Below are 117,866 nucleotides of genomic sequence, written 5' to 3' on the forward strand. Positions count from 1 at the left end.
ACTTTAGTACACAAGCTTCAAAATGTGACATTGCAGTGTTTGGACTCCCAAAAAATGCTAGTTTAGTCTAAGATCATTAACAGATGTTAAGTGACATATAAAAATACAAAAGTGCCCTTTATATATCACCTAATTTTTTTTATCAATCACTCCTATATAAACTAAACTTAAACAAATGTTAGGGTTTAATAGAGAATCCATAGGCGTTAGAAAGGCATAAGAGACTATATATTACTGGAGACTAACAATAGACTATGAATCATCCAAACAGTTTTCACTTTGAGTCTTGATTCTCTTGAAGAATGTTGAATGCATGCGTGACATTTTCGGTCTTCGTTGCAAATACTTAACGTGATTGATCCTTGCGATGAGTTGCAACCTTTCTAGAAAATCGTTATGACACTAATCATCTACGGACCAAAATCACTCAATTATTTTACTTAAATAAATTCACCAAGGGAATTTCTTAGTTGTAGTTCACCATATTCATTTTTCAATGTAGTTCAGCCCAACCATCAACCATGAACCATCCACATAATATTCAATGTGAAGGTTCTGTTCCTTTTTTCTTCATTGCCTCTACAAATATTTTACCTTCTACTATTGGAGATGTTATCGAAGGCTTCAGGGGACGGAGCCAAGGACCCCCCAACCCTCCCCCTAAAAAAAATAAAATAAAACAAAACAAAAAGATCCCATTAAAATGTTAAGGAGTATTCTCTAACTCTCTAAAATGCCCTTTCACTTAATTCTCAAGTTTGTTTTTTTACTTTTCTTTTATAAAAACCCCATAGTAGACCCAAAACCTCCTATCCTATTTCTCTCCAAACCCTATCTGTTATATATCTCATTTTCTTGGTTTTGCCAAGAAATAATGGCATAGGAAAAACAAGTCAATCACATTGAGAATTAAGATTTGGGAGTTGCCACAAAGCCTATAACCAACAGATATACTTAACAAAAATTTTTCAGTACCATAAACCAAAAAAATATATAACGTGGCCCCTCTAAAAGAAAATTCCTCACTCCGCCACTGGAAGGTTTATGCAACTTTCACCAGTAGAAACGAAACAATGAAAGGACAAGCAAACTCAAGAGCATTAGAACAACCTCAGTGCCATCTTCCCAATGGTCTTGGTTCCGATTCTTTCCACTTTTGAGAACACAATAGCATTAGAAGTTTAGAACATGGCCTATTGTTATATACTAAATGGAAAATGACTCAACTCATTGTCTACCCAAGAGCAGGGCTATACTAAAGACAAACAATTAATAGTGTCTTCTTTAGAACAATAGTTTTGATATTTTGTATTTGTTTAAGTCACACATGCCATCACGTGATACAGATAAGGGACAAACAGCTAACAATAGAGACTAAATTGATAGTTTTTGAGAGTTTAAGTATTATAGTGACCCGTTTTGAATATTATGTATAATTTAAGACTATCCCTAAAGTACAAGGAACTAATCATGAATTTTCCTTATAATCTGAGACTATCCCTAAAGTACAAGGACTAAATTACACTTTTAGACATCTATTCTAATTAATATCACACAATAAACCATGGCATGCCATAATTGTTATAAACATCTAATCGGTCCAAGCCTAGTTGATTTAGGATAACTAGAATTGGTACTGACCCAATAATAATTGGACATAAAACTTAAAACCAAAATCAACGCAACAGTTTAAAATTTGGAACCAGAACTGACATAATCCATTTGCTTCGGTTTGGTCTGTTGGGAAACCTGACCCACTGACAACCCTAATTCTAACATGAGCATCTAATGCATTCACCCAAATCACATAGACCAAAATTAAATATAATGCAATTTTCAACCTCGCACCTGTCCCTACACTGACCTGATATCAACCAGTTCCAACCCCTTTTTGAAATTTTCAAAGTAAAAGTAAAGTAGAAGTATTTGGCAACACCAAACTACTTTTCTACTTTTAGAGGGGGAAAATGACATTCACATTCAAAAACTTCAAAAGAACTTTCACATTTGCATTAAAAAAAACAAGGGGTTTAATGAGAGAAAAATGACATTCAATATTATACAAATAATAACACATTTGAATGGGTTTAACATGGAATATTCATATTCACTTTAGCCTATACAAATATGTAGAGTGCAAAATCTTGTATTTTGTGTTATTTTATACGTATTTACACCGTACATATTTATATTTGTACTCCTTCCAAACAAAGCCTTAATGATGCACTTAAATGGGATTAACAGCGAAAATGCCACTAAATACCATTTTCAAAAAAGGGGTTTAAAAGTCAACATTTACATTAACATTCAAATGATACATTCAAATAACGTTGAACCAAAAGTGGTACATATTGATACATCGGATGGGGTGTGTTGGTCTTGTATCAGTGGACACCGGACGATTTACCCTCATTTTTTTTTTTTTTTCAAACTTGTTCAAAGGGGTCAGTATAAGGCATGGTTTTCAAATCGGACGGTTGGACCGAAAAAGTGGGAATATGTCACTTGTTTGGTTCCGGTTTTCCTTAAAACCGGAATTTTTGCCAAAAAAGTTGATTTGGTCAGCAAACCGCTGACCCGGGCAGTTGAACCGTTCGAACTGTTCAACGGTTTTGACCCCTTTTTTAGTTTTTTTGTCAGAGTGGGTCGTCCATTCGGTTCAAACGGTCGGACTGTTCAACATGGGAACCAGACCACTGACCAATTCGTTGTTCGGGTCGGTTTTAAAAACCTTGGTATAAGGTGTCATTTGATAAGTCTAAAATCTGAGAAGTTAAAAATATATTATTTGTGTTTGAAATCTGAAAATATAGATGCCTTTTTTACTTTTAAAGGGATAAAATCTTCAGCATATGAAAATTCCCTAATTTTACTATTTTACCTCTACAACAAATTATTTGATAATTTTGAGTTCAATTTGCATTATCTCATAAAATATTTAACAATTAATATGAATGAAAAACAATAAACAATAGAATATTTAATAATTAATATGAATACAAATTATAAAAAATAAAAATAATTTATTAAATTCAAAATAATATTGAAAATACTAGATCATATTGGATTAGTTGGTCTTCTATTTGACCAGAGATATAGATAAAAAATTGGAATGAATCTTCGGTCTCACTTGGTGTAGTGGACATAGTGCAGAAAACTCATTTTGGTGATTTAAATTATGGATTCATAAGTAGACCGTCATGGTTCGCCTTCAACTTATAACTCTGATAGCTACCGCTATACCCAATATTGTCAAGTTGTTACCTAACCTTGAATCATGGCGGAAACAGAGAAAACTTTCGAATTTGCTAGAACTGCTTATTGAATTCCAAGGCCTGATAAACTTGTTCACCAGAAACATAGACGTGAGCTGCTTTACGAAGATAGGTGAAATTTTGTTTGGGAAGTGTTGCTACCCGGATTGGCCGAGGGCAACAAGGTAAAAACACTCCTGGGTTATGAATGCTGGCCGAAGGCTTTGAAGGGTTCAGAGGAGGTGTGCCGAGGCCAAGAACCGTAGGCTGAGGCGGATCATCTCTGAGTACTGTAGAAGTTGTTGGCTGTCGGTTAAGTGGTGTGGTGAAGTCCCTGGTAATCTGAGGTTCTGTAAGACAGTAGATGTTAGAGGCCTCGGGTGAGAACCCGAGGCAGAGGCTTCGATAGTCAAGTTACTACGAGGGTTGAAGAGAGGGATGTGGTGCAGACGAGAGCTTTGAAAAGGGTGCTCATATGCACTAGGCTCCCAGGAGGTAAGGTCTTTCACTTAAATTTTGAGTTAGAGTTGGTATTCAAGGATCTTTTACGTGGAGGGGGGATACCCCGTATTTATACTTGAATTTCCTGGAGGTTAGTGGAAATGGACACCCCCGATGAGCTCTGTACGAGGGCGATGAGCGGGAGAAGCAGGGACGCTGGGGCACTCTGCTATTGGCTCCGTACGAGAGGAGCAGGGTAGCCCCCACCGTGCTGGACTGGGATACCCTACATCAGGAAGCTTTAAAGGAGTGGCCTATGACGCCGATGACATCTAGACAAAGATCATAGTCAATCAAGAGGTAAGCGATTCTACCTTATACTGCATTCATGAAACCTTCCAGAAATTTCAACGCATTTGGGATGAAATTGTTCTATATCCTAACAGTGAAAAGGAAGCAAAACGTTGTAAGCGAACGGGGCAAACAAGCGGATCATCTAAAAATTATAGAATTGTTGTCCTCCAAAGAAGAGGAGAGTCATCTAGTGGAACGGAAAAGGAATATTCCGGTGAAGCAGCATATGAATCCTGCTTTCTTGGGAGGAAGTATGAAAAAGAGAATAGTAGAATTGTTGTCTTTAGGAACCGAGTGTTTCTGTAATTTGGCTTGGCAAGACGACTCTTGCCGAGGATTTCATCGGCACGATCAAACGTTACCTCCACTTCATGGTCCAATCAAGTGTTATAGGTTTCACTTTCTAGTTTATAAAGCTTCACTCCTTCACTCATTTGTCGATTCCCATGTTCGATTTCGTTGGCACAATCAAACCCCACCTATATATTTTTTTTGTTAATGGGAAAAGGGTTTTTGATTTCCATGAATGGATAGGTTGTATTGCTTGGAATTTTGCAACAATAATAGTAAAACTAAGAAAAAGAGCAGGATAAACGGCTTTGGGCTGCTACAGGAGCTTCGATCGGGTTGCCATCATTAAATTGTCGTTGTGTAAAGAGGAATACGGGATTAAACAATGTTTATCTCTGAATTAGAACCTGATTTAAATTGGGGGTATAATATGTCATTTTGAAAATATGGAAGATATTTTGAACTTTCAGTCAGGTCTGAAACGTGTTTGACCAATTCAGTGACTAGCCCGCGTTTTAGCAATTTAGATCCAAAATTTTGTTTCATATCCTCTAATCAGACCATAAATTCTGACTTTGAGCTGATTGGTCATTCTCCAAAAAAATATCAAAGGCCACCTAAAACTTATTCCCTTAAAATAGGTCAATCCCTAAGATAGTTACTGTATGGGTATATCGGATGATCACACAATAGATATAATCGGCTACACATGATCCATGTCAGCTAACATACTTTGATACATTGTGAAATTTGAATCATTGGGTTGAACAGGATAAAAATACCATCCAATTATACATTTGAATAGAATTCAAGAAGCAACATTTACATTCAAATGGGATTTAACACGACATTCAATAGCATATTCAAACTAGGTTTAGCGAGGGATTTAGAAAATGAAAAAAGTCATATTCAATAATATATCCGAATGGGTTTTAATATGGAATATGCCTTCACATTGGAATGAATAATTTAACGTAAATAATGGATTGAATGGGCAATGGAGTAAAATGGGTTTAAGATGATTTGCCTGAAAAGGAATCTATACGTTAAACACGTGGAAAATGAGATCATCGTACACATGGACATGTAATAAACAGGGGCACGGGATTGGTCAATAGTGAATATCAAGGAGGAAGAAAAATATTGACATTTGAGGTTTGGACTTTGGAGTTGAGAATGAGAGCGCCCAAAAATCCCCAAAAAAAAAAAGGGCCTAAAGCCCAAAGCCAATTCGGGATGTTTGGCCCATAACTCGCTATTGCTTTATGGACTTGGGTTTGTAGAAGCAACCTCTCTACCAAGCAAATGAAACAGGTTTTGGAAAGTCCGAATGCAAAAAACTTATTCAAGTACCACCAGAAGAGGAGAGATAGATTAAAAAATAAATAAATAGTGGGTTTCCTATCTCACAAAGGACTTGAAGAATCATACAGATCATTCTTAACCAACCTCACATTGTCTGCAATTTTCTGAGTTCACTCTTAGCCGTTTAGAACATATGTGCGTACATGTTATATAGGGGCATGTTAGTAATGACAAAAGAGTAACCATGTGAAAAAACGTTTATATCTTGGTAGATGTTCTTATAAACATTATATTATATGGTGTTTAAAAAGTTCTGATTTAACTTTTATGTGCTGGATGTGAAACCAACGCAGGCCATAACTTTTTGGGAAAAGTACGAGCAGGCCCATTGCAGAAATCTGAACACCAGGCCAGTTCATACAGAATTTACAATGATTCTCAAATTCAACTTTTGAAATTATAAGACCGATTTTCACGCCATGTAAGCGTCACACTTCTACCTATGTTTTTTCTGTGAGGTGGCAATCCAACTCGGATTACATGTCACAATAACATTTATTTAAAATTTTATTTTGAAATTTACCCTTAAATTGTAAAGACTAAAATGACCCTGTTAGGGCCCATGACCATTGTTCTCTCCCACCCTCCCTATTCTCTCTTTCGTTCTCTCACACTCTCAACTCTCTTCTCTTCGACTGCTTCTCCAACTGCAACTTTCGTTCTCTCACACTTTCAACTCTCTTCTCTTCGACTGCTTTCTACAACTACAATTGCAAGTTCTCCTCCCCAGCGGCGCTCCTTTCCATCTTCAAGCTTCGTCTTCTCAGACAAGCGTTAGCAGAGGACAACTCCAAAGTTTCCTTCTTTCTCCGTTAAATTAAGTTTTTTAGGAACAAAACCCTAATTTCCATGGCTTCCAAGAAGAAGGCGTCCGAAGGTATCGCTCTATTGTCCATGTACAATGACAAAGATGAGGACATGGAGGATCTCGACGAAGAAGAAGAAGGAGAAGATGTAGAAAACAAAGAAGGCGCGATTGTTTCTGCATCTGCCCCTGAAGTCGCTGCTACTCCTCAGTATGAAGCTTTCCTTCCCAACGATAATTCGACCCCCCAAAGCGATAGGGCTGCAGCATGGACACCGCAACAGCCTCAAACGTCACTTCCACCCTCACCGTTGCAGTAGGTTCCACCTCCACAGCATGCCAATCTTTCGGATGGTCAGGGAATGAAAAAAGGGTCTTTGGCAATCATCGATTACGCCCAAGACGAAACCACTATGTCTCCCAAAGCTGAGGTATTTGGTTCCTCAATATTTATAACCATAGATAGCTTTTAACTTTATTATTTGTTTAATTGAGAATTGAATCATCGGTAAAGAGATCGTTGAGAAATTTAATTTGTAGAAATTTATTTATATTCATGAATTCACCCACTTGAGGTTAGAGCATAAATCATATATGCAATTGTAGAATTTAGCTCCATTTATAGGTTGTGATGTTAATTTGTTCCAATAAGAAGTTTAGGATAACTCCTTTTATTTACTTATTGAACTATATTCCTTTTATTTTGTCCTAGTTCAACTATTTTTTAAACCTTTAGATGGTAAAGCATCATCCATGGTTCTATTTACACTGATCCAAAAGTGTTCAGTTTATAATCTATAATTAATATATTGAAGAATTTTAATTTACACCAAAAATCAATCCAACTGATCGAATTAGCCAACTACAAGAATGATTAATTTTGAACCACTGTTTTCAAAACCAGACCGAACCGGACAGTCGGACCGGAAAAACCGGAAACTGGTCACTTGACCGGTTCCGTTTTCCTCCAAAACGGTTTTTTTCCCAACCTAGAAGACACAACAAACCTGAAATACACAAAGAATTTTAAGGGTTCATGCTAGTAAATGGAGGTTGATCCCTTAAAAGTCAAGCTACTTTTAGAACCATCAACCTGGAGGACACAACAAACCTATAATTACACAAAATCTTCTCAAATTGGTGGTCAACCAAATTAAATCATCCACCAAAATCTGGTAAGCAGCAATTATATGCTTGCAAAAATTTCTCATTGTGCTTAGACTCATATGGGATCAGATAAATAGGACAATGCATAAAAATGATTGTCTATAGCTAATACAGATTTTGGAGTTAATAAAGTCATATCTCTTCTCCAAACAACCTCAGTCACAGTCCAAAAAACAAACTAAGATATTCCTTTATCGTCAAATGATATTGTTTTTTTTTTCTATGGCTTTTGCATGCCTTTATATTTAAAATTGTTATTTTAATTCCATCCTGGTAAAGTTTTACCAAGTTAGATGATGCTTACCAGGTTGGCACATTGAAGGGATGGGATATCCATCACATAGACGCCCAAGTCTTGCGGAATGGATTGGGCGAATTTCGAAAATTTCTCCCAGGGCAATACTGGAAATCCGGTCCGGCTCAAAGGTTCTATTAATCCTACACTACATGTGCTTCGGGTCTCACCCTGGTAGCTGAGACAAGCCACCCCAACAGTTGGCCGCACACCAGTGTCAGCCTTGGCAGGATAAATCTCCCCAGACTTACCCAATGGCTATGAACATTTTAAACTAACACAAGTCTCATTAAGTGTCCAGTTTAAGGGTATTACACAAAAACACACCACAGGAACATGAATCAAATGAGTACTTTATTCATTTACAATAAATTCATAATGTACATAATTCTGATTGAAGCTAAGGGCATACAACTGTCTAACAGCTCCCACTTGCACTTAGGTCAAATATGGTATAAGCCGGAGTCCCATACTTTCCACGTGTTTCTCGAACACTTTCTGTGTTAGTGGCTTAGTCAATGGGTCTGCTACATTCTCTGCTGATGCTACGTTCTGAATCAAGATATCCCCTCTACCAACAATCTCCCGGAGTACGTGGTACTTCCTCTCGATGTGCTTCGACTTCGAGTGGGCTCGTGGCTCCTTATCCTGAGCAATCGCTCCATTGTTGTCACACAACAATGGGATTGGTGATTTGTTGGACGGAACTACTCCCAATTCGTGAACGAACTTCTTCATCCACATGGCTTCCTTGGCAGCTTCACTTGCAGCAATGTATTTGGCCTCGGTTGTGGAGTCTGCTGTGGACCCCTGTTTGTTGCTTTTCCAGCAAACAACACATGATCCTATCGTGAAAACATATCCAGATGTAGACTTTCTATCATCCGGATCCGACTGGAAATCTGCATTTGTATACCCTTGGATCTGTAGTGAACTACCATCGAATACCAGACAAAACTCTTTTGTCCTTCGAAAGTACTTAAGTATGCATTTCACAGCAATCCAATGCTCCTGCCCTGGGTTGGCCTGGAATCTGGTTACTACACTCACTGCCTGGGCGATGTTAGGACGAGTGCACAGCATGGCATACATGATGCTCCCAACGGCTGAGGCATAGGGAACATCTTTCATGCTCTCGATCTCCTCAGAGGTCTTTGGAGACATCTTCTTTGAGAGATTGACTCCATGCCTGAAAGGAACATTTCCTTTCTTGGAGTTTTCCATGCTGTATCTCTTGACTATTTTGTCAATATAAGCAGATTGGGATAATCCTATTATCCGCTTCGATCTATCTCTATAGAGTCGAAAACCCAGTATATAGGAGGCTTCTCCAAGGTCTTTTCATGGAGAATTGTTGTAATAGTCATACTTTTATCGTAGTTAACATTCCCACATCATTCCCAATGAATAGAATGTCATCTACATACAGAACCAGAAACGTAACCTTGTCACCACTACTCTTCCTGTAAACACAGGGTTCATTCGGATTTTGCTCAAAATCAAACTTTTTGACCGTAGATTCAAATCGGATGTTCCAACTTCTAGAAGCTTGCTTGAGTCCATATATGGATCTATTCAACTTACAGACCATGTATTTCTGACCCGTAGCTACAAAACCTTACGGTTGCTACATATAGATATCTTCAGTAAGATCTCCATTCAGGAACGCAGTTTTGACATCCATCTGCCAAATCTCATAGTCATAGTAATCTGCTACAGCTAGCAGGATCCAAATGGATTTAAGCATGGCCACGGGCGAAAAGGTTTCCTCATAATCGATGCCTTCTTTCTAAGTGTATCCTTTCGCCACCAGACGAGCTTTGTAGGTCTCAACCCTGCCATCGGGGCCCTTCTTCCTCTTGTAGATCCATTTGCAACCAATTGCTTTTACTACGGAGGGCGGATCCACTAGAGTCCAGACTCCATTGGTCTCGATTGAGTCCATCTCAGCTCTCATGGCATCTACCCATTTAAGGGAGTCTATGTCCAACATAGCTTTCGTATAAGTTACGGGATCCTCTTCACTAGTCAAGGTTTCGACCAGGTAACTATCCTGATCGTAAGAGTATACATGGGCTGGAGCACAATGGATGGGACGCTGGAATCAGAGCTAGGACCACAAGCAATTCTCCTTGGAAAGCCATTCATGACCTGCTACTAGTTTTCTCCCCTAATATCAGGTATGACTTGAATTCCGGTAACTCCATAAAATTTTGGGAACAAACCTGGGTGGGGAGTGCCCCTTTAAAGGATCAGTTTCCTTCTTTGTTTGCTCTTTCTGATTTGAAAAATGAGCCGATCTCGTCTTTCACCACCCTGTCCTCTTCCATTTCTGGGATTGGGTGGAACTTGGGTCTAAGAAGGGATTTGAGGGACTCAGACCTCGACAGTATTTCGAGCCTTATTGCTCTTCTTGATAACGTTGTCTTAGACCCCACTAGGGCGGATTCTAGAATTTGGACACCTACCCTCAGTGGCATCTTTTCTTGTGCTTCGTTCTTCAAAGTCTTAAGTCAGTCCACCAGTTCTACCTTCCCCTCTTTCCCTGTTGGTGAGGTTTGGTGCAGAGCAATACCTCCTAGGGTTGGTAGTTTTTGTTGGGAAGCCTATCTGGAAAGAATCAACACTGGTGATCTACTCCAAAAGAAGAGACCCAATACTTGCTTGTCACCTCAATGGTGTGTTCTGTGCAAAGCGGATGGGGAGACTGGTTTTCACCTACTGGTGTCTTGCCACTTTGCGAGGTCAATTTACAAGGCCTTTTCTCCCCTTCCTTCTTTAGGTGGCGGATAAAAAGGGGAAGGATAATGTGGAGAGGACTAAGGGCTGTAGTATGTTGGACACTGTGGGAAGAAAGAAACTCCAGGGTATTCTCAGAAACCCAGATAGGAGCAGCAGATCTGAGGGCTATCATACATATTAGGGCGGTACAGTGGCTGAAATCTTTGGAACTATTCACAGATTACACTGTGGATGACAGGTTGAGGAAGTGGGAAGAAAGAAACTCCAGGATATTCTCAGAAACCCAGAGAGGAGCAGCAGATCTGAGACCAAGTCAGAAATGAATGTGGTTTGGACTCCCCCACCTGGTGGATTCTTGAAATTAAACTTTGATGGGTGTAGTAGGGGAAATTCGGGACAATCGGGGATTGGGGGTGTTTTTAGGGACGAAAATGGGATCATCTCTGCCATGTTCTCAGGCCCAATTGGAGTGGGTGACTCCCTTAGAGCTGAGATCTTTGCAGTTATGGAAGGAATCCGGAAAGCTAAGGAGGTGAGCATCAAGAAACTCATAATTGAAGGGGATTTAGAGGTGGTGATAGGGTGGCTGACTAAAGATCAAAATGGTTTATGGAAGTACAATAATGAGAGGAGGAAATTCAATTGGCTGGTGCGGGAGATGGAAGTTAAGACATGTTGGGTTAAAAGATCGACTAATTCCCTAGCTGACGGTTTAGCTAAACAAGGGGCAAAAAGGGATTCACTGTTTTGGGCTAAGCTGTAACTTTAGTGTCCTCTTTTCTTTTTTCCTTTCATGAGGCTCTTTGTGGCTCTTGGAAGATAAGTAAGTGTGTTTGTCTTCCTCTTGTAAATTCTTTATTGATGATTTAATGAAAGTGTTATTGATCCAAAAAAAAAAAAACACATGCTTAGGGGATTTCTTTTCTACGAGTTCACATTGGTCATAACACTTTGTTGCAAGTTGCAACTCTACAATAAAACACAGACATGCTAACTGAAGGGATGGGATATCCATCACATGGACGCCCAAGTCTTGCGGAATGGACTGGGCGAATTTCAAAAAATTCCTCCCATCTTTGCAGGGAATCGAATTCCCTATTTTAGAAAAAATGTTTTTCAATGATCAATCTTGAACCATGAACCAAACCAGATCTGGACCAAAAGGAGGAGGGAGGATGTACCTGATACGGAGAACTAGTATCTCCCAATGGAGGTGTTCATGCCCAAGGAAGGATCCAAAATCTGCTTCCACTGAAGATGGCGCAGTGCAAGATGGAGCAGAATCAGCAATGTTCTTCCAAAAGAACTTGACCCTTCGCAAGAATCAACAGGATGGCTTGTGAATACAACTCCAATCAATCTTTTCCCCAAAAGATTGGTATCAAGAGAGTAGGAGATCGAACTACTGGAGGTGGCGACTGCAGGAAGGAGGCTGCAAGAGAGTATTCGCAGGGTGCAGAATTCTCTCTTCTTGTGATTTCAGGTCTGAAGAGAATTGAAAATCAATCTCTAAAGGCTGCCATCCCCTCCTCCTTTTATAGATTTAAAGGGATCAGCTCCTAATCCTATTAGAAGCTACTGATCCAAATCATATTTGGATTAGAAGTCCCTTTAAGTGAGAAGGGAGAACCCTTATCTTATCTGCAGATCAGATCAGCCATCTCCTAATCTAATTAGGAGGCTTCCAGATCTAAATCTCATTTAGATCTTGGACTCTCTAAGTGGATAAATTCATAATGTACATATTTCTGATTGAAGCTAAGGGCATACAACTGTCTAACAACTCCCACTTGCACTTAGGTCCAATCTGGTATAAGCCGGAGTTCCATACTTTCCACGTGTTTCTCAAACACTTTCTGTGCTAGTGGCTTAGTCAATGGGTCTGCTACATTCTCCTCTGATGCTACCTTCTGAATCAAGATGTCCCCTCTACCAACAATCTTTCGGAGTACGTGGTACTTCCTCTCGATGTGCTTCGACTTCGAGTGGATTCGTGGCTCCTTAGCCTGAGCAATCGCTCCATTGTTGTCACTCAACAATGGAATGGGTGATGTGCTGGACGGAACTACTCCCAATTCGTGAACGAACTTCTTCATCCACACGGCTTCCTTGGCAGCTTCACTTGCAGCAATGTATTCGGCCTCGGTTGTGGAGTCTGCTGTTGACCCCTGTTTGCTGCTTTTCCAGCAAACAGCACACGATCCTATCGTGAAAACATATCCAGATGTAGACTTTCTATTATCCGGATCCGACTGGAAATCTGCATCTGTATACCCTTGGATTTGTAGTAAAATACCATCGAATACCATACAAAACTCTTTTGTCCTTCGAAGGTACTTAAGTATGCATTTCACAGCAGTCCAATGCTCATTTTCTGGGTTGGCCTGGAATCTATTTACTACACTCACTGCCTGGGCAATGTCAGGACGAGTGCACAACATGGCATACATGATGCTCCCTATGGCTGAGGCATAAGGAACGTCTTTCATGCTCTCGATCTCCTTAGAGGTCTTTGGAGACATCTTCTTGGAGAGATTGACTTCATGCCTGAACGGAACATTTCCTTTTTTGGAGTTTTCCATGCTGTATCTATTTGACTATTTTGTCAATATAAGCAGATTGGAATAATCCTATTATCCGCTTCGATCTATCTCTATAGAGTCGAAGACCTAGTATATAGGAGGCTTCTCCAAGGTCTTTCATGGAGAATTGCTGTGATAGCCATACTTTTATCGTAGTTAACATTCCTACATCATTCCCAATGAGTAGAATGTCATCTACACACAGAACCAGAAACGTAACCTTGTCACCATTGGTCTTCCTGTAAACACAGGGTTTATCCGGATTCTGCTCAAAATCAAACTTTTTGACCGTAGAGTCAAATCGGATGTTCCAACTTCTAGAAGCTTGCTTGAGTCCATATATGGATCTATTCAACTTACAGACCATGTGTTCCTGACCCGCAGCTACAAAACCTTGCGGTTGCTACATATAGATATCTTCAGTAAGATCTCCATTCAGGAACGCAGTTTTGACATCCATCTGCCAAATCTCATAGTCATAGTAAGCTGCTACAGCTAGCAGGATCCTAATGGATTTAAGCATGGCCACGGGCGAAAATGTTTCCTCATAATCGATGCCTTCTTTCTGAGTGTATCCTTTCGTCACCAGACGAGCTTTGTAGGTCTCAACCCTGTCATCGGGGCCCTTCTTCCTCTTGTAGATTCATTTGCAACCAATTGTTTTTACCCCGGAGGGCGGATCCACTAGAGTCCAGACTCCATTGGTCTCCATTGAGTTCATCTCAGCTCTCATGGCATCTACTCATTTAAGGGAGTCTATGTCCAACATATCTTTCGTATAAGTCACAGGATCCTCTTCACTAGTCACGGTTTTGACCAGGTAACTATCCTGATCGTAACCAAAACGGACCAGTGGCCTGGACACCCGGGTAGATCTTCTAGGTTGGTCACTACCTGGAACTTGTGGGACACTTCCCACTGCATCTGAGCTCTCCTCATCTAGAACAAGCCCAATAGCAAATGGGCTTTGACGCCCCTATCTTCTTATGAAACACTTAGACAAGCCCAACAGCAAATGGATAGCCCGTTTTCTGGTGTATTTCCTCATTACTGAATGACCCATCCTCATGTTAATGATGGAAGGCCTTTAGAGAGTTCATCACATGAATCCCTCTATCACGTGCACTCATATTTACTGGAGGGAACAAGAATTACGCCCTAGTTTATTTTAGGTCAAACCAAAGTGGCTCCCACTGACTTTTATAAAGCCAGATTTCGGTGGGCCTAAATCGGTTAGGGTTCCGCACGTAACCTCTTCAGGAGGTGTGGGGCCCACCATTGAGGGAGGTCATCCAATGACCAGGAGGGACACCATGGCAATGATGTGCATTCAGCCATGGTGTGCGCAAGAGCCACTATCGAATCTGCATGGGCCAAGCACTTATTGCCCATGAACGTAGCACATCACACATCCATACATCACATGCAGGGAGGAATTGATCCAATCAATTAATTATCTATAAAAGCCCATTTGAAGCCCATTTTAATCCATAATATTAACAATTAATATCATCTAGGTATATGGGCTGAATTAGGGTTACCCAGTTCGGCCCAAGTTAGATGATGCTTATCAGGTTGGCACATTTGGTTCCGTCTCTGCCAATGGGCCATTAAGATATATTTTTTCTTTAAATAAGATAAAGTTTATTTGAAAAGATAATACCTTAGGAAGGTGATAAAGCATCATCTAAAGAGGAAATAAACCCAAGAGCCACACAATCATCCCACTGGTCCCATACTAATACCCTTAGAACCGAATGGCAAAATCTTATAATATTTTGTCCAAACAACCTTTATCACAGTCCGATAACACAAACCAATGTATTATTTTAATGTCAAATGATATTGGTTGTTTGCAATGGCTTTCGGACGTCTTTATATTAAGAATTGTCATTTTAACTCCATCTTGGTAAATTTTTACAAAGTCAGGTGATGGTTACCAGATTGGCACATTTGACGCCTTATTTGCCAAGGGGCCATTAAGATATGTTTTTTTTTGTTGAAGAATAATATAAAATTTATTATGAAAAATAATACATTAGGATGGTGATAATTCATAAAGAATTCAAAAAGCCCAACATTGATCTCATAGATCCTATACTAATACCCGTAGAACTGAATGACAGAATCTTATCATCTTTTCTCTAAACAATGTCTATCACAGTCAAAAAAACAAACCAAAATATTCATTTATTGTCACATGATATTGTTTATTTTCTATGGCTTTTGCGTGCCTTTATATTTCAAATTGTCATTTTAATTCTATCATGGTAAAGTTTTACCAAATTAGATTATGCTTATCAGGTTGGCACATTTGGTCTTATCTCTGCCAATGGGCCATTAAGATATATATATTTTTTTAATAAGATAAAATTCATTTAAAAAAATAATACATTTGGAAGGTGATAAAGCATCATCCAAAGAGGAAATAAACCCAAGAGCCCCGCAATCATCCCACTGGTCCCATATTAGTATTTATAGATTCATTCCACTTTTTTCATCACTTGCTTCCCCTTTTTCTTTATTATCACAATCTCTCTCAAGTGTATTGCCTTTAGAGACATGTCCTTCCCCCGTCATCTCCTCCCACCACCCCCTTTCAACCTTTGTAATCCCTCATGGGTATTCACTCCCAACTTTAAAACAACAAGCTCACCAGAGTTGCTGGTCCCATCTTCTCCCCCCCCCCCCCCCTACCTTATCCTATCTGAGTTCAAAGCAATTTAATTAATTGGAATATTTTGATTCCTTTTGCAGTTTGATCTAATCTTTATATGGTTTGTCATGTTGACAAATCATTTATTGAGATGTACATCTCATCCCCTTACCTTTTGTAATTTGATTTAATATTTTTAGGTAATGAATTAAATGTGGACTACTACACATATTGGTGTTAATTACACTTCCATCATGTTATCACAATTTCCTTAAATGTGATAAAATATTAGTACTTATAGATTCAAATTTGTGGCAAAAATTAAGCCCAAGCCTGACCCTTGGATGAGTCTACTCAGGCCCACACACCAACGCCAATGTATGGCCTATGCTTGAAAGCCATTCTTAGTTGAACAAACCACAAATATCACCATTGCATGTAGAAACTTTATTCTGTGCCCGTTTGGAAGGGATGAAGTGCACTAGCTTCTAGCACTTCGAATAAGCCCTACTTGGTGAAAATTTTGGAGAGCTCAAACCGTATGCTAACCAACCATTTGAAGATATACTTGAAACCAATTTAGGTAAATCTTTAATTCAGCTTCCTAAAATGGGCCCTTGGTATCTCTTTGGGATGACTGAAGTGCTATTGCTCTTGGCTTTCCAAGGTGCACTCCACAAAAACGGCCTATAAGCTATGTAGGGGTGGACATGAATAGATATTCACAAACTATTCGAGTTGGAATGGTGAAAAGCTTAATTTGACTTTATTTAAATTGAGTTTCGATCTAAGCTCAAGGCCTAATATACAAGCTCATTTGTTAGTTGAGTCAAACACAAGCTCAATAAAGTGTAGTTTGTGAAGCTTGCAAGCCTAATTGAACTCATATATGATTTTTTTAGGAAGGTTGCCTCACTTCTAAGCACAAGCTGAGTCGAGCTTGAGCCTATGAGTTTTTGGGTTGAGTCAAATTAAAGCACAGGCTCAAGCTCAAACTCAAGTCTTGTATTTTCTAGTGATTTGAGCGTGAATAACTATATATTTTGAAATGACAATTTTCCCCATCCTCTCCAACCTGATAAAGATAGGATGGAGATTGCTATGGTGGGAGCAGGGACGGGGAGTGAAGCCCATCGCCCCAACATTGATTATACATAATGAATATTATTTATATCAAATATATATTCTTACATATAATATTATTTATATTATATATATATATACCAAAATTCAAAATGTACTCAAAATATTATTTATATTTAAAAATTTTGAGTGAATCTATTTTTTTAAAAAATACTTTTAATTAAAATAAGTTCATAGATTTGGGCCCCCATGGGGAACTATTCATAACTGGGGATTGAGGATGGTGATAACTTTTGTAGGTGTTTGGCATCAGTGTTGAGAACATCGCACCATTTTCTCATAAAAACGATGATTGGCATATGGAGTTGTAAGCACCTATTTTTTGCTTGGAATCGGTATTGCCACATGGGCATTTTTTGATAAAATAACATTGGTTTTGTTTGGTACCAGTGTTGGCATCAACATTTTCAACGTTGATCTATATTACCCAACATCCAAAATGATGCCACATCATTGCACCGCCAACAATAACGTGCCGTTTTCTCGGAAAACATTGAATCTGGTGTTGTTGTAAACCACATTCCCTATCTCCAAAGCGTGGTTTAGAGCAACGTTTTATTTTTTCCTAAAAAAATATTACCAAACATGAGGGCATTGTTTATAACACTGCCTTCTCTCAGTGGCACCTACATGGTGCCATTTTCTTATAAAACGGCATAGATGCCAAACATCACTTTTATCCATAATAGGAATCGGGTTTAGGAAAAGGGGTTTGTTTCAGAATTGGGTTGGGATGGAGAATGCACGTCCGAACCGAGTTTGGATCTCCTGCCCACGTTAGTCGCAGCCATACATGGAGAACATCTCATCCTCTACATAGTATTATACAGGGGTAGATATTCTCAATTCATGGGGGATAGTGTATTGTGGGTAGGCATGGATAGAGTTCTCGTGGGCAGGAGATCCGGAGTCGTCCGAACCCGCCTCCCATTGCCATTCCTACAATATCCCACACTGCTTGGCTACCTAAAATCCACCCCAAAAGCAATGTTTTTTTTGGTAATAAAAGCAGTGTTTGGTGAAAATTTTGGAGAGCCCAAATGGACCGTTAGTCAAATCATTCATGTAGTTTACCCGAAGCGACTTCTGAGTAGCTGAAACAGCCCATAAGCCATATTTGGCTTACCCGAAGGCCGAAGCGATTTCATGTACCTTGTGTGTAAGGGCTTTCAGCCTTTCACACAACAACTTCATGCTTCTACGAACAGCTCATAAGCCATATTTGGCGTAAATAGGCTATTACTCATTAATAGGCTAGCTAGTAGCTGAACCAGCAGTTTTCCCTTTCAATCGTTTCGCTCTCATCGTATTCGCCTATTGGGTATATTAGGTTTGCGCCGACGGCGGGTTACAGGGAGCGGCACAAAAGTATACTTGGGGAGTCTGCTACTTGTCGCCATGCCTACAGTTAGCGTCGGAAGGGATCGCCTCTTCGAAGCTTTGGGAAGAACTTACAGTAAGCTCTTGAGTTACTACTTGTCAGTGCTTCAATTTTAGTTACTAGAATTCGACTCACTGCTCCCATTTTGTCGTTCTCATTTTCTCAAATTTCAGCCCAAGAGGAGTTCGAAGAACTATGCTTTGATTTTGGGGTCGAGCTCGACGATGTCGTAAGCATATTTTATAACTTCATATGCCTAACTGCAGTTCTTTTTGTATTTCACTAATTTGGACGACTTCTCTTTTGTCTTTTGATTTCTGCCAGTAAAATTCCAAGAGCATGCTACGATGCCAGCCTAATTAACAAGTTCGAATTGGACTTAAGCAAAGAAGAGTAGAATATGGGGCTAGTTCCAGGAACCCAGACCTCCAATATGCAGTGAAACCAGAATAGTTCATTACTGTGAAATCAAGCAAATTGACAAATCGCATTCACCGCATATTTTCCTTCCCTAAAATTAGCAACCAACATAATTTCGTAGTTGATAGTTGATTGACATTAACATAGTTGACTACAATGCCCACACTCAAATCATGGACCTAAAACTCCGCCACCCTTATTTTCAATACTGTAGTTGAATGAGAATTACATGAACACATACACGGGAGCTAGAACCTGACGCGTGTTCAGGAGTCCGAATTGGCGCAACAAGAAACAAAGAGTAGGACACGGGTATAGAAAAGTATAATTAATCTATTAAAAGAGGGAAAATGATATTTTTGTTGAATTTAAACATTATAAGTCTATAGAAAAAGGTCTAAAAGATTATCTTTGTCATTACCAGGAAAATGACATTCTTTGTGTATATTGGCTGTTCATCTATGCTGAATAAGCAAAGAGAAAAGCAAAATGTCACAAAGAAAGTGTCCTTAAAGAATTAACTGTAAGAAAAGTATCCTTAAAGATTTCATGGTAATAGACAGATGACAAACAAGGCATTTAATGTTTTTCAGTTTTCCACCTCAGCATTTAGTTATTGTCTAGATAATAGTTACTTTACAGTTAGTGGTTATTGTCTGGTTGCTGTAACTAATTTGTCATCATGTATAACTGTTCTTTGTTCAAGTTAATGAGTAACTTTTTGAGTTGAACTGCAATAAATTCTGAGTTGGTATCAGAGAATTGACCTAATTCACAGATTTCAATGGTTAAAGGAAACTCAACTACCACAAGTACAGTTGCTGCCGCTCCAGTCAATTATACCACTTCCTATCCTTCAAACATGGGTAATATTGCTCATTTTCTTCCCATTAAATTAAATGGGAACACTTTCAATCTCTGGAAGGCACAGTTTATGCCTATTTTTCGACTTCATCAATTGATGGGGTATGTGGATGGTTCAGTCAAATGTCCACCACCGTTTTGATAGGCCCCCAGTTAACCTTACGTATGCTAGGAGAAAGAAAAGGCAGCATAAGGGGGAGATGATTAGACATGGGGCATTTATGGAGGAGGTCAGAAGGGAATAGGAAGAGTCTTGGGGCATTTATAGCTATGTCAGTTATGAATAAGAAGAGTTTTTGGGCATTTATAACTAGGCCAGCTGGGCATTTATAGAGGGAGTCAGTTATGCTATCAGAAGAGTATAAGAAGGGGCTTTGGGGGATGGGGGGTGAGAGGTTTTTTCTTTGAGTGAAGAATATTGTGAGTGTTTGGGAGAGCCGGCGGTCTCTCGAAGAACCGACCAACTGTTAATATTTTATGCTGAATGAATACTAGTTTCTTTGTTGATGTTCGAGTGTGTGAACGCTGCTGTAAGTCTGTGAACTGTGTGTCAAATTTCTGGGTCATATCAGTGGTATCAGAGCCCGTCTTTCCTCGGCCATGGTGACAGTTAAGGAAGTGGCATCGCAGGTGGAGGGATTCGAAGAACGCTTGTCTTCTCTGCATTCTGATTTGCGTCTGGAGATGGATGGCTTATGTAACGATTTTCAGCGTCTCGATCCGGACAAGGTAGCAGTTGGACTTTCGAAGCTCTCGTCTCTAGAGAGCTCGGTCCAATCTCTGGGGGGAGGCGTTCAAGATTTGGTGAGACGTTTTGATCTGTTGCTTCATCAACATGTCTCTTATGCTCCTTTGTCTTCTACTGACATTGCTCCTCCATTAATTGCATCGAGCCGTGCTGCTGACAAAGGGAAGAGTGCGGCATTTCCGACGCCTTCTTCGATGCCGGTGCCGGAACATACTCCTGATTCACTTCCCAGGAAGTTGGAGTTACCTATCTTTGATGGGGAAAATCCTGACGACTGGCTTTTTTGCGCGGAGCGCTATTTTGAGATTAATGGCTTGCTTCCGACAGAGCGTCTGCGAGCTGCAGTTGTCTATTTAGAAGGCGATGCATTGGCGTGGTATTACTAGGAAGATGGTCGGCGACCTTTTCGTGGTTGGACAGAATTCAAAGAGCTCCTCCTTGAACGTTTTCGATCGACTCAGGAGGGTAATTTACAGGAGCAGCTCTTCTCGTTACATCAGTCTTCTACTGTTAAGGAATATCGTCGCCAATTCGAGGTTCTCTCCGCTCCCTTACGAGTCCTGCTGGTAATCAGTCCAAATAAGAGCAAGTGTTTTGGGCTGATAGAAAACTCCAGTTATTGGAATGAATCAGAGTCCCGATGTAGGGATTATAATGGGCACCTTGGCAACACTGGCATCAGCCAAGGAACTAAGTTTTGCTGGAAAACTCTGCACTAATACAACAAGAGGCTGCTGGGTTGGAGGAAGAGGCTTCAATTCTACAGGTGGTTTTAGTTGGAAATGGTCTGACAATGCAACACATTGGAATGAGTCCATCTCCCCTGGGGCACCATTTCACTCCAATTGCTCCAATTCATCATGCAAAGGCATTAATCTAATCAATACCTGTACATCGGTGACTAATGGCCAGCCAACCCTTGTGGGTGAGAGATGCAACAACTCTCATGAGTTCATCTGTATGCTTGATATAGAGAACAAATGCTACCACCTGTGCCGCCACAAGGAGTATCTTATCATCCTTGCAACTGTTAGTGGGAGCAAGAGGCGCAGAAGGTCTCGCAAAGCATCTAGTCCACCAACATCTGCATCAGTTACCCCATCAGGGAAAGCCTTCAGCAATGAGGAACTGAGGCCAATTACAAAGAATTTTAGTGAAGGTAACCGTCTTGTTGGAAATGCCAAGACTGGTGGCACATATAGTGGGTTTTTTCCTGATGGAACAAGGGTAGCAATCAAGAGATTGAAAAGGTCTAGCTTTCAAAGAAAGAAGGAATTTCGTGCGCGGTGTGCGTCCATCCACTATGCCTGGAGTTACTGGTTGGAAGTGCTTATTCATTGGCAGGATTTGCCTGATTTTGAAGATTCTTGGGAGCCTTTTGACTTACTTCGAGACCAATTTCCTCATTTTAACCTTGAGGACAAGGTTAGACTTTGGGTGGCGGGTAATGATAGGCCCCCAGTTAACCTTACGTATGCTAGGAGAAAGAAAAGGCAGCATAAGGGGGAGATGATTAGACATGGGGCATTTATGGAGGATGTCAGAAGGGAATAGGAAGAGTCTTGGGGCATTTATAGCTATGTCAGTTATGAATAAGAAGAGTTTTTGGGCATTTATAACTAGGCCAGCTGGGCATTTATAGAGGGAGTCAGTTATGCTATCAGAAGAGTATAAGAAGGGGCTTTGGGGGATGGGGGTGAGATGTTTTTTCTTTGAGTGAAGAATATTGTGAGTGTTTGGGAGAGCCGGCGGTCTCTCGAAGAACCGACCGACTGTTAATGTTTTTTGCTGAATGAATACTAGTTTCTTTGTTGATGTTCGAGTGTGTGAACGCTGCTGTAAGTCTGTGAACTGCGTGTCAAATTTCTGGGTCATATCACGTTTATTGGTGACTCAAGTGATAGTGATAGTGCATCCAACATCACTTCGAGTATCGACCCAAAATATATTGTGTGGCAACAAAATGATCAAATGGTTCTTAGTTGGATCATTGCAACTCTTATAGAATCCACCATGGCTCGTGTGGTGAGTTGCAACACATCTTATGAATCATGGCAGAAACTTACATGCACTAATTCTTCATCCTCCAGAGTACAGGTTCAACAACTTCGTTTCCAACCAGCCAATCTCAAAAGAGGAACCTCTAGTTGTACTGAATATATTCAAGCTATTTATACAACTGCAGATAATCTGACTGCAATTGACAAGCCACTTAGTGATGAAAATCTTATTCTCTCCACTCTAGGAGGGATTGGCTTAGAGTATGATGACTTTGCAACTTCAGTTTCAACCCGTACTGACATACTTACATTTGATGATTTTTGTGGTATGCTCATAAGTCAGGAGATTCGACAAAATGACATGCGAACTCCAACTGATCTTCTTACTGTATCTATGAATGCTGCAACTAAAACTCAACAAGGGAGTGGAACTAATAACTCTAGGCGGAGTTCAGAACGCAAGAGGCGTAAGCCTCCCGAACACAAGGAGGCTTACGCATCATTAAGAGGAGGGGGGTTAGGAGGAAGGGGAGGAGGATGAAGAGGAAGGGGGGATCTCATTTTTTCATTATTTTTAATAAAAATCTTTTATATTAAGAAGACTAAAGATGCATAACATTAGTTGAAAGGGGGGGGGGGTTGGTCTTGTCAAAGGGTTAGGGGGCAAACCACTTTTTTTCTCCTTATTTTTTATTCCCTTCCCTTCCCTTCCCTTTTCTTTTATTTTCCTTTCTTTCCTTTCTTTTTATTTTTATTTTTTGTCTTTTTGTATAAGATGTGCATGAGGCGTACACCTTTAGCATGCCTCAATGCTCATGAACAAAGCGTATGAGGCGCCTCAAAGGTGTTAGCGCCTCTGGCATATGCCTCAGGGCGTTTTGGGAGCGCCTCACCTGGAGGTGAGCCTCCAAGTGTATGCCTCCCATGCCTTTTAAAACACTGCTAAGAACAAAGGTAAACCACCACAAGGTAATTCTTACTATTAGCCAAATTATAATCATTTTGGATCTCCAAATATGAATAGGGGTCAAGGGCGTGGCACCACTAACAAGAATGGAAAGGGAAATTTTGATGGTTACTTCCCACGTCGTATATTCTGTCAACTTTGTAGGCAGCCCGGGCACGTTGTTTTGCATTGCCCTCAATGCTATAACCAAGCCTTCTTAGGTGATATGCAATCCAATTTGGCCACTGCTCCTCATTACAATTCCTTCAGTCATGTCTGGTATTCTGATTCCGGAGCCTCCAATCACCTTATTGCAGACATGAATAATCTTTCTATTCATTCAGAATATCAAGGCCCCGAACAAATTTCTGTCGGTAATGGTGCAGGTTTGAAGATATCTCATATTGGTTCCTCTGAATTTTATTATTCTCATCATCATTTTCTTATGAAGGACATTCTCTTGGTTCCTGAAATCAAGAAAAATCTTTTATCTGTCCATCAATTTACTCACGACAATAATGTGTGTTTTGAATTTCATCAAACTTATTTTGTGATTGAGGATTGGGAGATGGGGAAGGAACTAGCTCGTGGCCCGAGTAAGAATGGTCTTTATCAGCTTTCAGTAGACAAAATCACACAATCATCATCAAATAAATCTGCTATGACAGGAGAATGTGTTAATCTTCAACATTGGCACTGTCGACTTGGTCATGCATCAACTAATACAGTCAAATGTGTTCTTAATCATCATCATTTACCATATGTAGATAAGTGTGATCGTTCCCTTTGTGGATGACCATTCTAAATACTCATGGATTTATCCTCTTCGTCGTAAATCTGATGTGACTCCTGTCTTCATTACCTTTAAAAAACTGGTAGAAAACTATTTTAATTGTAAGATCAAAGCAGTCCAATTGGACTGGGGAGGGGAGTATCAGACTCTCTCCAACTATTTGGCTGATAATGGTATATTACACAGGGTTTCTTGCCCTCACACCCATGAACAGAATGGGGCTGTAGAGCGTAAACATCGTCATGTGGTTGAAACAGGTTTAGCACTCCTACAACAAGCCTCCATGTCTTCTATTTTCTGGAGTTATGCCTTCAAAGCAGTAGTTTATATTGTCAACTGGTTGCCTACACTGTTACTGCATTACATCTCACCATATGAGAAGTTGTTCTCTGCGATTCCAGATTACAAATTTCTCAAGACCTTTGGTTGCACTGTGTATCCATGGTTGAGACCATATAGCAAGAATAAATTGGATGCCCGCTCCCTTGCATGTCTTTTTTTAGGATACAACCCTTCACATAAGGGTTATTTGTGTTATCATCTATCCTCAAAACGCATGTATATCTCTCGACATGCAATTTTTGATGAATACTCTTTTCCTTGTGCAAGAGCATCACATCCTAGTGTTTTTTTTACACCAATAGATTCGGGTACTTTTATCTTTCCTATATCCAATCCAGCTACTACTCTTCACTTCTTCAGTATTCTTCATCTATTCTTCATCAACATAGAGATACATCTCCATGTTCCTCATTTCATGATGATCAGCCCTTGACAAGCACATCTCTCTCTTCTGTTGATTTAGTGCCATCTATAGCACCACCAGCACCACCACCTCGACATCACATGGCCTGTTCCCGTGATGGGACTTGGCGTCCTAAAGTTATATTCTTGGGTGCTTGCACTACTTAAGAAGCTGAACCCACTTGTTTTACACAAGCTGCCAAGGATCCTAAGTGGCGTCAAGCCATGATTGATGAATTTAATTCCTTTATAAAAAATGGAACTTGGGTCTTAGTTCCACCACGCCCCGGGCAGAATGTGGTTGGTTGCCATTGGGTCTTCAAAATTAAACGTCACTCCCTGATGGGAGTGTTGAATGCTATAATGCACACTTGGTGATTAAGGGCTTTCACCAACACGCCGGAGTTGATTTCAAAGAAACTTTTAGCCCCGTTGTGAAACCTACAACCATTCGACTAATTCTCTCACTTGCCATTTCTTCTATTTGGACAATTCGACAGTTAGACGTTTCTATTGCTTTCTTACATGGATATTTAGAGGAAGAGGTTTTTATGACACAACCCCCGGGATTTGTTGATTCTCATAACCCATCTCATGTGTGCCTCCTCAAACGCTCATTATATGGTTTGAAACAAGCCCCCCGAGCTTGGTTTCAATGCCTTAGTGGCTTCTTGCTTGGACATGGATTTGTTGGCTCCAGAACTGATTCTTCCTTATTCATTTACAGAAATGACAATCTCATCATTTATTTTCTGGTATATGTTGATGATTTACTGGTTGTTGGCAATACCAATGATGCAGTCCAACATCTCATTAACTTATTAGCATCCACCTTTCCTTATTAGCATCAACGTAAATACATCTTGGATATTCTTACATGATCTAAGATGCTAGAATCCAAAGGAGTATCTACACCCATGTCTCCATCAACTACACTCTCTGCTACATCTGGTTCTGCTCTTCCAGATCTATCTACTTTTAGGAGCATTTGTTGGTATGTTGCAATACTTAACGATTACCCGTCCCGATATTGCCTTTGTGGTTAATTAGGTCTCACAATTCATGCACAGATCCACTACAAAACATTGGACTGCTGTAAAAAGGTTGCTTCGCTATCTTAAGGCCACCTCGACATTTGGGCTCCAGTTTCAACCTTCCTCTACTCTCCAACTCTCTGCTTATTTGGATGCGGATTGGGCTAGCAACCCTAATGACCGCAAATCCACCAGTGGTTATGCTATTTTTCTCGGGCCCAATCTTACTTCCTGGGCTTCTCGTAAGCAATGCATCGTTGCCAAATCTTCTACTGAAGCGGAATACTGCTTTCTTGCCATCGCAGCAGCTGAGTTAACATGGATTTAATCTTTGCTTGGTGAATTGGGTATATTTCTCCCTGCACCTCCCATTTTGTGGTGTGATAATGTGGGGGCCACCTACCTGATTGCTAATCCTATCTTCTACTCCAGAACCAAACATTTAAATGCTGATTTTCATTTTGTTCGTGACAAGGTGGCCAGTCATAATTTGGATGTCAGGTATCTTTACAGTTAGTGGTTATTGTAACTAATTTGTCATCATGTATAATCGTTCTTTGTTCAAGTTAATGAATAACTTTTTGAGTTGAACTGCAATCAATTCTGAGTCATGGAACATTAGGGTCTGACGCAAGACAGATCCTTCATCCATTTAGGAGAGTCCATGCACCGCTGCCTTGGTCTTGATCCACAATGAAATTTGGAAATCTTTCTTGCAAGGAGCAGACTTGTGTTTTGTACAGAAACTTCATCTACCCAGGGGAGTCCATGCAATACTGTCTCAAACTTGATCCACAATGAAATTTGGGAATCTTTCTTGCAAGTATTAGGTTTCCCAGGTAGTCCTCAACTGGTGGATTAGTCCTATGGGCAAGAACCTTTGGCTATCACTTGATTATGTAATTATGTTGCTTAATAATTTGTTGTTCTAGTATGGTATAAGGCTGGATCATTACATTCATATCAGCAGTAATTTCTGTTGGTCAGTTTTGAGCTATAACATTGTATCCTGACTTTATACTTTGAGGAGAGAGCTTCAAGAGGCAGTCATATTGATTGACACTCCATGGTACAGCTGCAGCCATAGAAGCACCCAATCCCCAACTAAGAATTCCCATTCAGATTGATGCTTGTCTGCTTATTGTAACATATTTGCTTGAGCAACATGTAAATCATCTTTTCAGAAGCTGCAAGACACAATCTGTACCTTGTAAATCCCAATTCCCAATTGAGACAATGCAATTTCTGATTCACGAATGTAATATGTAGTTAGATGTGGGGTTAGTTTTGTTGCTGAGATGTAAGTAGTATTATACCACTACTCATCCGTTGGCAACCAATCCATTCCTTTGGCCTTGCAACTGTAAACCACTGTTAATAATTCTTGCAACAAAACTTTATAATTTTTTTGTCCACCCTTATGATAGGGGCAAGAAAAATTGATTGTAAACTGTGTATTTTGTAACATGAATAGTTCCTTAAAAAAATTCCAGTTAATACAGTGTCCTTATCACAAACAGCTGGCTGCGATGTCAATTGTTTTTCCAAGGCACCAAGCCGAGGCTAAGTGTGTGTGTGTGTGGGGGGGAGGGTGCCTAGGTGCCACCTAGGTGATCAGGTGATGGATTTTTTTTTGAAATAAAAAGCTATGAATCCTAGGGTAATTCCCTAGGTTCCATAGCAAGCAGCAACCACCTTTCACTAGTAGTTGTCTATATTCTTCATAAAAATGTACACACTTCATTTAAAACATTTTGAGTTCCTCCTTGCTTGTCAATTCAGGTTTTGAAATCCTTGTGGGTTCAAGACAGCATACATATTGATTGAACCCTAACAAATAAAAAATAATAAAAAGAAACTAATATTTCAACTCACAAGCTGAATAATTTAGTTTAATAATGTCTATTCTGTTATATAATCTCAAAAGTTAAAAAAATATAAAAGTGTTGCTGCTTGATTTTGCGACGAGGATAGATTTGGAACACCACTTGGACTTGGATGACCTGTAATCACAGTATTCTGTCAGAGACTCCATAGTTTGGTCTCCATGAGGAACCCTCTGCGGTCAAGTCAGCGAGGACCTGGAGATATAAACGAATTGAGGAGCTTGGTAAGTGGGTGAGGTGTGTGAGGGTAGTGAGAATTGAGAATGAGAAGTGAGGGGGGCTGGTTTTGGGGCATAACAGAGGTCTATGGGCTAAACTCAGAAGGGAAAGAAGGAAACAACACTCTTTGAAGACGAATAAAAAAACTTTGAAACTCTATTTGTTCTGGTCGGGAAGCCGGTAGCGGTTTGGGTTTGGGTGCCACCAGTTTTTGTTCAAATCTGCACTTTAGAGTTGAGGGAGAATCTATGGAATGTTCTTGATTTCAGTTTGTTGAAGATTAATCAGTTTTATGATGTTTTTTATGAGTAGATGTTTTATGTTAGTTGTTAGATAGGAGGTGGGGACCACAATAGTTATGTGAGTCCAAATTTTATTATGTTTTTGTGTCTTATATATGCTGTTTTATGCCTTGTCGCCCTATAAGGGCATAGTTGTTGTTGTAAGGCTTACTTAATAGCTGCTGTTACAGTTACAGTTACAGTTACTTGTTTTTTCTTTTTTCTTTTTTCTTATTATTTTGATTCTAGGATATGCCGCCAGGGCCATACTTGTATTTTCAGATTCTTTTATGAAGTTAATATAAATAGAAAACTTGCAGCTGCCAGTAGGGGCTTTTCTCTCTCAACCATACCTCTCTCTTCCTCTCTCTCTCTCTCTCTCTCTCTCTCTCTCTCCCAATCCCCACGAATCACCACATGGTATCAGAGCAGGTTCTCTGGGTTGAAAAAGACCTACGATCCCTCCTGCCTAGTTCTTAAAAGTGTTTGGACGTGGCTGTTTTTGCAGAAACCCTAGCAGGTGCCTGGCGACTGTTTCTGCAGAAACCCTAGCAGTTTCTGGCGGCTGTTTCTGCAGAAACCCTAGCAGTGTTTGGCGGCAGATTTTTGGGAAACCCTAGCAGTTTCTGGCGGCAACTTTTGTGATCTCTTTTTCCTGGCCGTAATAGTAAGAAAACCCTAGTTGGAGAAGGGTGATGCTGGTGCAGACTCCTCTGTTCGATGTTGTGAAGTCAAGTTCAGATTAGCACCTTCGTACAAGTGCTGAACATGTGTGTTTTTTGTTTCAGTTTGTCTTAGCCTTCTTTGGCTAATGGTGCGTAGGGCTCATGCCTTGATTATATAGTTATTTGTTTGGATGTTGGATGGTTAGAGTGTGTGAACTACAGCCAGACTGATTGATGTCTGTATTGGTGGTGCTGAACCGATTACCGGACTGATTTATTGTTCTGTTTGGACGTTGTATTGACTGAACCCCTTGTTCTTAGCAGTATTCTTTGTGTTCTCAGCAAATTTAGTGTTCTTTTTCTCACATTCTAGGAGTAAACCCTGAGTTGTTCACATTCTGATTGTGGCGGCTGTGTTGTTGGGTGATATTTGGACTGGTTTTCTGTAATATTCAATGGCAAGTCATGAGTTAACTTCATTGGGGGGTACACCAACCTGCAACACAGCGGGTATGGGAGGTGAAAACGTGGTTTTTCCCATGCCAATTACCCCTTTAAACGGTCTGAACTACCTGGAGTGGGCTAAGAGTGTAAAACTTTATGTAACGGCAAAGGGTAAAGTTGGTTACATCAATGGAAGGGTGAAAGAACCCAAGGGTGAGATGGTTGAACACGATAGGTGGGACCAAGAAAACAGTATGGTGATGTATTGGCTCCTCGCAGCCATGGAACTTGATGTGAAAAAGAATTTTATGTGGGTAGACACCGTCAGTGAGATCTGGGAATAGGCCAGAACTACCTATTCCGAGCAAAGTCATTACGCCAAGGTTTATCAGTTGCAAGCTGAATCCTCAACATGTAAACAGGGAAACCGTAGCTTGTTCTCACACTATTCAACCCTTACCTCCATATGGAAGGAGTTGGACCATTATCAGGCCATAGAGTGGAAGCACGATGGTGATGCTAAGGCCTACAGGAAGCTGATCTCTCAGCAACGGGTGTTTGCTTTTTTGTTGGGACTGAACCCTGCATATGAACCGTTGAGGGTGTAGATCCTAGGAAGCAAAGAGTTGCCTACGGTTCACGAGGTATACTCCCTTGTCCAATCTGAAGAAAGCAGGCAGAATGTGATGGTTACAGCTGAGGGGGAGCAACAAATTGCCTTGGCTGCAATGAATAATAGCTCAACAGGAAAGAAAAGTGACCCTAAGAAGGCGGATGATAAAGATAAGCTATTCTGTACCCACTGTAGGCATTCTCGACATACACGTAACACTTGTTGGGACATCCACGGGAAACCCAAGTGGGCAGCAAAGAATCAAGAACAGGGTAAAGGTCATTTGAAGAAAATGAGCACAACACATGTGGCAACCCAAGACATTCAAGTTGTCGGTAGTACCCGGGACCACCCTAATAAGTCTGACCCCAAGGAGGATATAAAGAATTCATTCAGAGAGCACCTGTAATCTTATGGTAGGGCCTTGCAGCAAATGGACAGCTCAGTCACTGGTACTCCCTCCACTTCATTTGCATCCACTTCAGGTAATATGGCTTCTGCATTCCATGTTACTCTCACAGATTCCCCTTGGATCATTTACTCAGGGGCCTCCAACCACATGACCGGTAAGCCTAACTTATTCCAGTCTTATAGCCTTTTGTCAGGAAGGGATAGAGCGAGATTTGCAGATGGTTCTTTTTCTTCCATTGCAGGCCAATGATCCATATCCCTTCCCCATGGCCTTAACCTGATTTGTGTATTGCATGTCCCTCAGCTTCCCATAAATTTGCTTTCAATTAGTAGCATTACAAGCTCATTGAATTGTAGTGTGACTTTTTTTGCTGACTCATGTGGTAGAGGAAGCCTAGTGGATGGTCTCTACATTCTCGACAACAAAGCTGGTCTCTCGGTGTCATCCTCAGAGTCGCATAGTCAGTCAAATAAGAGTCAAATTTTCTTATGGCATAGTCGTTTAGGTCATGTTTCTTTCGACATAATAAAATGTTTGTTTCCAGTTTTATTTAAGTCATGTTCAGTGTCAGAGTTCATGTGTCAAACGTGTCAGTTGAGCAAACAATGTAGAACAACTTTTCACTCAAGCAATAAAAGATCAAATGTTCATTTTCATGTTATGTATTCTGATGTATGGGGGCCTACCAATGTACTCTCCGAGGGCGGATATAAGTACTTTATTACATTGATCGATGATTACTCTCGCTATACATGGGTAATTCCTATGCGTAGCAGAGACGAGGTTCCGAAGATAGTGAAAGACTTCCAGAGGATGGTGTTTACGCAGTTCCATGTTGAAATACAGATCTTCCAATCTAATAATGCGAAAGAATACTTCCATGGGGAGCTCAATGAGTTCTTCGCCTCCCACGGATCTATTCTTAGAAGCTCATGCGCCAGAACACCACAACAAAATGGTGTTGCAGAAAGGAAAAACAGACACCTTCTTGAAGTAGCTCGCGGGATGATGTTACACATGAATGTTCCAAAAAGGTTTTGGGTGGATGCTATACTTGCAGTTGCGTATGTCATCAACCGCATGCCCTCCAGAGTACTGAATTACATGGCCCCTCATCAGTTGTTGTACCCTCAGTCTTTTTTATTTTCCATCCCCATGAGAGTCTTTGGTTGTCGGGCCTTTGTCCATGATTTGTCTCCATCCTGAGGTAAGTTAGACCCTCGGTCCATTCCTTGTGTCTTTCTGGGGTACCCCTCCTCTCAAAAAGGGTATCAGTGCTTTGACCCAGTTAGTCGTAAATTCTTTGTGTTTATGGACGTGTCCTTTGAGTCTGAGCCATTATTCCCTCCTCCTCAGGGGGAGAGTCGTAGTGTGGAAGAGGAGAAGCAGGTTTAGGTATCTCTTCCTTCTATTTCGGACCTTACTCCCTTCCGTGTCTTCCAACGTACACGTCGGAGAGATCAGCGGGGTGATAGAAATGTGGAGCAGCCAAACATTGAGCAACCGACACCATCAGACTCCCAGGAGGTAAGTCCATCCCCTAACCCTACTCCTACTATGGATGACCTTGACATCCCTATTGCCCAACGAAAGGGAGTCGGGTCCTGCACTACCAAACCCCCCATTACCCACTTTGTCTCCTATGACCACATTTCTCCCTCGTACCGAGCCTTCCTATCAGCAGTTGATTGCATCCCTGTTCCCAAAAATGTTGCAGAAGCCTTAAAATGCCCTGAATGGGTAGATGCCATGAAGGGGGAAATTAATGCCCTCCACAAAAATCAGACTTGGGAATTGGTGGATCTTCCAAAGGGGAAAGACCCCGTGGGGTGCAGATGGGTGTTCACAGTTAAGCACAAGGCAGATGGAACAGTTGAAAGGTACAAAGCAAGACTAGTAGCTAAAGGGTACACACAAGTACATGGGGTTGACTATGATGAGACTTTTGCCCCGGTGGCTAAGATGAACTCGATTAGGGTTCTCCTGTCCTTAGCTGCTAATTTTGACTGGGAATTGCATCAACTGGACATAAAGAATGCTTTCCTAAATGGTGACTTAGAAGAAGAGGTATACATGGTTCAACCTCCTGGATTCTGTGCCAAGGGGAGTGAAAATAAGGTATGCAAGCTACAAAAGTCTCTCTATGGCTTAAAATAGTCTCCCAGAGCCTAGTTCAGTAAGTTTCACATGGCAGTTTAAGAGATGGAATTCAAACAATGTCAGTCTGATCATACACTCTTTGTGAAGAGATGTCAGGAGCAGGTTGCTGTATTGATAGTGTATGTGGATGATATCATCATTACAGGAAGTTGGAGTTCAGAGATACAAAAATTGAAACAATCCCTTGCATCTAAATTTGAAGTGAAAGATCTAGGTCCCCTGAAGTATTTCCTTGGGATTGAAGTTGCCCTCTCAGAAAAGGGTATCTTTATCTCTCAAAGGAAATACACCCTTGATCTATTACAGGACACAAGCAAATTAGGTGCAAGGCCGACAGATACTCCCATGGATGTTGACCACAAGTTAGGTGACTGTGATGGTGAACCTCTAAAAGATGTGAAACAGTTCCAAAGGTTAGTGGGAAAGCTGATTTATTTGTCCCTTACCCGTCTAGACATTGCCTATTCCGTTGGGGTCCTAAGCCAATTCATGCACTCTCTTAAGAAACCACACATGGAGGCAGCAAAGAGAGTTCTTAGATACTTGAAAAAATATCCCGGAACAGGTCTACTATTCAGTAAACCCAATCACCTAAAGGTGGAAGTCTTTATAGATGCTGATTGGGCAGGTGCTGTGGATGACAGAAAGTCTATAAGTGGGTATTGCACATTTGTGGGAGGAAATCTACTGACCTGGAAAAGCAAGAAACAAAGTGTGGTAGCAAGGTCAAGCGCTGAAGATGAATATAGAGCTATGGCACATGGGGTGGCTGAAGTCCTTTGGCTAAAGAATCTTCTAGGGGAGTTTGGAGTTGTTGTTCATAGTCCTATGTCTCTTTACTGTGACAACAAGGCTGCAATAAACATCGCCAGCAACCCTGTCTTACATGAGAGGACCAAGCACATTGAGGTGGAGAAACACTTCATAAGGGAAAAATTGGAAAAAAGGGAAATTTGCATCCCTTATGTCAACTCCAAGGAACAACTTGCTGATGTCCTCACAAAGGGGCTTGCATACTCGCGGCACAATGAGTTATGTGACAAGCTGGGCATGATAGACATATTCAGCCCAACTTGAGGGGGAGTGTTGTAAGGCTTACTTAATAGCTGCTGTTACAGTTACAGTTACAGTTACAGTTACAGTTACAATTACTTGTTTTTTCTTCTTTCTTTTTTCTTATTATTTTGATTCTAGGATATGCCGCCAGGGGCATACTTGTAATTTCAGATTCTTTTATGAAGTTAATATAAATAGAAAACTGGCGGCTGCCAGTAGGGGCTTTTCTCTCTCAACCATACCTCTCTCTTCGTCTCTCTCTCTCTCTCTCTCCCAATCCCCACGAATCACCACAGTTGTCTTTGTACTGCTCTGTTATTTTTAGTATAAATAATAAGTGAAGGGGGCAGCTAGATTATTGCTCTCCTTTCTTTTCAACTTCTCTTCTTCTCCTTCTCTCTTCCTTCTTTCTTCAAGAAACTCCTTTTATTTCATATTTTTTAATTCAACAAGCTTTCTACTTGGTATTAGAGTGGCGGCTAGGGTTTCTAGAAGCATTCTCATGTAGCCTTAGATCAGCCGACTGCATGAAGTAATAAAGGGCTGATCGATCTGCTGTAGATTGCCCAATTCTTGGATTTTTTGGTGGGATCTAGTCATCAGGAAGGTGATCTACTGTTCGACATCAAAATCAGGAAGAACTGGAGTACGGGGAAGTCAGGAAAGTTGGACTCTTTGTTTTTGATCTGATCTTGGGCGGCCAGGTATTGTTAGCTTTCTTTTGATTTTCTGAAGAGTGCAGTCTGTTTTCTGGATTTTTCTGAGCCTCCTGGAGTGATCGATTCACTCTTCTCTCTGTTGGGAGGCGTTGGGAGGAGAGAGATTTCTCTCCAACCAGGGCTTTCTTCTTCCGGAAGGGTTTGTTTCTGTGTGTGTGATATTAAATTGTTTTTGGAAGGTTTCCAATCTATTTTTTCTTATTGTTGAACTGTTTGAAGTAAGATGGAGAGTTGGAATACTAAGATGAAATCTACTGGTATTGTGGGACTGGGTGTTGGAGGTAATAGTGATATTTTTGGGTCTGGGATCATTACTACAGTAAAACTTGATGGTACAATTGTTTGGAGTGGACACAATCACCTAAGATGGCTATTGGTGCCTGTGGAAAATTACGGTATCTCACTGGGGAGGAGAAGAAACTTGATACAGACTCTTCCTGATGGGTGCAGGAGAATTACATGATAATGTCCTGGCTGTGTAATTCTATGTTACCTCATATTGCAAAAAATTTCCTATGTGCTAATACTGCTAAGGGGGCGGGCAGATTATTGCTCTCCTTTCTTTTCAACTTCTCTTCTTCTCTTCTTCTTCTCCTTCTCTCTTCCTTCTTTCTTCAAGAAACTCCTTTTATTTCATATTTTTTAATTCAGCAAGCTTTCTACTCAGTTGATGTAATTTGGTTTTGTTTTGTTCATAATCAGGTTTTGTTCTGATATGTGTAGTGAGGTGCCATCTTGTCACCTGTTGGATTTACTTTTCAAAAAAAAAAAAAGAAAAAAAGAATTGAGAATGAGTGAGTTTGAGAGAGTTGTACCTTCCAAGTATCCGCCTAATTATAGGAGTGAGAACCTAGTCTGTTTGTTCAACCCATGATGGACATGGCATGTGCACGTGATCAGTCATGGGCTCACATTGGGGGTGTTGGCGTTAGTGATCTGATCAGCTTGGTTACATGTAGCGACCAACAATCCTGATCTTGCCTGTGGCACATGGTTCATTAATGGTATGCCTTTATATGGGCGTCCACAGACCGGTTACTTTTTTGTTTGTGCGCGCCATGCGTTACTTCTTCAGTCGGTCAGTTGAACACATATGATGAGTTTGTATAAATGTGTCTTCTTGGTTTGGCCATGTATTTTCTCCTCGGTTTGAACACATGCCTTCTTCTGGGTGGAGAGTAGATTTCAACCTCACAACTTATGCTGCTCACTTCCGAGGGCAAGGTGCCTAATGTCAGGTATCAAAGTCAGCTTGGTTGAAGGAAATAGTTAGGTCGACTTAGCCGCCGAAAGTAGTACCGGGCATGTTGCGTCCAGGTTGTCCAGTGAAGTCACTGATTGCCCTTCATGGTGCCGTTAATTGTGAAAATTGCCCCTTTGAATGGGACACGTGGCAATCTCCGATTGGTGCTCAACTTTAGCCGTATCAAAAACTATATAATAGCACCATGTATAAAATACCTTGGCGATTAAGTGAGTTACCCTCTATGAGCACCTTGTCACCTAGGCATTGAATTGACAGCTATGGTAGTGTCCTATGCAATTTGAAATATGCTCAACAGAAACTTGAGCTACTGTGGCAGCTTATGAAAGTGTGATACTGGACATGAGTAAACATATTTTGTCAACGTGTTTACAACCACAGAATTTTCATTCTGTCCTTGAGAGAGTGGTAGTCCATCCACAGAGTCCATATAAATGCCCGGTCATACATGTGATGGATTTGGACTTGGATCAGCATTCTTTTGCCCTTATTTCATTGGTGGCTTGGAGTGTGACTCAACATACTGCTTGATCTCCTTTAGCATGCTTTTCCAACAGAAGGCCTGATACATACACTTACATGTACATAAGAACCTTGGATGACCTGGTGATGAAGGATGGAATTAATGAAGTATCATTGGCCTCTATGCATAGTTAGCTACTAATATGATTTGGCCTTTGTATTTAAGATCTTGTGTGTCCCATGTTTGGGTGGCAGTAGCAGCAGTTCACTCTCTTTGAATATCTTCAAGGGCACTATAGATAGGTACATGTATGGGTACAATACTTACCTATTCAGCCATTACATTCTTTGTCCCCATCTTGTAGATAATCTCATAGTCATAGCCTAGCAACAAGGGTTCTTGGAGATCCATTCATGTTATTCCATAGATTAAATTCCTCGCTTTAATATGTATCTGAAACTTATTATAAAAAAATCATCTCAAATTTTGGTTCCATAGTTCACTTGTCAAACCTTGGTTTTCAGTTCCTATTTGAAAATTTTGACCGAGAAGGCCTATGGTTATCTCATGATCTTGTACTATGGGTCTCATGTTGGAGAACATTTTCCGTTGCTTGTCAAGCATTGTTCATCTGCCTCCTTCACTTCAAACTGGTAAACACAACCAATATGACAAGTGAACTATTTCTCAACATTTTGTGTCTATGAAATTATTGGTGTTACCTATGTCAATTTAAATAATTTTAGGTTGATGTTTTATAAAACCTACAACTTGCAGTATTTGGAGGAGTCAATGTCCTGCCAAGATGTGGCAAAAATGATCACTTCATCATCAATTTTTTTTTTTTTTTTTTTTTTTATAACAGTTCAAAGTAATTTTATTGAAAAACTTAAAGAAGACATGTTTGGCTGATGTGAGCTAGCATTCTCATAACTCACAAGTATACAAGAGATCCAGAAACAACAGAGTATATTACAATTGTCTGCTATCCAAGGCAGATTCCCAACATATATTAGCCCCTTCCATGTCATTTTGTCATCATTATCAAGTGCTTCTCCATCTTGGTTACTATTAACAGCCACCATATCTTCAAAAAAATTAAATCTTCAACAATTTCCTTGTAGGCTTGTACTACGTAGAGTTATTAATATGCTCAATGAGAAATAATGTCTTTTATCAATGGTGGTGCTCCTTGTGCCTTTTTCATTACAATAACAAAAGGTCCGAATTCTGAATTTTTGTTTAGTTTGTACTTTGTACTCCATCAACCATTTAACAGGCCAAAGATATTGCTGCCATCATGGTATGAGGTTTATGCAATTCCACTTGACAATGAATTTCATGTCAAGGTCCTTTCACCAATGTCCTCACCAATTATCACTTTTTTCTAATCATGATCCCTATTGAAAAGTTGCTTAAAACAACACCGATACTCCTATATAGTTGATATTTGGCAATTTTTTGTGAATTCACCTTGAAAATTATCATACCATGAAGGACCCAGTTATGCTAATTCAGTAAATTCCTTGTAAGTTAATTTCTGAAATCCCAACCTTTTGATTTTTTTTATATGATGAAATAAAAAAATATTGGTCTGGTCATGATATCCAACCCGCTGGATTATCTGCTTTCCACTGAAGGAACTCTATTTACAAAAGGAAAATTAATCAGCTTGTAACCTATGAGTTCTTGAAAAAGTGATCTTGAAATTTATGCCTACAACAGCTTCTCTACTGCCGTGCTGAGATGGCCTAGTCAATGATCAGATTTATTGGGGAAATTCTTAAAAAACTTTGTGTGTTAGGCTACCAAGACTTGAATGGATTTTCTTAACTCTCCACTCTACTGAACTAGGTGAATAACTCTTTGATGGTTAACAAACACGTTGTTGCTTTGTGAGGCATGACCTTTACTGCAGAAAATAATTGATCTAATGGACAATCTGGCCTTTAGGTTGGGTTAGAGGTATGTAAGAAAAGGAGAATGCTATAGTATCAGTTTGTTCAAAAGCAAGTCTAACTTCTGTAAACAAAACCCATAACACTTCACCCGTGGGTCATTCTAACAGATTGTTATTGACATTTTAGGTAGAAAATTGAGGTTATTTCAAGGAAATTAGGCATTGTGAGAGTAGAGGTTATTTCAAGGTGGGTTGGGGTTTGGCAATGTGAGATTGAAAAATCAGGCACTGTTAAGCAATTGGCTTTGGCGTTTCCCTGTGGAAAGTGAGATTATGACATGGAGTGGTGGCTAGTATTCATGGGATGTAAGAAATGGCTGGGATGCGGAATGTCTGCAAAGAGCAACTCTGGCTACACCTTGGAAAGCAATTCATGGCATTCTTCCTTTCCTCAACCATTTAAGGTATGATCTAGCTTCTGGTAATAAAATAAGGTTCTGGGAAGATGTATGGGTGGCAAGTTCCTTTTGAAAGATGTCTTTCCCTCCCTTTTTGTCCTCTCCAATTTCAAAGGTAAACCTGTGGCTGACTTTGCTGATCTTCACCACTCCCCTTCTGGGTTGAATTGGAATTTGGGGTTCGCCAAAAATCTAAGAGAGTTTGAAATCCATTTGGTGTCTAACTTGTTGAGTATTTTGGAGTCAGTGACCCTTGTCAATGATGGGAAGGGTGCTTGGTGGTGGTTTCTTTCTTCTGCTGGGCAGTTTTCTTGTAAATCTCTATTTAACTCCTTCATTTCTACTTCTCTCCCCACTTTCCTTGTACAAGAAATCTGGTGTATTCCTATTCCTCCAAAGGGCAGTGCATTTTGCTGGGTAGTGTTCCATGGGTGCATAAATACTTGTGATCTATTGCAAAGGAAAAGACCAAATTGGGCTGTATCCCCCAACTAGTGCTTTCTGTGTAAGTTGAGTAGTGAAACTGCTTTCCACCTCTTAATCTCTTGTCCCTTTGCTGCATTTGGGATTTTTTTCCTCTTTTTGGTTTTAGGTGGAACTCTCCTGCCAGTTCGGATGGACTGTTTAGCTCATCTGCTTCGAGTAGCACAAAAAAAAAAGAGGTAGGATTTTATGGAGATGTACAAGGGCAGCGGTTTGTTGGACAGTGTGGGAAGAAAGAAATGCAAAAATCTTTGAGGAGATGGAGAGAAGCTTGGAGGTGCTAATTGATTGGATTACTCTTAAAAGTTTCTCATTGTGTAAGAACTTTGAAACTATTTTCAGACTTTGGAGTGGAGGATATTATCCAGAATTTGGGGTAGTTGCGCTCTTCATCTAGGAAACAAAAACTTCTAGAGGCCTGGTATTCCCCAATGATTAGTTGGAAGAAGCTGAACTTTGATGCTAGCAGTATGGGTAACCTGGGTCCTTCAGGTATTGGAGAGGTTATTAGGGTTGAGGGAATCAACATTAATGTCTTATTTTCAGCCCCAATTGAGCAAGGTAGTTCAATGAGAGCATAACTCTTGGCAGCAGTTTATGGGGTAGAGAAGGCTAAAGAACTGGGAATTGACGGATTGATTATCGAAGGGGACTCAAAGGTTGTTGTGGGATGGCTGGAGATAGGGCAGCTTGGGAGCTAAGGAATGATTTCTGTAGATTTTTGTGGTTGTCGAAAGACATGATCATCCAAGTTCGCTGGGTTAGAAGGTCTTCTAACAGCTTGGAAGACAGCTTAGCTAAGCAAGGCATTCAAAGACAGTTTATGTGTTGGGCTTAATTGTAATATGGGTTGGGGGGTTTGCCTAGTATTTGGCATGCTTTTTGTTCACAACTCCTTGTTGTATATTCTTCCTTTAATTTAATAATTCTATTCTTTGTGGTTGCTCATAAAAAAAATACAAGCGAACACTTTATAAACCCTATTCCCAGTATCTTTTCCTTTTCTAAAATTAGCAATTAGAATACTTTTTGAATTGATACAAAACTTACTAAATTGATTACAATACCCTATACTTTAGCTTATCAAAAAAGAAACTTGAATCATCAACCTAGCAGAACAAAACCTAATATGGTTCTTGTTTCAGACAACAGAAAAGGCCGTTATCAGAAAAGAAAAACATTTGGAAGAAGAAGCTGGAGAAGATGAGGAAGTTATATACAAAATCGAGGTTCCAGCAAACAGGTATTCTATGTTACTAATAAAAAAGGAATTCTTTGTTTCTGTCTGCCTATTTCTGTTTGGCAGAGATAGAGTTTGGAATAGCTCAATTTAGTTATACCAAGCCTTAATGGGGCTCTTTTGTCTTGCAAAATGAATTCTGTTCTGCCTCTTATCATATCAAGGGAAATAAGTTCTGTCAAATTGCAAATTCTCGAGTATTTTTTTTGTTACCTCATTTATTTCTTCCTTGAACAGATATGATTTGCTTTGTCTTGAAGGGCTTGCACAAGCCCTTCGCATTTTCATGGGGCTTGATGAAATTCCCAAGTACATAGTTTCCAACATTCCAAGTGAATCCTTGCTTAAAATGCATGTAAAACCAGAGGTATTGATTTATTAATTAAGTCATTTATGCAGTATTTTTACACTACATGCCATTTCATGGTTTTATGGTTTTAATATGTGTTTATTTGCAGACATCTTTGATACGTCCCTATGTCGTTTGTGCTGTTTTAAGAGGTGTAACTTTTGATGAAGCAAGATATAACAGTTTTATTGACCTTCAAGATAGGCTCCATCAGAACATATGCCGGTAAAACCTATTGTTTCAAACTTTCAGTACATTATGCAGAATCTCCTACTTGCTATCCACATTTTCTCATTGTTTTCTAGTCCTATGTTTTATAGAATTGTAAGCTTTAATACAAGTTGATCTAAGAGAAATAGCTCTTATTATTTATTGAATAGCTTAAATTATTTAGCCATTTATTGATAAAAAAATATTTAGCCATTTATATGGTTAATTGCCTCATTGCCTGCTTCTAACAATCCATAGAATTCCTATTCTTGGTAGTCTTATATGCATTGATATTATATGATTACAATCTGATATGAGATGCTTGCTTCTATGGTTATATATCCTCATGCATAACAAGGCTTATGGAAGGCAGCAAGAGCTGCTGTGGTATGGACTATATGGGAGGAAAGAAACCAAAGAATCTTCTTTGAAAAAAGCAAATCAAAGGAGGAAGTCATAAAAATCAAAACTGCACATTGGGTGATGACCATGGAACTATTCAAAAACCTCTCCACGAATGACATTCTAAGGAATTGGACTGAAGTGGCACACACAGATGTGCCTAAAGAAAGTGTGAGAGTGGAGTGGAAGCCACCTGCACTAAATAAACTAAAACTAAACTTTGATGGGAGTTCCTTTGGCAACCCGAGAAAGGCAGGTATAGGGGGTGTGCTTAGAAATCATCAAGGAGAAGTTGTGGCACTTTTCTTAGGACCAATAGGTATTGGTGACTCAATTCAGGCTGAATCTCTGGCTCTCCTACAAGGATTAAAGCTGGATGAGCAGATTGGAGCAACAGATTTAGAAATTGAAGGAGACTCACTACTGGTCATTTCTTGGGCTAAACAAATCACATCAGCACCTTGGAAGCTCAAATTTGTCTATAGGGAAATTGACATACTTGCAAGGAGGTTCAACTCTCAATTTGGTTGGGTAAAAAGGACTGCAAATGGTTTGGTGAATACCCTAGCAAATTGACATACTTGCAAGGAGGTTCAACTCTCAATTTGGTTGGGTAAAAAGGACTGCAAATGGTTTGGTGAATACCCTAGCAAAACAGAGGGCAAATAGATCTACCTTGTTCTGGGCAGAACTGTAACTGTTTATAGCTTGGGTCAATGCAATGCTGAAACCAAACTCATGTAATTCAATATATTTCTGAGTTTAATAAAAGTCTTATTTGATGATAAAAAAAGGTGTAGAATTTCCATCAAGCAAAGGTGGTGGGCCTTTCTAGTCATCCAGGTTTCAACTATTAAGTTGTGTCACAAGCAATCAAGAACTTATTGTGTTACAATCTTAAAATGTTAAAGTGCTTGGCTTGGCACATTCCACAATCTTAAGGCTTTTGGTGTATTGGTCAAGCACACAACATTTGGTATTGATACGCCGGCCTGTATCGAGGCTCATTTCTCTTTTTTTTGTTTAGTTTTTTTTTTTCTATATGTTTCAAAGGGGTCGATTTAAGGCCCGTTTACCCCCTGAACCATGGTCTGACCTGAAACACCCACTGTAGGGGCATATTGGGAAGCTCCTAGTAGAAGTTCAGGACTGTTATCAGTCTTGAACCCTAATGGATTTCAGGATCGAAAATAAGAAGAAAGGTAAGAGGAAAGAAGAGGAAGAGGGAGGAGAAGCAGTAGAACACAAGAGTTGAAAGGAGGAGCAGAAGCTTAATGTTCTGCCGCCGCCACTTTAATTAATATTTATAGGTTATGCTCATTACATGAAAGGACAGATCTGCCCTTAGTCTTTACATAACAAATAGAGCAAAAATAAGACTGAAATAAATAACAACTGAAACAACTAAATGACCAATAGCTAACCTTAGGTAGACTAGAACATCTTCTACTCTACGAACACAGTGGGACCGTAGCTGTGGGGCCCACATCAGTGTTCTCTACACTCCCCCTTAAGTTGGGAATAAATGTTTATCATTCCCAACTTGGATAGATCTGCCTCTAGCTTCTTCCGTGGTACAGCTTTGGTGAGGATATCTACCAGCTGCATGTTGGAGGTGATGTATGGGAGACACACTTCTTGTGATGAGACCCTCTCTCGTACAAAGTGTCGATCAATTTCAATATGTTTAGTCCTGTCATGCTGCACTGGGTTGTGTGCTATATTAATAGCCGCTTGATTATCACATTACAACATCAGGGGCTTCTCATACTCAATACCCAACTCCTCGAGTAGTGATCTCAGCCAAAGAATTTCAGCCACTCCATTAGCCCTTGACCTGTACTTAGCTTCAACACTGGATCGGGAGACAACACTCTGTTTCTTACTCCTCCAAGAGACCAAGTTATCTCCCACAAGAGCACAATATCCAGAGGAAGACCTTCTGTCATCAACACTCCCAGCCCAATCGGCATCCGTATAGACTTCCACCTTCATGTGGTCATTGTTCTTGAACAGTATACCTCTACCCGGGCATCTCTTCAAGTATGTTAGTTTTCTTTCTGCTGCTAGAAGGTGCGTGGTTCTAGGAGAATGCATGTACTGATTGACAACACTAACGGCATAACTGATATCTGGCCGGGTGAGGCATAGATATAGGAGCTTTCCCACTAACCGCTGGAACATAACTTTGTCTTCAAGCAGCTTCCCATTCTCTGCACTAATCCTGTGGTTCTGTTCAATGGGTGTATCTGCAGGTTTGACACCCAGCTTTCCAATTTCAGCCAAGAGATCTAAAACATATTTCCTCTGAGAGACAAAGATCCCCTATTTAGATCTAGCAACCTCAATACCCAAAAAATACCGTAGTGTACCCAGATCTTTCACCTCAAACTCTTGATGAAGGAGCTGTTTGAGGGACTCAATCTCATGGTTGTCATTTTCTGTCACCACAATATCATTAACATATACTGCAAGTAGTGTCAGTGACGACTCCACCCTCTTGATGAACAGTGTATGATCTGACTGGGCCTGTACATAACCGAACTTCCCAAGGGCTAGTCTGAATCTATCGAACCAAGCTCTAGGTGACTGCTTCAAACCATACAATGCCTTATTGAGCCGGCAAACCTTCTTACCTGCCTCTGTATCATAGAATCCAGGAGGCAAACTGCATGTAAACCTCTTCCTGCAAGTCCCCATTCAGGAAGGCATTCTTAACATCCAATTGGTACAAAGGCCAAGTGTAGCTTGCTGCAAGAGATAATAGAACCCGAATGGTGGTCATCTTGGCTACTGGGGCAAATGTCTCCAAGTAATCTATACCATAAGTCTGAGTGAACCCTTTTGCAACTAGCCGAGCTTTGTACCTCTCAATGGAACCATCCGCATTGTGCTTCACAGTAAATACCCACTTTCATCCAACTGGTTTCTTTCCTTTGGGCAAGTCAACTAGCTCCCAGGTATTATTTTTCAATAGGGTATCCATTTCAACTTGCATTGCACCTCTCCACTCCGGGACTGATAGGGCTTCTTGCACTGTTCTCGGAATAGGGACATCAGCAACGAAGGTGAGATAGGACCTGTAGGAGGGAGATAGGCGATCATAGGACAAAAACTGGGAGATGCAGTGGGCTGTAGATGTGGTGCAATGTCGTTTTCCTTTACGGAGGGCAATGGGAAGGTCAAGGTCATCTGCAGAGGGTGAGGTAGCAACAATGGAAGGTGTCTCTATGGGCCTTGAGACTGTGATATCTGGACTTGGAGCCACAGAAGAGGTTGGAGCTAGCCGGGACTGCTGATGACCGGGATCAACCTGCCTGCATCGCCTGTGATAGACTCTCAACTCCCGATCCCTCTGACCACCCTCGCTACTGCAGCCCTCATCACCAACTGGAATAGGTAAGGGAACAACCCCAAAAGTATTAACCCTGTCCTCACTGCACTCCCCCTGAAGAAAAGGACCCAAATCTCCACGCCCACTACTCTCCCCCTGAGGAGAGACCCGAGAATAGTAGGGTGTCTCCTCAAAGAAAGTGACATCCATGGATACAAACTTCTTCCCTGAGACAGGATCATAACAACAATAACCCTTTTGAGTTTGTGCATAACCAAGAAAGATGCATTTGGAGGCCTTGGGTTCAAACTTGGAGTGATGGGGACCGAGAAGCTGAACAAAACAGGTACAACCAAATGTCTTGAGGGGAATAGTGAACAACTCCTCATTGGGGTATAGAAGGGAAAAAGGAGGTTTCATATCAAGAACCCGGGAAGGAATCCGATTAATAAGATATACCGCCGTAAGGATAGCATCACCCCAGAAGTGAATAGGGACATTGGAAGTAAACATAATACTTCTAGCCACCTCCAAGATGTGCCTATTCTTCCTTTCTGCAACCCCATTCTGCTGAGGTGTATGAGGGCAAGTGCTCTGGTGGATAACCCCATGATTAAGGAGGTACGATGCCAATGGCTTAGCAAAGTATTCCTTTGCATTATCAGATCTAAGCACTTTGGTCCTGGCATCAAACTGGGTTAGGATCATTTGGTGGAAGTTTTGGGTCAAGGCAGACACCTCATCTCGTGAACGCATAAGATAAACCCAAGAAAACCGGGTGTGGTCATCAACAAATAACAAAAAATACCTGTACCCACCCATAAAAGGAATGTGATATGGCCCCCAAACATCAGTATGCACAATATCAAAAGAACTATTACTCCTTTTATTACTCAATGAACAAGAGTTTCTACAGTGTTTAGCAAACTCACAACTTTCACACTTCAACTGAGACGACTCAACAGATTCAAACAAAGTAGGAAACAGACTCTTCAAGGACCGAAAAGATAAATGACCTAATCGGTTATGCCAAAGCATAACCGGACTCACAACCTGAGAAACAAGTAACTTCTTATCCACTGACTCTTACCAATGAGAACTCTCCCCAAGCAGATAGATCCCATTCGTCTCACGGCCAGTCCCAATCACCTTCTTCGTCTCCAGGTCCTGAAAAACACATCGGTCAGGAAAGAAAGTTACCGAGCAGTTCAAATGTTTGGTAATACTACTAACGGAAAGGAGGTTAGTATCCAGTTTAGGAACATGCAAGACAGAGGACAAGGATATAGTATCCGACCGTTTGATGTCACCCTTGCCGGAAATAGGGACAAGAGAGCCATCAGCTATAGATACTTTATCCCTACCAGAAGATAAGTAATAAGTAGTAAACAAAGAGGGCAAGCTAGTCATATGGTCGGATGCACCTGAATCTATTACCCAACAAGGTTCAGTAGTACCTGGAGCGGAGGCATGATAGGCTGAGGCTTGAGTACCTGAGTGTGCAAAGGCTGATGTGGCCGGGGCTGACGATGACTGCGGTAACTGAGCTGAACTGCCAACTTCCTTCTCCAATTGTATTAGAGCAGCCCGAACTGCAGCTAAGGTCTCTAATGGTGTGCCTCTTGTGCCAGATGAGGATGCTGAATCAGTAGTCATAGCCACATGAGCATTACCCTTTTTATTTCTCAACTTTGCCGGGACCAAATGTGGATGCAGCTTCCAACATGTTTCTTTTGTGTAATTAGGTTTCTTGCAATGCTCACACACCACATCCCTTTTATCTTCCTTCTTTCTGTCTCTCTCTGAATCACCATCTGTTTTGGGTTTGACAGCTACCAAGGCAGGTGTAAGCGGCTGAGGTTGCATCATGACTTTCCTCTTGGTCTCTTCACTGTGCACTAAGGAGTATGCCAGGAACTCAAACACTCAGTTTGTCTCAATGTGCTTTCTATATATCTGAGCATCTTTGGGACTCTCCCACTCAAGAGTCTCTAAGTGATCAATCTCATGCCACAGGGACTTCAAGGTAGAGAGGTAGACCGACACCGGTTTCTCTCATTGTTTAAGGGAATTCACCTCACATTTCAATTCATATGCTCTGGCAACATTAAGGGGTTGGGAGTAAGTCTCTTTCATCATATTCCATATCTCCTTGGCTGTCTTTGCCCATAAGTAATTTCGGCTGATATGGGGCTGCATAGAATTACAGAGCCATGTCATAACCAAGTAGTTTTCTTGGACCCACTCGGTATACATAGGGTCTCCCTTGGAAGGTTCTGCCACATCTCCCAAGAGATACCCTACTTTGCCCCTTCCCCCAATAGCCATCATGGCTGATTGGGCCCATTCCAAATAGTTTGATCCATCAAACTTTACGGTTGTAATCTGAAAACCTGTGTCAGAACCACCACCATAACTGCTGTTCCTAAAACTGCCTTCTGCCGAATTCTTAAACTCCATTTCGGTCAAGAACCAGAAGTCTCAAAATTGGGGTTACTACAGTCAAAACCAGCACAAGGACTACCAGCCACAATCACAAAATCAGTATAGAACCAATCTGTACTCACAGTAGATGTGCATGAAACATGTATAAAACTGATCTGAAATCAATAGCCACACACAATAGCAACAGTCCGAACTGTTTTCACCCCTTTAGAAGTGTTCGAAACCCCAAAAGAAAACTGAAAAACAGTTTGAAGAACAATCTGATATGCTGAAGCCAATTTGAGGTTTTAATCAGTCCTAAAAGCCGTACACTCTAGACAGTACCGTACGGATAAGGTTTGTATTAGGGTTAATATGAAACCCTAAAACTGATCAATGTTGAGGAGAACTATTAGGGTTTGCCGCAGGGATAAGATCACAAGGTTCAGTCCAATACTAGGGTTTGCCGCAGGGATAAGACAAAACCCTAGAGAATAGAGAGATAAAACCCTAGAGTGGTTCGGCCACCCTTGCTGGATAGGTCCAACCTATCTTCTTTGATATTACTTCTCTTAGAAAATAAAAGACTTACAATAGGATGCAGTTCGCTGCCTACCAAGGTTACCCGAACCCTAGCCTTCTCTGATTCTTCCTGATCACCAACTCGCTGCAACTGTGGCACTTCTTCAAACAGCTGCTAATCCTCTGGAGATCTCCAAGAACCAGTCAACGAACTCTGCTTTCTTAGCTTCCAGCCTTAGATGGTTCTCATGTGGTCGGCTAGACTAGACTCACATGAGAAACCCTAGCTCTAATACTAAGTAGAAGTTCAGGACTGTTATCAGTCTTGAACCCTAATGGATTTCAGGATCGAAAATAAGAAGAAAGGTAAGAGGAAAGAAGAGGAAGAGGGAGGAGAAGCAGTAGAACACAAGAGTTGAAAGGAGGAACAGAAGCTTAATGTTCTGCCGCCGCCACTTTAATTAATATTTATAGGTTATGCTCATTACATGAAAGGACAGATCTGCCCTTAGTCTTTACATAACAAATAGAGCAAAAATAAGACTGAAATAAATAACAACTGAAACAAAAAAATGACCAATAGCTAGCCCTAGGCAGACTAGAGCATCTTCTACCCTACGAACACAGTGGGACCGTAGTTGTGGGGCCCACATCAGTGCTCTCTACACTCCCGATACAGTACGTGTCGACACTTTGAACCTTGGTATTAGAGCCTACCACCATTTCTCAAGTTTGAATCACGGTGAGCGCTACCTGGAGCAGAGTGAAATCTACCATGAAAAGGGCTATCTGTTGCCAGATTGTGAGCTGTCGTGGAGAGGGCTACCTGCCACTAGTTTGAGAGCTGCCGAGATGTTGACTATGGAAGCGTGGTGGTATGTTATGGCCCTAAAATGTTAAACTGCTTTGGCTTAATGCGTTCCATTAGTCTTAGGGCTTTTGCGTATTGGTCAAGTAGACATACTTTAACATTTTAAGACTGTAACATGTTGAGAAAAGAAAATACAAAATATTCTTTATAATATGTTAAGTACATAAGTTTTGATTACTTGATGGTGTAAGTACATGTTGTTCACCATGACTGCGATGACAATGAAGGTACCAAACCAAAGTTACGGAAACACCTGTGATGAGTTCACAACTCGGAACGAACTTGCGATGAGCTCAAAAGCCACCACAGATCTACGATGAGCTCAAAGCCACAGCAGACCTACGACGAGCTCAAGGGCACCACAAACTTGTGATGAGCTCAAAGCCATCATGGACTGGTGATGAGCTCAAAGCCATCACGGACTGGCGATGAACGAAAATACAACGGTTAGCCAAAATCGCTTGTGACAAGACATCTAGTAGGATTAAGTAGGACACGTTAGACTGACCTTGACGCCACCCACACCACGTCAGTTTAGGAGACCCACAAAAGGAAGTAGCATACATGTATTATGAGAATCCTCAGACGAAAGGAAACTTCATCCTGGAGAGATCTCATATGACACATGGCGAACCCTTAGCAGTGTCCCCCCGACAATTGACACTGAATCAAAGATTTCTTTTCCAAATAGGAATCAAATCCTTTTGGCTCCTTACCCTCAGGGCCTTGGGATCTCTCCCTGTAAAAGGAGGTGTGAATCATAACGAAGACACGACTCTGTCAATAGAAGCTCGTAGCCTACCCTTGCTCCTAGCCTTCCTTTGTCCTTCAAGGAGACCACCACACTTAGCCTTACCACACCACTCACAGATGGTATTCCAATAAATGCTTAGAAAGGTATGAGAGAAGTTGGCTTGTTATGTCTAATTAAACTATTTAATAAGATAACGAAAAAAAGAAGATGCCTGATGAATGGAGAAAGAGTAGCATGGTGCTTGTATTTAAGAACAAATGTGATATACAAAGTTGTAATAACTATTGCAGGATTAGACTCATGAGCTACACTATGAAACTTTGTGAGGGAATAATTGAGCAAAGGGGAGTTGGTAGAAACATCATGGTAACCACTCACCTTCAGTTTGTAGATGATATAATCATTTTCAATGATGGTAGTGATCTACAAAAGATGAGGAGTTTGAGATTGCTGATGGGGGTGTTTGAAATGTTATCAAATTAATCAAATTTGAAGATTAATCTCGAGGAGAGTTGTGTATCAATGGTAAATTTGGAGGAGAATGAATTAGGAATAGTAGCTGATGTTCTTGGGTGCTCGATTAATGCTTAGTCGATGAAGTACCTAGGTTATCTGGGTGGAAAGATCAGCTAACTCCTTTGCAGATGAGTTAGCTAAGCAAGGAGTCGAGAGGGAGTCAATGTTTTGGGCACAAGTGTAATTTTTCCATTTTGTTCTTGGGAGTGTTAAGATCCATTTGGAAGATAAGAAAGTTTATCTTCCTCTCTATAATTACTTTTGTGATTAAGTAATGAAATGTTGTTATTGATAAAAAAAGTATCTAGGTCTACCTTTAGGTGGCAATCCAAGTAGTTGTCATTTCTGAACTCCTTTCTTGTTTGGAAAAGGATTAGCAGCTTGGAAACGTCATTACATCTCCTTGGGTGGAAGAATAACATTGATCAAGTCCACTTTGGCAAACCTCCCTTTCTATTACCTTTCTGTGTTTAGGGTATCAAGAAGTTGAAAATAAATTTAAGAAAATGATGAAAGGCTTTCTTTGGGAGCTAGGGGAGGGTAAAAAAGATCATTTGGTAAAGTGGGAGGTAGTTTGTGGGAGTAAGAATCAAGGAGGCCTCAGAGTAGGGAATGTGGTGTCTAAGAATTTAGTTTTGTTAGAGAAATGGCTGTGAAGGTTGCCGATTGAGAAGAGAGACTTTTGCACTGGGTAGTAGCAAGCATACATGGCTTGATGGAAAGTGGCTAGGATGTTGTTGTATCTCCTCGGGCTACTTTGGCTTCCATTTGGAAAGCAATTCATGCTGTCCTTCTGTAGTTCCTAAACCATGTCTGGTAGGATGTTAATTTGGGGAATAAAGTACATTTTTGGAAAGAACCTATGGGTGGGTGAAATGCTTCTAAAAGCCGGGCTGGGCTAGAAATGATCACCCTATTTGTGAACAACATTGTGCTTTTGCAGTTTGATGTTGGGGATGAGTATTACCATGAACTATGATATTTTACTAGAAGAGTGAGGTGATATCTTAGCATCCCATCTATATGATGGATCTATTTGATAATGAGCTTGTTAATTGCACTTCTTTATGCTTGGATGTGTCATTTTTTTTTCTTATTAGTTATTACATGGGAGGATGGTCTGAGGAGATGGATCTTAAATTGAAAACTCATAATTTCTTTGCAGTCTTGTCATGATTTATGAGAGAGCGATGGGAGGATGTAATTGGAGATACTAATCTTGATTCTTTGGGCTTGTCCCTGTTCCTCCATGGGTAACAATGTTTCCCGCTCCTTGTTGTGGTGGGAAGATCCTATGGTGGATAATTGCATCTATTGAAGTATGTGGTTTTTGCACATATTAGACACTTTGATGATTTCTTACTTGCATGATTCATAATTGTTTTATTTGTGCCATCAATTTTTCTTGTATTGCTGGAGTTTCGATATCTTCACCAGTTTTGTTGTTATGTAAATGTTTGAACGGAAATGCTTACTTCAAAATCTTGTTTTAGGCGGAGAACCCTAGTTGCTATTGGGACTCATGATCTGGATGCAATAGAAGGTCCCTTCACATATGAGGTAGACTATCAAATAATAGCAATTCCCAATCTTTATTTTGTTCATGGCATTACACTTCTTCTTTATCTTTCTTGTGATACATTTGATCATGATAATACATTGCATAGCATTTTAAAAAGCAAAGAAGAATTTGCCTTCACCTAGGACAATTGTTTTTTCCTTCTAGATATTGACTCCTTATGCTTGGGTAACAATCAGTTCCAGATGACTTGGGATGGCTTTACTTGGTGTTTATTTGACTTTGATTACTTTTGATTTTTTTTTTCTGTTCAAAATTAATCACTACTATGACTTGGATTTTGTAAAAATGGCTAATGGATTCATCCTTAGTAGTGCTATCTGCTTCCTGATATTTTGGGTTATTTCACTATGAGGGTTTGCTAAAATATGGTGATGAATCTATTCTTTATAAATATTTGTTTCAGTCATTTTTCTTTTAAGACACAAAATGAATAAGGCACCAGTCAAAACACTCTGTCTGTTTGTATGTCCATCTCTCCCATACAACTGTGTTAAGTTTTTAAAATTTTGCCCCTTGGAAGTCTTTATATATCTTGGAGTTTATGAATAAAAAAAAATATAAAAGATTGATTTTTTTTGAATAAAGAAATGATTTATTAATGATATCTCAGAAATGTTACAAGAACCCCAAGGAGTGGCATGAGGTGCAACCTCCCTTGAGATTGAGTGTATAAACTACGCCAAAGACATTACAATGTTGCCCAATACAGATGTTCCCTCAATACCCCTTGTTTAGCAAGATGATTGGCCAAAGCATTTGCTGACCTTCTCACCCAAAGTGAGCTAACAGACATATTATTTGTTAACCAGCTTGCCTTTTTTAGGTAATCCTTGTAGCACCAAATGACTGATTCCGGATCTGCTAACCAGCCCACAACAATCTTAGAATCTCCTTCAATTAGAAGATGCTTAACTCTTAAATGGTTTGCAATCTGAATACCCTGTAGAGCCACCAATAGTTCAGCTCTGACCAAGTCTCCTACTCTCACTGGACCAGAGTATAAAGCTAAGATTTTGCTGCCTTTATCTCTCAATACTCCTCCTATGGCTGAGGGGCTAGGGTTTCTTTGACTGCTTCCATCAAAATTCAACTTTACCCAACCGTCAGGTGGTGGGGTCCAAGAGGCAATGATCTTTTCCTTCCTAGAGAAGCTATTTGCCACTCCTAACCAATTCCTCCAAATGTTGTCAAAGGAAAACAAATGGAAAGAATCTAAAGTTTTCGGCTAGTGGATTGCCCTTGTTAGGATACACTCCCTGATAAGTAAAGGACTTCGTTCCTTTTCTTGGAAAATTCTTGCATTCCTTTCTTCCCAAATTCTCCAAAGTTCCGCTGCTCTAATATATTTCCACATAATTCTCCCTCTTTTGTTGGGCCATGCAAAAGTTGATGGATCAAACAGTAGGCCTATATCTGTAGGTTGGTTCCACCTACTTCCAAACAAAGAAAAAATCTAAACCCAAATAGTTATAGTGGAAGTGTAGGAAATTAGTAAGTGGAAGCAATCCTCACCATTTGCCTTGTAAAGAATACACTAATTAGGGGACAAACACAAGAAATGTTTTTTTTTTTTCTTCTGCAAACAGTCCAAATTATTGATCTTCCCATGGAACACTTCCCAACAGAACAAAGTGATTTTAGGGGGGAATAGGCCTAGTCCAAAGCTCCTTAACTGGACAAACAAGTTGGGAGGAGGTAGCACAAAGGGCCTTGAAGAAGGAAGCACAAGTGAAGGAACCTTTAGGGTGGGGAGACCAAATTCTTTTGTCTGGCTTTAGAGGATCCAAATATACCCCATCTAGGACACCAAGGAGTTCTGTAACAGTACCAAGTTCAGCATCCCTTAAACCCCTACAGAAACCAATGTTCCAAGTCAAGGACAAAGGGGAAAAGGGGGAGGGGAGAAAAAGGGAGACAACCTTATGCGTAAACACGGAAATGGAATGGAGTGAAGGAAAGAGGTCTTTGAGGGCTAAGGCACCCACCCAAATACCTTCCCAAAACAAAATAGAGTTGCCAGAGCAAGAATAATACTTGACAAAGTTAAGAAATTCGGAAGGATATTGTGAATCGCTTTCCAAGGAGTGGTCAAAGTAGTCCAACGAGATACACCAACATCTCAACCATTCTTTGAGCAGCCATGAATACTAGCTATCACCTCACACCATAACCTTTCTCTCTCCAAGGGACAACTTCACAACCACGTACCTAATAAAGCCACATTCTCTAGAACCATGTTCCCTAATCCCAACCCTCCCTCTTCTTTACATCTGCATACTACCTCCCACCTTACTAAGTGACTCTTCTTTTCTTCCTAGGCTCCCATGACAGTTATAACCTCAGCCCTTAGGGAGTCACGTACTCCAATTGGGCCTGAATATAGACCAATGATTTTGCCTTCACTATCCCTAAACACCCCTCCAATACCAGATGGGCCCAAAAGAGGAATGTAATTAGAAGCCTTCTAATAAAAGAGAACGCGGATGTGGTTATTCTCCAAGAAGCAAAATTGCAAGAAGTGGATAGAAGATGGATAAGAAGTATTTGGGGGAGAGAAGTGTAAGTTGGGTTTATGCCCTTTCCTGGGGGGTGTCAAGAGGAATTTTGACAATGTGGAGAAATGAGGTGGACTGTATAGAGGGGTTAATTGGGTAGTTTTCAGTCTCAATAAAAATTAAGAGACAAAAGGACAATAAACTTTGGGCTTTGACAAATGTTTATTGTCCAAACACCTATAGGGAAAGGAATTCTTTTTGGGAAGAGCTGAGTGATATTATGGGTCTTTGGGAGAGTTCATGCTGTTTAGGGGGTGATTTTAATATTATTAGATTCTCAAATGAGTCAAATAATCCGGGCCTTGGAATAACCACAAGTATGAGGAAGTTCGTTAACTTGGTGGAGGCTTTGGAACTGAAAGGATTACCTTTCTTGCATGCACACTACACTTGGTTCAATTTTCAAAATAATTCAGTTTGCTCAAAACTGGATAAATGTTTATTCACAGTGGATTGAGAAGAGATGTGGGAAGGCTTAGTTTCAAAAGCTCTGCCTACAATAACTTTAGACCATTGCCCTATAAGTTTAGGGTAGGAGAGGCTTGTAGGAGGACTAACCCCTTTCAGATTTGAAAACATGTGGTTGGAATGTTGGAAGGGTTTAGAATCCATCATATGGATGGCCGAACCATGCTAGATGGCAGGGCAAAATTTCAAAAAATTTTCTAACCCTTTTCGCTTTTCGAGAACTAACTTCCCGATAAATTTGAAATCTGAATTTTCAGGATTGATCTTGCACTAAACTGGACCAGATTTGAAACCAAATTGAAAGGGAATTATACCTGATACGGAGACCACAAATTGCAGCTCCCAAGGTGGAAGTTCACACCCAATATCAGTTCCAAAATCGGCCTCCAACTGAAGATGGCGTAGTGTACGAGAGAAACCAATTTAGCATCTCTGATTTCAGCAAATTTGCTATCCAACTAGCTTGGATCGAGTGGGATGAGTGAGCCTTGGTTTCTTCAATGTTTTTCTTGCAAAAACATAGAAGAAAACTGATAGAAACTAGTTCTTGAAAAGGCTAGGTTGTGATGGGTTTCTTGAGAGACGAGAGAACAAGAGAGAACAAGAGAGAACAAGAATGAAGAGAGATCTAGTCTTGAAAAGGCTAGGTTGTGATGGGTTTCTTGAGAGACGAGAGAACAAGAGAGAACAAGAATGAAGAGAGATCTAGTCTAGTTCGCCCTTTTCTCTCTTTATCTCTTTATGGAGCAAAACTCCTAATTAGATTAGGAGGTGATCCAAATCTGATTTGGATTAGAACCTTTCTTTTGATAAACATTGTACTCTTGAGAGGATAGATGCTCCATACCTAGATCCAAACCAAGTTTTTGGCCCAAATCAGTTGTCATGTGACAACTTAGCTAATCATATTAGTAGTGGGCCTTAGGACCATTTCTCTTAAAGGCTCACGTCCCCTAGTGTTGCATGGCCACTTTGGGCCTAATAATGTATGCCGTGGGACCCCACAAAGGTCTCACACGACTCCATGAGGGTTCAACCCCACCTCTAAAAGAGATTGGGCCGAATTCACTACTTAGGGCAGTGAACCCCTGAGCCAACCAGCATGGGCTCAGTCTGGGCCCAACATTTACACCTAAATGATAATTGGATTCAGCCACCCTATGAAAACCCAAGGATAATGGAGTTATGTGAGATAAAGCCCATTAGGTAGTTAGCCTTGTAATGGTCTCTTACACTTAACCTCTGGGCCCATAATCATTAGAACACTGTTTGACAAGGAAGGACATCTTCCCTGGTTGCAAGGTGTAGTGTCACACTCTTTGCTTAGATGGATCCCAGGATTAAAACCTTTTGCAAACATTTTTTATAAAATAATAATATAATATATAAATATATTTTGCAAACCAGATTTCAAACACATGTGAAATCCACTACCGACAGTTTAGGTTTCCATCAGAGAGAGTGTAAACTCTGATATTCACTTTGTCCAACAAAAGGGTCGATACTATCACTATGATCACCCACTCAAGTAATTTCCCAAATTGCCCCAACATGCCCAGATATTTGACCTTTGATGGATCTCACTGGTTGGCACATCAAAGGCAACTCGGTCCACTACTTGGTGCAGTATCATAACCAAGTATGGGGTTATGTGTAACTTTCCAGTTTTGCCCATCTATCTCCAAGGTCCAGGGCATAACTGGAAATTGGTCTGGGTTCTGTTTTTTTTCCAAACACCCATTGCTTGTGCTTTGGGTCTAACCCTAGCAGCTGACCAACTATTTGATAGCACACCTGTGTCAACCTTGTCAGGATAAACTCCCCAAGTCTAGCCAATGGCTGAGAACATTTTGAACTTACATGTGTCTCATAAGTGTCCAGTTTAAGGGGTAATACACAGAAAACATACCAATATAAACATGAAACACCAATGTACTTTATTCATTTACAAATAAATGTTCATGTACATCAGTTTGATTGGAGCTAAGGGCATACACTGTCTAACAGGAAGACCCCTAATTTCTAGTGAAAATTAAGGAGTGGTGGGAGGAAAGTGGAATCTTTGTGAGAAAAAAAGGAAGTGATATTTGTCATAAAGCTAAAGAGACTAAAAGAGAGGATAAATGTGTGGAGTAAAGAAAATTTTGGGAGGGTAGAGGATAAGAAGAGTTGGATTCATAAAGAGTAGAGTTATATGAGAAGGGGTCCTTGAGAATCTTATCAGAATAGGAAAGGAAAGAAAGATGGGTTTTAAAAAGAGAGTTGGAAGATCTCTTGAGGAAGGAGGAAATATCTTGGAGACAAAAATCACGGTGTTGATGGCTTTTAAAGGGTAATGGAAATACTAGATTTTTTCACTCTCTAGCAAAAGAAAATAAAACTTCATCCATAGTGTGGAGTTTGAGGGAAAAATATTAACAGGGAAGAGGATATTGTGAGTCTTTGTGAATAATTTTAAATGCATATATGGAAGAAATGAGGACCAAAGAGATATTTTACTTGAGCTCGTTTGGGCCATATTGTCTCTATCCCAAAAGGAACCATTGGAAGGTAGATTCATGTAGGAGATAAAAGAAGTACTTTTCTTAGTGGATAATTCAAAAGCTCCAGGGCCAAATGGTTTCACTTTGGCTTTCTACCAGAAATGCTGGGAGATAATCAAAGATGATTTGTTGGAAGCCTTCAATGAATTATGGGTTAAAGGTGAAGTAGAATGCTAATGCCACTTTTATTGTAGTAATTCCTAAGAAAAAAGAAGTTTTACACCCAAAGGATTACAAAATACAAACTAGTAAGTTTGGTGGGAAGCCTTTATAAAATCTTAGCAAGGGTCCTTTCCAAGAGATTGAGCAAGGTGTTGCAGCTTGTGATTTCAAAAAACCAAGGAGTTTTTGTCTAGGGGAGACAAATAATAGACCAAATTCTGGTTGTAATATCTGGGAGGGGTCAGTTTTTCCATAGCTGTTCTTTTCTTCTTTTTTCACAACCTCTTGTTGTACTCGTGCCTATTTTTTATTAATGAAATCATTTCTGTGTTGCTGATAAAAAAAAATGATTGCAAATGAATGTGTAGAGGAAAAGAGGAGAAAAAGGTATAATCTGCAAACTTGGTTTGGAGAAGGCTTGTGATTTTTTGAATGGATTAGAGGATGCATCAATTCTTGTCACTATTCTATTCTGATTAATTTAGTTTCAAGATATTTCTTTCCAACAAAGAGGGGTTTGAGGCAAGGGAACCCTCTCTTTCCTTTCCTCTTCACTATGGTGGCTGATGTGCTAAGTAGAATGATCTCAAAAGTAGATGAGAGTAATCTCCTAAGGGGATGAAGAGTGGGGAGGCAAGAAGGGATTGTGACACATTTACTCCTTGCAAATGACATTATCATTTCTCTGAGGAAGGATTTGAGAATTGGTGGAGAAATTTAAAAGAGGTCATTTTTGGTTTTGAGTGTTGCTCTGGATTAAGAATAAACTTGGGGAAGAGCTTTTTGGCTGGGGTGAACTTACAAGAGGAGTTAGAAGCACTGGCTGACTGCTTGGGTGTCATCTAGTTTCTTGACCTTTAGGCTATGTTTGGTTTGAAGGAAAAGGTAGGGAAAGAAAGGGAAAAGTAGGGAAACCTATACAAGGTTTGTCCGTAGGTGGAAACCCAAAGTCTGAATTTTTCAGGAAACCTGTTTTGGAGAAATTTGCAAAGAAGATTGCAATTTGGCAGAAACAATTTATTTCATTAGGGGGGAAGGATTGCTTTGATTAAATTGACTTTGGTAAATCTTTCTGTTGAGAATGGTTAGACATGGGTGTTTTTGGTCATCTTCTCCTTTCTTGTACTCTCTCTGTATTTGGGCACCCAGATAGGGGCCTTCTTGTAATTATTAATTTTCAATTATAAAGTGAACTTTTGAGGGTGTGAACAGTGAACATCACACACCTCTCGACACTTCCCTTTCTTCTTCCTCTTCTTCTTCTTTTGTTCTCTTCTTTCTTTCACTCTCTTGAAACCCTAATTTCTGCAACTTGGTATCAGAGCGGGTAGAAACATCTAGGAGTTAGTTTTTTGCTGATCTCTTACCCAGAAGCGAACTGTTGACATCAGACCGTTGCCGGATGACATCAGCAGTCTGTACAGGTGTCGGCGGCAGTCTATGAAACCAACACAGTTTGATTCACCCTGATTTTAGAAAACTTTTTGTATGACTCTTGTCGTTATATGAAATTTCTATGATTTTTGGTGGATTTTTCAAGGAAAAAATCACAGAAATTCCAGATCTGATGTCAAGCCATGTACATCAGGTTTAATGATTTTTTCCTGTTGTAAAACCTAGACCATTCAGGTCGTTTTTCAATTTGGGCTTGACAGGAAGTGGTCCCGTAATTTTTTGAGCACTGTGTGATTTTTGGGAGATTTTTTTCTCCCATTATTTTGCCGCCAACCTAGTTTTTTGGGTCTTCCTTTGGTTCTTAACCGTGGGGTAACGTGTTTTTGGGTCTAGAACCTCGGTTAAAGTATTGGGGGTCCTTTTTGGTTGGTGAAAAGGTGTCTTGTTAGAATATGGAATCATCCAAGGATTTTCAGATGGTTCCCAATGTGCTCCCGGGAACTACAAATATTTCCAGTGGTATGATAACCACTGTTAAGCTGGATGGAACTAATTTTTTAGAGTGGTCTCAGTCTGCTAAACTTACCATTACTGGGAGGGGTAAACTGGGATTCATTATAGGAAGGGAAGTGAAGCCGAGTCCTGAAGACCCGAAATTTGCAAGGTGGGAACAGGACAACTCCCTTGTTATGTCATGGCTGATTTGTTCAATGCAACCTCATATTGCCCGAAATTACATGTTTCTTCCATCTGCCAAGGATATCTTGGATAGGGTAGTTGCTACTTATTCCCAAGTTAACAATACTACTAGAGTGTATCAATTTTGGAGGGAAGCTTACAGTATGCGTCAGGGGGAGATATTTGTTGCTATGTATTTCTCTTCTCTACAGTCTATTTGGGAAGAAATGGATCACTTGAAAGCTCTAGTTTGGAAGGACCCTGAAGATGGTGAGCAGTATCAGAAGTACATAGAGGAGACTAGAGTCTTTAATTTTTTGGCCGGCTTGAACCCAGAGTTTGATTTCACCAGACAACACATTCTTAGTGCAGGCATTGTTTCTCTTGCTACTACTTACTCTCTTGTACAAAGGGAAGAAAGCCGAAGAACCGCCATGATGCAATCCTTTGTGAGTGATCATTCTGCCTTTATGTCATCTCGACCCAAAAAAATTTATGTCATCATTTTGTACAAAGGATTGCATCATTCTGTACAAAGTGATCATACTACTTACTCTCTTGACTTTGTTCTACATGTGCCCAGGCTACAAAAAAATTTATTGTCTGTTAGTTCTCTAACAAAATCCCATAATTGCTCAGTGACCTTTTTTCCCATCCATTATGTTTTTAAGGACCGGAGCACGGGGAAGATGATTGGAAGTGGGCATGAAATGGATGGAGTCTACCTCCTAGATGGACCTTTAGAGCATGGATTGTCAAGCCAGATTGGGTCTTGTTCCAATGAGAAAATGAGTCTTTTGAAATTATGGCATTGTCCCCTTGGTCATATGTCTGTCAATTCTGTCAAGTTTTTGTTTCCAAACTTGTTTGATTCTGTGTCCAAATCGAATTTTGAATGTGAAGTTTGTCATTTATCCAAACAATGTAGAAACACATATTTTGCAAGCAGTAAAAGAAGTAATGTTGCTTTCCATTTGATCCATACTGATGTTTGGGGTCCATATGCTGTCCCCTGTATGTGGGGGTACAGATATTTCATTCTCTTCGTTGATGACTACAGTCGGTATACATGGCATTACTTGATGAAAAGTAGAGATGAAGTTTCTATGATTGGTCAAAACTTCATGAATATGGCCGAGGCACACTTTGAGTAAAGAGTTAAGATAATAAGATCTGATAATGCCAAGGAATACTTTGAACATCACTTGCATAGATTTCTTGAAGGTAGGGACACTATTCACCAAAGTTCACGTAGTCATACTCCACAACAAAATGGGGTGGTTGAAAGAAAAAACAAGCATGTGGTTGAAGTTGCTCGAGGCTTATTGTTCCAAACTCATGTTACAACTCGTTTCTGGGGTGATGCTATTGAGACAGCTGTATATCTCATTAACAGACTCCCATCAAGGGTCCTTAACCTTCATTTTCCTCATCAACTACTCTTCCCTGATGAACCTCCTTTTAATCTACCCCTTAAGGTCTTTGGTTGTGTTTGTTTTGTTCATGATATGAGTCCTTCTCGGCGCAAGTTTGATCCTAAATCCGTTAAGTGTGTATTCCTTGGTTACTCTCCGGTCCAGAAAGGCTATAGATGCTTTGATGCTCTCTCTTGAAAGAGATATGTCTCTAAAGATGTTACTTTTTTGGAATCCTCTTCCTTTTCCCAATCATCTCGTCCTTCTCTTTAGGGGGAGAATGCCAGTGAAGATCAGACTCCCTTCTGCCTTCTTGTTCATACCTCTACTTTTTTTTTGATGAATGATAATAAATTTATTAATTCAGAAGCAAATTTAGAGCGAGTTCATACAACATCCCAAGGAGAGGCGCGAGCTGCAACCCCTCCTTGAATCTTACAAGTAAACTAGGAAAGAAAAGCAAAAATCACAACTGAGCCCAAAACAATTCTTCCTTATTTACCCCTTGCTTAGCTAACACATCTGAAAAAGTATTCGTTGATCTCCCCACCCACTGTACAGTGACAAACATATTCCTTGTCAACCAACTAAATTTCTTCATTTCATTCTTGTAACGCCACATAGCCTCTTCAGGATTTTTCAACCAACCCACCACCACTTTGGAGTACCCCTAGCTGGTTTGCAAATTGCACCCCTTGTACAACAGCTAAAAGTCTGCCCTGATGGAGTCCTCAATTCCCAAGGGACCTGAGTAGAGCAACAAAATCTCTCCCTTCTCATTTCTCAAAGTACCCCCCGTTCCGGATAATCCTGGACTACCCGTGCTACTTCCATCAAAATTCAACTTCAGTGAGCCTTCGGATGGAGGAGACCGGCTTGTAATTGATTTGTCCTTTAGGGATGAACACCTCGCTACTGTTGACCAATTTCTCCAGAGGTCATTAAAGGAGAATTGATGAAAGATTTCCAAGGTCTTCAGCCAAGGTATTGCCCTATTTAACACAATCTTTCAATTCTTGACTGCTCCTTTCCTTTTCTTGAAAAATTCGAACATTCCTTTCTTCCCAAAGAGTCCAAATCAAGGCAGCATGAGCACATCTCCACATAATTCGCCCTATTTTTGTAGGCGAATAAAAGGTAGAATGGCTGAAGAGCTTGTGAACTTCTGCTGGTAGACTCCAACTATTCCCAAACAACGAAAGTAGCCAAGCCCAAAGGTCTGCAGAAAAGGGACAAGATATTAATAGGTGGTAACAATCCTCACTGTGAGATCTACAGAGGATACACCAATTAGGAGAAATATAGAGGAAAGGTCTTCTGTTTTGTAGGTTATCTAGAGTGTTTACTTTCCGATGGAATACTTCCCAACAAAACGCCATAATTTTTTGGGGAACTGGCCTACACCAAATTTCTTTTGACGGAAAGGGTTGGTGAGTAGAAAGTTGAGAGATGGACTTGAAGAAAGAAGCACAAGTGTAGGTTCCATTTGGTCTAGGAGTCCATACCCTCTTATCTGGCTTGGAGGGATCCAAAAAAACCTGATTAAGACAACCAAGCAAGATGGAAAGAGATTCAATTTCATCATCCCTGAGTCTTCTACGAAACCCAAAATCCCAAGTAGGATCTAAGGGTGTTCCCAAAGGTGAGACAAATTTTGAGACCACCTCTTTTTTGTACAAAGAAACAGAAAATAGTGAAGGGAACAAATCCTTTAAAGGTGTGTCTCCTATCCAAATATACTCCAAAAAATGAACAGTGTTGCCAAAACAAACTTCATACCTGATAAAATTGAGGAATTGAGGAAGGGTGTTGTGAATGGCCTTCCAAGGTGCTGCTAGGTTAGCTTTCCTTGATACACCAGCATTCCATCCATTCTTTGATCTCCAATGAATGCTCTCCACCACCTCATGCCACAATCTCTCTCTTTCCAATGGCCATCGCCACAACCATTTCCCTAACAGAGCTTGATTTTTTCTAGTTACCCTCCCAAGTCCCAAACCCCCCTCTTCTTTACTTCTGCACACAATTTTCCAATTAACCAAGTGATCATTTTTTTCTTGTTTCGGCTCCCATAAGAAATCTCTCATCAACTTCTCCAGTTTCCTAGCTTCCCTAACTGGTATCCTAAAAACAGACAAAAAAAAGGTAGGTAAGTTAGCCAAGGTAGCTCTAATTTGGGTAATTCTCCCTCCTAAAGAGATATAATTCCTCTTCCATGAGGCTAATCTCTTCTCAAACTTTTCTATCACTGGGGTCCAAAATCTATTATCCCTAGGATTTGCCCCTAAAGGAAGCCCTAAGTATGACATAGGCCAAGCAAAGGTGGAACACTCAAGACACTTCGCAATAGCCTCGACCTCCCCTACCTCCAAATTTATACTCACTATGCAACTCTTTTCCAAATTTATTCTCAAAGTAGAAATACTTTCAAATCCTTTGATTAGTTCCTTTAGTTTTGCTACCTTTTCGCTAAAACCTCCTTCACAAAAGATCATTAGGTCATCTGCAAACTGAAGGTGGGTGACGGGGACTTGGTGTCTTCCTATTCTCCAACCTCTAATGGCATCTTCACTGTCAGCCTTAGTAATGATCCTACTAATCACATCAGCTACTAAGGTAAAAAGGAAGGGTGAGAGTGGATCCCCTTGCCTGACACCCCTGCAAGCTGGAAAAAAGTTCCTCACCATACCATTTACCAGAATAGAGTAGTGACAAGTACTGATACACCCAAAAGTCCAACTACACCACTTGTCCCCAAATCCACAGTTTCGCATAACCTCTAATAGAAACTCCCAGTCCACCAAATCATAAGCCTTTTCAAGATCCAATTTACAAATGAAACCTCTCTTCCTAGACCTTTTCATTTCCTCCACACACTTATTCGCTATTAAGATCTGATCTGTTATTTGTCACCCTTGAATGAAAGCCCCCTGGGTTTCACTAATGATAGAAGGGGGGACTGTTTTGATCCTCAACGAGAGCACTTTAGCCAGAATTTTATAGATGCTTGTCACTAGACTAATAGGCCTATAATCTTTTGGGTGGTTGGCATCATTCTTCTTAGGTATCAAGGCCAAAAGGGTGGCATTAATTCCACGGCTTATAATGTGATTGTCTGCAAATTCCTTAAAGACTTCAACTAAATCCTCTTTCAACACCTCCCAACAGTCTTAATAAAAACCCATTGTAAAGCCATCTGGACCTGGAGCCTTCGATCTATCCATTAGAAAGACAACTTTCTTAATCTCTTCTTCCTCGAATGTCTTCTGGCTTCACACCACTTAGTAGGATTGCTACTGAATAAAGATCACCCCAGAAAGTTCATTTCAAGATTTCTCCACACAATATTGCTATAGACTCTGCTACTTCTTGTTTCCACAGATGAAATGGCAAGCCTATTACATGCACCACCACACCATCTTCGACAAATAAATCCTTGAAGTTGGATGTTGGATTCCATTTAAAGACTGTGAATGATCCGAAATCAGCCTGAACATTGATAGCTGATATTTCCAATTCATTCTCTACTGGATCTAGGAGGGCTTTACAATTATCGAAGGGGGTTACTATGAAGACACTCTTCAGCTTCAACCTGGTTGCCAATAAGTCAGCTACCCTCCTCCAATCAATAACCTTTTCCTTGGCTTGTATCACAAACTTACTATCCCACTCTTCTCTCTCTAGACCTCCCACCATTCTGCATTGGCCTTTTGTTTTTGCCATGACCACTGGCCCTTGTTCTACCCTGTTGTTGCTCAGATATGCCTTCTCCTCCCTTATGGAGGCTTTTTTTATCATTTGCTACTCTTTGAGCTAAAAACTGTTTGAGCAACCAGTCACTTCCCCCCATCCTTGGCTCTGTTTTCCTGCTGGTAGACACACCAGTTGCCTTCGTCCTTTGCCAAAAAAATCAGCCAAAGCTATGAAGAAGCCTTTTCTATTCCTCTTACATTCAACAACATATCTTCTCCCTTCTAATGTACTAAAATCCTGCCAGTTTATCTGCTTAGTTTGTGAACAGGCTCCAGCTATGAACTTTCTTAGCCACTCGATCACTTCTAATCCTTCCAGCAATATTGTACCCTTTTTCGCTTTCCTTACCTTTAGGCTTTCCTTCCCCTTGATTCTCATCTCTTCAAACAGGAAATTTTTTGCTTCTATCTTCAAGGATCTCCTCCACTGACCTCCCTGCACGAACTCCATTCCCTTCAAGGATCTTCAAGGTCTCTTGTCAAATTGTTAGACAAAAATCTGTTCATACCTCTATTCCTCCCTCTCTTCGTTCTCCTCCTCCTCCTCCTTCTGTGTATCGACCTCGGTCCTGACAGCAGTTTTTTATCAGGCGCAGTAAGAGGGTGGCTCTTGAAGCAGAATGCCCATCACAATTTGATTCCCCAGACTCAGGTAATCTCGAACCTCCTAACAGTCATATTATTGATTCTGACCTTGATCTTCCTATTGCCATTCGAAAAGGGAAGAGGACATGTAGCAAGTATCCTATCACTAACTATGTGTCTTATGATGCTCTCTCCTCTTCCTATTGTGCCTATATTTTTGCTATTTCTTCTGTTTCCATCCCTTGTAGTGTTATAGAGGCAATGTAGTGCTCCAATTGGAAGGAAGCTATGAACCAAGAAATGGAGGCCCTAATAAAGAACTAGACTTGGGAGGTTGTTCCTTGCCCTAAAGATAAGATTCTTGTTGGGTGTAAGTGGGTTTATACTGTTAAGCACAAGGCAGATGGCTCAATTGAAAGATACAAAGCTCGGCTTGTTGCCAAAGGATACACTCAAACTTATGGCATTGATTATTTGGAAACCTTTGCTCCAGTTGCAAAAATGAACTCTATTCGTGTGATCATGTCTCTTGCAGCCCATTACTCGTGGCCTTTATATCAAATGGATGTAAAGAATGCCTTCCTTTATGGGGACTTACAAGAGGAAGTGTATATGGACTTACCACCTAGGGTAAGTTTCCCTAACAGTGATGGAAAAGTGTGCCGCTTAAAGAAGTCTTTGTATGGGCTAAAACAGTCTCCAAGAGTATGGTTTGATAGGTTCAGGAATGCCATCTTAAAGACTGGTTTTTCTCAATGTCAAGCTGACCACACCTTATTTATTAGAAGAGTTGATGGTAGAGTAACATCGTTGATAGTATATGTTGATGACATTGTTGTGACAGGTGATGATATCATAGGTATTTCTTAGTTAAAGTCATTCCTTGCTTTTGAATTTGAGATTAAGGACCTTGGTGATCTGTGATACTTTCTTGGCATTGAAGTTGCAAGGTCCAACCAAGAAGGGGATTTTTCTGTCACAAAGGAAATATGTACTTGATTTGCTTCATTAGGTTGGGAAATTAGGGTGTAAGCCTGTAGAAACTCCAATTGATCCCAACCACAAGTTGAACTCTACTGAAGGAGAAGTTCTTCCAGACATGGGGGTATATCAGAGATTGGTGGGATGCCTTTTGTATCTTTGTTTGACTAGACCTGGCATTTCCTATGCTGTTGGAGTGGTTAGCCAATATATGTATGAACCTAGGACATCTCATATGTAGGCAGTTAACAAAATTTTAGCCTACCTGAAAGGATGCCCAGGCAAAGGGATGTTGTATTCCAACCACAACCATCTAAAGATTGAGGCTTACACAGATGCTGATTGGGCAGGGTCCATCGATGATAGAAGATCTACCTCCGGTTATTGTGCCTTAGTTGGATGCAATGTGGTTTCCTAGAGAAGTAAGAAACAATCTGTGGTTGCTCGTTCTAGTGCTGAGGCAGAGTACAGGGCAATGGCTCATGGAGTGTCTGAACTACTCTGGTTGAAGACCTTATTGACTGAGATGGGCATCCAAGCAAATGTTCCAATGAGACTATACTGTGACAACCAAGCAGCCATAAATATTGCTCAGAATCTTGTCCAACATGATCGTACAAAGCATATTGAGGTGGATAGACACTTTATTAGAGAAAGAATTGTTAGCAGAGAGATTTTCCTTCCTTTTGTAAGGTCAGAAGACCAACTAGCTGATTGCCTCACTAAAGGTGTTCACCATCCAAAGTTTGCTAAGAACCTTTCCAAGCTAGGCATGATTGACATATATGCTCAGCTTGAGGGGGATTGTTGAGAATGGTTAGACATGGGTGTTTTTGGTCATTTTCTCCTTTCTTGTACTCTCTCTGTATTTGGGCACCCAGATAGGGGCCTTCTTGTAAATATTAATTTTCAATTATATAGTGAACTTTTGAGGGTGTGAACAGTGAACATCACACACCTCTTGACACTTCCCTTTCTTCTTCCTCTTCTTCTTTTCTTCTCTTCTTTCTTTCACTCTCTTGAAACCCTAATTTCTGCAACTCTTTCAACCTATTTTCTCCCCACTTTTCGTATCCCAACCAAAGTAGCCAGAAAGCTAGAGAAAATCATGAGAGATTTCCTATGAGAACCAGGGGATGAAAGGAAAGATCCTTTAGTGAAATGGGAGGTAGTGTGTAGACCAAAGAGCCAGGGGGATTAAGCTTAGGAAATTTGTTACATGGGAGCGCTGCTTTACTTTGGAAATGGTTGTGGTGATTGCCTCAAGAGGAGAGTTTGTGGCACAAAGTCATAGTAAGCATTCATGGAACTTTGGGCAATGCAAGTCATGGTAATCTCTCATGAGGTACTTCCTATTTTCTTTAGTTTTGCAAAATTTGATGTGGGAAATGGTAGTAAAGTCCTTTTTGGGAAGATGTTTGGTTAGGTGATATACCCTTAAAATCCCAATTCCCTTTGCTCTATTCACTTTCTAGTCTTCAAAAGAAACCCATTGCTTGCCTTTTGAGCCTTTTCACTTCAGGTTTAAATTGGGATTTTGGTTTTAGAAGGGGCTTAAGGGATAGAGAATGTGAACTTGTGATAGATTTGCTAAATAAGTTTGGGTTAGTCTTCTTGGATTCAAGGGTGGATGACAGTAGAATCAGGAAATCTACTCTATATGGTTTGTTTTCCTGTGCTTCTACCTAGTTTTGTTATAGTTAGGCGAGGGGGAAGAAATTTTCCCAGTGAAAGAGATTTGGAGCAAGCCTATTCCTCCTAATGTTCAAGCCTTCTGTTGGGAAGTTTTCCTTGGAAAGATAAATACCTTTGATGTGCTTCAAAGAAAGCTAAACATATGCAAGGCAAATGGTGAAACAATTCCTCACTAATTTCTTGGTCCTTTGCAAATTGTGTTTGGACAGACATTTCTTCTCTCTTTGGCTGCAGGTGGGACCCCCACAAGACTTCACTACGTTATTCAGCCCAAGTTCTTTTAGACAAGCAAAAAAGAGAGGAAGATTACTTTGGAAGACAGCCAGGGCAGCATGAGTGTTGACCTCATATTTTATCCCAAAATTTACAGTACAGCCCAAAGAAGATTTTCCCTTTGAGTTCCCTGTTTTGCCAAAGTATCAGCCACACTGTTGGCAGACCTCCTTGTCCAAGTAAAGATTACTCCAGTTTCCCTTGCTAAACAATAAGTCTTCCTCATTTGCTGTATCAAAGTCCACGCCCCCAGACTTTTTGTCTGCAGCTACCCTATTAACAGCTTAGAATCTCCCTCAACTTCATAATTTTGGAAATCCCAATGCTTGGCCAATCTCGGACCTTGGAGTAAGGCCATAATTTCAGCTCTTAAAGAATCACTAATACCTATTGGGCCAGAGTACATTGCTATTAGCCTGCCCTCCCCATCACTAAATACTCCCCCACTCCCGAGGGTCTTGGATTGCCCAAAGAACTTCAATCAAAGTTCAACTTTACCCTTTGGTGTGCTGATGGTATCCATTGGGGTTGAACCACACCCTTAGCAGTAAGAAGGTTTGCCACTGTCGACCAGCCTCTAAAAATGTCCTCCACCGAGTGATCTTTGAATAATTCAGTTGATTTCAGCCAATGAATGACTTTAGTGAGTATGTTATCAATTACTTGTTCCTTGGACCTTTCTTTCCATTGGAAAATTCTGTTATTTCTCTCCTCCCATAATGACCAAAGGATATCAGCTCTCGTAGCTCTCCACATCACCCTACCTCTTTTCTTAGGTAGTCTAAAGATGCTTGGTTCAAAGATGCTTGCCACATCCTTTTGCGGCATGTTAGAAAATTTCTGCTTCACAATGTCTTACTCTTGTGGAAATCACCAATGTATCAAAAAATTAGAGGAAAAGTGCAGAAAATCAGATTCTGGGAGGACATTTGAGTAGGGGATTCCCCCCTTTCTGAGGTTTTCCCTTCCCTCTTTGCTCTTTCCAGTCTCAAGGGAAAACTTATTAGTGATTTTATTAGTTCATCCTCTTCACTTTCAAACTTGAGTTGGAATCTGGGTTTTACTAGAAATCTGAAATCAGACTCTAGAGTTTAGGCACTCAATCAGTAGGGTCCTTCTCTTGCAAATCCTTCTTGAATTCCCTTGTTGCTATGTCCTGCTCTCCTTCTTTTACTGTCAAGGAGGTCTGGTTTCAGCCCATACCTCCTAAAGTCAGTTCTTTCTGTTGGGAAGTGTTCCATGGCTCCATTAACACCTGCGATCTTCTTCAGAAAAAAAGACCAAATTGGTGCTTGTCCCCAAACTGGTGCTCCTTATGTAAGCTACACGGTGAGACTACCTTTCATCTTTTAATCTCCCGTCCTTTTGCTAACTATGTTTGAGAGTAGTTTTCCTCTCTGTTTGGATGCGGCTGGATTCCTCCTGTTAATATGAAAGGATTATTTAGTTCTCACACTTTCAGGTGCTCTAAAAGGAGAGGCAGGATTATGGGAAGGTGCACTAGAACAGCAGTGGTTTGGACAATTTGGGTAGAAAGAAATCGAAGGATTTTTTATGACTAGGAAAGAAGCAAAGAAACTGTGATCGAAGTGGTGACTCTAAGGGTGCACATTGGGTGAAAACATTAAAGTTGTTTGCTGATTTCAAGGCAGAATATTTCTTCAGATCATGGGGAACAATTGCTAATACTGCTTCTAGAAAATCTATAACAGATGAGGTCTGGTCCCCTCTGGCTGCTGGATGGAAGAAATTAAACTTTGATGGTAGCTGTTTGGGAAATCCTGGTCCATCGGGTATTGGTGAGGTGATAAGGGAAGAGAATGGAAATATTTTAGCCGTGTACTCAGGTCCTTTTCAGCATGGTGATGTGGTGAGACCAGAACTGATGACAGCAGTGTATGGTGTTGAAAAAGCTAAAGAAATGGGGATTAACAGGCTGATTATTGAAGGGAACTCAAAGATTGTTGTCAACTGGCTGAATAAGGGGGAAGGAGTAATATGGAAGCTAAGGTGCTTCAAGCAGATATCTAAAGCTATGTTGATTCAAATTAGATGGGTTAGGAGGTCAGATAACATCATGCAAGGTTCAAAATTTCGATACGATACGCCCCATATCATATCATTGGCTTAACGATACGCCCCTACAGGGGTCGTATCAGGGTGTGACCTGGTTCACGGGGTAGACCAGCCTTAGACTGATCCCTCTGAACCAGTTTCGAAGAAAGAAAAAAGGGTGAGCGAGCTTCGATACAGGCCAATACGCCCTTACCGGCATATCAGCCTGTATCGAAAATTTAAACCTTGACAGAATGGCTGATGGACTAACTAAACAAGGGATTAAAAGACAATCTATGTTCTGGGCTGGTTTGTAATTAGTGGGTTTTTTTTTTTTCTTTTCTTTTGGGCTTCTTTTTCTGCCTGTAACTTCTTGTTGTATATGCTTTTTTAATCTAATCAATAAATAAATTCTGTGTTGCTGGTAAAAAAATCTTGCTTATGACTTGCTTGAAAATGCCACTTTTTTCAAGATATCTAGATTTGACTCCTCTTCTTTTGTATACCAACATTGCAAAACAAAGAAAACTCAAGGTACATACAGTCCAACATACAGGAATTTCTTTATGTTGGATCTGTAAACCAGATATTAGTTATTTTAATAGAAATTCTTTCATCTTTAATGGGAGATGTTTTACTTTAGGGCCATTAACTGTTGAATTACTTGAACTGCATCTCTTATTGATTTGTCTTTTAGTGGATAAACTAGCCATATGGTGAAATATTCAAGGGTAAGTTAGGCACTCTGACATGCCATTCAACAGTAAAGGAGCTCACGTCCTACTTAATTGCATATTCGCTAAAAGTCAAATGATAATTAAGCTGTTATGAAAAGTTCATTGGTCTAGAACCAACAACTGAGTATGTTCTGTAGGGTGTTAAATAAACCATTTTGTAATGGTGTGCAGAGAAAAACTGCAATTTTGGGCTCTCCACATTGGAAAGCTATTGCTACCTTAGAGACTTGTCATAATTACTTTAATCTTAAATTATTTCTCTTCAATATTCACCTTGAACTCATGGTTGTGGAGAAAGAAAATTTTCATTGGTTTTAAAAACATAGAATGAGGCCCAAGTATTGTAACTGGATGTAGGGTTGCCACCTATTAGGATCCTCTTTTTGGAAGTAGTCAGAAAACTTCATTAAAAGATAAAAAAGAGCAACTTTGGTGAAGATTTTTCACTGAAATAAGCTACACCACTTCAGGAAGTTATAGAATAATGATGGTCAACTATAGGATATGACTGGTTATTGCAAACTTAAGATGCTTTTTTTTTTGCAGTTAATTACCAAGATCAAGGAAAATTTCATGTTATGAACTTATGCATGATGGTTGGTATCTTTTTTACTCTTGGTTTAATCCCAGACTCAAGAATCGGAAAGTCCTAACATCCTTGAACTGGAAATTTGAAAGATTACTTAATCTTCTAGATTCTGGCTAAACATGGTGAATTGGGGATGCCAATTTTTGGGTGTTGTGTAGATGATTGTGATCTTTTAAAGCCATATTTCTTTTGCAACATTCAACATTGTGTATCATTTTTGCATCTTAGCCTTTTGGGTTGTTCAATAAATGTATTTACTGACTTACATTATTTGTTTACAGGCTTTGCCACCCACAGATATAAATTTTGTGCCATTGAAGCAGGTAAGTATCAAACTTTCGATATCTGGCATACAATTACTATCTATTGGTACTTGCTTTTCCCATTGGCAGTTCTTTCCTACTTGACAAATGTTCCATGTTTAAGAGTTGTTTTTGATCCTCACCTGTTGTCTCATTCTTTGTCATGCCATCCACGTTTTGTCATATTAAAAATTTCTCCCTTTTTGTAAAGTTCATTGACCATATTCATTCCTGCTCAAGTCACTGCTACTGCCACCTATGTTACCTAGATTTGTCAACGGCACGATGATGATATATTGTGAATGAGGGTGAAGGGAAATCCTTTCCCAATTCAGTTGGAACCACATCTATTGACTTTACCTTCGAGCCAGCTGGTACGTCAATATATGTTAATTTAGAATGGTAAGGTAGGAGCAGGAAATAATACAAAGCCAAACAAACAACTGAAATGAAACTCTGAGAAAAACAAAGGCTACTGCACTTGTTTATCTTTCATGACTTTGATTGATAAATTTAATCTACTTTAAAGTGTTTCTGCCAAGAGCATTTTCAAGTTTGGTTAGAAAGAAAAGGAAATGTGCAAAAGAAAATGCCAATGTGCTAACTTCCTCAAAGCTTGTCCAAGAAATCTGTATTTTTCCTCCTAGTGATGTGGAAATAAAATTATAATTTGATAGAAGTTCTAGTTTTATAATACATGGTCTGCTAGAATTGGAAAGCCTTTTAAGTCTGATAGGAGTATGGTTCTCCTCATTGGCAATGAATAGGGACAGGGCTAATTTAGAGTGTGGTGGTCGTTGGCAATTGGTTAACTATCTAGATGAGATTGGGGAGATGTTAGTAGGTTTTGATGGTGCATACAAGAAAGAAAATCCTAGAGAGTGGAAATCAATTTTGAATGGTCTTGTCTCATGGATGTATAGACATACCTTTTGAGAAATTGAAAGCATAACAACGGAGCTAACTATTACTTTTGAATGGGTGAGAAGAACAGAAAATAGGATGGTGGATGCTCTAGCTAAACAAGGGGCTATTAGACAACAAATGTTTTGGGCAAAAATGTAAACTTTTGTATTGTTGGGGTGGATAATAATCCCTCCTTGATGTAATCTTCAAGTTGATTTTAATAAAATCTATTCTTACTGATAAAAAATGTCAAAGAAGAAGGGGTATTGATGGGGTTAGGTAGCTCTTGTAGTCTTAATTGTTCATATTGTGTTATTCATTAGAGTAATTGTGCCTACACAACAAAATAGGGTGACAAAATGCAAGAACACACATATTCTTGAGGTTGCTAGGTAGATTATGTGTAGCAGTCATGGGCCTCTTCGTTTTTGGAGTGATGTTATTCATGTTTTTTGAAGAGTAAAAAGAAAATTTTCATTAAAAGGAAATAAGTATCTGAATACAATCAACAGCTAGGGTGATAAGATAGCACCCACAATCATACAGTTGTGTTTCTTATAAACAGGGTTCATTCTCCTGTTCTTGGGTTGAAAACACCGTTTACTCTCCTTTGTTCCAATGATGTTTTTTTTTTTCCTATTTCCTTTCGGATTTTTGGTTGTACTTGCTTAGTTCACATCCTGGGTCCCCACAGATCCAAGTTTGACATGATGTCTGTCAAGTGTGGTTTCTTGGGGTATGCATCTAACCAAAAAGGGTATTGTTGTTTTGATCCCATAAGTGGCAGGCGGTTTGTTTCTATTGATGTTACTTTCTTTGAGTTAGTTCCTTATTTCTTTGATACTTCTGCATAGGGCAAAACTAGTTAGTTTCCTAATTTTTCCTTGTAAGTCTTTTGTGTCTCTTCTTGAGTCCCCTTCTCTTCCTGTTCTATTGTTGATTTTTCTACTTGTGAGCATTTTGGTGATGGTAAGTTGCAGGGATACCAATGAAGGAAAAATCAACCTTCTTTGGATAATCCACCTTAAGTCTCTTCTGATGATGCAGATTCTATTGATCCATTGACTCCTATTTTTGTTTATCCTCCACTTGCTTTATGTGTACATCCTTTTGGCCTTTTCTATTGGTCTTCATAAGGGTAAGTGCTCTTCCACTGCTCATAGTATTTCTAACTATATTTTTTGTAGTCTTTATCCTTTGCCTATGAATCTTTCTTTGCTTCTTTCTCATTTGTTTCTATTCTAAGGAATGCGATTAAAGTAGTAGGACTTGTGGAAAGCTGCCATGTAGGAAGAGATGGATGCTCTGCTGAAGAACAACACATGGGACATAGTTTATTTTCTTCAGGGGAAATGCCTATAGGATGTTAATGGGTATTTACTATCAAACATGGGGCCGATGGATGGTAGTATAGGACTTCTTATTTAAAGTTTTAAACTGAAATAAAAAAGACAAACCACTTCTTAATAATATAATGTATAAAGACTAGAATGCCCTAACTGTCAACTCTAACACTTCCCCTCAAGCTGGTGAGTATATGTTATATAGTCCCAGCTTATTACATATGTAATCCACTCTTCTTTGACTCAACCCTTATGTACACAAATCTGTTCACCGACTTCCTGAGTGTACATGTGCTGTACTTATAACTCCATTAAGCACCTTCTCCCTTTTGAAGTGACAATCAACCTCTATTTGCTTTGTTCTCTCATGGAAGATTGAATTAGGTGAAACGTGGAATGTAGCTTGGTTGTCGCAATATAATCTCATAGAGTTGTTAACTAAGTAGCCAATCTCCCACAAGAGGTTCTTCAACCACACTAGCTCACAAGCAGTATGTGGCATGGTTCTATGTTCAGCTTCAACACTACTTCTTGCTACCACTATTTGTTTCTTTCTCTTCCATGTTACTAAATTTCCTCCAAGGAAGGTACAATACCCTGTAGTGGATTTTTTATTAGATATTGAACTAGCCCAATCTATATCTATATGACCTACCTCAAGACTTCTCCAGGGTTGTACAACAACCCACCGCCCGGAGTTCACTTCAAATATCGCACAACTCTAAGAATTGCATCCGAATGAGGAACCCGAGGTTTCAACATAAATTAGCTAAGTACACTAATTGCAAATAAGATATCTGACCGGGTAATAGTTAGATATTTTAACTTAATGACCAAGCTTTTGTACCTTCTAGAATCATCAAATTCCTCACCCACATTAATGCTTAATTTGACATTTGGCTCCACATGCATTTTAGCTAGTATGGCACCCAATAGTCTTGTCTTTCCAACAAATCAAGAACATTTTTCCTTTGGCACAAATTGATACCATGCTTCGACCTTGCAACTTCTATTCCCAAGAAATACTTTAATTTGCTAGTATCTTTTTTTTGAAAGTAATCATGTAGAAAATGCCTTCAATCTATCAATCCCCAACCTGTCACTACTAGTTATAACAATGTCATCAACATATACCACCAACAACATCTTTCTAGCTTCAGAGTCATAGTTGAGTACTGAGTGATCAACTTGACATTGCCTCATATCAAAATCTTTTACCACTTCATTGAATCTACTAAACCAAGGACACAAAGTATGTTCCAACCCATAAATTGCCTTCTTGAGTCTACATACCTTACTATCCTCCTAAGCAACAAATCCTAGTGGTTACTCCATATAAAACTGCTCAAGAAGATCACCATGTAGCAAGGCATTTTTTATGTCTAATTGAAAAGGGCCAACCATACATAGTTACTAAAGACATCAACACACGAATTGATTCAATCTTGGCAATAGGAGAGGAAGCCTCTGTATAATGCACTCCATACAATTCATGTGACTAACCCTTAGCAACTGTCCGAGCCTTCAACTGTTGCAACTGTCATATGGTAAGTACTTGACAGTATATGTCCATTTACCACCTACAACATGCTTACTAGGAGGGAGTGTGGTGAGCTCCCACTTGCGAAGGATTATGTGCGAGAAATTCAGTTGGGTGAAGAGATCTGCTAACTCATTTGCTGATGGGCTAGCAAGCAAGGGGTGAATAGGGATTCTTTGTTTTGCGCTCATTTCTAATCTTGTAATCTTGTTTTGTTGGTTGCGGGGGAGTGAAGATAGTTTACCTCTTTCTACTTGTATGTGTGTATATATATATATATATTTAATTTTAATAAAATTACATGTTATTAATAAAAAAATTATGTGCAAGAGCAAAGAGTTCCTCTTTCATTGCTTGGTGCCATTGAAAGTGGCAATGGCTTCCTTGGCATTCTTAGGAATAAACATGATGACAAATGAGAAACAAACTGGCGAAAGAGTTCCTCTTTCGATGAGTATACAGTATACACTTGCCTGATTGGTGGCGCTTTAGTATTAACCTGCACTAGAGGAGGTGATGGCTTGGTGACAATTGGAATATAGGAATGGGGTTATCAACCAGAATTGGGAGGGGAAACACTGGAGGTGAGGGGGGAACATCAAGACTAGTGAAGAAAGGAACAGATTCAAAGAATGTGCAATCAGGATAGTCAAACAAACACTGGGAGCAGATTCAAAGAATGTTGCGAAGTCTAGGTTTTGTATTTGTTTCTACAATAAACTTTTGATCTTAACTCCAGATTTTCCAGCACCTTGTTCCACATCCATTCTAACAACAGCATCTTCCTTTGGCACTTCATGCCCTTGACTAGCAAAGACAATATTCAATCGATCTGAGACTTTAAGACTCCCTTGCTCTCTCAGCACCCTCAACTTCACACCTCAAGCCTTCCAACCTTGTTACTAACAACAAACTCTTTGATGCACTCTCACCTGTTTCCTGTAAATTCTCCTTTTCCAAAGAATCTCCACCTTTCACTCCCTTGTTAGACCTTTTCTCCCATTGGTAATAACTTGATTGACACTTTTAAAACCACCCTCCCTTTCCAATCTCTTCTTATTTTCTTCCCTTTCTTTCCTTACCACTTCTATTGAGCAAACAAAGCTCCCAAAAACTACCCCTTTAAGTTCCACCTCAAATAAGGGCCCCAACTCTAAAGAGTTACACCCTTCTTTTGGTTCCACACCATCCTTTTCAATCTCAGTTAAAGAGACAACAAGATTGACCTTAGCACAGTCACTAGATTTTTCAATTTCAACTGCAGGCAGAAGTTCCAATTCTTTAGTAGAGAACTCTCCTTCCAAGTTTCTCATGTCAAAATCAAAGGAATAGAGACCCCACTTGTCTAAATCTACCTGAATTGACGAAGACTCCTGGTGGTTGAACCTTGTGCTCCAAATCGACTCCTCCACCGTACAATCCAATAGGTACTGTGAACGTTGATCTGAAGGAAGTTGCCTCACATCCTTGAACTTATCCACTACAGGAGAAAGTTCCCTTCCACGTTCCACCAATCTTCTTGAACCAGGCCCATACCTACAACCAACCCAAAGGTTCCACCAATTATGCCCTTATTAATATCTAAACCCCCATTGGTCCACGGAACTTTAGGCTCACCTAAGTCATTTGAGTCTTCAAGGGGCCCCCTTTGGAATGACCAATCTAAAGAATAATGCTCTGACTCAACAGACCCAACATTTCCACTTTTTCCATAAAACTTTTCAACTTCCCCCCACCCCTTGTCTATTATGAGGTCTACGCGCTCCTTGGGCACACCTTCCCCCATTAAACTGTCTAGGCCATATAAAGCCCTGCCAACCTTTTGGACTTCTCACTACTTAAGTCTCGGCTGATGTATCTCCCTGAAAAGACTCCCACCCCATGAACTTTTCCAGAAATTCCATGGTTGTCCTCGTCTTCAACCTTCAACTTGCCTTCTTCCAAGCGATTTTTCATTTTCACCCCATTTAAACCAGATCTCTGACCATCAGAAACTGAGCCCGATTCAAAAAATCCCACCTCCTCTAACCATCTTAAAGGGTAGCAGCCTATCACCCCCAAAACAAAGAACTAAAAAATTTGGAATCAAATGTATTTCCTTAAATCAAGATTCATGTAAGCAGGAAGATCCTTCCAGGAGCTTGTCCAGTGATAAACTTTTCTTCCACAAGCCTCCCCCACTGACCACAACAATTGCAAGCACCACATGTGGAGATGAATCCTGAAAATATTAATCCATTACTAAACTTGTGATGCTATCGTTTCTGATCGCTCCTCAATGGTGTCCATTTACCCAACCTAATCTCTGGATATCTGACTTGATTATGCTACCAAGCAAGCACCTCTTCAATCTCTTCTTTTCTACCGAAAATAAAAAGAAAGAAACTGGTATTTAATCTTCAAACCAAGAAGTTCTCTTTCGGTTTCCATTCATCTTTTGTCCACTTTACATCATTTTCCATCTCTGGATCTGAATTTACAAAACAACTGACCAGGCTCCTTTCTAGCAAGTCTAACAAAAAATGCAAATTACCAACTGAATCAACAAACACTTCCTTTATGGTGCACACACACTTAATGTTGCTTTATAGTTTATATTTCTTGAATGACTATTGTATAAGTGGCCTTTATTATGAAAATTTGATTCATCAACTAAAGACACCCTTAATTTCCACTCAAAGTGACCTGCTCAGCAGTCATCTCTGCTTGCTCTGTTTGCTCCTTATTCCTTTCATTACTTTTAGTTTTGATTCTGATGATGTGTGAGGTCTTCATGAATTATTAATTTCATTATATTGACAATTTTCAGAACTTTCTTGGAATCCATCTCACCTTTCCTACTGTCACAAGAATTTGAGTATGGTTATAATGATAGCAATATATTGTGGTCTATAGATGATGTTACTGATAAAAGTCTTATACAATATGTTTTCTTTTGCATTGGAAAAAGAAAGTGTGAATTTGTTTCATCATTTCCTTTTGTAGGTCAAAAGTTTCCGAGCAGATGAACTAATGGAATTTTACAAGGTCAGTCCAAATGCCATGGTTTTATAGATGGTTGTATACAAGTCAATAAACAAATTAAAGGATGAGAGTTGTGTTATTTAATTTCATTTCCTTATTTGTAGCTTGAGTACATTATAATAATTTTAATTTCATGGCTGCCTTTTGCAAAATTTTCTTGGATTTCTTCTTCTATTTCAGTTGAATTTTAATTTAATAATATAATATCCTCTTGATGCTTTCTTTACTACCAACACTTTTGGCAGACAGATCTGAAATTGAAGAAATTCTTGCACATAATTGAGAAATCACCAGTTTTTCCAGTCATATATGATCGCAACAGGTAAGATGGCTGTTTTATATCAAGTCCAACGTTAACAGTTGATTTTTGCTGATGGAATTAATTCCATATTCTCTTAAGCTGTGTTTGGGTTGTGGGGTCGAAGTGAAAAGTGGTGCAGATCTGTAATTTGGCTGCTAATGGAAATTACTAGCCCTCAGTCATTCCTTTTTCCATTGAACTGACAGTAAACATGGCTAAAATCTTGCTGTTCTATATGTTTCCCTCGTTTCTTTTTCCCCAGAACCAACTGGTGAAGTAGGATCTAACAAATCATTTTCCACTGCATGTTTCTGCTTCTGCCCTAATCCAAACTCAGCCTTGTGTTATTGGCTTCCTGTCACTTTGTATAACAGCTTTTGACGTAAAAGAATGGCTATTCCTATGAAAACACTTGGCAATGCATTTTTTATCAATAGTTAATGCTATTATATGTATGTTATTTGTCTTATTGGCACTGTGAAAACTAAGCATCCTATTTCAAATTCTTGTCATCTTTTCACTGAACTGATAAACGATGCTTTATTAATAGTATAATCATAAAGATGTCACAAGGGCCATCTTGAGTGCATCTAGCTTAAACAAGCTTAGACAAGCTCCAAAACCATCAATTGTCAAATTTTCTTTCTGCAGGACTGTTTTGTCCTTACCTCCGATTATCAATGGTGCACATTCAGCAATTAGTCTGCAGACAAAGAATGTATTCATCGAGTGTACAGCCACTGATTTAACGAAAGCCAAGATTGTTTTGAACATCATGGTATGCAAAAAACCAGTTCTTATCTCGTGCTTTTGATGTTGACTTTTGTTTTTAGCTATTATGTAATGCTGCCTATGTGGAATGACTTCTCTTATGTTCACCCAGGTGACAATGTTTTCAGTGTACTGTGAAAGAAAATTTCATGTTGAACCTGTTGAAGTGGTTTACTCTGATGGGAAATCCAATGTTCTTCCTGACCTATCAGTCTTCAATTTAGAGGTCCCTTTGTCTTATATCACTGGGTCCATAGGTGTCTCTCTAGACTTGAATCAGGTATTGCTATCTCAGGGACTCTATATATTCCATCATTGCTGTTTCAGAAAAAAAAACACCAGTTGATTCAGTGCTGAACACTTTTCATTAGCTGTTTGACATACAGATAAATTTGTTTTACCATTGAGTTCTGGTCACCTAATTTTTGCTTTATTAATCTGGATGAGACTTTTTTTTTTGTGCTTTTACATTGTTCAGTAGCAAGGGGTTCTGCATATGAGGAGATCCTTTACCGAACTCAAAATAAAAGGACAACTTTGTACACAGACATCCTGGGATAGAAGGTCCCCAGTACATATCAAATCCTCTTGGCCCTCCTCTAGCCAAACTTTTCTCCACTGAATTGGCTGATCTTGGAATCCATCTGAGTGATCTGTTCTCTATGAATGCCAAAACTTTACTCTCTGATATGATTACTAAGAGACCAAGGTCTGTCAGAGCCAAACTGTTATCCATCCTATAACCAACTAGGAGCCATCCTTGATCTCAAAACCCTATTCCAAGGAATATCCCTTAGACGTAACATGGAATGCCATTTATACTAAATAGTTTTTTTCCCTCCCATGATTTATTTTCCCCCTTCTTTCTCTGTGTGTGCTGTCTGTAGGTATAAAGGATATACTTGTTATGACATCATCATATGTTATTTTCAACATTACTATCACTTATTCCTCTCAAGTAACAAGATACAACTTTTTTATTCCCCATGGAAATCAAAGCCCTAGAGTCCCCATAGTGGCCCCATAACTGGGCAAATAAACATTGGTCCTGATCTTTAGCCACCTGCATACTTTTCTCTATCTGCTATCCATCTCCAAAATCTAAGGTACTTGGATAAGCATGATACCAAATTTGTTTTATGAACAAATCCATCATCATACTAATTTTGAAGCACTTTCTGAACCTCTCATATTTTGACTAAAAATCATCATTGGTTCGCTATGATTACCCATTTACCTTATTCTTCCCCAACGCTTCTATTCTTTCCTAGTTTCTTTGTACTTGAGGCCTCATTGTTGATACTTGATTTTATTTCCTCGAGTTCCTCTAGAATTATGGGTGTTTCTGCGGTCCTGTGTGTGAGCTCCCAAAATGATGGGGATTTCCGTGGGCTTTTAATTACATTTGGGGTGAGGAGTACTTCCGCAGGCGTCTGTGTCTGTTATTGCTCTTGCGGGTGTGGGTTTGTTTGTTGAAAACTCCTACATGCGTGTGTTTATCATTGTGGCGAGAATTCAAATATGTAATGATGGCAGTTACAGATTATAAACTGCCATTCTAAACTTAGTGGACAAGCAATTACTTGGCTTGCTGTCATGTGTACCATGCTGTCAGGATTTTCAGGCATCTGTTAATATCAGTTCTTTGCCTTGTTTCCTCACCTTTATGCTCTCTTGCTGCTTTAAGTGACTATTTGTCTTCTCTTTATTGTTGTTGCCTTTGCTCTCTGTTCTTTTGTACTCTGTTATCACTGTTGCTTCTTCCACTTCCTGTCGACCAAAGTGGTTTCCAAGCAAACCATAGTTGTAGATGTTCCAATGGACCCTATTGCCAGAAAACTTTCTAGTCTTGATGCGGCGCTTGTTGCTCAGGATTTGTCGTCAATGGGGATGTGTGATGACTTAAATGCTATGAATCCTCTGAGAAAGGATCTTGAGCTTGTTGCCAGCAAGATGGATGAAGTGAGTAGTGTTTCCGATTTTACTCAACGAAGTTCCCCTGCTTTAAAGAACTTTCTGCGATGCAATGGGTGTACTTGATGTAACTGTTGCGGGTGTGGGTTTGTTGAAAAGTCCCACATGTTTTCATTACTTATTGACAGCTTCTTTCAGTACATTCTCTTTAACAATGCTTTGTCTTGATGTAACTATATTCACATTTTGTCTTTTCCAGTAGAAAATATATTTTCATTACATATTGACAGATTCTTTCAGTACATTTTGTCTTTAACAATGCTTTAGATGACATATTTCCTGTAGCAGTAAATTTTATCCTTGGATTCTCATAATGTTTTGTTTGCTTTTAGGTTTCTAGTTTGTTGAATAAGATGCAGTTGCAAGCTGAAAGGTCTGTATCAGTAGACGGGCGCAGTATTGTTGTATCTGTACCTCCAACTAGAAGTGATGTTCTTCATGCTTGTGATGTGATGGAGGTATTAACTCTGATGCATTGAGTGACCATGCTAATGCTTTTTGAGCATTCTGGATTTTTGAGGTTTACTTAACATAACCTTTTAGTAACTAAGTATGTATTCCTTTTTTTACTCTCTTTTAAAGGATGTTGCCATTGCTTATGGGTTTAACAAAATCCCAAAAAGGAAGCCAGTGTCTTTGAAGCCTGTAGCTCTGAATCAAATCAGTGATCTTATCAGATTAGAGGTACCTACTAGAGAGTTCTTGTGGTTTTGTTATTTGTAAGGTTTTGTTTCTTACTTTGCAGTTACTATTTGTTTGCAATTTGTTATGTTCTGCAAGACCTGTTTGTTTTTTTCCTGTTTTTCTTACTTGCTATAGGTGCATTTTTTCCTGCACCTCATCATCATAATTTTCTAAGCCTTGTCCCAACTATATGGAGTTGGCTACATGAATATTGTTTTTCCACTCCATTCTGTTCAGTGCCATATCCATTGTTAAAGTGTTAAGTCCTTAAATCATTTCTTGCTGCTTCAACCCATGTCCTTTTTGGTCTGCCCCTGGCTTTTCTAGCCCCTTTGACTTGTAATGGATAACTTCCTATGGGTGTTGTAGATGGTCTTCTCTATATGATTACGTGACTAAACCATCATAGTTTACTTTCCTTCATTTTATTACCTATTGGAGCCACTCATAGGTTCATTCTAATGACTTCATTTCTGATCCCCATCCTTTCTAGTTTTTCCACTCATCCATCTCAGCATACACATTTCTGCCACACACATTTTTGCTCATTTTTTTTCTTAACTACCCCTGACATACTGCTCCATATGTCATTGCTGGCCTTACAAATTGTTTTATAAAATGTTCCTTTTAGCCTATGCTGTATTGACATATAACATATGACTGGATGCACCCCTCTTTTTTGCCCATCCTGCTCTATTCTATTGGTGACATTCGTCTAAATCTCTCCCTAGTTTTGGATTAATATAACCAAAGTGTTGTCATTGGGTATCCTTTGTGGCAATAATTAATTGGATTGGATGGGATATTTTGGTGTGACTTGGTGGAAAATTGTTTTCAATATATACACAGGACAAAGCACATTGAAGTAGACAGACATTTCATAAGAGAAAGGGTGACTTGGGGGGAAGTTTGTCTCCCATACATTGCTTCTGATTTTCAGTTTGCTGATGTTCTTACCAAATGTGTTGCAAGGAACAAGCGGGAGCATGATCTACGCAAGTTGGGAATGTGTGACATTTACTCCCAACTTGAGGGGGAGTGTTGAGTTGGGCCGATTTTGAGTTATTGGGCCCATCCTTTTATTTTTTATTTTTAAGTTGTTAAGTTAGGAAATTATTGGGCCTTAGGCCCATTAGTTTATGTTATTTTAAGTTGCGACTGTTCAGCTACTTAAAGTATTTGCCCTACTAAGGGTATTCTTGTAATCTTCCATTCTTTTATTTTAAGTATATAAATCAAGAGGGGTTGGCGGCCAGATCTATTCAATTCTGGTGACATCCCACTCTCTTTTCTTCTTCTCTACTGCTGAAACCTTTCAGCTTCTTCTACTTTTCTTCACAAGGCATTCATCTGAAGCTGTTATCAGCAATTTCTATTGTTGTAATTTGCATTTGTTGTTTGTGAGAGTTTGCACCTTGCATCTCTCCTTGAACCTTTGTAAAATTTTGGTTTAATTTCTCAGTAAAATTCTTCATTTATTTATCAAAAAAAGGATATGGAATTGCTTTTCTGTTTTTTTTGAAGCCTGTTAGCAGCCTCCAACAGTCTTTCTATCCCAATTTGCCCCTGGGATTCTATCTACTTTGCAAAGAGAAGTAAAGATTATGTTGAGCAATGTGCTGCATGAGAGTGGCAATCCTTTGTGAGTAGTAGTGTAGGGAGGGTTTAGTTGTAACTTAAGAGTCTCTTTCCTTAGCTAGTCGTTCTTTATTATGTATAATAGCCCAATTAGGACTGTTCTTGTCTTCTCCTCTTATTGATGGGAAGAATTGTTTTATATACTTCAGATGGGTTGAAGGATCAGCAATTAGCTCTATTGACACAAATGCCGAGTAAGGGGTGATTAGGGATAAATTTTTTTGATTGTCTGTTTGATAATGTTTTTTGTTAATTGTTGATCAAAAAAATGTTTGTTGTTAATTGAGAAAAAAAAGGGGTTCGGTAGCAAAGTAATGTATATACTTAATTTTGACAGTTAATGATAAAAGGACTTGTTTTATATACTCTTTAGTAGTTAATAAAGTTTCAGTGGCTAATAAAACATGCTTAATGTATATATTTCCACAGAATTCTGTGATGATTTTCATCATCATCATCATCATAATCTAAGCCTTGTCCTAGCTATATACATGAATCCTGTTCTGTCATTCTGTCTGTAGTGCCATAACATTTTAATGTTTCTTTGCTTGTAGATTGCAATGAATGGATTTACAGAGGTGCTTACATGGATATTATGCTCATACAAAGAGAATTTCTCCATGTTGAACCGCAAGGATGACAAATCAACTGCAGTGATCATTGGCAATCCTCGTTCAACTGATTTTGAGGTCTGTTTATTGATTTCATATTATAGTTGAGGGGTGTGCAAAACTCAGTCCTACACTGCATTTTTCTAAACTTTTATTTCCTTTTAATAGTAATAACTACCTTGTTGATTTTGAAAATGTGCTCAAAGCACATAGGAATTTATATTTTCCTGTTTATTACTTGATACATTTGCATACACACATATGTGAATACACACATATTTACTTGATACATTTGCATACACACATACATATGTGCATATGTATGTGTACATTTGCATACACACATATTGGAATTTATATTTTCCTGTTTATTTACATGATACATGTGCGTACACACATATGTGCATATTTATTGATTTCTAGTGCTTGAGTACCTAGGAAGACATGCATTTTTTTTTCTAAATCTATATTTATTTTTCAACTTAGAAAAAGGATGCTTTATATAGAGATGAACTATGTGTAGAAGCAAAGAGGAGGGGGTTTGGGATTAGGGAGGATGGTCCAGAAAAAATCTAGCATTGTTGGGGAAATGGCTATGGCGTTGGCCATTGTAGAGAGAGGGCTGAATTATGCATGACCTTTGACCATTCTACCTTCAGTTGGCCTAAAAAAAGAGGGAGAATTATGTGGAGGTGTGCTCGAGCAGCCTTAATATGTACAAATGGGAAGAAAGAAATGCTAGAATATTCCAAGAAAAGGAGAGGAGCAACTAGGACTTGAAGGATTGTGTATTGAATACATTGGTTAAAGACCTTGGAACATTTTCATCAATTCTCTTTTGATGATTTATGGAGAATAGGGCAGATACAAGGTGGCTTCCCCTGTCTGAAGGATGTTTGAAGCTGAACTTTGACGGGAGCAGCTTGGTCAATCCAGGACCCTCCGGAAGGGGGGGAGAGGGTTCTGAGAAATCAGCTTGAAGAGGTTGTTCTTCTTTACTCGGGTCCTTTGGGATATGGAGATTTTGTCTGGGAAAAACTTCTAGCTGCTGTACAGGGGGTGCAATTTGCAAATTAGTTGGGAGTAGAGCAACTGATTATGGAAGGGGATTCCAAGATTGTGGTGGACTGGTTGAAGAACCCCGAGAATGTTGTGTGATACTACAAGAATGAAATTAAGAAGTTCAATTGGCTGATAAGTAATATGTCGATTTCTATACAGTGGGTGGGAAGATCAGCAAATGCTTTGATGTGTTAGCCAAGCAAGGGGCAACTAGGGAAGATTTCTTTTGGCCTTAGTTGTGACTTCGGTTTCTTACTTTTAGTTTCCTTGTAGTTTGTTCGGGGAGACTGTATCTTGCACCTCTACTAGGGTTGTTGTATGAGTTTACAGATCCAAATTAGTTTCCGACTTAATAAAATTATTCCTATTCATAAAAAAAAGATGGTTGCTACTCTATAAGGGGTGATATTGGGTTTAGCACCAATGATAAAGGCTTCAGCCTAGGCCTGGGCCCAACCCAGCCCTCATCTTGCTCCTAGATTACAAGCATGGGTTTATGGGCTTTCTGGGCCTAGAGATTAGGTCAGACTTGGAATAACACTCAGTAGTGAGTGTTACCATTGAATGTTGTCCCAAGTCCCACATTGCTTAGGAATGGGAATGGAGGCCTTGCCTTCATCTATATTAGACCTGCTCACTGGTTGAGCCGAGATGGGTTCAGGCTGGGCTTTGCTTCTTTATTAATTGAAATTGATCAGGCCTGATCTTGGTCCTTATTTAAAGCTCGAAGCCCGGGCCTGAGCCTAAAGCCCAATAAAAACAAATATGTTATAATATATTAAGTATATATTATTTATAATGTATTATATAATGTTATTAGGCTTGTCGGGGCCACTTGACCCTTGAACAACTCTAATCTATATGAGGCCTTGCCTAGAAAGATAACTCTCATATTTGAGTTGACTCATCTCTTGGCACATGTATCAATTCATGAATATTTGTATTTTAAAATTTTTATTTTTTATATATAATGATAAATATTTAATATTAAGCATATTATGTATAATACAAAATATAATATATTATACTATAAAAATATTATGTACATTGTATATTATATATTTAATAACATATATTCTATCATATAGCGGGCCAATTTGGGCCTGCATACAAAAATTTGGGCCAAGGCCTAGAAATTTGTGGGCTAGGTTTCCGGATGGGCCAAGAATGATCACCCCTATGCTCTATCTATTTGTTGGCATGTCCACTTTCTCATTGGAATCATTGTGTTGTCAACAGTATTTTAAAACCCAACCTGGACATCAAATCATTTTCATATCTGAGTAACGGGTTAATGCTTCAACTGTTCGGGTTGAATGGGTCAACTCATTTTTTTAAGTAAATTAAATCTGATCTATTAGATGCTAAAGTCACCATTTCTAAAGAGGAAGATGATGAAAGGCAAGAAAGTTCAGATTTGGCATTGTTACTTTAGATGCTAGATTGGTCTTTCATCTTCTACACCTCTCTCTCCCAATCCCTTTCTCACACTCCCACTTTAGGGTTTTATTTATTTTTATTTAAAATTAATGATTTAACATTTTTCAAAAGAAATGATTAAATATATTATTGCAATATAAACCATCAACTGGAGAATAGTTCAAATGGCTCAATGGGTTAGTGTCTAGGTTTAATGGGTTTAGACCAAGTCAATGGATTTCTACTATTTAAGAAGTAAGAACTCTCTTAACCTCCAGGTGACAGGTTGAATGGTTCAACTGTCTAGGTTGCCGTAGACATTAACCAGGCTGCCCCTTGTGCAGCAGGCTGCCAAACCCCACATTAGCGGGAGCCTTGTGCACCAGGCTGCCCTTATACACACACACACACCATTGCATCAAGTAATCACTCCTAAAATAGCATCAATTTTTATCCCTTATTTATTTATTCATTTACATGTGTTTGAGTCTTGGGGTCATTTGCTTACATTATTATATAAGAAAATGCTTCCCAACAAATGCTCATTTATAATTAGGACTAATTGAGAAATTTTTAGAAGAGGGAGGAATATAAGGGATGTCCTAGCCAATGGAGGGCCAGGCCATGTCTTGAAGTGGCAGTCAAGTGGGGAAAGAACCACCAAGGAGGCTTAATATAAATGTCATAATTCACTATTTGGCAAGGATATCAACATCTTTGGCGGTTGGCCCATTCCCCTTGATTTGGAAATTTTTTGTAAGCTTACTTTCTTTTCTCTAATAAGGAGGGAGATTACCATGGAGGAGCACTAGGGTGGCTGCTCTGTAAAGAGACTGGGCCGAATGGGTCCTAGGATCTTCTCTTGTAATATATTTTCTTTTCTTGTTGGCTAATGGGCCTCTCTTAATGGCCTATTATTTTTTTTTGTTTAATCTCTTTATGTTACTGCCTAGCTGGCCACCCACTTAAGGGCATACTTGTCATTACTCTAACATTAATTCTTAATAAAAAAAGGATTAGAGGGGAAAGGGAAGATAATTCGAACCTTTCTTCTTCTTCCTTCTCTTTTCGCCATCTTCTTCTCTTGTATTGTTGCTCTTACTTCTCTTCTTCCTTTTTTTCCCTCTAATCTTCAAATTTACACCTAATATTTGAGGACTGATTTACATCTTGGTATCAGAGCAGGTCTATTTCTTCCTTTTTCTCTTCTTCCTCTTTTCCCATACACCCTTAGATTAAGAGAGTGTATGGAGAGATAGGTTCTCTATAGTTCAGAGGATCTTTGGCCTAGTTGGTAGAGGGTTTGGAGAATTTAAATCTGGTTGGATATTGCCAAGAAGTGGTGTTGTTCTGTTGCTGCCCAAAACCCTAGCCGATTAGAGATTTTTGAAGGTACAGGTAAGGGTGAAGCTTTGGGTGTGGCGCTCTGTGCTTGGGAGGTGTCTTTTGACTCCTAAAGGAGGGCGGTTCAGGTTTGGAAGAGATTGGGAAGCTCTGGTAGGAGCAACTGCAACTTCTTTCTTCCTCTCCAACAGCTGGACGGAGTAAAACCCTAGTTTTCAAGCATCTGGGTTCTGGTTTGACTTAAAGTAAGTTTATATAGACAAAATTTCTGGTTCTTTGATTTTCGTTTGATTAATGGAGCCATACGGAAGTGAGTTCAAGCAAGTGCCAGTTTCCGGCCTTGGCTCGGTAGATTCTATTTTGACTGGTGTGACCACAATCAAGCTAGATGGGACAAATTATCTTGCTTGGGCACAGTCTATAAGAATTTATGTCTATATTAGAGGAAAACTCGGGTATCTCACAGGTAGTAAAGTGAAACCCGAAGAGACAGACCTTGAATTTGAGAGATGGATGCAAGAGAACTATACTGTCATAGGATGGTTAGTCAATTCTATGCAACTTCATATAAGTCAGCATTATCTCTGGATGTCTTCAGCTAAGGAGATATGGGACAGTGTTACTGAGACCTATTCACAGAAGTTGAATGTAGCTAGAGTCTATAAGTTGAAAAGTGATGTGAAGAACCTAAGACAGGGGGAGAAGAGTGTAGCAATCTACTACTCGATACTGAAATCCCTATGGCAAGAAATTGATGTTATGGAGACAGTTGTATGGGAGAGTAAGAATGATGCTGAAATGTATAGGAAGTTGGTGGAGAGAATTAGGGTGTTTGAATTTCTCACTGGACTCAACCTTGAGTTTGACATCATTAGGCAAAATATCCTGGCCAGAGATGAGGTTACTCTTCCTCAGGCATACGCTATGATAAGCAGTGAGGAGATTAGGCGGCAGGTTCAGTTGCAAAGTCCACCTACAGAACACTTTGCACATGTTGGAATAAAGCCAAAGGGTCCTACTGTAAAAAAATGAGCAGATATGTGAATATTGCAAGAAACCGAGGCATACAAAGGACACTTGCTGGAAGCTTCATCTTGAGCTTCTTCCTAATAGGTTTAAGAATAACAATAGCTCTAAGAAGGGCAGTCAGGTAGGAAAGCCTAAGATAGCTAATGTTGCTATAGTACCTAAAGGAGGAAATAAGGAGAGTGAAGAAAAATCAACCATTGAGCAGTTGGCAGCAATGAAGGCGGATTTTGAAAAGTATGGGAGGCTACTAAATCACTTGGAAGCTACTGTTTCTTCATCTCACTCTTCCAACAACAACACATCATCTTCATCTGTATTTGCTCACTCAGGTATTCGTGCTTCTGCAAATCATGCTTCAGTTTTAGGTAATCATAAAATCCCTTGGATTATTGATTCCGGTGCATCAGACCATATGACCGGCCTGTCTAATCTCTTCTGCTCATACCACCTTCTCTCTGGCAAAGAGAAAATATCCCTTGCTGATGGGTTTCTTGCTCCCATCTCTGGTAAAGGGGATATAAAGACCTCTGACACCCTTTATTTATCCTCTGTCCTTCATGTCCTTAAACTTAACACAAACCTTTTATCTGTTAGCAGCTTAACTAAATCCATGAATTGTAGCATAACCTTTTTTCCCATTCATTGTGTTTTTCAGGACCTGCAATCTAAGAGGATGATTGGGAGCGGCCATGAGGCAAACGGAATATACTTGTTGGACACACTGGATAGAGCTTTTGGGCCACCTCATGGAGTTTCCTTAGAGTCAGTTTTGTCAGAGTCTGTTAACAAAGTCTTGTTATGTCACTTTCGGTTTGGTCATTTGTCTTTTTCTGCTTTGAGTCATTTGTTTCTAGATATGTTTAAGGGAGTGTCTTTATTGAATCTTCATTGTGAGTCGTGTGAATTGGCAAAGCATTGTAGACATTCTTATTCAGTAAGCAATAAAAGATCTCTTTCTCCTTTTCATATTGTTCACTCTGACGTGTGGGGGCCATATCATTTGCCAACTATGGGGGGTTACAGGTACTCATGAAATCTAGGGATGAAGTACCAGCTATTGTGCAAAAATTTCATGAACTCATCCTCACCTAGTTTAACACTCGGATCAAATTATTCCGTTCTGATAATGCTAAGGAGTATTTTGAGAAAACCCTCTACGTCTATCTTGATACTTTTGGGGTTATTCATCAAAGTTCTTGTTCCGACACTCTACAACAGAACGGGGTGGTAGAAAGGAAGAACAGACATGTGGTTAAAGTTGTCAGATCCCTCTTGTTTGCATCCCATGTTCCTATAAAATTTTGGGGAGATGCTGTTCTTATTGCTACTTTTTTGATCAACCGTATGCCCTCCCGGGTCCTTAACTTCAAAACCCTCTTTAGCCTTCTCTTCCCGGATGAGGATATTTTTTCTCTTCCTCTCCGTCTTTTTGGGTGCACTTGCTATGTGCATGCTCACAGTTATCAAAAACACAAGTTTGAACCTAAGGCTCGTAAATGTGTTTTTCTGTGATATGCTTCCACACAGAAGGGATATTGCTGTTTTGATCCAGTTAGTGGCACCCGCTTTGTATCTCGAGATGTCACATTTGCTGAGTTGCCTTCTTTCTTTAGCATTTCTCCTGAGGGGGAGAAATCTGAAGAGCCCTTTGCTATGTCTCCAGCTGTTCCTCTTCCCATTCCTCTTGAGTCCTATCATGAGGTGTCTACTTCTCCCACTGGACCTACCTCCGATATTCCTATTCCTCCTCCTCCACCTCATTCTCCTATAATTCCTCCTCATCCTGTTCTCCAAAGGTGGTACCAAAGGCACAGATTCAGACATGGGCAGGTTGTTTCCACTCCTACGGAAGAGCCTCTTGCTCCTCCCATCATTATTGAGGTAACAGGTCAGCCTTCTTCTAACCCATCAACATCTTTCTCAGACCTTGACCTTCCTATTGCTCTCCGCAAGGGCAAGCGGAAGTGTACAACCCATTGTATCTCCAAACACCTGTCTTACATTCTTCTCTCTCCTTCCTACTACTCTTTTCTTGCTTATGTTTCTTCCCATGTGATACCTAGGTCTGTACCGGAAGCCTTATCTAAACCTGAATGGAGGGATGCTATGATGGCTGAACTGGATGCTTTGCATAAGAACCATACCTGGGATATTGTTGACTTGCCTGAAGGGAAGGAACCAATGGGTTGTAAATGGGTGTTTACCATTAAATATCACTCTGATAGATCTATTGAGAGGTTTAAGGCTAGGCTGGTTGTTAAGGGCTACACTCAGATGTATGGTATTGACTATCTTGAGACATTTGCTCCTGTAGCTAAGATGACCTCAGTCAGGGTTTTGTTATCTCTAGCCGCTACTTTTGATTGGCCCCTACACCAGTTTGATGTTAAAAATGCCTTCTTGAATGGGGACCTACATGAAAAGGTTTATATGTCTTTGCCTCCAGGGGCGTATGGGAAGGAAATGCAAGGCAAGGTGTGTAAACTGCAAAAATCTATTTATGGTCTCAAACAGTCTTCTCGGGCTTGGTTTGAGAGGTTCAGGGCTGCTCTTGTCTCCTTTGGTTACACATAAACTCAATCTGATCATACCCTGTTCTTGAAGAGAAATGGCTCTCTGGTGACCTTCTTGATAGTTTATGTTGATGATATTGTGGTCACGAGTAATGACACTCAAGAGGTCAGTAAACTAAAAAGATTTCTCAACTCTGAATTTGAGATCAAGGATTTGGGAGATCTTCGGTATTTTTTGGGCATTGAAGTTGCTAGATCTAAGGATGGTATCTTCATTTCTCAGCGTAAATATGTCCTTGACCTCCTTGCTGAGACTGGTAAACTTGGAGCTAAACCAATCTCCACTCCTATTGATCCCAATCATAAGCTTTCTGCTACAGATGGTGAGCTTTTATCTGATAAGGGGGTGTTTCAGAGACTACTTGGGAAGTTGTTATTATCTTTGCATGACTCGGCCAGATATTTCCTATGCAGTAAGTGTTGTTAGTCAATTTATGCATTCTCTCAAAGATACTCATTTAGCTGTTGCAGAAAGGGTTCTGTGTTACTTGAAAGGTACTCCGAGGAAAGGTATTCTATTTGCCAAACATGGACACATGAAGCTGGAAGCTTTTACTGATGCTGATTGGGCAGGATGTATTGATGATAGGAGATCCACCTCAGGTTATTGTGCTCTAGTCGCTGGGAACATTGTGTCATGGAGGAGTAAGAAACAATCTGTAGTTGCTAGATCCTCAGTTGAAGCAGAACACAGGGCAATGGCACATGGTGTGTTAGAATTACTGTGACTACGATCCCTTTTAGAAGAATTGGGGGTTGACTACGAGAAGCTAATGATGCTCTACTATGACAACCAAGTAGCTATCAACATTGCACATAATCCTGTTCAACATGATAGTACTAAGCACATTGAGGTTGATAGACATTTTATAAGGGAAAGAGTTTCCTCAGGAGAAGTTTGTTTGCCATTCATCACATCAGACGAACAATGGGCTGATATTTTGACCAAGGGAGTTCCAAGAGGTAAAATGACACACTATATAAGCAAGCTGGGCATGATTGACATCTATGCTCGGCTTGAGGGGGAGTGTAAAGAGACTAGGCCGAGTAGGTCCTAGTATCTTCTCTTGTAATATCTTTTCTTTTCTTGTTGGCTAATGGGCCTCTCTTAATGGGCCTGTTATTTCTTTTTGTTTAATCTCTTTATGTTACTGCCTAGCTGGCCGCCCACTTAAGGGCATACTTGTTTACTCTAACATTAATTCTTAATAAAAAAAGGATTAGAGGAGAAAGGGAAGATAATTCGAACCTTTCTTCTTCCTTCTCTTTTCGCCATCTTCTTCTCTTGTACTGCTGCTCTTACTTCTCTTCTTCCTTTTTTCCCCTCTAATCTTCAAATTTACACATAATATTTGAGGATTGATTTACATATTGCTCTTTGATCTATTTGGGAGGAGAGGAATGGTAGGAACTTCTTAGAGAAGTCAAGACATAAAAAGAGATCTTGGAGGATATATTGGTAAAATTATGTCATTGGGTTATGACCTTAAAGCTTCTTGACCGCTTCTAAGGAAGTCTTTGGACATTTAGAACAAAAGGAGTGGATAGGTTAGAGGCTACTAGAAGATGATGAAGCAAAAGCTAATAGGAGGTGGGTTTTGAAGAAAGAATGGATAGATGGTAGTCAAAAAATGAATTGGAAGAGATATTGTGGACAGAAGAAATTAGTTGGAGACAAAAATCTAGATGTAGGTCATTTGAGGAGGGGGATATTAACTTGAATTTTTTTCCGCACCTTGGTGACTGAAAAGAAAAGAAAAAACTGTGTGACTGGGTTTGAATGGAATGAATCTCTTGGGAGTTATTGAGGAATATCATCAAAGGCAGATTTATTTCCAGAGCAAATGCAACTTTCATAGCTTTGATTCCCAAGAAAGTGGATGTATCTCATCCAAAGGATTTTAGGTCAATCAGTTTGGTGGAAGTTTGTATTGAATCCTTGCAAAAAGTCTTGGCCTTGAGATAGGAAAAAGTGTTCCCTCTCTAATCTTCCCCAATCAAGGTGCCTTTGTGGCTGGTAGGCAAATAATTTATCAAATTCTAACTGCAAATGAGTGCTTGGACTATAGGAAAAGAAAAAGGGAAGAAGGGGTGGTTTATAAGTTGGACATAGTGAAGGCTTATGATTTGGTTGGTTAGGAGTTTCTCTTGGAAGTTTTAAGGAGAAGGGGTTTTGTTGAGAGATGGTGTTTATGGGGAGGGAGGGTGTTGTGGTGTTTCATTTACAATTTGCTGATGACAATCTTGTTTTGCAAAGGTGAGGAGGAGGAAATGTTTAATTTACAACTTGAAAGCGTATCCAATCTTATGGTAAATTGGGGAACAAAGTTGTTTTGTAGGAGTTAAAGAATTGAGGGAAGCAAAGGTTAATCTAGCTACTTCTTTAGGGTGTGAGGTGGAGAATTGGCCTTTCCATACTCAAGAGAGTTTTTGGGCTCCAGTCTTGGGAAGAGGTTCACAAAGAAACTGGTTGGGTGGAAAAGTAATTATATTTTGCTAGGAGGTAAAATCACCCTAATAAAATCCATCTGTTAAACTTGTTAGTCTACTTGTTGTCTACCTTTGACATCCTAGTGGGAATTACCAAAAAATCTAGAGAAAGTTATGTGAAATTTCCTCTAGGAGTTGGGAGATTCTAAGGACCACTTGGTGAAATGGGAGATAGTGTCACAAAGTAAGGAGCAGGGGGCCTTGGGATAGGTAACATCAAAAAGAGGAATATATCCTTGTTAGGGAAGTGGATTTGGAGGTTTCCATTGGAGTAGGATAGTTTGTGGTACAGGGTAATAGTCAACATTCATGGTCTAGCAATAAATGGTTGGGATGTTGGTTTGGATCTGAGGGCAAGCTGTTTCTTTCCTTTGAAAGTAATTCATGGTTCCTTTTTTCTTTCCTTTGCAAGGTATGGTGCTTGTTCTGGTAGTAATGTGATTTTTTAGGAGGATAGTTGGCTTGTGGAGATCCCTCTTAAGGTTAAATTTCCCTCTATCTACTCGCTTCCTTTGCATAAGTTAAAATCAATTTCTTCGGTACATTGTGATGGGGCAGCTTGGGAACTAGGGTTGAGGAGAACTTAGAGAGTTTCAAATGGGGGCCCTTGATGAGTTGCTCTAAGTATTGTTCCTTCCTGGCTCTCGAGTGTGGTTAGTTTCTCTTTCAGGCCTCTTCTCCTGTGCCTCTTTTTTCAATCAAGGTTTTAAAAAACGAACCAGACAACGAACTTCCGGGTCTGGTTCCTGTTCGAACCGAACGTAGGGCCCGTTCTGACAAAAAATTAAAAAAATGGCCAAAAACCGTTGGACAGTTCGAACGGTTCGACTGCCCATGTCAGCGGTTTGCTGACCAAATCAACGTTTTTTGGCCAAAAGACAGTTCTGGGGTAAAATGGAACCGGTCAGGTGACCGGTTCCCGGTTTTTCTAGTCCGACCGTCCGGTCTGGTTTTGAAAACATTGTTTTCAATGCCCTTCTTCATTCTTCTGGCCTGCTAGCATCTTTTCCTTCTAAGGAAGTGTGGTGCAGGCGTGCAGCCCAGTACTTCCAAGAGTTGGGGTATTTTCTTGGGAAGTGGTTCTTAACAGGATTAATACTTGTGACTTGTTGCAAAAAAGGAGACCAAATTGGTGTCTCTCCCCGAGTATTTGTTTTCCTTTCTTTGCTTGTTAAGAGTTGGCAGCCCACCTTTTAATCTCTTGCTATTTTGCTTCAAGCATTTGGGAATGGTTTCTAATCTCTTTGGTTGTAGATGTAAACATCTTTCTTGTGTTTCAGGCCTCTTTGATGCTAGCTTTTTTAGACAGCCAAAAAGGGCAAAACATTGTGGAGAGGTACAAGGGCAGCAATAGTTTGGGCAATTTAGGAGGAAAGAAATAATCATATATTTCAGGGTAAGGTGAAGACAAAGGAGGAATTAATTGACAACATCTTGTTCCGGGTTGCACATTGAGTAAAAATTTTGGATTTGTTCAAGGATGTTTCCATTGATGATATCACTAGAAACTGAAATGCAGACAACTTGTTCAAACTCAAGGGCTGTCATACAAGAGATTTGGGCTCCATCACCAAGTCAAAGACTAAGGCTGAACTTTGATGGGAGCTCCTTTGGTACCTGGGTCCGTCTGGCATAGTAATAAGAGAAGGGGTAGTGAGAGTGGTGGCTTTGTTCAAACTCAAGGGCTGTCATACAAGAGATTTGGGCTCCATCACCAAGTCAAAGACTAAGGCTGAACTTTGATGGGAGCTCCTTTGGTACCTGGGTCCGTCTGGCATAGTAATAAGAGAAGGGGTAGTGAGAGTGGTGGCTTTGTAATCAGGACCCGTAGGAAAAGAAGACTTCCTAAGAGCTGAAGTTCTAGCTCTCCTCCAAGGGCTGAGATTGGCGAAACAGCTCCGCTTTCAACAAATTGAAGTGGAGGAGGATACAAAACTGGTGATAAGGTGGTTACAAAGAGGTAGCTTGGGAATTTGGATCCACAGGCAGGCCTCGAGGGAGATTAGAAGTTTATCAAGGGAGTTAGGTGCATCTGTTAGATGGGTCAGAAGATCAGCAAATGATTTGGCTGATACACTAGCCAAACAAGGGACAAACAGGGGTGAATTGTTTTGTACTGAATTGTAAATTGAAAAGTTCAGGGGGGCTAGTCTCCTTTCTTATGGGGACTGGACCTGTGTATTCATTTAATCTATTTTAATGACAGTTATTGTTTCCTATCAAAATAAAAGAAGAAAGAAAGAAAGAAAGAAAGAAAGAAAACAAGATGGTGATTGGTGGCTGACTCTTCTATGCCAAAATCCAATAGATCCAAACAACTCTACCCATCTCACTATGATGCATATAAATTTTGATGGATACACCTTTGGGTATTGGAGAAGTTATTATAGACTGTAATGGCCATATCAAAGTCATTTACTTGGGCCTGATAGTCTATTGGAAACTCTATATCAGCACAATTGCCAGAACTCCTACACAGTTTAAGACTGGGTAGATCACTAAATATCACAAGTTTGATTATAGAAGGGGGGCTCAGAAGTAGTGGTGGGCTGGATGAGAAGCAGAATGGGAACTTGACAATAAAGAAGCTCCATGAGGGGGATCAAATCAATAATAAGAGACTTAAACATCACATATTCATGGGTTCACAGATCGGAAAATAGCTTTTCTGATACCTTGGCCAAGGGGTGTCAATAGGAATCAGCTATTTTTGGGGGCTGTTTGATGATTTACAAATAGGGGAAAGGATACACAGTTGAACATATGTAAGAAATAAAAGAAAAAGGGCTGGTGATAGTGGTCACCTCTTTGGGCACTTTGGCACTTGTACATACTCATTTTTCTTAATCAATAAAAACCTAGGCTTCTATCAAACAGGATATCCAAACTAGCATGGAATTTGGAAAAAAAAATGTTTTACACTAAAAAAAGGCAAAGGAAGTGAGACAAAGAAAGGGAGAGAGAGCTTGTTTGTTTAATTTTAGTATTTCTGTATTTACTTTAGGTGCCTGTTCAATTGTATATGTGTTTTTTTGGGGTTTTCTTCTTGTATTGAAGTTCAGTGAGCATTAATTAATCCTGCTTTTTCCAGATTGTCCGAACAAGTCTCATGTCGGGCATATTGAAAACTGTTGGGCACAACAAAGACCATCCAAAGCCCATAAAGGTACACCGGTATTCAGAATTCTATATGTGCTTCATGTTTTTTCTTGTTATAGGGAAACTGCATGAACTTTCTCTTTAAACATCCAAAATCATATAATTCTATTGTTGAGTCTCAGTTCTTATTTCCACTCATGTTTAGCTAGTACTTCTGTCATCCATGTTGTTGTATTGTTCAAGCATTTTTTTTGGTTGTCTGATCACAGCGGGGACCTTCTAAAACTTGAATTCACTAAATTGTGCATCCCCTGTAGGCTTATTCCATTTTTCTATACTTGGATTTTCTTTCCTCTTCTTTCTTTTGATTCTTTACAGTAAAAAAAAAAATAATGAGAATTTTATGATAAGAAAAGTGATAAACCCTTAAATTCAAAAAAGATTTAAATATTGAGGGTTAAAACAAATAGAATAATGTTCACATAATTACAACTATCTGTATGAAAAAAACATAAGCCCCATGGGTGAACACCCTGGCCCAGTGCCCACAAATTACATTTTCAATTATTTCTTCATCAGCTGTTTCAATAGATTCCTTTTAGCATCCAGTGGCTGAGTTCCCCTTTAGATTTTTGTTTCGTTACTGAGGTTTAACCATCCAAGAATTAATGCCTGTTTGGAGGTAGCACCCATAGGAGTGATGAACCCCTAAATTCAAGAATGACTCAAATGTAGAGGATTAAAACAAATAGAATAAAGATAACATAATTAAAACTATCTGTATGGACAAAAAAACATAAACCCCATGGATGAACGTCCAGGCCTGTGCCCACAAATTACATTTTCAATTATTTTTCATCAGCATTTTCAATACATTCCTTTTTAGCATCCAGTGGCTGAGTTCCCTTTTAGATTTTTGTTTCACTACTAAGGATTAACCATGCAAGAATTAACACCTGTTTGGAGGTAGCATCCATAGGTTGTTCCTAGTGTTTAACTTTTGAGTTTCTAGTGCCAATTGTTTGGAGTTTGTAATTTGTACTTGGAAAGTCATTTGAAACACAATCATGACTAATGGCTTGACTTGACTTCACCCAAACATCACAAATATAATATTCAGAGTTGTGAATGATAACCACTGATTCTAGATTGATTTAGGGAAGAAGGAATAGAAAATAAAAGAGAAGGATGAGGGGAGACCGTAAGAAGGGAAAGGTTGGGCAATTAACTTTTATACCAATGCCATAATTACAAAATAAACCCTGGTATTATTCAATGAGTCAATGACTAAAATACCTTAACAGCTTGAATTTGTTTAATCTTAATTCTCCTCAAGTTTGACGTAAGTGTTGTACTTGTACATACCCACCTTGGACAAGTTGTCCTCAAATATAGGCCTTGGCACTCCCTTTTTCGACTAATCCACTACTTGAGTGTTGGACCTAACAAAAGGCAAACAAACTTATTCACTTTCAACTTGTTTTAAGATGAAACGTCTATCAACCTTGATGTGGTTAGTGTGATCATACTGTACTGGATTATGTCCAATGTTTATAGCAGCTTGATTACCATAGTACAACTTCATTGGTCTCTTGAAGTTGATTCTCATCTTATTTAGTAAAGTCTTCAAACATAACAATTCTAAAACTCCATGTGTCATGGCTATATATTCAGCTTCAATGCTTCAATATGGCCACAAAAATGTTTCCTACTCCAAGAGACAATATTACCTCCTATAGAAGTATAATACCCCAATGTAGATCTCTTGTCATCAAGAGGTCTTGGCCAATTTTTCTGAGTATAAACCTCAACCTTGAGATTTCCATCACAAGTATATAGTAGTCCCCTTCATGGAGTACCTTTCAAGTAGCATAATGTCCTTTCAATCAAGGTTCAAAGTATCGATATGTACTAGGCTGTATCAGCCGATATGTATTGTATTGGGAGCTTCTCGATACGCCCCTATAGAGGGTGTATCGGGGTTTCAACTGGTTCAGGGGGTGGGCGGACCTTAAACCGGCCCCTCTGAACCAGATTTGAAAAAAAAACTAAAAAAAAAAAAATTAAAAGAAAAGCTATTGATATTGCCCGATACGCCGGTAGAGGCGTATCAAGCGTATCGATATTTTGAACCTTGCTTTCAATAGTTGCCAAGTGAAGTCTAGGCTGGTGCATATCCTAACTAACTACGTTGACAACATAAGAAATATCTAGTTGAGTTGGACAAAGAAATAATAGTATGCCAGTAAGTCTCTAGTGCATTTCCCTTGTTTAGTATTACACAACCCCATCAATACCAAATATCTTGTGATTAGGATCTATATTACCTCCAAGCTTTTCAATATCTTTTAGAAGATCCAGAACACAATTCTTTGAGAGAAAAAAAAGATACCTTTCCTTGACCTTTCAACTTTAATGGCTAAGAAATATCTATGGTCTCCAAGATCCTTTATTTCAAACTTAGTGGCTATATACTTAAGTCTTGTTATCTTGACATATTGTTTTTTTAAGTCTTTTGAAGGGCTTCACAATGGGGGTAGCCCATCCCCCAACCCAGGTGTAGGTGGGATTTGATCCCAAGTCTCCACTACGACCAGCAGGAGTTATCTTTGACATATTGTTGTACAATGGTTTGAAAGTTGACATGCTTCACATTGTATATCCGAGGGTGACACAAATTGAAAATGTCTCTAAGAGATAGACTTCAAAGAAGAAACATGACCACAATGAGTATGGCTATGCCATAACTTTAGTTGCTCAAAGATATAGGGTCACAAACTCTCTGAGATAGACATCCCAAAAACTATCCTGGTTTATGGTCTAGAAGGTACCCTTTTCTTTGATGGATAACTGATTTTTTTTTTTTAATTAGGAAATGGAGTTACGAAAACAGTGCTAGCACCCTAATGCTACAAAATTCTTTTTTAGGAGGATACTTGGGTTGGAGAGGCTCCTTTAAATGATCTCTTCCCCTCTTTATTCTTTATTTCACAGTATAAAAAAAGACCTTGTTTCTAAATTTGTTCCCCCCCCCCTGGACAGTGATTTAAAAGGCGCGCCTAGGCGCAAAGGTGAGGAGCATTTTGGGGTATTCACCTCGCCCAGGTCCTAGGCGCACCTCTTTCAAAAGGCGCGCGCCTGGTGCGCCTGGGCATGCGCTTGATGCGCCTCGCACCTCAGCCCCGGCGTGCACCTTTTTAAAATTTTGCGCTTTGTTTTTTGAGTCTAACGGCTGGTCTGGGGGCTCCGAGAACCCCCTATTTGCTTATGTTGTTCATTCATTCATTGCAATAAAACATCTTCTTAAAAGGCAATGAAAGTTGTAAAATCATTATTTTTTATGTGAGAAATAAGAATTTCAGACCCTAACATAGACTTGTTCGGGCTTGCCTTGAGGGGTATGCTACAAAGGCGACTCATAGAATCAAGAATGCAATATGTTTTACATCACATTAACTACTTGAAGCAATGCAATTAAGGAAAAAAAGAGATTGTGGGTTTTACATGCTTGAAAATGCTTTATATGTTTGCTTTTATTTTTAAATTTTCATTTGAATACACTTTACATGTTATGTTTATCTATTTTAATTTTAGATAATAGGTTTTTTAAATCATTTGTTTTAAAATTTAATTTTATATTTTTATTAACATTATGGTTAATATTTTTTAAATTTTTTGCATTTTTTTTAAATCTTTTGGCATTTTTTTGGAATTTTCTGACTTTTTTTGTTAGCTTTTTTTTTTGTAATTTTGCGCCTTTCTTAAAAAGGCGCACGCCTAGGCGCAAATTGGCCTTTGCGCTTTTTTTGCGCCTTGTGCGTTTAAAACACTGCCCTTGGAAAATCCGTTGGCACCTAATTGGGATTTTGGGTTTCGTAGAGGCTTAAGGGAGGAGGAAATTGATTGCCTACCTAGTCTGTTAAGTCTCCTTGACAAAGTTTGCTCGGACCCTTCTGAACTAGATAAACGTGTTTGGACACCCCAGCCGACTGGGCCTTTTTTGTGTGCTGCTTTTTTCAGGCCCCTTTCTCAGTCCCCTTCCAACCAGCCCTTCCCTATTAAGGAATTCTGGTGCAAGCCTATTCCCCCTAAGCTTTTGGCTTTTTGTTGGGAAGTGTGTTATGGGAAAATAAATACCTTGGATATTCTTCAAAAGAGAAGACCTTTCCTTCGTATATCACCTAACTGGTGTATCCTTTGCAGATCTTATGGCAAGGATTGTTACCACATACTAATATCTTGCTCCTTTACTGTAGAGTTATGGGAGTGGCTCTTCTTGATGTTTGGGTGCAGGTGGAATAGGCCAGCAGAAGTAAGCTTGCTTTTTGATCCTTCTACCTTCCCATGGCATCAGAAAAGAGGGAGAATCATGTGGAGGTGTGCTAGAGCTGTGCTGATATGGACAGTGTGGGAAGAAAGAAATGCTAGAATCTTCTAGGAGGAGGAATATACAAGTTGGAGGAGTGCATTCTGCGTAGGGTGATATGGTGGGTGAAATCCCTGGATTTATTCCACCAATTCTCCTTTAATGATATATGGAGGAATTGGTTAGATGTAACAAGCAGCTCCTCATTAAAGACTAGAATCTGCATGAGTTTGGAACCCCCTCCTAAAGGTTTTTTGAAGCTGAATTTCGATGCTAGCAGTCAAGGTAATCCAAGCCCCTTTGGAATGGGAGGGGTACTAAGGAATGAATTTGGAAATGTGGTCCTTCTTTACTCGGGTTCCCTAGGGATTGGGAACTCTACTAGGGCAGAATTGCTAGCTGAATTTGTTTTTCTGTATTCTGTTTCTTCTTGTTCTTTGGAGAGGGCGCAACTTGCGCCTCTTGACAGGAAGTTTCCATTTTCTCATGCTCTTTTCTTAATGAAATCTTAAATTATTTATGAAAAAAAAAAGTGCCTTGCACCCTTTAATGTACTTCATATATTACATTTGGCCCAAAACAATTGATTCCTAGTTGCTCCTTGCTTGGACAATGAGTTTGATAAATTTGCTGATCTAGTTACACTGTGGTAGGTAGCCTCCAGGTCCCTTGTCAATAATTTTATTTCCCTCGTAATGTGTCTGTAGTGCTTGGTTGTTAGTTCGCATCTGGTCTACTACCACCTTTATATCCTCTTCCACTAGGAATGGCAATGGGGTAGGGATCATATTCCCCATCCCAAACTCTCGATTCTGTAATAAATCCCCGTCCTCGACCCTGATGTTCCCCACGGGGATCCGAATCCTTGAAATTTTTTAATTAACACTATTTTTAAAAAATAAAATTACTTAAAATAAAGGAAAATTTTAAAATATAAATAATATTTTAAATATATTTTAGATATATATATATATATAATATAAAGAATATCACACACACACACACAATAATTTTGCCTTCAAGGAGTCACCTATACTAATTGGTCTAGTGTGTATTGTGATGATATTTTTCCAAGGTATACTTCATCAGCCTCACAACAACACAACTTAGCCTAACATCACCTGTAGATATAAGAGTATGAGATTTATCAGCTATAGTATTTTTATCTGTAATCATTCAAGGAGAGTGGGAGACGAGAGAGAGAGAGAGAGAGAAAGAGAAGAAAAAGGGAGATACGATTGAGAGGAAAAGAATCACTACTGGCTGCCGCCAGTTCTCAATTTATATTAACTTAATAAAAAGAGTAGAAATTACAAGTATGCCCCTGGCGGCACACCCTAGAACCAAACTAATAAGAAAAAAAAAGAAAAGTAACTAACTGACAGTATCTTAAGAAGTCAGCCTACTAACAACAACTACAAAGTAACAATTAAATAAGCCTTACAACACTCCCCCTCAAGTTGGGCTGAATGTCTATCATGCCCAGCTTGTCACATAACTCATTGTGTCGCGAGTATGCAAGCCCCTTTGTGAGGACATCAGCAAGTTGTTCCTTGGAGTTGACATAAGGGATGCAAATTTCCCCTTTTTCCAATTTTTCCCTTATGAAGTGTTTGTCCACCTCAATGTGCTTGGTCCTCTCATGTAGGACAGGGTTGCTGGCGATGTTTATTGCAGCCTTGTTGTCACAGTAAAGAGACATAGGACTATGAACAACAACTCCAAGCTCCCCTAGAAGATTCTTTAGCCAAAGGACTTCAGCCACCCCATGTGCCATAGCTCTATATTCATCTTCAGCGCTTGACCTTGCTACCACACTTTGTTTCTTGCTTTTCCAGGTCAGTAGATTTCCTCCCACAAATGTGCAATACCCACTTGTGGACTTTCTGTCATCCACAACACCCTCCCAATCAGCATCTGTAAGGACTTCCACCTTTAGGTGATTGTGTTTACTGAATAGTAGACCTGTTCCGGGATATTTTTTCAAGTATCTAAGAACTCTCTCAGCTGCCTCCATGTGTGGTTTCTTAAGAGAGTGCATGAATTGGCTTAGGACCCCAACAGAATAGGCAATGTCTAGATGGGTCTTGGACAAATAAATCAGCTTTCCCACTAACCGTTGGAACTGTTTCACATCTTTTAGAGGTTCACCATCACAGTGACCTAACTTGTGGTCAACATCCATGGGAGTATCTGTCGGCCTTGCACCTAATTTGCCTGTGTCCTATAATAGATCAAGGGTGTATTTTCTTTGAGAGATAAAGATACCCTTTTCTGAGTAGGCAACTTCAATCCGAAGGAAATACTTCAGGGGACCTAGATCTTTCACTTCAAATTTAGATGCAAGGAATTGTTTCAATTTTTGTATCTCTGAACTCCAACTTCCTGTAATGATGATATCATCCACATACACTATCAATACAGCAACCTGTTCCTGACATCTCTTCACAAAAAGTGTATGATCAGACTGACATTGTTTGAAGCCCATCTGCTGAACTGCCATGTGAAACTTACTGAACCAGGCTCTGGGAGATTGTTTTAAGCCATAACGAGACTTTCGCAGCTTGCACACCTTATTTTCACTTCCCTTGGCACAAAATCCAGGGGGTTGAACCATGTATACTTCCTCCTCTAAGTCATCATTCAGAAAAGCATTCTTTATGTCCAATTGATGCAATTCCCAATCAAGATTAGCAGCTAAGGACAGGAGAACCCTAATTGAGTTCATGTTAGCTACTGGAGCAAAAGTCTCATCATAGTCAACCCCGTATACTTGTGTGTACCCTTTGGCTACTAATCTTGCTTTGTACCTTTCAATTGTTCCGTCTGCCTTGTGTTTAACCGTGAACACCCATTTACACCCCACGGGGTCTTTCCCCTTTGGAAGATCCACCAATTCCCAAGTTTGATTTTTGTGAAGAGCATTAATCTCCTCCTTCATGGCATTTGTCCATTCAGGGCATTTTAAGGCTTCTGCAACATTTCTAGGAATGGGGATGCAATCAATTGCAGATAGGAAGGCTCGGTATGAGTGGGAAATGTGATCATAGGAGACAAAATGGGTAATGGGGTGTTTGGTAGTGCATGACCTGACTCCCTTTCGTTGAGCAATGGGAATGTCAAGGTCATCCACAGTAGGAGTAGGGGTAGGGAGTGGACTTACCTCCTGGGAGTCTAACGGTGTCGGTTGCTCAGTGTTTGGCTGCTCCACATCTCTATCACATCGCTGATCTCTACGGCGTGTACGTTGGAAGACACGAAAGGGAGTAAGGTCCGGAATAGAAGGAAGAGATACCTGAACCTACTTCTCCTCTTCTACACTACTACTCTCCCCCTGAGGAGAAGCAGGGAAGAATGGCTCAGACTCAAAGAAGGACACATCCATAGACACAAAAAACTTACGACTAACGGGATCAAAGCACCAATACCCTTTTTGAGAGGAGGGATACCCCAGAAAGATACAAGGAATGGACCGAGGGTCTAACTTACCTCGAGATGGAGACAAATCATGGACAAAGGCACGACAACTAAAGACTCTCATGGGAATGGAAAATAAAGGAGACTGAGGGTACAATAACTGATGAGGGGCCATGAAGTTCAGCACTTTGGAGGGCATGCGATTGATGACATAAGCAGCTGCAAGTACAACATCCACCCAAAACCTTTTTAGAACATTCATGTGTAGCATCATCCCGCGAGCCACCTCAAGGAGGTGTCTGTTTTTTCTCTCTACAACACCATTTTGTTGTGGTGTTCTGGCGCATGAGCTCCTATGAATAGATCCGTGGGAGACAAAGAACTCATTGAGCTCCCCATGGAAGTATTCTTTTGCATTGTCGGATTGGAAGATCTATATTTCAACATGGAACTGCATAAATACCATCCTCTGGAAGTCTTTCACAATCTTTGGAACTTCGTCTCTACTACGCATAGGAATTACCCATGTATAGCGAGAGTAATCGTCGATCAATGTGACAAAGTACTTATATCTGCCCTCAGAGATTACATTAGTAGGCCCGCATACATCAGAATACACAACATGAAAAGGAACATTTGATCTTTTATTACTTGAGTGAAAAGTTGTTCTACATTGTTTGCTCAACTGACACGTTTGACACTGGAACTCTGACACTAAACACGACTTAAATAAAACCGGAAACAAAGACTTTATTTTTTCAAAAGAAACTAAACGACTATGCCACAAAAAAAATTGACTCTTATTTGACTGACTATGCGACTCTGAGGATGACATCGAGTGACCAGCTTTGTTGTCGAGAATGTAGAGACCGTCTAGTAGGCTCCCTCTACCAATCGTCCTCCCATAAGTTAGGTCCTAAAAAACACACGAGTCAGCAAAAAAAGGTTACACTACAGTTTAAAGAGCTTGTAATACTACTAATTGAAAGCAAATTTATAGGAAGTTGAGGGACATGCAATACACAATTCAGGTTAAGGCCATGGGGAAGAGATATTGATCCTTGGCCTGCAATGGAGGAAAAAGAGCCATTTGCAAGTCTCACTCTATCCCTTCCTGACAAAAGGCTATAAGTCTGAAACAAGTTCGACTTACTGGTCATGTGGTTGGAGGCCCCTGAGTCAATGATCCAAGGGGAATTCGTGGGAGTGATATGGAATGTAGAAGCCGTATTACCTGAAGTAGATGCAAATGAAGTAGAGGGAGTACCAATGACTAAGCTGTCCATTTGTCGCAAAGCCCTACCATAAGATTCCAGGTGTTCTCTGAAGGAATTCTTTATATCTTCCTTGGGATCAGAATTATTAAGGTGGTCCCGGGTACTACCGGCAACCTGAGTATCTTGGGTTGTCACATGTGCTGTATTCTGTGTTGTGTTCATCTTCTTTTGACCTTGACCTTTACCCTGTTCTTGATTCTTCACTGCCCACTTGGGTTTCCCGTTGATGTCCCAACAAGTGTCACGTGTATGTCGTGAACGCCAACAGTGGGTACAGAACAACTTATCTTTATCATCCACCTTCTTAGGGTCACTTTTCTTTCCCGTGGAGTTATTATTCATTGCAGCCAAAGCAACTTGTTGTTCCCTCTCAGCTGTAACCATCACATTCCGCCTGCTTTCTTCAGATTGAACAAGGGAGTATACCTCGTGAGCCGTAGGCAACTCTTTGCTTCCTAGGATCTGCACCCTCAATGGTTCATATGCAGGGTTCAGTCCCAACAAGAAAGCAAACACCCGTTGCTGAGAGACCAGCTTCCTGTAGGCCTTAGCATCATCATCGTGCTTCCACTCTATGGCCTGATAATGGTCCAATTCCTTCCATATGGAGGTAAGGGCTTAATAGTATGAAGACAAGCTAAGGTTTCCCTGTTTACATGTTGAGGATTCAGCTTGTAACTGGTAAACCTTGGCGTAATGCCTTTGCTTAGAATAGGTAGTTCTGGTCTGTTCCCAGATCTCACTTGCGGTGTCTGCCCACATAAAGTTCTTTTTCACATCAGGTTCCATGGCTGCGAGGAGCCAAGACATCACCATACTGTTTTCTTGGTCCCACCTATCATGTTCAACCGTCTCACCCTTGGGTTCTTTCACCCTTCCATTTATGTAACCAGCTTTACCCCTTGCCGTTACATAGAGTTTTACGCTTTTAGCCCACTCCAGGTAGTTCAGACCATTTAAAGGGGTAATTGGCATGAGAAACATCATGTTTTTACCTCCCATACCAGCTGTGCTGCGGGTCGGTGTAACCCCCGATGAAGTTGATTCATAATTTGCCATAGGACACTGCTGAAAACAGTCCAAACACCACACAACTACACAACAGCCACAAGCAGAATACCAATCCTCAAGGAATTTACTTCTAGGATGTGAGGAAGAGAACAAGACACTGCTGAAATAAACTCTGAGATGGTTCAGTCATTAAACCAGCCCGGTAATCAGTCCAACACAGCCAAGGCAGACATTACTATCAGTCTGACTGCAGCTCATACAGTCTAACAGTCCAGCATCCAAACAAATATATAGAACCAAGGAATAAGCCCTTCACACCATTGGCCAAAAAAGACAAAAACAAGAACACACCTGTCCAGCACCTGTACGAAGGTGCCAACCTGAAATTGACTTCACAGCATCGAACAGAGAAGGAAGAGAGTCTCTATCAGCATCGCCCTTCTCCGATTAGGGTTTCCTTGATATTACGACCAAGGAAAAAAACCACAGGAGGTGCCACCAGTAATCTGCTAGGGTTTCTCTGTCTTCCACGTCCAAGAATTTAAAGAAGGAAGAAAAGGCAAAGCAGGTTCAAAACAGGAGGGATCGAAGGTCTTTTACAGCCCAGAAAACCTAGCTCTGATACCATTTAATCATTCATGGAGAGTGGGAAACGAGAGAGAGAGAGAGAGAGAGAGAGAGAGAGAGAGAGAAGAAAAAGGGAGAAACGATTGAGAGGAAAAGAATCACTACTGGCTGCCGCCAGTTCTCTATTTATATTAACTTAATAAAAAGAGTAGAAATTACAAGTATGCCCCTGGCGGCACACCCTAGAACCAAACTAATAAGAAAAAAAAAAGAAAAGTAACTAACTGACAGTATCTTAAGAAGTCAGCCTACTAACAGCAACTACAAAGTAACAATTAAATAAGCCTTACAACATTATCCTTACCTGAAAATAGCTTATATGAGGTAAAGTAAAACATGAGGACTTGCCTATCATCATTGTGATGATATTTTATCTTTTCCTAAAAAGTAAGGCTTCTTTTATTTCCAAATAATATCAGCAGTGCACAACTTCAATCTTCCACAACATATATGTTGATTTTTATGATTAAACTTCTAATTCCAGTTAGTGCCATTTATTCCTATTTCCAAGGAAATATCCATTTTTCTACATATCCTTCTGATTGAAGCATTACTCCCTTAAGCTAAAAAAGAATATCAGCTAAACGGTGGCTGACTTGTTAGCCAAACAAGGGGTTAGTAGGGAACATTTGTTTTGAGTTTAATTGTAATTTCATTTTGTATCCATTGAGAGGGTGTGCCTTGCACATCTCCTTTGATTTCTCTTTTCTGATTCTCATCAATAAAAGTTTTTAAAGTTTACTTATCAAAAGAGAGAGAGAGAGAGAGAGAGAGAGAGAGAACATTTCTGTCTGGCTGGTTTTTGTACTGAAGTGCTCCCTTCTTTGTTTTGATGTCTAGTTTCGGAGGGCTATAGTGGGTCTCATGTTAGGCCCATTTGGTTTACCTTGTTTTGGGCTTGATATGGGGAGGTACATTGGTATTTATCTGCAGAAATAGGCCCGGAATAGGGGGCTAGGTTCATGCCATGACATGAGCTTGTTTGTGTTCAGCCTTTGAACTACCCTTATTGCTGTTATTTATTTTCTTTTGACTTGAATCACATTTATATTTAGTGTTGCATTATATTGTTTTTATATCTGAGTGTTCTTTGTTGTTACTTAAGATGAAGTAATTTGCTTTCCTTTAACTCGTGTTTATATTTCTATGCTTAAGCTGTATCTTCTGAGACTGGGCAATGAATTATTGATTGTAGATATTTGAAGTGGGTGATATATCAGTGTTGGATGAAACAAAAGATGTTGGTGCGAAGAATCAGCGCCAACTTGCAGCTCTATATTGTGGTGCTAACTCAGGGTTTGAGGTATAACTTCTAAGAAAGACTAGAAGCATTGAATGTCTTGTTGCTTTCTTGATAGTATTATACAATCCAAAGAAAGATCAATTGAATGTTTCATTTTGTCCTATCCAACAAGGGTTGTTTTTGAACTTCATTTTTCCTGGGGATTGGGTGCCCTTATCTTGGTTATTAATAGCTTTTTACTTTTTCCATTGGCTTCAAAGATGGTTTTTTTGCCGCATTTAGAACTTTGTTGGTAGTGGCTAATGGCTCACACTTACGGTGTTTTTTTTGTTTTTTAACAACTCACTTCCTGAATGGTTACCATTTTCAGAAAGAAACATACTTATCTTTAGCAGTTATTCTTTTTTGTACAGTCCCATTTACACACTTTTTTATATATACTACAAATCTATACTGTTTCCTTTTTATCAAAAAGGAAAAGAAAAAGCAAAATCCAAGGAAATTGAACTAATGGTTGAGAATAAACTCTTATAACTCGATTTATTGGGGCTAAAGTTTCCCTTGGGAATTTTCCTAGCAATTAGGCTTTTTTGTATTATGAGAATGTAGGGGCCATTACTTGGTGTAATGGTAAAATCTCAGGCTGGTATGCGTTAGAATGCCGGTTTGAGTCTGAGGGTATCCACTTCGTTTGAAAAAATGCCAAAAGTTAGGACCTACCCAGTCTACCCCCCCAGATAGCTGGGATCAACATTGGGTAATGGCCTATTTTTTTTAGAATGTAGTTGTGTGTGTGTGTCCTTTTTTTTTAGTAGAATGTAGAATGTAGGGGTCATTACTTGGTATAATGATAAAATCTCTGGCTGTCATGCATAAGTAGGCAGGTTTGAGAGGGTGTCCACTTTGTCCCCAGTCTACCCCTCCCCCAGATAACTGGGATCAACTTTGGGTAATGGCCTATTTTTTTTAGAATGGTGTGTGTGTGTGTGTGTATGTGCGTGTGTTTGTATGTTTATGTGCACACATGTATAATATATATGTATGTATGCATTTATGTATGGTCTGTATGTGTGTGTGTGTGTGTGTGTGTGTGTGTGTGTTGTGTTTATTATTAATTTGTATCTTTCCTCTTTCTGTCATATTTCACATGAAAATTTTATCCTTTCCTCCCAGTTAATTCATTGCCTGGTGGATAGAATCATGGAAGTAGTTGGAACACCTTTTGTTCCAATTGGTGATGACAAGGGCTATTATATAAGGCGTTCAAATGTAAGCTTTCATTTTACACTCCATTTTCTTTGTTGTTGTTACCTATTGAGAGTTTGGTCTTGCCATACTTACAATCTTGCATGTTAAGGAGCCTGAATTTCTTCCGGGTAGACAAGCTAGCATCGTTTTCAGAGGGAAGCACATAGGGACCTTTGGTATTGTGCATCCAGAGGTATGTCAACTCTCAGGAACTGGAATACATCATGCCATTGTAATTGGTTTGACTTGTATTGGACTAGTAAGGCATCTTTGTCTTGGGGTCTCTACTATTTTAATTGGATTTATTTGTCCTAACTAGTTATACACCTTGCTGGGGTTTGTTTTATATCATGTTAATCTAATTCCTGTTCAACATTGCTTTTACTTTTTGTGCTTTTTAGGTCTTGAGTAACTTCGATATCCCAGATCCGTGTTCCTTTGTAGAACTTAACATTGAGTCCTTCTTGTGGAGTTAATTCCATCGCTACAATTGTAAGTTTCTTCAATTATTTCATTTTCCTTTTATGTTCCTTGCCTTCTTTCTGTGGAATGATAAGTGAGTTGGAATAGAGCTCTATTTTTACCCTCTGCTTTTCTTGTGGATTGTATAACTTCTAAATCAACCTCCAATAATACCACTGCCATTTACATGTACAACTCTAAAGCAAAGGTTGAGTAGTTCTTTGTTCCTAGTGTTGAAAGTAGGCTTATCATTCCTTTTTTAGATACAAGTGAGATATGTTCCACAAACGCTTGATGATGTTCATTGAAAATTGTAGGCAACTTGGTTTTGTGGTATTGGGCTATAGTTGGTTCATCTACCTGGTTTTATGGCTTATTCAAGGTTATGGAGGACATGTGATTGGAATTTCGAAGAGAGCTGACTGAATGTGCCATTGATTTTTGCTGATCAAAAAAAAAAAAGAGTGCCATTGATTTTGGGGATCAACTCTTCGAATCGGAGGGTCACCTTTGTTCTCTTTTGGGCCTTACTCTGTTAAATCATTGATATTGTAGGACGGAATGTGCCATTGTTTTTTAGGGATCAACTATTCATATTGAGGGAGGGCCACTTTTGTTCCTTTTTTGGGCTTTACTCTGTTAAATCATTGATATTGTATTGAGCCATGTGTTGTACCACCCCGTTTGATAACCTTGAGCTGTGAAGCCTGTGAATATAAACGCCATTCTTATAGTCAATTTCTTTCTATCTATTTTTCGTTTTTATCACTCATCTAAAAGATGGGATTCACTGCATCTGGAGGGGACTAGATGGTGTTGTACTCCATGAGTAGTCTAGCTCGACTGACCAATCTGGTCTCTGGCCATCAAATTATTTAATCATAGGAAACCGGCAGGGGTAAAGCAGTCGAAAAAAAACAGGAGCAAAAAAAGTATTCTGCAATAGCACCTTTGGTTGTTAACATTTGTTTCATTGAGCAGGTGGTTTCTTCTCTTGCCACTTGCACCTTTATGAATTTGTTTCCGGGTAGGGAATAATTTGGATTGAAAATACAAAATGGTTCAGCCTCTTCAACAATCAAATATACAATTAAGTGCCCGTTTGGGAGGGCTTAAGTGCAGCGGTTTCTGGCTTTGCAAGGTGGGCCCCAAACAGTTGTATTTGGTGAAAAATCCGGATAACCTAAATTGGCCATCCATTAGCCATTTTAAGGGTTTTCCACTTCATTCTCTTGAAATAACTTGTCTGAAGCAGTAAAGCTTTAGCTAATTAGCTCAGCCCTCCTAAACGGGCCCTAAATGAGCATTCATCTACAGTCATCATGAACCCAACTGTCTATCCGGTGTTATTCTAAATTTCTAGTATGAGTTTATTCTTGATTCTTGAAGTTAGCCTTGGGTTGTGAAATTTTTTGCCAGGTTGATCTAGGTGGATTGGGTGCTTGTTGTAGAGTACCGTTTTGGTTTTTGGGTTCTGAGGGCTTGTAAGGTCAAGGCTTAATTCAAATTTGAGCCATTCCTTGTACGAGTCAGGTTTATGGTCTCAGGTCCACCCCAATCCAATCTGAATCCAATCCAATTAAGAAGGATCAGGACATCCGTGAAGGATACACTAATCGAACTGGGGTCGGATGTTACTTTCAAATGATCTTAATTATGGATCGAGGTGGATATTCCGCCATCCAATCCAATAATTTTCTAGATACGCTGCCAGCAAAGTGTGCTAATACTCTGACATTATGCTGCACATCAGGAATATGTTGCCATTCATAGGAGATGTTCCCAATACATGATTGGACTGCCACTCCGTCAGTGTGTAAGCACACTTTTTTGCTGGGTGCAGATATACTATGTCATCTTTAGTCTTTTCTCAAGGTTTGGGAGATATTAAGGCTCCATTCGTTTTTCAATAAGTTATTTATCTGGGTAAATGCATTTATCTAGGAGTAAGTATTTTCTAGGAAACATTTACCTGTTTAGGTGCATTTAGCCATGGTCTTATTTTCTAGTTAAATAAGATAGTGACCATTTTAGCCATAAGAAGTCATTATTTACCCACTTAGAAGATGGGTATCACTTTTCCCTTAGGTGGGAAAAGGGTTGTTTCATTCAAGTATTGGCAACTTTTCCCTTAGGTGGAAAATACGTTTGAATAATAATCAACCAACAATAGTTCAATGGGTTCAACTATAATGCTGGAAAAACATGACACCAGAAAACTTACAACCAATCAACTAGGATCATAAAGGTAGTAACCAATCAGGTGGACTTTCATTTAAATTCAGAGGTTATGATTGGTCAAAGCCTTTCAGGTACCATGTCTTTCCCGTATCATAACTTTCCCCCAAATTAGAATCGTCAGTTTCGTCACTACACCTCTCTTTGAAATAATCCCTTCTGCTTCTTATCGAACTGTGAAAATCTTACGTTTACACAAGTAATCTCAAACCTGTCGAAGAGAAATATTTTGATGAGCTATTTATCCTTATTTACTTAGTACCGTAGCAGGGTTATGGATTTTGAAAGGGTGGCAGTAAGCTCAAGTAATTTCTATTAGTTTTTTGTACTTTATTTTTCAATCCAATTCAGCCTGTAGTTTGAGATTATTAGTACATCAATAGCCATAAAATGCATTGCAATAGAAATAGTTACAATTATACATAATATATTTATGCTATATAAAGCATGTAATTGCATTGGATTCCATGAATTCATAAAGTTAAATCCAAATACGGAAATACCATGCATCATGTATCATGTATGATTAATATTTATTTGTACATTTATTTAACATATGCTCTTACACTATTAAGTTTATAATGTATATCCAATGAATTAATTCTTTCTCATTGTGTATGATTAGTAATTATAAATCCAATCCGTTTTGAATTTCAAATTGGAGTTGATTGTAATGTAATGTGTTGGATTCGTGGAACGGATTGTATTGGAGCAACATCCGTTGACACTTTTTATCAATCAGGAATAAAGCAAGTTTTGATACAGTCCGATACATCAAATTAGGTGTATCGAATTTTGTATCAACACTCTTTTATATTTTTTTTAGTTTATTTTTTTCAAAATATATTCAGGGGGTCGGTTAAAGGCTTGGTTACCCCCTGAAATAGGTCTTATCCCAAAATTCCTTATAGTTCATATATCGGTAATCCACCAATACGATATGTATCAGCTGATATATAACGAAATTTTTAACCTTGGAATGTCATAAAATACATCAGCAATCTGTACTGTTATTATGCATATAGAAAATAACATGTTTATTATTGGGTTTTGTAGTACATATGTTCTGTTGCAGAAGTTCTGGAATTGCGGAGAAGAGCAAAGTCAAGACGGGTGCAATTCAGGTGGCCCGAGTTGGTATTCAATTTGCGACAAAAGCCCAATCGGAACCCGCCCAAATTACACCCTGATTAATTGGGACATTGAAGCCAAGGCTAATCCTTTGGCTGTGTTTGGTTGTAGTGTAATTTCATTTGCATTAGTACAAATGCATGGGAATGCAAATGAAAAAATGCAAAATCTTACTTTTTTAATTACTTCATTTGTACTGCAATCAAACAAAAATAAACTAAAATTTGAAACAAAAATAGATCAAAATTTACACTCAAATAATTTGCACTACCATAATTTTGCATCAATGCAGATTTATCTGCATTGCAACCAAACACAGCCTTAGGGATCAAGTACAGTATATGCTGGGTTTTCCAAATTGTTTGGTGTGAGTGGCAGATGTAAAGTGGAACCCAAACAATTTGTTAAGAGACCTACTACTTTATCTCTCCATCTATAAATAGTTCATCTCATATAGGGTTGTCAATAGATTCCAAAAGTTTGCTACCCGATTTATCTCCAAATCCAATTAGCCCAGATTTAGAAGTTAAAATCTGCATCCAATTAAAACCTGAGTCCGGCACAAAGATATTCTTTTATAAATATTTAGTATAACTATGTATGTATAGAGAGAGAGGTTGAATAGAATTATATAATGTTTATAATTGATGAATTTAGTATTTTATATTTACATACATTTTTATACATGTATAAGTTAAAAATAATTAGTTTTTAAACCTTTTTAATTTTTGTCATTTTACATAAAATGAGATGGATGCATATTAATTTTGAATCCTAACCAACCAACATATTGAATTTCAGATTGAATTTGGATTCAAATGTTTGATAGGGGCTCGGATTTGCTACCCGCAAGCTGCTCTCACATCTCTACCCACAAGTCCACAAGACATTTCAGCTATGCATTGGAAATATCTCTCTTGTCATTCATGGAGAGATGTTCCCAATACACGGTGGTGCTGCTTTATGGGAACAATTTGTGCGGAGTAGATATGGAGGATTTGAAATGTGAGAGGGGACCAATCTGCTTAGGGTTTCTTATTTCAAAATACCCTTATAGTTTCCATGTCAACCTTTTAGGTTCGGTTTGGAAAGAATACAAATACAAATATGTAGATTGCAAAACCTTACATTTTGTATTATTTTGTATTGTACATATTTATATTTGCACTCTTTCCAAACTGAGCCTTAGAAACAAAACCTTGGGGGTAACATTGATATTTTGTTTTTTTTTTCCATTTTTTAATGGATTTGATTGAATGGACATTAGGCTCAATTTGGAAAGAGTGCAAATACAATGTGTACCATGCAAACACATAGGGCCGGTTCGTTTGTTCTGAATTCTGAAAAATGTCAAATGTCCAATTTAACCCCATATAAGAGAATTTTTATTTATCTATATAATTCAATAAAGAAGCAATATTAAAATTATTATAATAAATATCACCTAATATTAATTATTAATTAATGAATTAATCACTATTAATAATTAATTATTTTTATGATTAATTAATACTTATTAATAATGATTAATATTTATTACTAACAATTAATTAACTATTAATAATAATTAAATATTACTTAATTATGATTTATTATTATTCATTAATTAATGAGATATTATTACTAATTAACATTTATTTAGTAATTAATACTTAATACTTAATATTAATAATTTATAATCAATTATTAATTATTAATTTTTGTGATTAAACAGTACATATTTTTAACAATTAATAATAAGTTCTTTTATTAATAATAAATAATTAATTATTAATAAGTAATAATATTTAATTATTATGATTAATTAGTAACTATTATTAATAATTAATTAACTACTACTAAGTATTAATAATGATTGATTGATTGATTAATTAATTAATAATTAATAATTAATGAAACTGTACGATGTTAAATAATTAATTTCTATTAGAATATTACTATAACATATTATAATATTAATCATTAATTTATAATGTTAGTAATATTATATGATTATATTATAATATAATATTACTACTATTCATAATTTATAATACTATTTAATATAAATAATTATTGGTTTCATTATAATATTATAATTGGTAAAAAATATTCTAAATAATTAGTTATAATAATTAATAAAAGTAAATATTAATAGCACTATAAGACGATAATGAATAATATAGTTAATGAACTATTATTATAATAATAATATAATATGAATATTATAATATTACAATATAATAATATTATGGGGAAAATAATATATTGGTGGTGGGTCCGATGGGTCTTCATATGAGATGTTATAAGTTAATTGAGCATTAGAGGGGCAATATGGGTAAAATCTATTAAAATAATGGCTTGAGTCATTTGTACTTTAGCTATAATTAGGTTTCACCGCTTCAGTGTTAAGAACCACCAAACACCTTTCTAGCACTGAAAGTGGTAAGAAACCACTTCAGCGTTAAGAGATCAGAGGCACCAAACAGGGCCATAGTTTAGAAGTACTGTCTTCAAACATTTTTAGCATACCTATCTGTATTTGCACTCTTCCCAAATACTCAGTTTGGAAATAGTATAAATACAAATATATATAATGCAAAATATGGGTTATAAATGCAATATACAAGGTATTGTACTGTATAAAAATAATGATAAGCATCAAAAGCATTTCCTACCTTTCCCAATTTGTACATGTATTTGTAGACGGTACTGTATATAAATGCAACTTACGAGGTTTTATACCATGTATTTATACTCTTTCCAAATTGAACCAAATCGTCAAAAGCATCATTTTTACTCTCGTATAAGAAAATTAGTGACAATCGCAAAGGATTACAAACTATAGGACATGTTTTAGCAATGTGATTGGTTTTAATACATAAATGAAACTTTAAGGGATATCTAAGTAAATGACAAAAAAAAAAACTAGATTCATTTCATCAACGTATATACATTAGAAGATTACATTGATCCTTTCTTAATTATGGATCACGAAAATAATTTCTTTACCCATAGAGAACTTGTTAATTAAAACTTATATTTGTTAATAAATTAAGAGAAAAGTTACTTTGACCCGGTTAATGAAGCAAGAGAAAGTATGTCATTGTTTAAATATTTATTTCTAAAATATTTATGGTCAGCATATTTTATTTTTTATTTTTTAATATTGTAAGCATGAGATACTTGTCATGAAAATATCAAATCACAATAAGACAAATATATAAACCAGAGATTCTTGTTTCAAAATTCAAAGGGGTCTTGTCTTGACTCTTGTCCAGTTGTCATTAAATGAACAAATAAGCCCGTGACGCTAGCATCCACCTTTATATTTTTATACACTATGGTACTCCCCAGTCCCCAATTCTCATATAAAGGAACCCTCTTAGAAGTTCATTGATGCAAATGTATTATCATTATCATATTATGATGATAATACATTTAAACCAAGTAAAGATGATGTGGCAGAATCGAAAACATCAGCCCCATATGCCCAAACTTTTGTGTTTCCACGTGGCAAACTCATATCTTTTTTGTTGAGGTTTATAATTGGGAACATCATTTATGGAATAACAGGAAAAATCTCAGTTATTCACAATGACAAGAAGTAAAACCGTGAACA

The 117,866-nt window shown here is 39.3% G+C and overlaps 1 protein-coding gene across 4 annotated transcripts; it reads left to right on the forward strand.

Moving 5' to 3' along the window:
• The first annotated feature begins 18,191 nt into the window (after positions 1-18,191).
• LOC104600545 (phenylalanine--tRNA ligase beta subunit, cytoplasmic-like) lies at positions 18,192-115,087 on the forward strand. 4 transcript variants are annotated; one of them, XM_088902044.1, is made up of 20 exons: positions 18,192-18,551; positions 18,650-18,705; positions 40,194-40,291; positions 40,526-40,655; positions 40,747-40,862; positions 51,164-51,230; positions 71,417-71,458; positions 78,212-78,253; positions 78,496-78,572; positions 79,203-79,329; positions 79,435-79,602; positions 81,629-81,754; positions 81,879-81,980; positions 84,173-84,307; positions 97,238-97,312; positions 109,139-109,246; positions 110,360-110,455; positions 110,544-110,627; positions 110,836-110,926; positions 115,067-115,087. In XM_088902044.1, exons 1-19 carry the CDS (start codon positions 18,494-18,496, stop codon positions 110,908-110,910), a joined length of 1,782 nt encoding a protein of 593 aa, XP_088758170.1. In that variant the 5' UTR covers positions 18,192-18,493; the 3' UTR covers positions 110,911-110,926; positions 115,067-115,087. The 4 variants fall into 4 exon arrangements, with proteins under 4 accessions (XP_088758170.1, XP_010261859.1, XP_010261849.1 ...); XM_010263557.3 differs by lacking the exon at positions 115,067-115,087 and adding an exon at positions 114,191-114,523; XM_010263547.3 differs by lacking the exon at positions 115,067-115,087 and adding an exon at positions 111,214-111,634.
• The last annotated feature ends 2,779 nt before the right edge of the window (positions 115,088-117,866 follow it).

This window comes from Nelumbo nucifera, chromosome 3 (genome assembly GCF_055504915.1).
Source record: "Nelumbo nucifera cultivar China Antique chromosome 3, China Antique-T2T, whole genome shotgun sequence".
Taxonomy (NCBI): domain Eukaryota; kingdom Viridiplantae; phylum Streptophyta; class Magnoliopsida; order Proteales; family Nelumbonaceae; genus Nelumbo; species Nelumbo nucifera.

What these genes read in the sequence shown, in the direction of transcription:
- LOC104600545 (XM_088902044.1), top strand. Translation starts at nt 18,494, where the DNA reads ATGCCTACAGTTAGCGTCGGAAGGGATCGCCTCTTCGAAGCTTTGGGA. An exon ending in ATGCTTGTGATGTGATGGAG is followed by an intron (nt 81,755 to 81,878) that starts GTATTAACTCTG and finishes TCTCTTTTAAAG; the next exon opens with GATGTTGCCATTGCTTATGG. An exon ending in GTGCTAACTCAGGGTTTGAG is followed by an intron (nt 109,247 to 110,359) that starts GTATAACTTCTA and finishes CTTTCCTCCCAG; the next exon opens with TTAATTCATTGCCTGGTGGA.